This window comes from Coregonus clupeaformis, chromosome 31 (genome assembly GCF_020615455.1).
Source record: "Coregonus clupeaformis isolate EN_2021a chromosome 31, ASM2061545v1, whole genome shotgun sequence".
NCBI lineage: Eukaryota > Metazoa > Chordata > Actinopteri > Salmoniformes > Salmonidae > Coregonus > Coregonus clupeaformis.
Window position 1 is genome coordinate 41,580,370 of NC_059222.1, and position 144,179 is coordinate 41,724,548.

At 42.9% G+C, this 144,179-nt stretch overlaps 3 protein-coding genes and 2 pseudogenes across 3 annotated transcripts; all 5 read right to left on the reverse strand.

Annotated features, from left to right (window-relative positions):
* Positions 1-37,360: 37,360 nt before the first annotated feature.
* On the reverse strand, positions 37,361-40,367 carry LOC121548037. Its single transcript, XM_041859438.2, has 4 exons — positions 39,681-40,367; positions 39,302-39,402; positions 38,626-38,755; positions 37,361-38,370 (listed from the first exon to the last, which is right to left on the reverse strand). The coding sequence occupies exons 1-4, from the start codon at positions 39,806-39,808 to the stop codon at positions 38,070-38,072; spliced, it is 660 nt and encodes a 219-aa protein (XP_041715372.1). The 5' UTR covers positions 39,809-40,367; the 3' UTR covers positions 37,361-38,069.
* A 1,201-nt stretch (positions 40,368-41,568) lies between these two features.
* LOC121547734 (nuclear protein localization protein 4 homolog) lies at positions 41,569-78,777 on the reverse strand. The gene is made up of 16 exons (XM_041859149.2): positions 78,601-78,777; positions 77,360-77,440; positions 70,611-70,720; positions 70,175-70,420; positions 67,988-68,036; positions 67,795-67,889; positions 67,506-67,629; positions 66,804-66,983; positions 65,259-65,345; positions 64,367-64,565; positions 63,705-63,865; positions 56,095-56,166; positions 54,830-54,922; positions 52,795-52,911; positions 44,467-44,569; positions 41,569-44,057 (listed from the first exon to the last, which is right to left on the reverse strand). Exons 1-16 carry the CDS (start codon positions 78,613-78,615, stop codon positions 43,894-43,896), a joined length of 1,896 nt encoding a protein of 631 aa, XP_041715083.1. The 5' UTR covers positions 78,616-78,777; the 3' UTR covers positions 41,569-43,893.
* An 11,970-nt stretch (positions 78,778-90,747) lies between these two features.
* LOC121548039 (retinal rod rhodopsin-sensitive cGMP 3',5'-cyclic phosphodiesterase subunit gamma) lies at positions 90,748-93,214 on the reverse strand. The gene is made up of 4 exons (XM_041859439.2): positions 93,051-93,214; positions 91,254-91,486; positions 91,102-91,142; positions 90,748-90,983 (listed from the first exon to the last, which is right to left on the reverse strand). The coding sequence occupies exons 2-4, from the start codon at positions 91,397-91,399 to the stop codon at positions 90,907-90,909; spliced, it is 264 nt and encodes an 87-aa protein (XP_041715373.1). The 5' UTR covers positions 91,400-91,486; positions 93,051-93,214; the 3' UTR covers positions 90,748-90,906.
* Positions 93,215-115,490: 22,276 nt separating this feature from the next.
* LOC121547736 lies at positions 115,491-126,770 on the reverse strand (annotated as a pseudogene).
* An 11,752-nt stretch (positions 126,771-138,522) lies between these two features.
* LOC121547873 overlaps positions 138,523-144,179 on the reverse strand; it is a 22,294-nt pseudogene continuing 16,637 nt past the window's right edge.

The window sequence follows — 144,179 nt, forward strand, 5'->3', positions numbered from 1 at the left end:
TGGAACCAAGGACTGATCACCCCAATCCACAAAAGTGGAGACAAATTTGACCCCAATAACTACCGTGGGATATGCGTCAACAGCAACCTTGGGAAAATCCTCTGCATTATCATTAACAGCAGACTAGTTCATTTCCTCAGTGAAAACAATGTACTGAGCAAATGTCAAATTGACTTTTACCAAATTACCGTACGACAGACCACGTATTCACCCTGCACACCCTAATTGACAAACAAACAAACCAAAACAAAGGCAAAGTCTTCTCATGCTTTGTTGATTTCAAAAAGCTTTTGACTCAATCTGGCATGAGGGTCTGCTATACAAATTGATGGAAAGTGGGGTTGGGGAAAAACATACGACATTATAAAATCCATGTACACAAACAACAAGTGTGCGGTTAAAATTGGCAAAAAACACACACATTTCTTTCCACAGGGCCGTGGGGTGAGACAGGGATGCAGTTTAAGCCCCACCCTCTTCAACATATATATCAACGAATTGGCGAGGGCACTAGAACAGTCTGCAGCACCCGGCCTCACCTTACTAGAATCTGAAGTCAAATGTCTTCTGTTTGCTGATGATCTGGTGCTTCTGTCACCAACCAAGGAGGGCCTTCAGCAGCACCTAGATCTTCTGCACAGATTCTGTCAGACCTGGGCCCTGACAGTAAATCTCAGTAAGACAAAAATAATGGTGTTCCAAAAAGGTCCAGTTGCCAGGACCACAAATACAAATTCCATCTAGACACCGTTGCCCTAGAGCACACAAAAAACTATACATACCTCGGCCTAAACATCAGCGCCACAGGTAACTTCCACAAAGCTGTGAACGATCTGAGAGACAAGGCAAGAAGGGCCTTCTATGCCATCAAAAGGAACATACAATTTGACATACCAATTAGGATCTGGCTAAAAATACTTGAATCAGTTATAGAACCCATTGCCCTTTATGGTTCTGAGGTCTGGGGTCCGCTCACCAACCAAGAATTCACAAAATGGGACAAACACCAAATTGAGACTCTGCATGCAGAATTCTGCAAAAACATCCTCCGTGTACAACGTAAAACACCAAATAATGCATGCAGAGCAGAATTAGGCCAATACCCGCTAATTATCAAAATCCAGAAAAGAGCCGTTAAATTCTATAACCACTTAAAAGGAAGTGATTCCCAAACCTTCCATAACAAAGCCATCACCTACAGAGAGATGAACTTGGAAAGAGTCCCCTAAGTAAGCTTGTCCTGGGCCTCTGTTCACAAACACAAACAGACCCCACACAGCCCCAGGACAACAACAACAACAACAACAACACAATTAGACCCAACCAAATCATGAGAAAACAAAAAGAGAATTACTTGACACATTGGAAAGAACAAACAAAAAAACAGAGCAAACTAGAATGCTATTTGGCCCTAAACAGAGAGTACACAGTGGCAGAATACCTGACCACTGTGACTGACCCAAACTTAAGGAAAGCTTTGACTATGTACAGACTCAGTGAGCATAGCCTTGCTATTGAGAAAGGCCGCCGTAGGCAGACCTGGCTCTCAAGAGAAGACAGGCTATGTGCACACTGCCCACAAAATGAGGTGGAAACTGAGCTGCACTTCCTAACCTCCTGCCAAATGTATGACCATATTAGAGACACATATTTCCCTCAGATTACAGCGATCCACAAAGAATTTGAAAACAAACCCAATTTTGATAAACTCCCTTATCTACTGGGTGAAAAACCACAGTGTGCCATCACAGCTGCAAGATTTGTGACCTGTTGCCACAAGAAAAGGGCAACCAGTGAAGAACAAACACCATTGTAAATACAACCCATATTTATGTTTATTTATTTTCCCATTTGTACTTTAACTATTTGCACATTGTTACAACACTGTATATATACATAATATGACATTTGAAATGTCTTTATTCTTTTGAAACTTCTGAGTGTAATGTTTACTGTTAATATTTATTGTTTATTTCACTTTTGTTTACTATCTACTTCACTTGCTTTGGCAATGTTAACATATGTTTCCCATGCCAATAAAGCCCTTAAATTTAATTGAATTGAATTGGAGAGAGAGAGAGAGAGAGAGAGAGAGAGAGAGAGAGAGAGAGAGAGAGAGAGCTTCTTGATATGGCACACCTGTCAGGTGGATGGATTATCTTGGCAAAGGAGAAATGCTCACTAACAGGGATATAAACAAATTTGTGCACAACATTTGAGAGTAAAAATTCCCTGTCTTAGGTCAGTTAGGATCACCACTTTATTTGAAGAATGTGAAATGTCAGAATAATAGTAGAGAGATGTATTTATTTATTTCATCACATTCCCAGTGGGTCAGAAGTTTACATACACTCAATTAGTATTTGGTAGCATTGCCTTTAAATTGTTTAACTTGGGTCAAACGTTTTGGGTAGCCTTCCACAAGCTTCCCACAATAAGTTGGGTGAATTTTGGCCCATTCCTCCTGACAGAGCTGGTGTAACTGAGTCAGGTTTGTAGGCCTCCTTGCTCGCACACGTTTTTTCAGTTCTGCCCACACATTTTCTATAGGATTGAGGTCAGGGCTTTGTGTTGGCCACTCCAATACCTTGACTTTGTTGCCCTTAAGTCATTTTGCCACAACTTTGGAAGTATGCTTGGGGTCATTGTCCATTTGGAAGACCTATTTGCGACCAAGCTTTAACTTCCTGACTGATGTCTTGAGATGTTGCTTCAATATATCCACATCATTTTCCTTCCTCATGATGCCATCTATTTTGTGAAGTTCACCAGTCCCTCCTGCAGCAAAGCACCCCCACTGCATGATGCTGCCACCCCTGTGCTTCACGGTTGGGATGGTGTTCTTTGGCTTGCAAGGGCCCACCTTTTTCCTCCAAACATAACGATGGTCATTATGGCCAAACAGTTATATTTTTGTTTCATCAGACCAGAGGACATTTCTCCAAAAAGTACGATCTTTGTCCCCATGTTCTGTTGCAAACCGTAGTCTAGCTTTTTTATGGCGGTTTTGGAGCAGTGGCTTCTTCCTTGCTGAGCGGCCTTTCAGGTTATGTCGATATAGGACTCGTTTTACTGTGGATATAGATACTTTTGCACCTGTTTCCTCCAGCATCTTCACAGGGTCCTTTGCTGTTGTCCTGGGATTGATTTGCACATTACTTGTGTCATGCACAAAGTAGATGTCCTAACTCACTTGCCAAAACTATAGTTTGTTAAAAAGAAATTTGTGGAGTGGTTGAAAAACTAGTTTTAATGACTCCAACCTAAGTGTATGTAAACTTCCGATTTCAACTGTATATACTGTATGTGACCAAATCGGGTTTGAACATGGGTCTCCAGGCATAACAAGACTGTGTTTTCTCATTAAAGAGTAAAGTTAGAGTACACAGTAAACTCTATTGGATTACAAGGCATTAACAAGAGCTGAGGTGAATCAAGTTGTGAGGACTGGATAGATTAAATCAATATAGTGAGAAACCAGACAGAAAAATTACAATTCCAAGTAGCTTTAGATCTGCTAAGGGCAGTTGACAGGGGCAGAGGGAAGGTTACAACTTAGTGCAGGGATCATCAACTAGATTCAGCCGCGGGCCGAGCGGATGGTCAGGGGGCCGGAACATACAGTACCAGTCGAAAGTTTGGACACCTCTACTCATTCAAGGGTTTTCTTTAGTTTTACTATTTTCTACATTGTAGAATAATAGTGAAGACATCAAAACTGTGAAATAACACATGGAATCATGTAGAAACCCAAAAAGTGTTAAACAAATCAAAATATATTTTATATTTCAGATTCATCAAAGTAGCCACCCTTTGCCTCGATGACAGCTTTGCACACTCTTGGCATTCTCTCAACCAGCTTCATGAGGAATGCTTTTCCAACAGTCTTGAAGGAGTTCCCACATATGCTGCGATCCAACTCATCCCAAATCATTTCAATTCGGTTGAGGTCGGGTGATTATGGAGGCCAGGTCATCTGATGCAGCACTCCATCATTCTCCAGTCCGGGTAGCCATTTGGTTAGCTGTTCAGGAGTCTTATGGCTTGGGGGTAGAAGTCCAGGAAGTCCTGGATCCAGTTGCAGAGGGAGGTGTTTAGTCCCAGGGTCCTTAGCTTAGTGATGAGCTTTGAGGGCACTATGGTGTTGAACGCTGAGCTGTAGTCAATTAATAGCATTCTCACGTAGGTGTTCCTTTTGTCCAGGTGGGAAAGGGCAGTGTGGAGTGCAATAGAGATTGCATCATCTGTGGATGTATTGGGGCTGGTATGCAAATTATAGTGGGTCTAGGGTTTCTGGGATAATGGTGTTGATGTGAGCCATGACCAGCCTTTCAAAGCACTTCATGGCTACAGACGTGAGTGTGACAGGTCAGGTAGTCATTTAGGCAGGTTACCTTAGCGTTCTTGGGCACAGGGACTATGGTGGTCTGCTTGAAACATGTTGGTATTACAGACTCAGTCAGGGACAGGTTGAAGATGTCAGTGAAGACACTTGCCATTTGGTCAGCGCATGCTCTGAGTACATGTCCATTTTATTTGTACATGCGCCGAATAAAACGGGTGTAGACTTTAGCATGAAATGCTTGCTTACGAGCCCTTCCCAACGATGCAGAGTTAAAAAATAATAATACAAATAAAAATAGTAACACAAGAGGAATAAAATACACAAGAAGGGAGCTATATACAGGAAGTACCAGTATCAGATCAATGTTCAGGGGTAATAGCTATATACAGGAAGTACCAGTATCAGATCAATGTTCAGGGGTAATAGCTATATACAGGAAGTACCAGTATCAGGTCAATGTTCAGGGGTAATAGCTATATACAGGAAGTACCAGTATCAGGTCAATGTTCAGGAGTAATAGCTATATACAGGAAGTACCAGTATCAGGTCAATGTTCAGGGGTAATAGCTATATACAGGAAGTACCAGTATCAGGTCAATGTTCAGGGGTAATAGCTATATACAGGAAGTACCAGTATCAGATCAATGTTCAGGGGTAATAGCTATATACAGGGAGTACCAGTATCAGATCAATGTTCAGGGGTAATAGCTATATACAGGAAGTACCAGTATCAGATCAATGTGCAGGGGTACGAGGTATTTGAGGGGTATCAGTGCATTTGGAAAGTATTCAAACCCTTTGACTTTTTCCACATTTTGTTACATTACAGACTTAGCCTAAAATGGATTTTAAAAAATGTCCTCAACAATCTACACACAATACCCCATAATGACAAAGCAAAAACGTTTTTTTTGTGTGGATTTTGTAGAAATCCATTACAAGTAAAAAACGGAGATACCTTATTTACATAAGTATTCAGACTCTTTGATATGAGACTCGAAATTGAGCTCAGGTGCATCCTGTTTCCATTGATCATCCTTCAGATATTTCTACAACTTGATTTGAGTCCACCTGTGGTGAATTCAATTGATTGGACATGATTTGGAAAGGCACACACCTGTCTATATAAGGTCTCACAGTTGACAGTGCACGTCAGAGCAAAAACCAAGCAATGAGGTCGAAGGAATTGTCCGTAGAGCTCCGAGACAGGATTGTGTCAAGGCACAGATCTGGGGAAGGGTACCAAAAAATTTCTGCAGCATTGAAGATCCCCAAGAACACAGTGGCCTCCATCATTCTTAAATGGAAGAAGTTTGGAACCACCAAGACTCTTCCTAGAGCTGGCTGACCGGCCAAACTGAGCAATCGGGGGAGAAGGGCCTTGGTCAGGGAGGTGACCAAAAACCCAATGGTCAATCTGACTGACCTACAGAGTTCATCTGTGGAGATGGGAGAACCTTCCAGAAGGACAACCATCTCTGCAGCACTCCACTAAATCAGGCCTTTATGGTAGAGTGACCAGACAGAAGCCACTCCTCAGTAAAAGGCACAGGACAGCCCGCTTGGAGTTTGCCAAAAGGCACTTAAAGGACTCTCAGACCATGAGAAACAAGATTCTTTGGTCTGATGAAATCAAGATTGAACTCTTGGGCCTGAAGGCCAAGCATCACGTCTGGAGGAAACCTGGCACCATCCCTACGGTGAAGCTTGGTGGTGGCAGTATCATGCTGTGGGGATATTTTTCAGCAGCAGGGACTGGGAGGCTAGTCAGGATCGAGGGAAAGATAAACGGAGCAAAGTACAGAGAGATCCTTGATGAAAACCTGCTCCAGAGCACTCAGGACATCAGACTGGGGCGAAGGCTCACCTTCCAACAGGACAACGACCCTAAGCACGCTGCCAAGTCAACGCAGGAGTGGCTTCGGGACAAGTCTCTGAATGTCATTGAATGGCCCAGCCAGACCCCGGACTTGAACCCGATCGAACATCTCTAGAGACTCTCCCCATCCAACATGATAGAGCTTGAGAGGATCTGCAAAGCTTGTAGCGTCATATCCAAGTAGACTCAAGGCTATAATCACTGCCAAAGGTGCTTCAACAAAGTACATAGTAAAGTGTCTGAATACTTATGTAAATGTGATATTTCTGTTTTTTTTAATACATTTGCAAAAATGGGGTATTGTGTGTAGAAAAATAAAAATAAGGCTGTAATGTAACAAAATTTGGAAAATGTCAAGGGGTCTGAATACTTTCTGAATGCACTGTATATGAAGGCAGGGTAAAGTGACTAGGCATCAGGATAGATAATAATAAGGTATTTGAGGTAGATATGTACATGAAGGCAGGGTAAAGTGACTAGGCATCAGGATAGATAATAGTAAGGTATTTGAGGTAGATATGTACAGTGGGGAAAAAAAGTATTTAATCAGCCACCAATTGTGCAAGTTCTCCCACTTAAAAAGGCCTGTAATTTTCATCATAGGTACACGTCAACTATGACAGACAAAATGAGAAGAAAAGAAATCCAGAAAATCACATTTTAGGATTTTTAATGAATTTATTTGCAAATTATGGTGGAAAATAAGTATTTGGTCAATAACAAACGTTTCTCAATACTTAGTTATATACCCTTTGTTGGCAATGACACAGGTCAAACGTTTTCTGTAAGTCTTCACAAGGTTTTCACACACTGTTGCTGGTATTTTGGCCCATTCCTCCATGCAGATCTCCTCTAGAGCAGTGATGTTTTGGGGCTGTCGCTGGGCAACACGGACTTTCAACTCCCTCCAAAGATTTTCTATGGGGTTGAGATCTGGAGACAGGCTAGGCCACTCCAGGACCTTGAAATGCTTCTTACGAAGCCACTCCCTTGTTGCCCGGGCGGTGTGTTTGGGATCATTGTCATGCTGAAAGACCCAGCCACGTTTCATCTTCAATGCCCTTGCTGATGGAAGGAGGTTTTCACTCAAAATCTCACGATACATGGCCCCATTCATTCTTTCCTTTACTTATTTTCCACCATCATTTGCAAATAAATTCATAAAAAATCCTACAATGTGATTTTCTGGATTTTTTTCCCTCATTTTGTCTGTCATAGTTGACATGTACATATGATGAAAATTACAGGCCTCTCTCATCTTTTTAAGTGGGAGAACTTGCACAATTGGTGGCTGACTAAATACTTTTTTCCCCACTGTATATTGTTTGTAAACAATGTAATTGTAAAGAAACATTGTAAAGATTACAAACATGGTTAAAGCTCATTGCACCCAAAGCTCTGTCTATGAATTTAAGAGATTGTCACGGATTCAGCCGAGGCTGCCCCTCCTCCTTGCTCGGGCAGGCTTCGGCGTTCGTCGTCCCCGGAGTACTAGCTGCTACCGATCTATGTTTCTGTGTTTGACTTGTTTGGTCTTTATTGTGTACACCTGTTTCCCCTTATGTTTTATTGTCTTCCCTATATAACCCTCTGTCTTTCATTGTGTGTTGTGTGTGATTGTATTCGTCATCGGCAGTAGTTTATTGTGCAGGTTATTTTCCTCCCTGTGTGGAGGTTGTTTATACTCTGGTTACTTTCGAGTAAAGTACGTTTCCAGTGAGCTCTGTGTCCTGCGTTTGACTTCGCCTACCGCATTCACTGACGTTCTGACAGAGATACATTTCTCCAGCCCTATCCCTGAGCTGTTTACCAAAAAGTGTCAGGGTCACCGTTTGTTTGAATCCCATATTGCCCCTTAAATAAATAAGTAAATATATTTGAGGTTATCCATCTTCATAAAGAAATCAACACAATAGTAAGGCCCATTGAAAACAACTCATCCAGGAAAAAGGGGATTGGATCTGGGGAAACTGAACATACAATACCAGATAGAATTTTCAGCAATAGGCTACCTCCTTCCCCACTCTCGTTCTTCCAGAGCACGCCAGCCATTACTTTAAAAGAGAAATCTCCCGAACGAATAGCACATGCACTCAGGCTGCCAATAAAACCTCGCCCTCGATTGGAACAAGGTAAGAATAATTTCTGTAAATGGTAAGAAACACCAGAATCAACAAGGTGCTCAGCATATAAAGGGAGCTGAACAAACTCTGTCCATTATCAAAGATGGAACCATATGGGTAAGGATAGTAGTAGGGGGAGGGGTAAGGGGAGGGGTAAGGGGAGGGGTAAGGGGAGGGGTAAGGGGAGGAGTCGACAGTAGTTGTTGAAGGACCATCAGAACAGCTGTAATTGCTGTCATCATCTACTCCACTTGAGGTAAAGTGGACAAAGCCTGGCTTGTCGGTGCTGATCTTGGAGTCGATCCAGGACTGGTAAAGAGACACTTTGGTGTAGACCCCAGGGAGATTGGGCTGAGCGCAGCCATTACCCCAACTAACAATCCCAGACTGGACCCAGACGGAGATAGAGTAAGGTAAGTCTCTCAAAGCAATTAAAAGTAGGCACGCTCTAGGAAATGGATTGGAACAGGGACCAGGTTTTTCAAAAGTTATCTGATCAGATTTTGGCAACCTGATAGCATTAAAAGCATAGAAATATAATTAATAGAACAGGCGTATCATTGACTTGAAGGAGGACATAGAATGAATGGAACAGGCGTATCATTGACTTGAAGGAGGACGCCCATTGTAGTCATTCTATTTCTATGCTTTTAATGCTATCAGATTGCCAAAATCCGATCATATAACTTTTTTAAAACTGGGCCCAGTAGTACAACAAGATGGGTTAGAACTTTACCTGACATGAGTCCTTGCCCCCTACCAGAACACCAGCACAGAGCATGTCGTCTGTGATTGAGCCGACCCCAATGAGGCAGTTACACTCTCGGTTCCCCACAACTGGAACCTTCACTTCTTGCAGAGCCTGGGTGGATGGGAGGGGAACTGAAGGAAACAAAGGAAGACTAGTGATGGGAGATCACAAACGGGAGATAACTTTACGACTGTTTTCATCAGATTGTCCATTTCCATCGCAATAAGAAAAGGTTTTTCAGTGTGCACCTGCATTGTGGCCACTGGGGATACTGTTTCACATAAAACAATAATCTCATCAACATCTCCTACAATGGATCATGAATGTGTCCTCACCTCCTTCATTGGTGTTACCCCAGCCGGTCACCCAGCTATCAGTACCATTGTGGAAAACACTATCACTTGCTGCCAGACAGACGGGTCGGATGTAGCTTGTGAAGTTGACTGGTGAGGAGAGTCTGAGCAGAGCGATGTCGTTGTCATTTGTGCCACTGTTGTAAGCTGGATGTGTAACGATCTCAGCCACAGTTCTGGACACTTCATTGGGGTTAATGCCCTCCAGGGTCTGTCGGTGTCACGCCCTGGCTCGGGGGACTCTAGTATGTTGAGCCAGGGTGTGAGTTTTCATTTGTGTTCATTCTAGTATTGTGTTTCTATGTTGGCCAGTGTGGTTCTCAATCAGAGGCAACGTGAATCAGCTGTTGCTTGTTGCCTCTGATTGGGAACCATACTTAGTCAGCCAGTTTCCCACAGTGGTTGTGGGATCTTGTTCCTGTAGAGGTTTGTGTTTTGCACCTTTGGACGTCACGTTATCGTTTGTTGTTTTTGTTCGTGTTAACATTCTAATTAATAAAATATGTTCACCTTCCACGCTGCGCCTTGGTCCTCCTCTGTATACGACGATCGTGACAGTCAGCCAAGGCTAATGTTCCAACCGTTTGGGTTTGTTGGAATGGAAAATGTAATAAAATTAAAGACGGATCAAAGTGACGAAATATAAGATCAACATGGAATTAATGGACAGTTACATTTTGGAAAATGTATTTCAAGTAAGTGGAGTTGCACTCAGCTGCATCACAAATAATTGACATAATTATTTCTCCTGTACAACCTTTTATGTCTCCTGTATCTCACGCTAACTCACCTGGAGAAGCAGTGGGCTGCCGACATCACCCACACCTTGTTGATGAGGGACCCACCACAGTCATGTCTGCCAGAGTATTGGAGACTAGTGTCAGAAACTCATGTTTAGCTTTGGGAAGGGTGATCTTTGGGAAGGGTGATGGTTCTATGTGGAACCATACTGACCCAAATAACCCTTTGAGTCCTTCAATGGTTCTTTGCAGTTCAGAAAAGGGTTCTTTCCTCTTTTAATGACAATTCAAATGTAGGGGCGGTGGCTCAATTACATGTTATACATGTGAGCTAAGGCCAGAAAACCACACGAAGAGGCAACCTGGCACTCAGGCCGGTCTTGTCATTTTGGGAGCATGTCAGCATTGGGCGGCTCGATACTGAGTTTCCTGAAGTCCCACACAGAGATGGAATTCTTGTCGGAGGCTCGGGCGAGTCAGAAAGAAGGGTGCGAGGTGCAAACCGACTGCGAAATACTAGTCAAGTACAGGAGAGAAAAATGCATGTTACGCGCCTGAAAACCCTGAGCAATCGACTGATAGTGAATTTGAAATTGATCCTGACAAAAGTGAGTACGATTCGTGGAGAAAATGGATCCATGCCTTTTGGCCGATCCATTTGTGGTCTCAGGCTGGGTGAAGAAGGAGTTGTGTTCTGTCAATTCGGAGTATGCAGAGATGGATTTTTTTGTGTGTCTGCTGCTCAAAGGGAGAGGGCCCTGTGCGTTTCAAGACTCGGGACCAAAGCACTGTCCTGCTTTTTTCCCCGGAGCAGAGCGCCGCTGAAAGTAGTGATTACTGGGGTGGGGTTGAGTATTAAAGGTGTATCTATTGAAGTTGGGGACCCGTGGTGTCTGTGATGGACGCCATTTGGTGCGACGCAGACCCGGAGGCGAGCGCAAGACTGAGGAGACCCTATCTGTCCTTTTTTGAGTTTTGATGCAGATTGTGTGCCGATATATATGAAGTCATGCTAGGATATATATGTTGTCCCGTGAGAGCTTTTGTTCCGAACCTAATATGGTGTTTCAGGTGCCACGTTTAGGGTCAAGTTGCATTAGTATGTTGGAGGGAGATTCTGAGGTGTGAGAAGTGTGCAGGAGGACAAAGGAGTGTGTAACTTCGGTGGAAAAAGTGTTTCAATTGTGGGGGGGGTGGCCATTGTGGGGGGTGGCCATGTTGCTGGGGATCAGAAATGTCCTGTGTGAGTGAGACAGATTGAAGTTTCCAGGGTGAGAGCAGTGCAGAAAGTGTCATGTGCTGAAGCAGTGATGGTGGGCAAAGGGTGAGGGAGGATCCCTGTGAGTAGTAGGCCAGTACAGAGTGACCCAAACAGTTTGTGCTTTAGTAAGGTTGGCTTCTTGGCAATTATGGTCATTAATTGTACCACACAGATGCAGAGGAAATCCCAGAAGATTGAATTGGTAGTAGCAGCAGCAGAGAAGTTTTGGTGTATCAGAGATTTTAGTGTAAAAGAACTACAGGGGGTTTTGAGATGAAGGGTTCCAGCCTCCTAGGATCTGCTGGGGCCAGAGTAGTGGGAAGGGGTGAGCTGGGGATAGTGGTATAGACAGTATATAGCGTTAGATGGTAGTGCAATTTCCTTTTTTCCCAATTTCCCTTTTTCCTTTACTGTGAATAAATGTGCAATGCACTTTCCAAACTGTGAAAGGCAGCAATACGCAACAAAGCGTCTGGTCTGCTGGAAAGCCAGACAAAGAATAAGATTACATGTTATATACACTGAGTGTACAAAAAAATTAGGAACATCACGTGAATCCATGTGAAAGCTATCATTTCTTATTGATGTCACTTGTTAAATCCACTTCAATCAGTGTAGATGAAGGGGAGGAGACCAGTTAAAGAAGGATTTTTAAGCCTTGAGGCAATTGAGACAGGAATTGTGTACGTGTGCCATTCAGAGGGTGAATGGGCAAGACAAAAGATTTGAGTGCCTTTGAATGGGTTATGGTAGTAGGTGCCAGGCACACCAGTTTGAGTGTGTCAAGAACTGCAACGCTGCTGGGTTTTTCATGCTAAACAGTTTTCCGTGTGTATCAAGGAAGGTCCACCACCCAAAGGACATCCAGCCAACTTGACACAACTGTGGGAAGCATTGGAGCCAGCATCCCTGTGGAACGCTTTGGACACCTTGTAGAGTCCATGCCCCGACGAACTGAGGCTGTTCTGAGGGCAAAAGGGGGTGCAAATCAACATTAGGAAGGTGTTCCTAATGTTTTGTACACTCAGTGTATGACTGTGGCGTCTTGTCAAAGACTTGCATATGGCTTTGTGTCATTTGAGAACTGTTGTGTAAATCAGTGGTTCTCATTTCTCTTCTCTTCTTAGGGACCCCCAGCCATTCCAGAGCTAGCACACATTATTCATCTTGTCAATAAATACAATAATAAAACCTATGGAATTTTAACAATATAATATGGCTATCCAAAAAAAGGAACCATGTATTTGGTTCTTTAAAAGGTTCTTTGTAGAACCTTTGAGATTGCACAATGTTCTTTATAGAATCGTTCTCCATGAAGGTTCTATAAAAAAAAACATTAAAAAGGGTTCTACATAGCACCAAAAAGGGTTGTAACCATATTGGAACCCTTTTTAGGTTCTATATAGAACCTTTTTTTAATGGTTCTTTATAGAACCTTAGGAAAGGGTTCTTTATAGCACCATAAAGGTTCCATTTAGAACCGTATGAGCATGGTTCTTTATAGAAGAATTGGGGGCACTATATGGAAACATTTGTTTTTCGTGTGTAGGACAGGCGAAACTTTTATTTAATAATAATTCAATAATTTCATATGCCCACCCCTCGCTGAGCTGAGGGATTAAAGGGAAGATTTTCCAAAATGTTTGTCCAATCTTAATTGTTTCCTTACCTCGAGAGTATGTGTCTTCCAATGTTAACACAAGCTCTATGGAAAGGCATGTGAAGTAAGCCATGCATGGAATGAGAACAACTATACAAATTGATGAAAACAGTTCTGTTCCAAAATAAGTCACAGAACTATTCAAGTCATATTACCGCAATAAATGTAATTGAAGTGTGAGCTATTTTAGGACGTTTATATTTGTACCTGTCTAAGATCAGCTTGCTTGGGAGGGGTGGCAATATCTGAGGTGTGTCCTTAAAAACAATTTCAGGCAGCGCGAGTGGGGATATTCAAGACCCACCAAAAGCAGCTCTTAGCAGTAACGTGGTTGGTGTTGGTTATAATTTGTTTTAGGAACATACACCCAAAATATTTCACCTTTTATTACTTTACCAAATGTTCCGTTCCCCAGCTAGAAAACTAAGTAATGTCGCTCAAACAGAAGGGGGAACTAACAAAGAGTCACTGACAACAACAAAACGAACGAGGTGGGGTTATAGGAGGGGTTCTACTCATGGGGGTGTCCACTGAAAGTTGACTAGCAACAACTGGAACCTAAAATACACCCACCATGAGTGTCCACTAAATTTACCTAAGAAGAGGCAAACAAAAGAAAAACCCACACAAAACTTAAAGACAGGAAGCAAACCAAAAGGTGGAGCAAAACAAAATCACACAAAGGAATGTTTGTCTAGAAATCAAAATAGATAGAGCCAACTAAAGGTGTTGACCCTCCACATTTCTCAAGACAACTTGAACACCGGGCCAGCCACTTTTAAATAGCACCCGGGACAACACAGGTGAAACACCTTCCCACTAACGAGATGACAAACCAGCCCAGATGTAACACATACTGACTAACGTGGTATACTTGCTAAACTCCAACTGCAAAACATACTTTCCCTTAAGACAACAAATATATCCTATATTTCTGTTGGACAAGTTTGCTCACCACCAACAGAAAACAACTTCCATTGCACAACATAATCAACTTAAATGCGTTGCCTTCTCCAATATAAACATGGTGTCTCCTGGCTGTCAACAATTAAATACAAGAAAAAACAGCCACATAGTTTTTTTGTAAATATATATACTTTTCTATCATTTCTATATATAGTTGCCTAAAACTCAGAAGTTTTAAGAAACAGGGGGTGGACTAAAGTATGTTTCCATAACTCTCGTCCCCTTGGAATATGGCACAATCAAGACAAAACGGCAAAACGTGCAGTCAAAATAAATTGTGAGCCAGGGCAACACACTGGCAAAACACAAAACACAAAACGTATTGACTGCCCGCCCTTGAGAGACAATCAGCCGCCAAGTTGTCCTTACCACGGACATGTCTGATTTCAAGGGGAAACTCCTGCAATATCCGTAGTAACCTTCCTCTTGTCATTTTCCTCAGTGGAATTTGTTTGATTGGGGCAGAGTCCACAAAGTCAATGTCAGGTTCTAGTACATTTGTCTGGGTTGGCACATCTGAGAATAAACCCTGTTATTCTAAAAGAATGTCAAATTTTTACTCCGGAGACAAAAATACATTTCGTTTTTCTAGAATATCTGAGTTACACAAGCGTCCAACCGGCACAAGGTGTATTAGACTTTCCTCATACTCTTGTGGAAGACTATAGTCAACGGTGACAGTAGTGACCACAGGCAGAACGTCAGTACCGCCCAATCGTAGCAGGTGAGGTATGGTTTCAACATGTTGACATGACACAGCCAGGTTTTTCTCCTGCGCTCCGGTGTGGCGACGACGTAATCCAGATTACCAATTTTTTTTAAGGACCTGAAAAGCAAGCCTGCAATAGTGACCCCAGAATGGGCAACAAAACCAGGACCTGGTCACCCACATCGAAGGTGTGGTTTCAGGCCTTCCGATCGCACCAAACGTTCATTTTAGTTTTCGCCTCCTCCAAACTCACAGGTGCGGTGCAATCTGGATCGAAAAGCTCTAACGTGCTCCAACAGATTTGTTTTTGTTTTTAAGGTGTCGCCCTGCAACAACGTCTCTCTCAGCAAGCTCAACCTCTGACATGATCTCCAAACACGAGCTAATTCGGACTAAAACCGAGAGATTCCTGAACAACCTCCCGCGTTGCAAACAGCACAAAACCCCTTCATCCCAGTCTGTCTCAAACCTTGAGACTCTGGGTGGGGCACAACAGGGACAATCAGTTAAACCCAAGTGGTGTTGCACTTGCTTGAAGACCTTTGACATGAAATTCGAATCTTGGTCCGACTGCACGACCTGCATTGAAAATAACTTCACGAGGGCCTTAACAACACTGTGAGCCGTGATTTTCCTCAGTGGCCTCAGGGAAACAAGTGGCAGCACACAGTATGGTTAAGAGAAACTGGTTACCACTCTTGGCTTTGGGCAAAGGACCCAACACAATCCGCAGGAACCCTGCTGAAAGGTTTGTTAGAAGCAGGAATAGGCTCCTCTGGACGTATCTCAGCAAAAGATGGGAGAGGGAAAAAATCTTTACACTGTTCCACAATCACCTGCTTCCTAGACATCGAACTGTCAACTGTAGGGACCCTCTCTTCCTATCATAATTTGTGAACATCTAAATCAACATTTGAGCCATTTAAACAGTGTAGGTCCCTCCTATAGACAGAGGGAGAAGGGCTATGTAAAGGGCTCCATTTTGTCATTCTGAGCATGGGCCATGCCTCTGATAACGTCCACACAAAAGGACTAATTTACTTATTTTAGGTTTATGGAAGTGTATAAGTCGCATTCTTTATCATAGAGCTATGAAAGCTATGCATTTAGATCCGCCTGCACAAGACAAATTAAGCGATTGCTTTGCCGTGAAGGAGTCGGGCTGGGGAACTGTTTTTCTAAGGACCGCCCTTTTGGCGTGATATAAATCGATGTCATGATGCAGCCGACCACCAGAGGGAGGCAAATACAAAATGTATTCGACAGAGGATCTTTACATGGTCGTAGGAAAGTCTGGATTCTGTATTCTGACTTGTAAAACAGTGGGAAATCAATAAAATAAGTCATGTAAACATATTGATATTTTCTTCAGTAATTATAGTGGCAATTTCGGGGCACTGTCAGCTCAAGAGGTTTTAAACATGTTAAGATTCACAAGGCCGGGGTGCCAGACGATTACCAGGACACGTACTCAGAGCATGCGCTGACCAGCTGGCAGGTGTCTTCACTGACATTTTCAACTTCTCCCTGACCCAGTTTGTAATACCTACATGTTTCAAGCAGACCACCATAGTCACTGTTCCCAAGAACAACCAAAGTAAACTGTCTAAAAGAAAAAATGAACACAAACTATTATAAAGATCAACGTACCAAAATAAACTACAAAATACTTATATTTTGAAATGTATTTAATTAAAATACCTGTATTTTGTATTTACAATTACAGAAATACCTTTGCAAGTAGCTGTCCCGAACAGCAACTTGCTGTGATATGTTGTTGTTTATCTACCTTAGTTGAATGCACTGACTGTAAGTCACTCTGGATAAGAGCGTCTGCTAAATGACCTAAATGTAAATGTATATATGAAAATGAACATACCAAAAAGAACAGCAAAGCACACTGGGTATTATTATTGGCCTGTTTCAGGGTCATGTCTAGATGGGATACAGCTGAACCTCATTCTCCTAAACTGCTACAATACTTGTCTAACCTGCTGCGTAGTTCTCCTAAAGCTGCTACGAAATGTACATTTTGACAAAACCTGTATTCCTTCTAGACAAAACCTTGTTTTCGGGTGGAGCTCACTAGAATAATACTCAGCATGCTTTGCAATTGTACATTTTTACATACACATTTACATGTAGTTAATTTAGCAGACGCTCTTATACAATGCAGTGTGAAAGGGGGACACAAAATGTTGAACCGCCATAAAACAAATGTATAGAAAAGTATTTGGTATTATGAAAATACAAATTACAGCTCTCAAAAGTATCTTGTTACAAAATACATTGGAGTGTAGTTCAGCCCAGTGTAATACAAATTACAAAAATACTCATTAGTAATTGAAATACATATTTCAAATACATGTAACAGAAATACTGCCCATCTCTGACTGTTAGTCTACACCTGTCAGATTTTTGATTTGATTTGACTGGACCGTTGTCATCACAGTTCCATGATCTGTGAGGATTAGGCTAGATTTATAGGACTATTGTTCAACCTTTCTCCCCTTCCAATATTTCATGGATTGAACAACTCAATACGGCAACTTTCAGAATGAACCAAACCACTGTATTTTTTGATTCACCCATATATTTAGTGCGTAAAGGCTCTCCAAACCAGTTTTCTATGAAGTAGGCAGATTCATAAACACTTTCCTAACCCTAAATCATCTACAAGATCAGAGTATCAACATGTGGGAGGACTCTTTCTGCGGTTGAATTAGATATATTCAGGAAGCCACACCCAAAAGAGCTCATTGCATACCTGCATAAGTTAAGTCTTAATACCAAATACTGAGAAGTGCTAAAACGCATAGAAATTGTGTAGATGTCCTTAGTCTGAATCGGCCCCTAAGCAGGTTAGCTGAGACAGTAAAGCCATTCCTTAATATTTTGTTCAATTGTAACTTTATTTAAAGACGGATGCTGTTTCCATTGCCAGGGAGAGTTTTCAGAATAAACAACCCCAATGTTTTTTCTGTGTCCTGTGCTGGGTATACTTTCGCCAGGCTACATATCAGTGGAGGCTCCTCAGAGGAGGAAGGGGAGAACCATCCTCCTCGGTGAATTTCATTTTTTTTAAAAATTGTAAAACATTGAAAAAGTTATCATTTTTAGATAAAACTATACTAAATATATTCACGTCAGCCAATAATTGATTCAAACACACTGTTTTGCAAAGAAGGTCTACAGCAGCCTCAACAGCACTCTGTAGGGTAGCACCATGGTGTAGCCGGAGGACAGTTAGCTTCCGTCCTCCTCTTGGTACATTGACTTCAATACAAAACCTAGGAGGCTCTTGGTTCTCACCCCCTTCCATAGACTTACACAGTAATTATGACAACGTCCAGAGGGCGTCCTCCAACCTATCAGAGCTCTTGTAGCATGAACTGACATGTTGTCCACCCAATCAAAGGATCAGAGAATGAATCTAGTACTGAAAGCATAAGCTACAGCTAGCTAGCACTGCAGTGCATAACATGTGGTGAGTAGTTGACTCAGAGCGAGAGAAAGACAATAGTTGAACAGTTTTCAACAAATTAATTTATTCAAAAATGAAGAATCAAAAAAGAGAGAGAGAGAGTGAGAGAGATTGCTTCATTTTTTCTCACGTTCAGTTTCACTTACTCAGCTAGCAAGTGAAGCTGGCTAGTTTAGTTTAGTCACATACAGCTGATGTGTTGTTCATTGAAGTCCACAAACGAAGGGAAAAGGTGAGAGGAGGAGAGTGCATAGAGGCGAGAAGGAATACAACGTGGCTGCTATGAAAATGAACTCTGTTTATGCGTGATCAGGGGTGTATTCATTCCGCCGATTCTGTTGAAAAATGTTTCTTAAATGGAAGCAAACGAAACGGCGATAAAAATCTCGTTTGCAACTGTTGGTATTGAATGTGTCACTGTCTGTTCATGTGTCACTGTCTGTCATCTCACATTTTTCTCTCGACCTGTGTTCACCTACGTTGTAAACTTTCATTCATAGGCTAGGTTGTAGCAACCTCATGATGGGTATAGGGAAAATTTGAGTATCATGTAGTAGCCTAAACCTATCGATGTTACATTGCACTGGGTGAATGGAATATGAATGACAGTCATTCAACATGCTGTAATAGAAATAAGGCCATGCTCATTAATAAAAAAAATAATCCTCCCTCATCATAAACGGCACTGATACATATATAACATACTATATGATTAAGATCAGAGATGGTTACAATTCAGAGAGTTAGAGAGAATTGAGAAGTGGATTGAAATCAGTTATTGGACGTAATGTAAACTCACCAGTGGCTGTTGAAGGGCCAACCGTTGAAGTGTTGTCTATAAGGGTAACTTTAGCAGTGGCTGGAGAGAATAGACAGAGAGGTTGAAAACCAAGCACAAGCACTTCCTGTGTAGCCCCAAAATGTGAGATTTTGTATTTTATTTAAGCGCTTAAAGCCTCCCTCCTGTTTGTTACGTTGTATCATGCAGCAACCACCGTTTGATTTAAAAGTTATTTTGTGACATTTTAAGAGTAATGTGTTGCGTTGTACCATGCTGCAACCACTGGTTGATTTAAATTATTTCGGGACATTTTGATAGTAATTATCAACCAGACAGAAACAATGACAGCCACATAATAATATTTGTTCTCATACAAAATGTGGTTTGAGCTTTTAGATTTTGCTAGTTGTTTGAATGAAGAAGTGCTAATCACCCCCAAAACCACTCTGCTCGTGATCCACTCGAAATTCATCACCTAGCCAGGAGGGTAAACTAGGGCTGACCCCAAAGATTTGATTTGATTAACCCTGACTTGATTCACTTGTTGCTGATTCTAGTATTTGCTAAATAATGTTTTAGCAAAGAGCCCAAGCCATTGGCACAACTCAACATTACAAAGAGTGACAAGAAAGCCCAAAACATGTCTGCTGCAGAGGAGCAAGACAAAGCCATGAGAGCTTGATCAGTCATAGGATTGACTTTTGTAACTAACATGCACTCTAAATATACACTGAATCTGGTCCTTTAAACTGGAACTGGCAAGCTACCTAGTGCTCAACTAAAAGCATTTTGGCTCACCATTTATAAGTCGTCTGACTAGCGCTAGCTAATGTTAGCAATCATGGCTACTTAAGCCATACACATTGTATTTACTGTTTAATTGGATGCCCCGCTTAACATTTCTCCCAAAATAAAAAATAAAAAAGACAATACTTCTAGAGTGATTCAAAAACTTTTGACATCATCTAGGGTGCATCATGTGATTTTAATCAACAACAAGTAGGCTAAGATGTGCTAATTTACCAAATTAAACAATGCATGGAATGTGTGTAGAGAAACTAGACTAAAAATCAGTGAAAACAGTTGAGTTCCAAAATCTTTAATTCTAAGTCACAGATCATCTCGAGTGATATTGTCTCAATATAAATTTAATTTAAGTGTGCAAGTTATTTGAGGACATTAATAAGCCAAATTCTCAAACTTGCATTCCGTTCCATTCTTTCTGTAGAATAAGGAAGTAAATTGATTTATCTGTGTGTTTATTCACTACTAAGTGATCTGATCTCTGCTTGTTTCGTGTTATCTATAAGTATCACATGATGGTTTCAGTCTTCTATAATTCAGTCAGAGTTGAAAAGTGGATTTAAATCAGTTATTGGATGCAATGTAAACTCACCAGAAACAACAGTGGTCACCATTGTTATACCTTTTGAAACAACAGGGCGGAATCAAGGTCAGCCAAATGAAATTCACATGTAAAATAGTAGGTCAATCATCATCATCATACAAAGTGGATTAAGTACTTACTCATTATTGGGGATTTATCATTCTCCTAAATTGATGGGATGACTAACTTAGAAAGAATGCATTCTTGACTGGGCTAATGTAGGCTGTGACACCTGGCAAGGCTGTGATTGATGTGAAGAGCTGTTTTAGGGGGTAAAATGAGATAAGGATGTGTCTTCAAATGCTAGACTATACTGGTTCTTTGTGATCTGTGAGCCTTCCTTGGACGTAGGAATGATGTCTAAGGGAGCTGGCTCTTCTCACTATGATAGGTTGTTATGATAATCTTGTGCCTGGCTGAAGTGTGCAACAAATGGCGCCGAGGAGATTAGACCAACCCCTGAATCAATGGATTGGCTGAGTAAGTTTAAACCACACTCAGTCCTCTACTCTAATTGGTCAGCAGAGAAGTGGGAAACTTTCTCTGTCAGAGTATTTGGGTATTGTTTCTAAAACAATGTAGTTAGTTCTCTGAAGCGCCCTGTGAGGTATTTCAGAGAGCCCGTATATACGAAACATCATATTTACCATTGAAGGTTTTTGCATTAATTAAAATAACTAGTATATCTTAGAAGTCATGTTGACCTCTTTTGTTCCTAATACCAGATTTGAATTGACGCGACTTTGACAATTGGTGACCCCGACGCGGTCTGGTAGAAGGGACTTTGCTGGGTAATGTCCGGCACATTTGGTCACCTCTTTCATCGAACCGTATGTTTCACAAACTGCCCGGGCTTCTAAAAAGGTAAGCAGATACCTATTGTTAAATAACTGAAGATCTGCACATTGGCTTTATCCAAATTAATTTTGTGAAACAACTGTCTGATGTAAGTGAACTAAATTATGAAACTATTATGAGTAGATAAGCACAATATTGTGACATGCAAACCTTTGCTAAATGTGATGTTTAAAACCATGGTACCAGAGAGTGTTGGTTCTACCGGCAAGGTCCGTTAAGATACGGCTAGGTTCAGGAGACAATACTGACATCTACCGGCAAGGTCCGTGATTGCGACAATACGGCTAAGGTTCCGAAGATATAGGGAATAATTGGTTTAAGTAATTGCTATCGGCAAGGTTCGTAACTACGACAGTACGACTAAGGTTCGAAGGATTACACCGGCAAGGTCCGTAACTGAGATACGGCTAGGTTCGGGAAATTTTAGATAAATACTAGCGACTGGCAAGGTCCATAACTTCGAGGATATGGCTAGGTTCAGTGGAGTATTTTTTAAAAGATAGTAGAAGAGGCTGTGTGCCCAAATAGATTGTGTGTGGAATATAAGTGTGTCATTTATGACTGAGTGACATGGGTGTCATTTATGACTGTGTGACATGGGTGTCATTTATGACTGTGTGACATATTTGACTGTATGATAGGATTATGACTGTGTATTGTGAGTGAGGGCGATAACTGTGTACTATTTTTGCTGTGTGATAACTGTATACTACGCTTAACTGTGTACCATTTTTGGCTGTGAATACAAAGAATATTTTAAAACAGTAAATAATGAGAATTACAAATAGGAAATAAGGTTTAAATTGTGCAAACGTTAACAAAAGACACCCATAGGAGGTACTATAAAAAGTTAGACAGTGCGAGTGTTGTCGTATGCATGAAAGTGTGAATGATAAACCTGTATACCTTGATAGAAAACAAATTGGGAATCAAAAGACGTTTGTGGCTGTTCAAACGGTATAATTTGGGAATAAATGTTGGATTTGTGGTTACTTAAACCATATAACCCGTTAAAAACAATTGGGAACATAAAACTAAAGTGATGAATGAGTGTGACTGAACTAGAACGTTTGAATTGATATATTTGAAATAGCATAATACTGCTTTTGAATAGTTGTGTCGAAGCAATTCGGTTTAGTATTTGATTTGACGTTTTATGTTTGACCGTGCAAAATACTGGTTAAACAATTAGACCGAAATAATTCGGTTTATAAACGTGCACCAACTTTAACTAATTAGGTGGGAATTATTTGATTTAAATAAATGGACTGGAGTGCTTTGAGTAACGGCGGAATATTGGAGCGCGCTGGGATGAGAAACAGCTCCTCACAGCTCCTCAAAAGCCTGTTCCCCCTGGACAAAAAAGGTAGAGTTGCGAGGGAGGGGCTGGAGAGAGCGAAAGTGTGGCTTTTGGAGCCAGAAAAGACTGGCAGTTGGCTGGGAACGCATGTGGGTATCTGACGAGAGAATGTTCTAAACTTGCTCACCGAGCGTAGACGTGCGTCATGGGTGAGAAAGTAGAGAATATTTACATTTGCGTTTTTGGTAATTTGGCAGACGTTCTTGTCCAGAGCGATTTATGGGAGCAATTGGGGTTGAGTGCCTTGCTCGAGGGCACATTTTTCGCCTGGTCGGCTCGGGGATTGGAACCGGCGACCTCTCGGTTGTTGGCGCGGCGCTATTGGTAACTAAACTGCCAGCCGCCCCATATGAGTTTAAGATTGTGGCGTTGTTGGATAATGTGATGGTGGAATAAACTAAGTAAATGTTGTTTTAGACGTAATGTATAATATAGTACAAAACAAATAGAGGGTTAAATTGAACTAATTATCATGGTAGAGCTAACGTAGTACAGTGAGGGAACTTCATTTTGTGTCAGAGGGTAAGATGAGATCATTAATGGTACTATTGGTGGAAATCTATTTATCATTTCAAGGCATGGAGTAACAATCTGCATTTATGAGTGTAAAATTCCACGGCTGATGTGTTGATTGAATGGGTACGATGAGTATTTGGTTTGGTAATGTTGAATGGACTATTTGTAGCGTGTATAGGGGTTAAATAGAAAAACTAACCTATTCAATAGGGAATCAAAGGGAGAGAGAGTTTTTTGCTGAGGTGAAAGCTACTGCGAATTTCATTTGGTGACGTCACTTGCTCTATGAACTGGGAGTAGTTACTTTGAGAGCATCGCAGATGGTGTGGAGTGACTGGCGATGCCCCTGGTTCGAACACAGGTAGGGACAGTAGACAAAGCTTTTGCAGTGGGGCTATATACCTAGATTACTATGTGGATTGAGAAATGTGAAAGGTTGAATTAGATAGCTTAAATAGAAGTATTCTAGAAAAGTCTATGAAAATATGTTATAAGGTTACCATGCGCTCTCCCCGAAGGAGCAAGGGGAGGGTGAGAGACAGTATAGTTCAGATGGTAGGAATGTCATTAAGCGTATGCTGACCAACGATAGCAAGTATTTGTTTTATTAATTAGGGCCTAATCAGAGAGAACAGTTAAATAAATTGAATAGCGAACTGGAAATGGGTTAGCGGGAAATACAGGATAGATGGACCATTTTAAAACGATAATATATTTTGGTTAGGATGCAAGTATGCATTGGCTGTTGTGCTGGGGAATAGCGCCAGCCTGTGGTGGGTTATGGATTTGTTACATAAACTTATATTTTAAATTAAAGTGATGGAATAGGCTACAATTATAACATTATCAGAAAAAATACACAATTTAATGTGAAATAGTTATTACAATTATTATTGATAGTTATTACAGTTATTGTCATTGATCCAGTAATGATATAAGGATAGTAGAGGAAGGCAGGGGATTTAATCTCATTTAGGGAAGTTATATTAGGAAGAAAATACCATTAAATGAGGGAACATTTGATGTAACCGTGATTGTATTGGCTAATAACTCAAATATGACATTTACAGGGGAGACAGGAACAATAGAAGGGGAGACAGATTTTCCTAGGGCGTTGAACAAATAATTGATAAATGGATCATTTGAGATGAGATCACATGTAGCAGAGTTAGGGTAATCAATTAAATAATAATTGTATACTCGAGGAATTTTGAGTGGTTTAATGAATTAGATATGAGGAATTAGAATGATACAAACAATTATTGATGGGTTAAGACTGGGAATATCTATCATGTTTTGTGTATACTACCATCTTTAGATTATAACTAGGAGAAAGAGATTAGCTCATCTCAGTTAGGCAATATTTAGGTCATAAAAGTGAGCTATCAAATTGAGTGAGGCCTGGCTATTTGTGATTGTTGTTTTTTCAAATTGGGTTAAAATGGGTTCACAGAGCCAGAGGCTGTACAGAGAAAGGTGGAGCCCCCATGTTGCCCTAGTGAAAGAACATTCAGAGGAATGGTTATCACTAGGTAAATGGATAAAATAGGGGGAAAACATTACTGATTAGCAGAATACACCAAATGGGGATCAGTATGGCCACTCCACTGGGAGATATAGAATAAAGTTAAATTGGAGAGCAAAAAACCCAGCCCATTGTCCATCTGGAGATACGTTTTAACGGATGACAGGAAGAGATTTTCTTAACTCAGGAACAGGAGGCTGAGTTAGCAGCAATTCCGTTCAAATTATGGTCACAAGGACAATAGATGTAGGACTAATTAAGGGGGAAGCTCCAGTACAAGTGATTCCTCGATCCGATAATAGACCATAACAAAAGCAATACCTTATGAAACCAGAAGCAATAAAAGGGATAACACCTACATTTGAGCATTTACTTAAGGGAGGGGTGATAATTCCTGGAGATGAGGTAAACTGCAACTCTCCAGTATTTCCTGTTAGAAAGGAGACACCTAGCGCCGACTGGAGGATGGTCATGAACTTACAGTTAGTTTAATAGAAATATCATTCCCAGAGTTCCATGTGTACCAGATCCACATACATTGCTGAACCAATTGAAACCAGAGAACTCCTATTTACAGTGATAGATTTAGCTAATGCTTTCTTTAGTATCCAAGTTCATCCGGATAGTCAGGGGTGGTTTGGCTTTACTTTTCAGGGAAGGAAATGGACTTAGGCTAGGATGCCTCAAGGCTACTCGGAAAGTCTTACAATCTTAGCCCAGGCTATAACTAAGAATTTGGGAAAGTTTGAACATAGGGAAGGAAGCAAATGTTAGTTTATGTAGATGTTATTCTATTGGCTAATCCCACTCAGGAGGGATGTAAGAGGGATACAATCCAATTGTTAACCTTCCTGGCAGAACAGGGACACAAAGTGAGCAAAAAGAAACTTCAACTTTGGTAGAGCGAGGTCATTTACCTAGGACACACTATAACACAGGAGGGGCGAATGTTAAACTCATCCAGGAAAACTGCTATATTTGAAGCGCCAAAACCATTAAAACAAAAAACAAATGATGAGCTTTTTGGTAATGATAAAGTGCTGTAAAGTTTGGATACTCCATTATGTACTGCATACGGGTAAATTAAGTGATCTTATCTATGGGAAGGCAATGGTAGCCCATGGTAAAGTAATTTGGAACTCTAAGGAGGCATACATACATCAGGGATGTTATCCAAATGGTAGAGAGTAACGAGGGATATGACATTGGTAGTGATTTAAAGATGATGAGGTTTTTTGGTGGGCTATTAGATATAACTGGGTTAATCATGAACATAGAGATGTTTATTCTTTGTTGCTAGACAGAAGACTTAGGTGACCTAAAAAATAGACTTGTCATGTCCAACAATTAGTCTTCAGGTCAAGCCCGGGAGAGCCTGGGTAGAACAGAGTTTAACTAAACATAAGTGTTTTTACAAGATAAGAGATTGATTGATTGGATTACTAATTGATTCTGAACTGGATGAAAGTTGAATTTAGCTGCCATAAAAGACAAAGGAAGTGGGAGGAGCAATAAAGAAGCAAAAGATAATCCCAAAAATGAAAGGCATGGCAATAGGATGATAAATTACATAAGGAATGGTTTAGAAAGGTGGTAATATTGACACATGGGTAAATCATGTGTCAAAAAGGGGGAGTGATAGGATTAAATAATAGTGATAGGATTAAATAATAGTGATAGGATTAAATAATAATGATAGGATTAAATAAAAATAAAAAAACAACAATAGAAATTGAGAGCTCAACATGTATGTGTGAAGATAGTTTATTAACCACACCCGTATGTCAGAGGTTTTGTGCCCCACAGGTGAACTAAAGGAGAAGGTGACCCACTCTATCTCACCAGGAGACTGGGTGTGGATCCAGTCCCTAAAAGAAGAAAAACTGGAAGCAGGCCTGTTGGGAAGGGCCCTATCAAGTCCTATTAGATCCATCTGGGTGCATGTCACACACTGCAAAAAAGGTAAACCCAGTTACACCTGATGAACAAACACAGAGTTAGGAGAAAGATCCGATCACCATTAGGGCTCGGGGGTTGGCTCCTTAACGAAGATTCCCTTACCCTGTCTGATCATCCCTGTGTGAGTTTGGTAGAAGGTGAAGCAATGGGTTGGCGTCTGACATGTTCTCAGGGCGAGGTGGGGATTCACAGGTCTCCTGACGGTAGGTAGCTGTCTGATTGTGGGGGCCATATTCCTAACACACTCAAACCCTTCTGATCAGCCGAAAGTAGTAGTTAACCTAAAACAAGTTGATAAAATAATACCTGAGCACAGTCTACGAAGGCATAGGAGACAGCTAGACGTAGGGAAAGGGGAAGATTAGGGACTTTAGGGGAGGACATCACTGTATGTGTGTCGCCGTGTACATCCTGGGACAATGTAGTTGCTCATGTCGAGAGCGTGGGGGATGTGTAGGTCTCCGTGCACAGTTTGGGGACAGGTGTAGTGTTGTGAGGGTAGGGAATTACCAGAAATGGCAGTGCGACCCATAGAAGGGTAGGTACTGTCTGAAAGTCTGAAGTACGCAAAAACAGATTTATCCTCCATGCAAGCCACCTGGGAATGTGGTGAAAGAGTCTTGTAGTAACTTGAACTATCTGTATCCCCCGATAACAAAGTCATTCCGACCTAGGTTGCCTATGTTTGAAGTCTCAGGGGATTCTAATTGTTTTTATAGGACTAGTAAGATAGGATACAGAGTAGGGCATCTTAGCTCTGCTCCTACACAGAGAATATCCCAACTGAAAGAGAACATGACTAATCTCTCCTCTTTGTTGCAGCCAGAGGAATTTAGGAACTAAAACCAGGCCCGTGCTGACATCTGATGGTTGTGTGGTGATAACTGATTGTGAACTCACCTACATACGCAAACAATCAAACGTGTCAGAGACTGGTGAGTTGTCACGTAGAAAGTAGGACCTCCTCCCGGGATCCTTTGATGAAAGGATCCTGTGATGGGATAGGAGCACCTCGAGGGGTTCCAGAAAAATTCAAAGCTAGGAATCAGATCGCAGCTGAGTTTGAATTAAGTATTTTTTGGTGGTCAACAATTAATAAAAACGTAGATTGGATAAATTATATTTACTATAACCAGCAAAGATTTATAAACCACACTTGTGATGCAGTAAAGGGATTAGATGAGCAGACAGCGGCAACTATCTTAATGACAAGGCAGAATAGAATAGCTTTAGATATGCTTTTGGCTGAGAGGGGCGGAGTTTGTGTTCTGTTTGGATCTATGTGCTGTATTTTCATCCTCAAACAATATAGCACCGGACGGGTCAGTGACAAAAGAGCTTCAGGGGAGTAACTACACTGACGAACAAACTGGCTGAGAACTCTGGTATTGATAGCTCCATAAGCGGTTGGTTTGATAACATATTTGGTAAATGGAAAACTATTGTTGTAACTATTCTGGGTGAAGTTATAGCCTCTATGGGTATACTTGTTCTTTGTGGATGTTGTCTTATTTCCTGTGTCTGAGGTTTGGTGAGAAAGGAGATGGGGAAGGTGATTTCCCAACAGATGGTGCTCCTGTAAGTCGCTCTGGATAAGAGCGTCTGCTAAATGACTAAAATGTAATGTAAAATGATGGTGAGATACGGCCCAATCCTGGACTCCAACCTAGGAATGGAGGATATGACCTACCAGGCTTGGTGGAGTGACACTAGAGGGTGTCTAAAGGGGGCCAAAATATACTTCTCTGTTTGTGTTTTATGTTTTAATAGTCTTATGTTTTGTGTTCTATTAATCCTGTGTTTTATGCTTTATTAATCAAGTTAATCATGTGAATGTTTGTCTTTCCTTATGTGATGGTTTGAAGTTCTTTGATGACTGGAAACAATTTGCAAGTGGGGTGTAGATGAACTGAGGGTTTGAATTTTTTAGTATCATTATGGCCTATTAATAAAAGTGTGATTTTTTGTTTGTATTATATTATAATGAATGACAATCTGTGTTTTCTTATTTTTTGAATCACACCTTATTAGGTGTGAAAAGGGGGATTATTGGGGATTTATCATTCTCCTAAATTGATGGGATGACTAACTTAGAAAGAATGCATTCTTGACTGGGCTAATGTAGGCTGTGACACCTGGCAAGGCTGTGATTGATGTGAAGAGCTGTTTTAGGGGGTAAAATTAGATAAGGATGTGTCTTCAAATGCTAGACTATACTGGTTTTTTTTTATCTGTGAGCCTTCCTTGGACGTAGGAATGATGTCTAAGGGAGCTGGCTCTTCTCACTATGATAGGTTGTTATGATAATCTTGTGCCTGGCTGAAGTGTGCAACAAATGGCGCCGAGGAGATGAGACCAACCCCTGAATCAATGGATTGGCTGAGTAAGTTTAAACCACACTCAGTCCTCTACTCTAATTGGTCAGCAGAGAAGTGGGAAACTTTCTCTGTCAGAGTATTTGGGTATTGTTTCTAAAACAATGTAGTTAGTTCTCTGAAGCGCCCTGTGAGGTATTTCAGAGAGCCCGTATATACGAAACATCATATTTACCATTGAAGGTTTTTGCATTAATTAAAATAACATCTATATATTAGAAGTCGTGTTGACCTCTTTTGTTCCTAATACCAGATTTGAATTGACGCGACTTTGACATCATCAGCAACAAAAGCAGCCCAGAAAGCATCATTTGATTCCCCATTGTCAGAAGCTCCTTTTCCATTCAAATCTAGGAGCAAACATGATTATAATTATTGGCATACCCATTAATATCATTATCCCCTTCTTCAACACTGGCTTCATTCACAAATATGTTAGATGAGATCACCTGTTGCTGTGCATTCACCCTTTCTTCTGTGTATTTCTGCTGGGTTGGCACTATACATGTACGACTCTTAAATACTGTAGGCAATGGGGTCTAGTAAATGACATTAATGAATGATCCCTATGACATTTATAATATAATATAATAATATGCCAATTAGCAGACGCTGTTATCCAAAGCGACTTACAGTCATGTGCGCATACATTTTTACGTATGGGTGGTCCCGGGGATCGAACCCACTACCCTGGCGTTACAAGCGCCATGCTCTACCAATTGAGCTACAGAGGACCACAGTGTGACAAGTGCACTCACACAATTAAATGTTGTATCTAAGAATGGCTTACCTGTTTCTCTGCCTTCTTTCTTTTAACCATATAGTTGGCACTAGGCATACAGTATGTCTCTGAATGTTCTGGTAGCAAATACCTACCTAACTGGTTTGAATACAACTTCCACAGTTGATGGGCCATCAGCAGGCAATTAGGTATATGCTTAGATAAAAGGGTTAGAAAAGGGTTCTTCGGCTGTCCCCATAGGAGAACCATTTTTGGGTCTAGGTACAACCCTTTTTTATTCCAGGTAGAACCCTTTTGGGTTCCATGTAGAGTCCTCTGTGAAAAGGGTTCTACATGGAACCCACAAGGGTTCTACTTGGAACCAAAAGGGTTCTACCTGGAACCAAAAATGGTTCTAGAAAGGGTTCTTCTATGGGGACAGCCGAAGAACCCTTTTAGGTTCTAGATAGCACCTTTTTTTCTAAGAGTGTATGCTAAGTTAAGGGTCTGTGAGAGGGTATTGTAAATGTTTTGCAGAATAGTGTAGATTAACCGGAAGAATAAACCAATATAACGATGTGCCTTGCTCATATATACAGTGGGGAAAAAAGTATTTAGTCAGCCACCAATTGTGCAAGTTCTCCCACTTAAAAAGATTAGAGAGGCCTGTAATTTTCATCATAGGTACACGTCAACTATGACAGACAAATTGAGATTTTTTTCTCTCCAGAAAATCACATTGTAGGATTTTTAATGAATTTATTTGCAAATTATGGTGGAAAATAAGTATTTGGTCACCTACAAACAAGCAAGATTTCTGGCTCTCACAGACCTGTAACTTCTTCTTTAAGAGGCTCCTCTGTCCTCCACTCGTTACCTGTATTAATGGCACCTGTTTGAACTTGTTATCAATATAAAAGACACCTGTCCACAACCTCAAACAGTCACACTCCAAACTCCACTATGGCCAAGACCAAAGAGCTGTCAAAGGACACCAGAAACAAAATTGTAGACCTGCACCAGGCTGGGAAGACTGAATCTGCAATAGGTAAGCAGCTTGGTTTGAAGAAATCAACTGTGGGAGCAATTATTAGGAAATGGAAGACATACAAGACCACTGATAATCTCCCTCGATCTGGGGCTCCACGCAAGATCTCACCCCGTGGGGTCAAAATGATCACAAGAACGGTGAGCAAAAATCCCAGAACCACACGGGGGGACCTAGTGAATGACCTGCAGAGAGCTGGGACCAAAGTAACTAAGCCTACCATCAGTAACACACTACGCCGCCAGGAACTCAAATCCTGCAGTGCCAGACGTGTCCCCCTGCTTAAGCCAGTACATGTCCAGGCCTGTCTGAAGTTTGCTAGAGTTCATTTGGATGATCCAGAAGAGGATTGGGAGAATGTCATATGGTCAGATGAAACCAAAATATAACTTTTTGGTAAAAACTCAACTCGTCGTGTTTGGAGGACAAAGAATGCTGAGTAGCATCCAAAGAACACCATACCTACTGTGAAGCATGGGGGTGGAAACATCATGCTTTGGGGCTGTTTTTCTGCAAAGGGACCAGGATGACTGATCTGTGTAAAGGAAAGAATGAATGGGGCCATGTATCGTGAGATTTTGAGTGAAAACCTCCTTCCATCAGCAAGGGCATTGAAGATGAAACGTGGCTGGGTCCTTCAGCATGACAATGATCCCAAACACACCGCCCGGGCAACGAAGGAGTGGCTTCGTAAGAAGCATTTCAAGGTCCTGGAGTGGCCTAGCCAGTCTCCAGATCTCAACCCCATAGAAAATCTTTGGAGGGTGTTGAAAGTCTGTGTTGCCCAGCGACAGCCCCAAAACATCACTGCTCTAGAGGAGATCTGCATGGAGGAATGGGCCAAAATACCAGCAACAGTGTGTGAAAACCTTGTGAAGACTTACAGAAAACGTTTGACCTGTGTCATTGCCAACAAAGGGTATATAACAAAGTATTGAGAAACGTTTGTTATTGACCAAATACTTATTTTCCACCATAATCTGCTAATAAATTCATTAAAAATCCTACAATGTGATTTTCTGGATTTTTTTTCTCATTTTGTCTGTCATAGTTGACGTGTACCTATGATGAAAATTACAGGCCTCTCTCATCTTTTTAAGTGGGAGAACTTGCACAATTGGTGGCTGACTAAATACTTTTTTCCCCACTGTATCCCAGTCCGCGTGATCAAAACAATCTTGAAGCATGGCTTCTGATTGGTCAGACCAGTGTTGAATAGTCCTTAGCACTGGTACTTCCTGTTTGAGTTTCTGCCTATAGGAAGGGAGGAGCAAAATAGAGTCGTGATCAGATTTGCCAAAGGGAGGGTGGGGGAGGGCCTTGTAGGCATTTCGAAAAGCTGAGTAGCAGTGGTCCAATGTTTTCTCAGTGCAAGTGCTACACTAAATGTGTTGGTAGAATTTCGATAGCGTTTTCCTCAAATTTGCTTTGTTAAAATCCCCAGCTACAATAAATATGGCCTCAGGATATGTGGTTACCAGTTTGCATAAAGTCCAGTGTAGTTCTTTGAGGGCCGTCGTGGTATCGGCTTGAGGGGGAATATACACGGCTGTGGCTATAACCGAAGATCATTATTTTGGGAGGCATTTGATTGTGAGGTATTCTACGTCGGGTGAACAAAAGGACTTGAGTTTCGGTATGTTATCACAATCACACCATGAGTAGTTAATCATGAAACATACACCACCGCCTTTCTTCTTCCCGGAGAGCTCTTTATTCCTGTCTGCACAATGTACTGAGAACCGAGCTGGCTGAATGGACTGAGACGGTATATCTCGAGAGAGCCATGTTTCCATGAAACAGTGTATGTTACAATCCCTGATGTCTCTCTGGAAGGATATCCTCGCCCTGAGCTCGTCTACTTTATTATCCAGAGAATGAACATTAGCGAGTAATGTTCAGTGCATTAGCGAGTAATGTTCAGTCTCCGGATAATAAAGTATACATATATGGACAAGCAATGACAGAGAAGCATGGACTAAGATACAGTAGAATATTATAGAATAGAATGCAGTATATACATATGAGATGAGTAGTGCAAGATATGTAAGCATTATTAAAGTGACTAGTGTTCCATTTCTTAAAGTGGCCAGTGATTTCAATAGGCAGCAGCAGCCTCTAATGTGCTAGTGATGGATATTTAACAGTCTGATGCCTTGAGATAGAAGCTGTTTTTCATTCTCTCGGTCCCAGCTTTGATGCACCTGTATTGACCTCGCCTTCAGGATGATAGCGGGGTGAACAGGCAGTGGCTCGGGTGGTTGATGTCCTTGATGATCTTTGTTGGCCTTCCTGTGACATCGGGTGCTGTAGGTGTCCTGGAGGGCGGGTAGTTTTTTCCTATCGTCCTCCCACTCTTGAATAATCCGTGGATGACTTGCCATTTTTCTTGATATGATCCCATGAGTTAGCATTGGCATTGGCAATTTAGCATTGGCTCGCTAAGCTACCTCTAACTTCCTTCATACTTGACACAGAAAATAATAAAAATGTTATCCATGAGTTCATCTGACATTGGGGAGGTAGATAAAGGGCCTCATTGCCAAAATCCCAAAGTATTCAGTTTAGATAACTCTGGAAATCAAATGTAACCAGGCCTACTGTGATAGATATGTTCAGAATAACAATTGGGTCGACTCTACATCTAATTATAATAGTTTTATGTATACCCAATTTGATCATTTCCTATTGTAACTTGTTAAAACACTTTCCATGCTGTAAATAAAACAATAATATGCACTAACTTCAGAAACTTTTTGTCCGTAATTTTTTCCTCTGCTTCCTTCTAAACTGCTTTAGAAGTTAAACCTGCTAAACAGGTTTAAAGGAAGGGAATGTGGCACTGAGAGAGCCTCCTCTCCTATATACTCATTACAAATGACATCATGTAAGACCTACCTGCAACCTCATGGGTGAGTTATCTCTCATGCCATTCTGCCTTTTACCAATAATAGCTCTGATTTGACTACTTACTGTATGGAAGATCAGGGTACCAATTTGAAAGATCCTTCATTGACTTGTGTTTCAAGAGATAATGTTATTGACAATGTGCCTTATACTGCCAACGTGTAGTGTTCAACTATTACTGCAATATCTTAAAGTTTTTTGCTGTCAGATTGAAATCGATAGATCTATCAACGTAAACTGCAGGTAACAGGGTTGGGCTCAATTCATAATGTTTTTAATTGACTGCCATTCAACACGAGTTGAAATTCTAATAGAATTTGCCACACCCCACAGGATGTCGAATTTAAATTTGAGTTTGAGTGACAGGAAGTAGAATTTAAATCAGTGAAATTCAAAGAAATTCCACTCAGTCATAGAACATGATAGTTTCATTGAATCTGACAGGTCACACTTCCAGATACCAAAGAATATATAACTTTTCTCTGGAAACAATGTTCATATGCTCTTTTAAAGGTCCCGAACAGTCAAAATCATGTTTTTCATTAAATGTGATATTTGTGATGAAACCAGATCAAAGTAGGACTACCAAAGTATGAAAAATGTCTTGCTTCTACATTGATAAAGTTTGATCATAAAGTTACTGGTCCTCTCACCCATGTCAAACACTCAGATTCAGGAGGTGGGATTATTTGAGTTGCTAATGTTAAAGGTGCAATATGCAGAAATTGCTCCGCCATTTCCTGATTGCTAAAATTCTAATATTGCCTAATTTCAGTTTAGATTACAAAAACAGCAGTCATTGTGTAGAAAATCATTGTACCATCTAAACCGCTGTGAAATATATTTTCCATAACCCAAAATATTGTATTTTCAGCTGTTTGAAGCTGCTGTACAAAACCGAAAGTAAAAGACGCAAAATCTAAACTTAAGAACGGGAAGCATAGAAATAGCCACATAGAACAGATCTACCGCTTCTTAGACTTGCTTTCAATGAGAATGAGATCTATAACTCACATTTATATGTGAATTTGGTCAGGTCGCCCAAAAAGTTGCATATTGCAGCTTTAATACACCAACGGTAATGGCGTATTCTCTTACCTAATTTAAATATGTACCGCCTTTAACTAAAATTGTCCAAGATGAACTAGCTAGCTAGCTTGATAAACTGTGCTGACAATTCCATTTGTGCTAGCTAGCTAAATTATATAGCCAACATGCCATTTCAATGTTGTTTGAGTTGCTTTGTGTATCAGCAAATTTGCTTGAGATAGTCTCACTGCAACCATGTTGCTCGACATAGGCTTTTTCACTGTCAGTCAAGGTGAGCTCCCCGCCCACTCAGTTTGTCTTTTCAGACTTCCTGGTAGAGGTCTTCACGGGTCCAAAAAGTTGGATCCATTCTGAAATGGATCTGTGGCTTTCCCACCTGACCCGATATGCAAAATAAAAAATAAAAAACAGAGACCCATTCCGAATGGACCTGAGGACAGTCAGACCCGTTCTGAAAAGGACCGTGGAAAAAAGAACCAAACAGACACGAGCAGGTTCGGATCCGAGAGACCCGTTCAGATCCTAGAGAACGAGAAAGAAATCTCAAACTGGGCGCTGCCAGTGCCATCAAAAAACAAGCATATTGGCCAAATGATCCAAATGAAAGTTGCATGTCCTTACAAACGGCATATAACAAATTCCCAAAAAATATTAGTTGTGTTTCTAAGTGAAGCATAATAAATACTGTATGGTCCATGGTTTTTACTTTATTAAAACAATAGTTGTCTGCCTTACGGTTCAGCTGTCGAAGATTTGAGCGATAAATGCATCAGGGCATTGCATGCATGTAGGCCTATAGGCGTCCACTGTATGATATTCATATTTAACAAATATTAAAGGAGACAAGCTTATGCCCCAAGAGAGACCAGAGAGAAAGATAGAGATGTGCTGGTACCATGTTCCCGACATTGACATGAATTTCTTTATACTTGTCAGATTGTCTACTGCTGCTATGCAGATACAGGCATACAGAAGGAGGCTAATTTTCTAATCAGAATATATTTTATAAAGATAAGCATTATATTGTTATATCAAAGGAGTAACTCGTAACTCTGGTAGGGCCTAAAACATTCTTCCTCACCTCAAGTTCAACTGTGGCAGTCAGTTGGAGTGCCGGTGCGTACTTCCTTCCTGCTATAGCTAAGCCTCATAATATCTCTACCAGACCAAACCTTCACAAAAGTTGCTTAACTTTATTAAGGTAATATCAAAAGTAAGTCAAGTCAATGTTTATAGAGAAAATACGAACAGGTTATTATATATACAGCATTACAATAATTACCAACAAAGTCGATTGCCAACCACATAGACCTACCCAACAAATAACAGCAATAGGCTAATGATAGGATAATTATTTTACAACAGTCCTACTTTTAACCTTCAACTAAATACAGAGCACAAAATTAAAGACAACTTAATTTAGCCAATGAGAATGTCTCAAGAAAATGAAACAAAACACTATTTAAATAACTGGTTTATATTTTTAAATAGGCTTACAATAATAATGATTTACAATAATAATAATGACGTCTACAATACAAAAATAAACAATTGATAATAAATACGAAAATAAATAAATGAAAGGTAAAAAACTGAATCAAACCTGAATAGCCAGTTGCACACAGTCCATGTGGTCAACAACATTCTCATCTTTGTCCACTACAATGTTAAAACGTCCCCGAGGACATTCCCTTTCTCAGCTTCTTTTCCCTGTACTCTTTCTCCACTAACTTTAGTTTTACTTCAATGAAAAAGGACTGTCACGGAAATTCAACCCTGGGAAGTCAGAGTTGAATCACCTCAAGTGGCTGCTCACCTCAAGTGCTCCTGCTGCTGAGGAGAGAGAGAGAGAGATAGTAAACTTTTAATAGCTCTCTCTCTCTCTCCTCAGCAGCAGGCGCACATGTGGTGAGCAGCCGGAAACAGTTTCAGCTGGATATAAGCTATACGTTTTATTGAATTGCAATTGGCTGACACGAATAACAAGCTGGCGCACTTCTCATCACACAAACACTAAATTAACAGAGGACAGGTCCAATCGGGTCCAGTCGGTAAATACAGTTTAACTGCACATACCTGAGACCCATGGCAATTATATCAGACCCGACCCAGATTCGAGACAAAAGTCCGAATTTAGGACCAGGACCTGCTTGGGTCTGTTGAAAATGTGAAGACCTCTAGCACAGTGCTTTTTCACACACTACCACACTATTTGTAACATACCATTGATTTATATATACACTAGATGACCAATAGGGGGGCGCTGTGTTGAAGCCACCGTGCCTCCATCTTGGCACTCCCCCACCAGTGTAAAACACATTTTGGAAGCTATAGAAAAATGCATTTATTAATGTCTAAATTAATTTTTGCCACATTTATTCTATTACAGACACCTTAATGCATTCTTTTAAATTATGTTATGTGAGCTAAACATGCAAATAAAAACTGAAAATATATATACAAATATTTTCCTTAAAGCATAATTTCTTTGTATTACTAATATTACTGGCCCCACTACAACAACAAAATACTCAAATACATGTAATTTTGTCCTTGAAACATTTAATTGAAATACTGTAGAATTCCATTCATTCCTATGGAGGACTGTGACAATATGGCCGACCGGTGGCTTCGAAAGCCTCTCAATGGCCAATACATAGCATCAGCAATCCAGCGTTTATATACAACTGAAAGTGAGAATGAAGCAGTCAGTGAGCAGGGGAAGTGACTCCTGTTCCAGCAACGGAAGGCCTTTTCAAAATAAAAATCCCTCAACGAATCTGCTGACTCGTTTTTCTAAATAAAAGTATTGTGGGGGGGGTAGATATAATTCATATGCAGATGTAAAAACGGTGATGACATGCCAATACAATAGTATGATAAGACAGTAATTAGATAAAAACAACACATGACAAATAATTATATTGTAAAATATCAACTCCTCACAGGGAACCTTAATGAAGCGAGCCACAAAACGTGTGGCATAGTCATTGGACACACTGTGGTGCCACCTATCGACAAAAAGGTTATCAGATTCCTCCACAGGTAAAAACATGGAACAGCAAAACAATATTTACAACTTGTCTCCCACAGTATGTGTTTTGAAATAAAATGTGATTTGGAGTCCATTGAGGGAAAGGGGAAAGCAATACATTTTTACTGTATAGCCTACTGTATGTTGCTTTTACAATTAATTGAGTGATATGCAATGTATTTTCAGTTTTGAGTGCTTAGAGGGAATTATATTGTCATTTTCACCACTGAGTTTTAGGTGGAGAGAGTATGGATGGTTGTGGACAGAGTCCAACCGCTTAGACCAGGGCACCATTAGCAGGTATCTTGACCCTCCGGACCACCACACGGTGCCTGCGTCTAGTACTGGTGCCGGTACCGGTTCCCTCTCCGGTTCCAGTCAGCGTGGTGTTCTGGTTCTCCTCCTCTGGTGTCAGTGGGCGGGGCTCTGCTCTGGGAGGGTAGGGGCTTCTTCCTGCCCTCACGTCATCCACGAAGCCCTCGACTCCCTCAAACTTGGTGGTCAGCTCCCCAAGACGCTCCTTCAGAGCATTAAACTCCTTGTAGAGATCTCCGAGAGCATCTGATAGAGGAGGGATCCTGGTGGAGGAAGGGACGGTGGGGGAGAAAACGACAGTCCATTACAGTGCGAAAACAAGTTACATGTTATAATAACAGTCTTCTTGGGATCTGACTAAAGCTAAAAAAGGTACATGTCCAAAGTAATGAGCTTTGTAATAAATACAGTGAAGTATCTCCTCTTTCTATTTATCCAATCATACAAGTATGTTAAAATGTCTGATCTCACCAATTAACTTCTCAAATCTAAAAACCAACTAAATAGGATATACCCACCTCCCGTAATCAGGCAGCACAGTGCTGTGGTCGTTGAGGAGAAGGTCTTTGACTTTGTTCATGATAGCAAACTTCCAGTTGTCCAACACCAGGGTGAGGTTGGCACAGCCTCTAGTGTTCACCTTCCCTGCTGCAGTGGCATGAACAGAAAGGGAGAGGGAGGGGGAGGGGGAGGGGGGGGTAATCATTACATTTTATTGATTGTGTTTGGCATCACAAGCTGTACTTCTACTTCTAACAACGCCTCAACACCCCTGTGCAGATTTCTGTCTACCTTGTCATGTCTAAAGAATACATCAGCAACCAAGGAATGCAAGAGCAAATCATGACTGAGGATGATCCCCAGTGGTGTAGTGGAGGGTAAACAAGTACATTTTTTACATTTTAGAAGAAGAGCTTATCCAGAGCGACTTACAGTAGGGAGTGCATACATTTTCATATTTGTTCGTACTGGTCCCCCGTGGGAATCAACCCACAACCCTGGCGTTGCAAGTGCAATGCTCTACCTACTAAGCCCCGCACGCACACACACACACGACCGTAAACACAGTTTATGCACCTTTTTTCAAAAATGATGCACGAGGGTTCACCCACCTTTTGCTGAAAAATGCATTGAAAGTGTAGGGAGCGTTACTTTCTGATTCTGAAATGAAAACCGGACCAGGCAGCCACTCACCCTCAGTCCTGTAGTCCCATTCGGAGTTCTGTTCAGTTCTCCTCCTCTTCTGCGCTGCACACAGAGCCACCAGGCACAACAAAGCCACCGCAGTCCTCATCCTCAAGTCAGAACAAATATGATTATATCATGTGAGGTATAATCCTTCTAACCCCCCCCAAAAAAAACAACAACATTGTAAAGTGGTGATCCCACTGGCTATAAGGTGAATGCACCTATTTGTAAGTCGCTCTGGATAAGAGCGTCTGCTAAATGACGTAAATGTAATGTAAATGTAATAATGTAACAGTTTGAATTGCTCTGCAAACATCCATTCTATCGTCTTATAAGGAATGTCTAATAACCTGATTATTTTCTCACAGTATTGTTCCCCACTTACCTTTTCATTGTGTTTTCGATAATCCCACAGTAGTGCAACGCTGTGTGGCGCGCCGACAGAGGGACCTGCATATATACAGTCAATATGACCTCACACTGAGGTCTCTCCAAGAGAAGGGTGTCCTCCATGTCTCCGCCCCCTATGAGAAAATTGGCACAGGCATCCACGTCATTATTTTTAATTGTCCATTGATCATAACATGGCAGCAGGTAGCCTAGCGGTTAGAGCGTTGGGCCAGTAACCGAAAAGTCGCTGGTTCAAATACCCGAGCCGACGAGGTACAACAATCTGTCCTTGGGCAAGGCACGTAACCCTAATTTACTCCAGGGGTGCTGTGCTACTACGTCTGACCCTGTAAAACAACACATCTCACAGCACCTATGTGACGTATTCAGGTCCACAGGAATGTTTACGGGTCAGTTTGGAATTCATAAGTAGAATCAATAGAATGGTTAACCCCAGTATTCTCTCCCTTGTTCCGTCATTAACGTTACTCCATGTTGTCATATGCATGTGACGTAAATGGCAATTGCACTCAACCCACAAGAGGCTTTATCTGCTTCCCATTTGGGTCCTGTTGAGACTAGTCAGTGTGTCCGACGGTCGGTGGCGATAAACTGTTTGACTACTCCATAACATGCACTGCCCCTCGTAAAGACCGAATGGTCAAGACAGCATGTCAGCAGTAAAGGTAGAGTACATTGTGACACAGACTATTAGATAGAATGGAAATAGTGACATTAAATACATATTTGCTATCTTTATGGCTAAAATGATATCTATTTTAAAATGCCTTTGAAAACACAGTAAAAACTTGGCTTATTTGGATATAACCAGTAAGGGGTCACAAAATCAGAGTTGGGTTCCATGCATGGTAGAAATAGCTGCTACAGTGCCTTCAAAAAGTATTTGTATCCCTTGACTTAATTCACATTTTGTTGTTACAGCCTGAATTCAATTTTTTTTTTTTTTTTTATGCTCACCCATCCATCTACACACAGTGCATGTTCACTGCTGCTCCCCATCTAATTTAAAAGATTGAGAAAATCTGCAAGGAACAATGGGAGAGAATCCCCAAATCCAGATGTGCAAAGCTGATAGACATACCCAAGACGACTCAGAGCTGTAATCGTCACCAAAAGGTGCTTCTACAAAGTATTGACTCGGGTGTAAATATGTATGTAAATTAGATCTGTATTTCATTTCGAATACACTGGCCAAAATTTCTAAACATGTTTTCACTTTGTCATTATGGGGTTTCTTGTGTAGATGGGTGAGAGACAATTGAATCCATTTTGAATTCAGGCTGTAACAACAAAGAAACCAAGGGGTATGAATACTTTCTCTAGACACTAAAGTGTTAAAAATAGTGATAACTATCGGATATGCTAGTACCAAAGATAAAACACCTAATACAGGGTCTGGTCAAGCGCATGGAGAAAAAATTACCCAAATCAGAAAAACAATTTGTTAACGAGCTCAAAGAAGCCACCAAAAGTAAATTAAAGGGAAATAGTTTGTGGTGGAGGTGCTGCTTGAAAAGCGACACAGTGGTTGAAGATTCAGAGTACACATGCATTCTGAGGCAGAACACCGTACAGCAATTCACATTTACATTTTAGTCATTTAGCAGATGCTCTTATCCAGAGTGCCTTACAGGAACAATTAGGGTTAAGTGCCTTGCTCAAGGGCACAGACAGACTTTTCACCTAGTCAGCTCGGGGATCTGAACCAGCAACCTTTCGGTTACTGGCCCAACGCTCCTAACGGCTAGGCTACGTGCCGCGGTTGGAGGGCCGACCTTAACCACTCCGCTAAGAGGACAAAATCAGCCTAAAAGTACAACTGTTCTTTCTTCCAGGGTGAATCAACAAAACAAACACTGTGCTCCATTGATAGGAATTGTTTATTGTTTGACTGGTATTTCTGATATTAAATTAAAATCCAGATCTACAGCATCATACAACTTTCTTTCAGGGTCCCATTCTTCAGCTCAGAGGGGGAAGTTAGGCTTTATGTAGCTCTGGTCCAGGGCGTTACGTGTGGCTGAAACTCAGCATCAACAAGCCGCACGTAAACCACTGGACCAGAGCTGGGACTTAATTTATGCATTTTCAGATAATCTTTCTCAACAACTCACACAGGGGAAACAGGCAAAATAACCTTAGACCATTTTCAAATTAATCTACAAACTAAAAACACTCACTTTTTCAATGGAAATTACTCCCGAGCGCTTACAAAAAAGCAAATCTTTATAAATAGCATAATTTGAAACCCATGACCCCACCTCTCCATTCAACTGAGAAGGACAATTTACTGATAGCAGCCCCAAAATGGAAGGAAACCTCAAGTGACGACAGGCTCAACCGCTTGGACATGCGCTCGCTACATATTTAGACCAAAGTCCCTCAAAAGGAAATATTTGAAGGCTGGAAAAAGTTGAGGTATCTGTTGGACTAAATCTGACTGCTACAGTGTCAAATTATAAATAAAACAAATCAAACCAAGGATTTCATTGAATGCCATCAAAATAGCAGTGTAAAGGTTTGGGCACTTTATTTCAAGAATATAAAGCTGAATTAATTGAATCAGCGATCTATGAGAAGTGACACACACACCTCCCCAGCGCTGACCAAGAGATACTCTGGAATAAGTACTTGTCCGTGCTAACCACTAACCCGTTCCTATTCTCAGACATTAAATGGGGTACCTGGATCATTGTAACCTGTATCTAAACGGGGGCATGAGAAGAGAAAACATTCCCTACTGAATTGCCTGTGCTGTGGACATCAGTTATTTGACGTCAAATTACTACCGTTGGAATGAGTTCAGTTTTACAGCTGTTAGTGTGGAGAGAAAATATTGGTTCTCTGTAACAGAAGCAAACACACCCTGAGCTCTTAACCCTGCCTGGCCGCCATCTTTCCCCGTTCCTTCGCAATCTCTCTTTCTCCCTCCCTCCTTCCCTCGCCATCTTCCTTCCTCTCTCCATCCCAGGTGCACAGCACATTGGCCTGCTGGAAGGCATGGACCATTAAGGTATCTTTGAAGGCAGAGTGATGGCGATCCATAGGGGCCCGTCAGAGGAAAAAACCCATTCTATACGGTCTGGCCCCTCTGGACGAGCGCCAGTCGAAAGAGAGGAGAACCGATGCAAGAAGAGAGGGAAGGAGAGAAAGAGGTGCAGCGTTGGTAGCTAACCCAGTAAGTAAGCATCTCAAAGCTGCCATCAAAACAAATATGGCGTACTATACAGTATAAGCTTCAACTGGAGGTATAACATTAGCAAAGTTAACAAATAACCCAAAATCTAATGGTTTCATTAACGCTAGGACCCATCTCTCCAAACTCACTCCTGAGGTCAGGGCATCAACTTAGGGGAAGTGCCTGAGCAACCAAGAACACATCACTCCTGCAATACAAAAGACTAAATAAAGAAGTTAGGTTTATGATACTGAAGAGCCTGATAGTTTAATAACTCTGAAGAGGTTTGGGCCAATCAAGAGATCTTATGGATAGACCGTCACTGTCTGATAACTGTTGGAGAATGAGTGAGAGTTCTACAAAAACTATCTGGCTGAGAAAAACAGACCCAAGCAGATTCCAAAAGTCCCAATATATACTGTAGCTACAATCAGGAAAACAAAACACTTCATGTGCAATTAAATAAACAGCATCAATCATTCCTCAAATAATGTATATTATTTACACAGACTTTCCAGATTAAGTCGTGAGAGCGAGTGGGGGGCACTGGTCGGTGTGAGTGAGAACTTCAAATTGTAAAGTCTTTATTTTGCTGTTGTCCTGAAGCACAGCAATATTTATTGGAGCCAGGTCATAGAGGAATATAAGGGGCCATGGGGAGGAAGAGGGAAGAAGAAGCCTTGTTGCCAAAGTGCTTTTAGCTAAACATGTCCCAGCCAGTCTCAGTCAGGGGCCACGGCAGAGCCTGCGAGAGATGAGAGCACAGTCATTTGTTAAATCACTTGATTTGGTGTAAACGAATGCCATTCGTTTTGCGCTTGTCAACCCCATAGCAGTCAGATGGGAGGGACAGAGGGCCAGGGGCCAAGAGGAGGAGACATCCAATCACGCAGCTGTTTGCGGTATCCAATCCCGGTGCGATGATGTGCGTAAGGAAGCGGGCCGGGCTGGAGACCGGGTGGTAGAGGGGTTAGGGAAACAGGGCAGGGGGCCACAGGAGGGATGGGGTTTAACCCCTCGGCAGGCTGCACATCTCACAGAACTCTGTGCCTGGCTGGTTCATAAAGGTGCAGTGGAGGCAGGACCACATGGCTGAGGACGACGCTGGGGTAGAGGGGCCCCCGCCCACGGCCCCGTACTCCTGAGGGCCCGATGACTGCCCACCCACCGTGCCTGAGGAGAGGAGGGAGAGAGGGGTCAGGGGTCTTTTCAGACTTCCTTTTTTATATGTAGGAATGATACATGTCATGAGCTCCAACCAAATTGCTCTTTGTGGTCAATAAAGTTCTACTGAATTGAATGCAAGACAAGTTCAACTCAATCAATCACATTAAAATCAGATCAAAATCAAATGTTATTGGTCGCATACACATATTTAGCAGATGTTATTGTGGGTGTAGCGAAACGCTTGTGTTCCTAGCTCCAACAGTGTAGTAATAACTAACAATACACACTAATCTAAAAGTAAAATAATGGAATTAAGAAACAAATAAATCAATCCATCACTCCTCAACGACGACATAAATGTGATAATTTCAACTAAGGCATGTCAGCGCCTTCCTTGATGGCCAGTGGTGCTTACTGCACAGCTGCTCGATGGTGGCCCACTGCTCAGACTTCTTCCAGGTCTGAGCCAGCTCCTCGTCTTCCGTCTTCACAGCGTCCAACAGCAGACCAATGCTGTCCTGGGAACAGATCATTACAACTCTGTTACACAACACATTCGGGTAAAAGTACATTACGTACTGCTTTTCTGGCCATGCCAAGATAACCCAATCCAATGCAGGGAAACATTGTGTGATTTTTAGCTAACGATACATGACACAAAATCAAGGGTTTAGAGCCAAGTTGCCGTGAACAAAGAGATTGTGAGGGGAAACAAAACGTCATGATGACAAAGACACTAAATCATTTCCACATTGGACAAACATGTGGTGATAATCTGAACCTTTTGTAGCGTGACAACAAACCAAAACATTGTGCTTGAACGCGTTTGGTTTTATAGTGTGCGAGAGTGAGGGTGTGTGTGTGTGTGCAATCGGGTTGAGCGATGTCTGGAATGACATCATCCCATCTTCCTTTACAAACAGTTTTGTACGGTATCATTTCCACATTGGACAAACATGTGGTGATAATCTGAACCTTTTGTAGCGTGACAACAAACCAAAACATTGTGCTTGAACGCGTTTGGTTTTATAGTGTGCGAGAGTGAGGGTGTGTGTGTGTGTGTGCAATAGGGGTTGAGCGATGTCTGGAATGACATCATCCCATCTTCCTGTACAAACAGTTGGTAGTTTTTCCGATGCTAGAACACGTTTTTGTTACTTTCAGTACTTCTGTCAAATGTGTCTCACATCATATACGGATTGAGAGGATGGAGTCTGTCTAGTACTATGTCTGAATCTTCAAGCTAGCCAGGCTACTTACGCAGCTGACAGTGCAAGACACTTTTGAGAAGCAAGTGAGAGGAGAGAAAATGCCCACAGCTTCTTCTAACAAAAACACCATACCTCCACGCCCACAGCTTGTTGACAAAACTGGCTCCAGAAGTGAACTAAGAATTTACAGAGCAGATGATGACAACTATGCTAAAAGGTGCAAGGGAGGTTGATTTTCAAAATGACAAAAAAATATTTTACACGTGACATTCGAATTGTAACATTCTACTAGCAACTAAATTTGATTTGAGTGACAATGACATGAACATGTGCCTTCAGAAAGTATTCACACCCTTTTGACTTCTTCCACATTTTGTTGTGTTACACAGCTTGAATTTAAAATGGAATAAATTGAGATTGTGTCACTGGCCAACACACAATACCCCATAATGTCAAAGTGGAATTAAAAATGAAAAAGCTTAAAATGTATTCAACCACTTTGTTATGGCAAGCCTAAATAAGTTCAGGAGTAAAAATGTGCTTTACAAGTCGCATAAGTTGCATGGACTCACTGTGTGTCCAATAGCGTTTACATTTGTAATCACTACCCCATCTCAACACATATAATTATTTAGAAGGTCTCCAAGTCGAGCAGTGAATTTAAAAACACAGATTCAGGGAAGTTTTCCAATGCCTCGCAAAGAAGGGCACCTATTGGTAGATGGGTATAAAACATGGTGAAGTTACACTTTGGATGGCGTATGAATAAACCAAGTCACTAGAAAGATACAGGCATCATTCCTATTGGCTGTGGCGGTCAGGCATCATTCCTATTGGCTGTGGCGGTCAGGCATCATTCCTATTGGCTGTGGCGGTCAGGCATCATTCCTGTGGCGGTCACCAAATATCGTCAGCTGGTGATTGTCAAGCAAATATCTGTCGGTCTCACGGTAATTGACCGTTAATTAACAACACATTTAGCATCTCCTGGCTTCCACACATAGCCTACAAGCCACTGATGCAGACCTTTCAAAAACATCAACATTTTAAAAAGTCTAATAAATCCATGTAATGTAGCCTACACTTTCACAATAAATCTATTATTTATTTTAGACAGGTCTAAAGAAACATGATATGAAGAAAATGTAGTCTATTTCAGAAGAACAGAATAGCATACTCTGAGTTGTCCTTATGTTAGGTCCTGATCTGGCTATGCCATATGGCTGTGGGCTACACTAGTTCATTTAGCAGACAAGATTTGCTTAGAATTCCGTGGCATTATATTATAGTATGAAGAACACAATTGAACAAAGCTGAATAAATTGGAAAGGAGTGCGCACATACAGCTATTCTGTGTTGAGCGGTTAACAAAAGAAACAGGTCCTCCTATATGCTTAACTTAAGAGTTATTAATGTAACTTTGGTTGTTCTACAAACGTTGGCCTATATGTTTTGATTTTCAATAGATTGTAAGGCTGCATGATGCGACTAATGATGATTCGAAAAAAAGTCGCTTGAAAGGCATGAGCTCTGCTTTGTTTTTTTTGCGCAGGCTGTACACACTACATCAGCCACTCATTCAAAAGTGCTTGATAATGCCTAGAATTTCACGGCGGCATCACCTTTGTGTGGCCGTAATGCACCCTACAAAAATCCATGCCTTTTGCGGCCAGTGGCCATTGTGCCCTTCTCACTGAGTGCTGAGCGCTCCGAATCGTCGCTCACTCACATGGCTCTCCGTCACGTGATCGGGTCTTTCTCACAGGCTACAAGTAAAGACAGACACATCAGGGACCCACCTGCGCGCGTCCTTATCCAATTCCGAGGTGCATATTGAAGATATTTGAAGAACTGTCCACATTTACTTTGTCAGCCAACAAGATGAGTAGGCCTAACGAACAGCAAAAGCACTAGTCTATGTCAATCTACTATCCCCCATAGTACAAAAGTTGACCTATTATGTGCAATAAATAAATATTCCAATCAGTCTGGGACAGTTGTGGGATGCGATAGATCCCAAATTAATACAAACACTAGCATAAAAAGAAAATGTTTTACGCAATGAGGCTGACGCAACAGATCAGAACGTTTAGCTTAAAATGGTTCATATATATATTTTAAAAAGAAACAAAAATAGTCACATCTGAAGCAGTGAACTTTGTGAAGACCAATACTTGTGTCAACTTTTGACCACGACTGTATACTGAACAAAAATATAAAACACAACATGTAAAGTGTTGGTCCGATGTTTCATGAGCAGAAATAAAAGATCCCAAAAAAAGTTCAATATGCACAAAAAGCTTATTTCTCTCAACTTTGGTTTACAAATTTGTTTACGCATATCAAGAAGCTGATTAATTCTTTAGAGTCTAAGACGTTTGGGGCGGGTGCTAAACTGACATAACTCAGTAAAATCATTGAAATTGTTGCATGTTGTGTTTATAGTTTTGTTCAGTATACTTAACCGATGACAAGACTTGAAAATGTCTGTGTAGCAATGATCAACCACCAACTTGACAGAGCTTGAATAATTTTTAAAAGAATAATGTGCAAATATTGTACAATCCAGGTGTGCAAAGCTCTTAGAGACTTACCAAGAAAGACGCACAGCTGTAATCGCTGCCAAAAGGTGCTTCTAACTTGTATTGACTCAAGGCTGACTCAATACATTTGCAAAAACTTATAAAAACATATTTTCACTTTGTCATCATGGGGTAATGTGTGTAGATGGGTGAGAAAAACAATCTATTTAATAATTTTCTTATTCAGGCTGTAACAACCAAATTTGGAATAAGTCCAGTGGTATGAATACTTTCTGAAAGCAAAGTATTCATGACATTCATGTGAGCATTATAATATGATTACAACCCAAAAGTAATGTGAAATGCACTCATAACTTCGCTATGACAATATATTTAGGCTACTTGGCATTTATCTGGGCTTGCTAGCAGTAGCCACCAGCCAGCCAGCAGTCCTGGGTGGAGCATTGCACCCTGGGAGTTGAAATGCGTTCTGGGAATCGTAGTAGGCGGTGTAAAATCCATTGTATTTCTCTGGTGTGTAGACTACTGCAATATATATATATATATATATATATATAACACACACATATACATATATACAGTGGGGGGAAAAAAGTATTTAGTCAGCCACCAATTGTGCAAGTTCTCCCACTTAAAAAGATGAGGCCTGTAATTTTCATCATAGGTACACGTCAACTATGACAGACAAAATGACACAGAAAAATCCAGAAAATCACATTGTAGGATTTTTAATGAATTTATTTGCAAATTATGGTGGAAAATAAGTATTTGGTCAATAACAAAAGTTCTCAATACTTTGTTATATACCCTTTGTTGGCAATGACACAGGTCAAACGTTTTCTGTAAGTCACACACTGTTGCTGGTATTTTGGCCCATTCCTCCATGCAGATCTCCTCTAGAGCAGTGATGTTTTGGGGCTGTCGCTGGGCAACACGGACTTTCAACTCCCTCCAAAGATTTTCTATGGGGTTGAGATCTGGAGACTGGCTAGGCCACTCCAGGACCTTGAAATGCTTCTTACGAAGCCACTCCTTCGTTGCCTGGGCGGTGTGTTTGGGATCATTGTCATGCTGAAAGACCCAGCCACATTTCATCTTCAATGCCCTTGCTGAGGGAAGGAGGTTTTCACTCAAAATCTCACGATACATGGCCCCATTCATTCTTTCCTTTACACGGATCAGTCGTCCTGGTCCCTTTGCAGAAAAACAGCCCCAAAGCATGATGTTTCCACCCCCATGCTTCACAGTAGGTATTGTGTTCTTTGGATGCAACTCAGCATTCTTTGTTCTCCAAACACGACAAGTTGAGTTTTTACCAAAAATATATATATTTTGGTTTCATCTGACCATATGACATTCTCCCAATCCTCTTCTGGATCATCCAAATGCACTCTAGCAAACTTCAGACGGGCCTGGACATGTACTGGCTTAAGCAGGGGGACACGTCTGGCACTGCAGGATTTGAGTCCCTGGCGGCGTAGTGTGTTACTGATGGTAGGCTTTGTTACTTTGGTCCCAGCTCTCAGCAGGTCATTCACTAGGTCCCCCCGTGTGGTTCTGGGATTTTTGCTCACCGTTCTTGTGATCATTTTGACCCCACGGGGTGAGATCTTGAGTGGAGCCCCAGATCGAGGGGAGATTATCAGTGGTCTTGTATGTCTTCCATTTCCTAATAATTGCTCCCACAGTTGATTTCTTCAAACCAAGCTGCTTACCTATTGCAGATTCAGTCTTCCCAGCCTGGTGCAGGTCTACAATTTTGTTTCTGGTGTCCTTTGACAGCTCTTTGGTCTTGGCCATAGTGGAGTTTGGAGTGTGACTGTTTGAGGTTGTGGACAGGTGTCTTTTATACTGATAACAAGTTCAAACAGGTGCCATTAATACAGGTAACGAGTGGAGGACAGAGGAGCCTCTTAAAGAAGAAGTTACAGGTCTGTGAGAGCCAGAAATCTTGCTTGTTTGTAGGTGACCAAATACTTATTTTCCACCATAATTTGCAAATAAATTCATTAAAAATCCTACAATGTGATTTTCTGGATTTTTCTGTGTCATTTTGTCTGTCATAGTTGACGTGTACCTATGATGAAAATTACAGGCCTCTCTCATCTTTTTAAGTGGGAGAACTTGCACAATTGGTGGCTGACTAAATACTTTTTTCCCCCACTGTATACACATTTTTCCGTTAGCAAAGAGATTGTAAGGAAAAAACGTACAGACAACTTAGACACAATCATTGCCACATTGGACAAACATGTGGTGATAATCTGAACCTTTTGCAGCTTGACAACAAACCAACACATGGTGCTTGAGGTATTTGGTTTGAGAGCGTGTGCGTGAGAGTGTGTGTGTGTGTGTGCAATACAGTTGGGTGATGTCTGGAATGACACATCTTCCAGTACAAACAGTTTTGAACGGTATAATGAAACTTTGGTAGTTTTTCAACCCAAAAGTAATGTGAAATGCCCTCATAACTTTGCTATGACAGCAATATAGACTGAACAAAAATATTAATGCAACCTAGTGATGGTCCCATGTTTCATGAGCTGAAATAGATTCCAGAGATTTTCCATACGCACAAAAAGCTTGTTTCTATCCCTGTTAGTGAGCATTTCTTCTTTACCAAGATAATCCATCCATCTGACAGCATATCAAGAAGCTGATTAAACAGCATGGTCATTACACAAATGCACCTTGTGCTGGGGACATTAAAAGGCCACTAAAATGTGTAGTTTTGTTACAACACATTGCCACAGTTGAGGGAGCGTGCAATTAGCATGCTGACTGCAGGAATATCCACCAGAGCTGTTGCTAGAGAATGTAATGTTCATTTCTCTACCATAAGCCCCCTGCAACATTGTTTTAGAGAATTTGCTAGTTCGTCCAACCGGCCTCACAACCGCTGACCACGTGTAACCATGCCAGCCCAGGACCTCCACATCCGGCATCAAACTGTCAGAAACCGTCTCAGGGAAGCTCATTTGCGAGCTATTCCACAATCAACAGCCTAATCAACTCTATGCTAAGAAGATGTGTCGCGCTGCATGAGGCAAATGGTGGTCACACCAGATAATGACTGGTATTCTGATCCACGCCCCTACTTATTTTTTTTTTTTAAGCTATCTGTGACCAACAGATGCATATATCTATTCCCACTCATGTGAAATGCATAGATTACGGCGTAATGAATTGATTTCAATTGACTGATTTCCTTTAAAAGAACTGTAACTCAGTAAAATCTTTGAAATTGTTGCATGTTGTGTTTATATCTGTTCAGTACATTTAGACTACGTTGCGTTCATCTAGGCTTGCTAGCAGTAGCCACTAGCCAGCCAGCAGTTCTGGGCAGAGCATTGCACTCTGGGAATCGAAGTAGGCTGTGTAAAATCAATTGTTTTTATCTGGTGTGTAGACTATTGCAATATAGAATCTTCAGAAATGAGCTCCAAAGTGTGTATGTATTTAATACATTAAATGATTTAGCTGTAATGAATAATGAACCATAGGTCGAATGAATGTCATTTGACCCAATATTATGGCCATAGATGAGCAAATTAACCCTGATTTGTATCAAATTACATTTTAAAACAGTTGATGTAATTGTAAAATAATTTTGTGTTTGAGTATCAGATATGGTTTTGCATAAGGAACATTTGAGATGTTCTTCTGTTATTTAATATGGTGTTTTACTATTGAACGAAATTGAATAGACAATATATTATTTGTTATTTTAGTTTTTCTACCAGTTATCAACAATATGTTCAATGTTAAAGAAAATAACGGCCAGTGGTTATTCTGTGACTTCAGCGAATACACATTCTTTTTTTTTGCTGTGGTATCGTCTCCGTATCGACTATTGTTTCCGTATCGAGTAACGTGATACTAAACTTGGTATTGGTATTAAAGTCAAAAATTCTGATACTGACAACACTAATAAACATCGTTGATATACGATTGTATCGTGTATTTTATTTTATTTTCTCTTGGGGAGGGTGCACGTTGCACACCGAGGGGTCAATTGGCAGGAAGAACGCAATATAAACAGACAATATAATCCCCCCCACTACTTTAGGTTATTTTCGTACTCATTTCGTTTAAGCTACTTTATTAATTTTGTAACATGTAGGCCTATATTTAGGATTTGTACAGTTTGATAGGCAAAAGGCATATCCTAATAGGCCTATTAGTTTTTAGCATAAGCCAACGTTCATTCGTTTCTAAGTGTTATAAAAACAGTTATAAATGATCATTTGTTTTATCTGATTGTATATTTAGGATTTTCACAGTTCAATATGCAAAATGCCTCCTAAAGATAATATACATTCTTTTTTTTTGCCTAAGCCAATGTTCATTCAAGTGTTATAAGGTCATAAAACGTAATTATTATTTAGCCTATCTTATTGTTGTTGACTTTTATATAAATGAAAACATTTGCTAAATATTTTTAAATAAAACGTTTTAAACTCCGACACCTGCTTCTCATTCATATATTTGTTGTTCCCGCTTATTAAAAAGGGCTGCTGTGGGAGTGAATGGCCGATTGCCTGTTGCGCAATTCATGGACATCAATAAACATTTTGACAATATAATAAATATTAGTTTATAAATGTAACTTGTCAGAGTAACGTTTACTGCAGCTTCTATTGACATTAGCTTGGTGTAAGGCCTATATTATTGGCTGTTTGGTTTGCAAGGAGAGATTTTCCGAAAGCACAATTTACTTTGCCTACACTTTGGTCAAGCAGAAACATATGAGGTTTGTTTAAACTTCCTAGTCCATCTTGCAATTGTTTGTTCTCTCGCATCGATAGACGCAATTGTAAATTCGCCCAACCCCTAGTGTGCAAGTCTGTATGTGAGTGTGTGCAAGCGCGTGTGTGGTACGGTGTGTGTGTGTTTGTGTGGTACGGTGTGTGTGTGTTTGTGGTGTACGGTGTGTGTGAGTGTATGGGTGTGTGTGGTACAGTGTGAGTGTGTCTGTACAGAACTTACTCTGAGAGGCATGACCTCGTTGGTGACCAGGAAGAGGAGCAGGTGGAAGTCAGACACCATGTCCAGGAATACAGTGGAGGTGCACTGGGACAGGTACGTAGCTAAACTGTGGAAATCCTGTTACACACACGGGAAGGGGAAAACATGGATTATGATCAAGACTAATAACTTCCTAAACATGAGCCTTCATTTTTCACTGGCAGACAGTCATGTGATCAGGTCAGATTGAAACATAGCAGAGAAATAATGGCTGTTGCCAAAGTGGGTTAAAGGTCAGAAAAAAACATTACTTAGTCTTATGTACAGTTGAAGTTAGAAGTTTACATACACTTAGGTTGGAGTCATTAAAACTTGTTTTTCAACCACTCCACACATTTCTTGTTAACAAACTATAGTTTTGGCAAGTCGGTTAGGACATTACTTTGTGCATGACACAAGTAATTTTTCCAACAATTGTTTACAGACAGATTATTTCACTTATAATTCACTGTATCACAATTCCAGTTGGTCAGAAGTTTACATACACTAAGTTCACTGTGCCTTTAAACAGCTTGGAATATTCCAGAAAATTATGTAATGGCTTTAGAAGCTTCTGATAGGCTAATTGACATCATTTGAGTCAATTGGAGGTGTATCTGTGGATGTATTTCAAGGCCTACCTTCAAACTCAGTGTCTCTTTGCTTGACATCATGGGAAAATCAAAAGAAATCAGCAAAGACCTCAGAAAAAGAATTGTAGACCTCCACAAGTCTGGTTCATCCTTGGGAGCAACTTCCAAACGCCTGAAGGTACCACGTTCATCTGTACAAACAATAGTACGCAAGTATAAACACCATGGGACCACGCAGCCGTCATACCGCTCAGGAAGGAGACGCGTTCTGTCTCCTAGAGATGAACGTACTTTGGTGCAAATCAATCCCAGAACAACAGCAAAGGACCTTGTGAAGATGCTGGAGGAAACGGGTACAAAAGTATCTATATCCACAGTAAAACAAGTCTTTATATCGACATAACCTGAAAGGCCGCTCAGCAAGGAAGAAGCCACTGCTCCAAAACTGCCATAAAAAAATCCAGACTACGGTTTGCAACTGCAAATGGGGACAAAGATCGTACTTTTAGGAGAAATGCCTCTGGTCTGATTAAACAAAAATAGAACTGTTTGGCCATAATGACCATCGTTATGTTAGGAGGAAAAAGGGGGACGCTTGCAAGCCGAAGAACACCATCCCAACCGTGAAGCACGGGGGTGGCAGCATCATGCTGTGGGGGTGCTTTGCTGCAGGAGGGACTGGTGCACTTCACAAAATAGATGGCATCATGAGGAAGGAAAATTATGTGGATATAATGAAGCAACATCTCAAGACATCAGTCAGGAAGTTAAAGCTTGGTCGCAAATGGGTCTTCCAAATGGACAATGACCCCAAGCATACTTCCAAAGTTGTGGCAAAATGGCTTAAGGACAACAAAGTCAAGGTATTGGAGTGGCCATCACAAAGCCCTAACCTCAATCCTATAGAACATTTGTGGGCAGAACTGAAAAAGCGTGTTCGAGCAAGGAGGCCTACAAACCTGACTCAGTTACACCAGCTCTGTCAGGAGGAACGGGCCAAAATTCACCCAACTTATTGTGGGACGCTTGTGGAAGGCTACCCGAAACATTTGACCCAAGTTAAACAATTTAAAGGCAATGCTACCAAATACTAATTGAATGTATGTAAACTTCTGATCCACTGGGAGTGTGATGAAATAAATAAAAGCTGAAATAAATCATTCTCTCTACTATTATTCTGACATTTCACATTCTTAAAATAAAGTGGTGTTCCTAACTGACCTAAAATAGGGAATTCTTACTAGGATGAAATGTCAGGAATTGTGAAAAACTGAGTTTAAATGTATTTGGCTAAGGTGTAAGTAAACTTCCGACAAACTATAGGTCATTCTTTGGCCACTGAAGGAAACAAAATACCAAACATCAGAACAACCATTTTAGTTGTTATCGTGTTTGTGTGTGTGTGTGTGTCAGTCAATGTGTACCTGTGTCTCTCCCAGGATGTCTCTGTTCTCTATGGGAAAGCGTGGTGTGGAGCTGAAGGTGTACTGGGGGTCCTTGGGGAAGGTGGTGGTTATCTGGATGGAGATGGAAAGGAGGAAGTAGAACAGTTAACTGACTGGAACATTCCCAAGTTCTCCCATGTCACCCCGCTCCTCTGCACACTCCACTGGCTTCCAGTCGAAGCTCGCATCCACTACAAGAACATGGTGCTTCCCTATGGAGTAGTAAGAGGAAGTGCCCCTCCCTACCTTCAGGCTATGCTCAAACCCTACACCCCAACCCAGGCACTCCGCTCTGCCACCTCTGGTCTCCTGGCCCTCTGACCCCTACGGGAGATATGTGGAACTGCCCCTCCCTACCTTCAGGCTATGCTCAAACCCTACACCCCAACCCAGGCACTCCGCTCTGCCACCTCTGGTCTCCTGGCCCTCTGACCCCTACGGGAGATATGTGGAACTGCCCCTCCCTACCTTCAGGCTATGCTCAAACCCTACACCCCAACCCAGGCACTCCGTTCTGCTACCTCTAGTCTCCTGGCCGTCCCCACCTCCTGCTGAGCCCAGTCAAAGCTCTTCTCTGTCCTGGCACCGCAATGGTGGAACCAGCTTCCCCCTGAAGCTAGGACAGCAGAGTCCCCTGCCCATTTTCAGAAAGATCTGAAACCCTAGCCCTTCAAAGAGTATCTTAAATGAATCCCATTGCGCAGCCTGCTAGTTAGAGAATAGTTAACTGACTGGAAGATCCCCTAGCTCAGTTGGTAGAGCATGGCGCTTGCAACGACAGGGTTGTGGGTTCGTTTCCCACGGGGGGGCCAGTATGAAAATGTATGCACTCACTAACTGTAAGTGGCTCTGGATAAGAGCGTCTGCTAAATGACTAAAATGTAAACGTAAAATGGTGATTTCGATCTTTCTGTATGGCATGGAGCTGCCAATATTTTTACAAGATTATTGTGGAAAGAGGAAGACATCCTTACATCATCGGGCAAAGCTTCAGTTTTACCATTTAAAAATGGTTCATAAAACACACATAGCAACAGAACTTTCGGAACACTAGAAATGTGTCTACACTTGCTACTTGGAAGGCATGGAGAACTATTAACTTACAGAAGCTTAGTTCAGTTGACTGGCCCTACTATGCATCCTAAACTGTAAAACCTGCCCTACCGCTACTCAACATGTCATTGGTCGATTCCCTTCTTTAACCTGCATAAAAAAAGGCCACACCCACATTCGTTCATACTTACATCTATGATAAGGTACTCCACAGGAAGAGGCCGGGCTAAATATGTGATGTCATTGCCAAATTTATCTTTGTCCTGTTGAGGGGATGAAGAAAAATGCCAATCAATGGAGAGAAATACGACAGCTGTAGCTGTCCAATAGGTATTTGGTATTTTAAATCAGGATCCCCATTTGCTGTTGCGAAAGCAGCAGCTACTCTTTCTGGGGTCCACACAAAACATGACATAATACAGAACATTAATAGACAAGGACAGAACTACATACAACGGCACATATCAATACATACACAACATATCTAGGTCAAATAGGGGAGAGGCGTTGCGCCGTGAGGCGTTGCGTTACCTGTTTTTTTTTTTTTTCCAACCAGGTCTGCTGTTCATTTGAGCAATATGAGATGGAAGGGAGTTCCATGGCTCTATATAATACTGTCTGCTTTCTTGAATTTGTTCTGGTTTTGAGGACTGTGAAAAGACCCCTGGTGGCATGTCTGGTGGGGTAAGTGTGTGTGTGTCAGGGCTGTGAAAAGACCCCTGGTGGCATGTCTGGTGGGGTAAGTGTGTGTGTCAGAGCTGTGTTTAAGTTGACTATGCAAGCCATTTTGAATTTTCAACACAATGTTTCTCATAAAAATAAGTGATACAGTCAGTCTCTCCTCAACTCTTAGCCAAGAAGGACTGGCATGCATAGTATTTATATTAGCCCTCTGATTAGAATGAAGAGCAAGACGTGGCACTCTGTTCTGGGCCAGCTGCAGCTTAACTTAGTATTTCTTCGCAGCACTTGACCACATGACTCGACAATAATCAAGACAAGACAAAACTAGAACCTGCAGGACTAGCTTTTTGGAGTGTGGTGTCAAAAAAGCAGAGTATCTCTTCATTATACAGACCTCTTCATCTTTTCAACCATTGAATCTATATATGTTTTGACCATGACAGTTTACAATCTAAGGTAACACCAAGTAATGTATTCTCCTCAACTTGTTCAATAGCCACACCATTCATTACCAGATTCAGCTGAAGTCTAGAGCTTAGGGAATGATTTGTACCAAATACAATGCTCTTAGTTTTAGAGATGTTCAGGACCAGTTTATTACTGACCACCTATTGCAAAACTGACTGCAACTCTTAAGGGTTTCAGTGACTTCATTAGCTGTGGTTGCTAAAACGTATATGGTTGAATCATCAGCATACATGGACACACAGGCTTTGTTTAATACCAGTGGGATGTTATTGGTAAAAATAGAAAAGGAGGGCCTAGAGAGCTGCCCTGCGGTACACCACACCCTACTTGTTTGACATTAGAGAAGCTTCCATTAAATAAAACCCTCTGAGTTCTATTAGAAAGATAGCTCTGAAGCCACAATATGGCAGAGGTTGAAAAGCCAGGAACACATTAGTTTTCAACAACAGATTATGATCAATATTATCGAAGGCTGCACTGAAATCTAACAGCACAGCTCCCACAAACTTCTTAATGTCAATTTCTTTCAACCAATCAGTCATTTGAGTCAGTGCACATGAGTGCTTCTCTATAAGCATGCTGAAAGTCTGTTGTCAGTTTGTTTATAGAGAAATAGCATAGTATTTGGTCAAACAATTTTTTCCAACAGTTTCCTAAGAGCTGGCAGCAAGCTGATGGGTCTACTGTTAGAACCAGTAAAGGCCGCTTTACCGCTCTTGGGTAGTGGAATGACTTTGGCTTCCCTCCAGGCCTGAGGACGAACACCTTCCTCTAGACTCAGATTAAAGATATGCCAGATAGGAGATGCCATAGTCAGCTACCATCCTCAGGAGAATTCCATCTAAGTTGTCAATTCCAGATTTGTAATTAGGAAAGGAGATATCTAGTCAGTTGTACAACTGAATGCATTCAACTGAAATGTGTCTTCCGCATGTAACCCAACCCTTTTGAATCAGAGGTGCGGGGGGCTGCCTTAAAATCGACATCATCGGCGCCCGGGGAACAGTTGGTTAACTGCCTTGCTCAGGGGCAGAACGACAGATTTTTACCTTGTCAGCTCGGGGATTCGATCCAGCAACCTTTCGGTTACTGGCCCAACGACCCTACACGCCAGGCTACCTGCCGCCCATTATTGATCAATACTAATTTTTTCACCTCTCCCACACTAACTTTACAAAATTCATTATTTGTTTTTTTTATGCATGAATACGATAGCTCACTGTTAGTTTTTATTTTATTTAACCTTTATTTAACCGGGTAAGCCAGTTTAGAACAAGTTCTCATTTACAACTGCGACCTGGCCAAGATAAAGCAAAGCGGTGCGATAAAACAGAGTTACATATAGTTCTTGGCATTTCCTGCCTTAGTTCGCCAATGAAGGAATCAAAATAATTGGCAACATCAAATGGTTTTGTGATGAATAGATGATTCGATGAAAGATGGAGTTGAATTTGTTTTTCTGGCCATAATTTAAAGTATTCCAAAGTTTTTTTTCTCCATCATTCTTTATATCATTGATCTTGGCTTCATAAAACAGTTTCTTCTTCTTTTTGATGAGTTTAGTCACATAATTTCTCAATTTGCAGTAAGTCAGCCAGTCAGATGGGCAGCCATCTACTAGCCACTCCTTTTGCCCCGTCTCTTTCAGCCATACAGTTTTTTCCAATTGTTCATCATCACCATAGAGCTTTAACAGATATAACAGTCAGTTTCTTAACAGGTGCATGTTTATCAATTACTGGAAGAAGCAATTTCATAAATTCATCAAGTGCAGCATCTGGAAACTCTTTATGAAATCACAGACTAACAAATATTTCTAACATCCACATAAGAGCAAAATCTTTTGTATGATCGCTTATATACACCTTTTTAGGCACAGCTTTTGGAACTTTGGCTCCCCTAGATATATATCACTGCATCTAATAGGTACGAATCCAGCTTCAGAACAAGGTTCTACAGTATCAGTAAAAATGTGATCAATACATGTGGATGATCGTGTTCCTTCAGTGTTTCTAAACACCCTGGTAGGTCGATTAATAACCTGAACCAGATTACAGGCACTGGTTAGTGAGAAGCTTCCTCTTGACAGTTTGATGAAAACCAATCCATTTCAGGTCACCAAGAAAGTAGACCTCTGTTTACATCACATACACTATCAAGCATTTCACACACATTATTTAGATACTGACTGTCAGCACTTGGTGGCCTATAACAACACCAAAATAATAGGCTTTAGATGAGGCAGGTGAACCTGCAACCACAGCACTTCAGTAACACTTGACATGAGATCTTTAAGCATTACAGGGATATGGCTCTGAATATACACTGAACAAAAAAATTAAAACGCAACATGTAAGGTGTTGGTCCCATGTTTCTATGGAAGTTTTCCATACTCAAAAAAATATTATTTCGCTAAAATTGTGCACAAATTGGGTTCCATCCCTGTTAGTGAGCATTTCACCTTTGCCACGATAATCCATCCACCTAACAGGTGTGGCATATCAAGAAGCTGCATGATCATTACACAGGTGCACCTTGTGCTGGGGACAATAAAAGGCAACTAAAATGTGCAGTTGTCTCACACAACACAATGCCACAGATGTCTCAAGTTGAGGGAGCATGCAATTGGCATGCTGACTGCAAGAATGTCCACTAGAGCTGTTCTCAGATAATTTAAAGTTTATTTCTCTACCATAAGCAGCCTCCGTTGTTTTAGAGAATTTGGCAGTACGTCCAACCGGCCTCAACGGCAGACCATGTGTAACCACGCAAGCCCAGGACCTCCACATCCAGCTTCTTCACCTGCGGGATCGTCTGAGACCAGCCACCCAGCAGCTGATGAAACTGAGGAGTATTTCTGTCTGTAATAAAGCCCTTTTGTGGGGGAAAATTAATTCTGATTGGCTGGGCCTGGCTCCCCAGTGGGTGGCCCTATGCCCTCCCATGGCTGCAACCCTGCCCAGTCATGTGAAAATCAATAAATTAGGGCCTCATGAATTTATTTCAATTGACTGATTTCCTAATATGAACAGTAACTCAGTAAAATTATTGAAATTGTTGCGTTTATATTTTTGTATAGGATATATAGCAACACCTCCCCATAAGCATTCCTGTCTCTTTTATATATGTTTTATCCTTGTATTGCTACTGCTGTATAAAAGGAATTATCTAAGTGAGTCTCAGAAATGGCTAATATATTAATGTAATCTGATTTCATGAACCTACATATATTAATATGGGCTATTTTCAGCCCTTTCCTAGGTAGCCTCTCAGAGATAGACATAATATGGAAAATAACAAACAAAGCAAGATAAAAAATAAAAATTAAATCAGCAGTCCATTAATCAGTTGGTGGGTGTGTAAGTGTGTGTGCTGCGGGGTTGAAGCCACAAACCCATAGGCTTGGCTCTCATCCCTTCCAGGTTTTTGGGAGGGAGGGTGGACAATGAGCCTGACATAGCGGATGTAAGCAATGTCCCCAAGCGCTCTGGCAGCGTTCATGGTCGGGATAAGTTATTTTCTCTTCTGGCGCACATTTTCAGGATAGTCCTTGTTGAGAAAGATGTACGTTCCTCTCAAGTTCGTGGCGCTTTCCAGAACAGCTACCTTGTCCTTGAACCTCAGGAACTTGACCACTATTGGCCTGGGCCTGTAACCTAGGCCGGTGGTGGGTTTTCCAGTCCTGTGGACGCGCTCCACCTCAAATCTTCCTGTGGTCCATCTTCAGTCTTCAGTTTCTCCAAGATTATTTCCCTCACTTTGTCCTCAGACTCCGTCCAGGTCTCATGTGGAGATTCTGCAATTGCGTCCACAACAATATTGTTCTGCCTTCATTGTCCCTAAAGGTTATCCGATTTCTCAGACATTGTTATCATGGATTCACATACAGAGTGCTGTCATCTTGCTGTCCTCCTGTTTAAACTCATCGAGCTGACCCTGGGAGAACTGCAAACTGTTCTTCAGGTCCTGAACCTCTGTGTCAGGTCGTCAATTTGGACGACAACAATTGAAGCAATTTTCTTGTTGTAACAACAGCTTATAGAACTATTTTTGTTCTTTAAAATATCCTTCACCAGTGACAGAGACAAACTGCTGTCCTCAACGGTCCTCCCACCGGCTTTGGTCTTTAAGGCTGGGACAACCCGCGGTCGCAGCCACAAGGGCTAACCACGTCGAGAGCTGCGTTCAAGCCCATAGGCAGCTAACAGTGGTAGCTCGGCTAGCTGCTACTCCAAGCAGCTCATCTGACCCTTGGTCAGCAGGATCCCTGGACAGAGAGCAGCGTTCCCAGCAACTGATGCCAACCGCATTGCAGCATCCAACCTCAAAAAAGGTAGCTCGCTAGTAACCAAACTTCTTTAACCGAACACTTTTCCAGAGACTTTAAAAACATTCCAAAACAACAAACAAAGCTCTCCCTCGTTCCGCATTCAACAGGAAGTGCTGAACAACATGTGACAGCAGTAGGAGAACTGACAACTAACAACTAAGAGAACTGACAACGTCGCCTCTACTTCTCTCCGTCATTTTCTGCAGACAATGATGTAATACTGAGAGAGGATCATGTCTAAACTATGGAAGTGTTTATGCCCAAGGCAGAGAGAGGATGATGGTGTTTATGCCCAAGGCAGAGAGAGGATGATGGAGGTGCTTATGCCCAAGGCAGAGAGAGGATGATGGAGGTGCTTATGCCCAAGGCAGAGAGAGGATGATGGAGGTGCTTATATCCAAGGCAGATATAGGATGATGGAGGTGCTTATGCCCAAGGCAGAGAGAGGATGATGGAGGTGCTTATGCCCAAGGCAGAGAGAGGATGATGGAGGTGCTTATGCACAAGGCAGAGAGAGGATGATGGTGGTGTTTATGCCCTTGGCAGAGAGAGGATGATGGTGGTGTTTATGCCCAAGGCAGAGAGAGGATGATGGAGGTGTTTATGCCCTTGGCAGAGAGAGGATGATGGTGGTGTTTATGCCCTTGGCAGAGAGAGGATGATGGAGGTGTTTATGCCCTTGGCAGAGAGAGGATGATGGAGGTGCTTATGCCTTAGGCAGAGAGAGGATGATGGTGTTTATTCCATAGGCAGAGAGAGGATGATGGAGGTGTTTATGCCCAAGGCAGAGAGAGGATGATGGAGGTATTTATGCCCTAGGCAGAGAGAGGATGATGGTGTTTATGCCCTTGGCAGAGAGAGGATGATGGTGTTTATGCCCTAGGCAGAGAGAGGATGATGGAGGTGTTTATGCCCAAGGCAGAGAGGATGGTGTTTATGCCCAAGGCAGAGAGAGGATGATGGTGTTTATGCCCAAGGCAGAGAGAGGATGATGGTGTTTATGCCCAAGGCAGAGAGAGGATGATGGTGTTTATGCCCAAGGCAGAGAGAGGATGATGGTGTTTATGCCCTAGGCAGAGAGAGGATGATGGTGGTGTTTATGCCCAAGGCAGAGAGAGGATGATGGTGGTGTTTATGCCCAAGGCAGAGAGAGGATGATGGTGGTGTTTATACATTTTTACATTTTAGTCATTTAGCAGACGCTCTTATCCAGAGCGACTTACAGTTAGTGAATACATTTTTGTTTTTATTTTTTTATACTGGCCCCCCATGGGAAACGAACCCACAACCCTGGCGTTGCAAACGCCATGCTCTATCAACTGAGCTACATCCCTGCCGGCCATTCCCTCCCCTACCCTGGACGACGCTGGGCCAATTGTGCGCCGCCCATGAGTCTCCCGGTCGCGGCCGGCTGCGACAGAGCCTGGATTCGAACCAGGATCTCTAGTAGCACAGTTAGCACTGCGATGCAGTGCCTTAGACCACTGCGCCACTCAGGAGTACATGCCCAAGGCAGAGAGAGGATGATGGTGTTTATGCCCTAGGCAGAGAGAGGATGATGGAGGTGTTTATGCCCTAGGCAGAGAGAGGATGATGGTGTTTATGCCCAAGGCAGAGAGAGGATGATGGAGGTGTTTATGCCCAAGGCAGAGAGAGGATGATGGAGGTGCTTATGCCCTAGGCAGAGAGAGGATGATGGTGTTTATGCCCTTGGCAGAGAGAGGATGATGGTGTTTATGCCCTAGGCAGAGAGAGGATGATGGTGTTTATGCCCTTGGCAGAGAGAGGATGATGGTGTTTATGCCCTAGGCAGAGAGAGGATGATGGTGTTTATGCCCAAGGCAGAGAGAGGATGATGGTGTTTATGCCCAAGGCAGAGAGAGGATGATGGTGTTTATGCCCAAGGCAGAGAGAGGATGATGGTGTTTATGCCCTTGGCAGAGCGAATAAGAACTTTGGGTTGCATTCATTCTGTCATTCTCACATTCTTGGAAGGTGTCTTGTAGCATGCACAGACTGCTGCATTGTGATGTCACTGTTTCCTTACTTCTATAAAGCAGTGATCCTTTAGGTTTATCTCAGGTCCAAGCCAGCTCCATTTATTCACACAACGTTCCTTCTAGGCTAACTCAATCTACCGGACAACATTTTATTCAACGTTTGTTCCTGCCATTTTAGCCTAAAGGAAACATTTGGAGCAGTAAAAATGACTGAGTGGTGAGAGAAAACGTGACTGTCTTGTTGTGAGTTTGGTGTGTCTCAGAATGTTGTACGAGTGCTGCAGTCATCCCCAGCTCCCAAGTTACAAAGGAACGGTACCTTGTAGAAGACGTCTGGTACGTACTGCTCCGTGCTGGACTCTTTAGCGTAGCCCAGCTCCGGGGCGTCTCGGCAGGGCAGTAGACACTCATCTCTGACCAGGGCCATGCACTGGTTAGACACCTGGTAACCCTCAAAGTGCACCTGGTTATCAGGACCACCTGTAGGGAGAGAAGGATGGGTTCACTGATAAAACAGGAACATTTTGAATATCACAAGAGCAGGTAGTCTCTCTCATCATTACTCAATGTCATGCGAGCATGATCGCTCCGTCATACAATAGTGCAGACCCAGGATAGCCATATAATATTCATAGAATCACGGCCATGGTTGTGCTGAAATATCCACATCTCATGAACACCCAAGTTCATGTCCCCAGCTATAAGTGAGCCTTCAGGACCTCAGGAGGATAATGGAGGCTAGAGGTGTGTTCTTATTACTTGTATGCATTAACAACCACAAAATGAGTCGGTCGGTCAGTGCAAACAAAAGTTTTGTAACAACGTGCTGCGTTACGATCCTCAAACCCAAAGTCCACCGTGTAACTACCTGCTTTGAAGTGATCGAGTCAGAAACAACTAGGGCACATCTACACCTGCTTCTGGTGTGGTAGGATTCTGTTGTAGAAGTGAACCACGGGAAGCCTAGTTAGGTCTGTGTACCTGTGGCCACCACAGTGATAAACTTGGATCCAAAGTGTCCGTCGGGTGAGAGTCTGCAGGGGTTACACTGTTGGTTCTGGAAGTGTCCAGCCGTGATGCACTCCTCCGCACTAAGGAAGTACGAGTCCTTGTTCCTGGTGTATTTGACCGTGCCTATCCTGGTGTCCTCAGAGAGCAGGTCAGTGAAGATCCATCCCACCTACAGTACAGACCACATAGGAAAACTATGATCAGCAAAGTGAAGCTCACCACAGCTCATATAAGAATATATGATACTTTGAATATGAATATATATTGTGAAACTTTTGTGGAGTAACCTATATTCATAACAAGCAAACTGTTGTGGACAACAACTATAGACACATATGGACAACAGCAGCAACACTGATTGGGTTTTTCTTTCTTAAAATGGTTGCGTACATTTTCTACACATTACATACACCATGGCCTGGGAGCATATGGAAGCTGTTTAAAGCCACTATCCTGTAAAGATTGAGGAATCTAGGGAACGCCCCACATTGATTAGTGCCTCACGGCCCCAGTGGTCTATAACGATTGGCCAGTCAGACTGGACAGGAGCTGCTGTCTGTTTGGTCTACAGACTCCTGGGCTTGAACCCAGATGTTCTCCTAAACCTGATCCCCCTGAGTGACGGGGGTCCGACCCAGATGAAGGGTGGTACGTGGAAAAGGATACTACCCCTCCAATACTGTGATTTGTTGTGACATCAAAATACTAAATGTGGCACCAGGTCAGCTGGATGAATTTTGAATAATAATAATAATAATAATAATAGCACAATAGTTTAGAGATGATATGGACCTAGGCAGGTTCAGAATCTGGATCAGGGACAGGATATTGTCCATAGTATCAGCTAGTGGTGTGGTCTAACCTTGCGCAGGCCCAGCTTGGCTGCGATCTCCTCCACAGCTGCAGCTTTAGGGTCCTCTACCAGCTCAACACTGTTCTGGGTGGCAATCTGATGTACAGAGGAATCAAACAAACCACTAAATAAAAACACATTAGGATTAATACATGATTTCTAACAAAGTACACAGTAACCTTACAGTTGTTTCCAATAGCATAAGAAAATAAATATATATACACACACACTGAACAAAAATATAAAACGCAACATGTAACGATTTCAAAGATTTTACTGAGTTACAGTTCATATAAGGAAATCATTATGCCCTAATCTATGGATTTCACAGGACTGGGAATACAGATATGCAAAAGTTGGTCACAAATACCTTTTAAAAAAGGTAGGCGCGTGGATCAGAAAACCAATCAGTATCTGGTGTGACCACCATTTGGCTCATGCAGTGAGACATCTCTTTCATATAGAGTTGATCAGGCTGTTGATTGTGGCCTGTGGAATGTTGTCCCACTCCTCTTCAATGACTGTGTGAAGATGCTGGATATTGGCGGGAACTGGTACACGCGGTCGTACACGTCGACCCAGGGCATCCCAAACATGCTTAATGGGGGACATGTCTGGTGAGTACGCAGGCCATGGAAGAACTGGAACATTTATCTTCCAGGAATTCTGTACAGATCCTTGCGACATTGGGCAGTGCATTATGCTGAAACATGAGGTGATGGCGGCAGATGGATGGCACGACAATGGGCCTCGGGATCTCGTCTTGGCATTTTTGTGTATTCAAATTGCCATCGCTAAATCGCAATCATGTTCGTTGTCCGCAGCTTATTCCTGCCCATACCATAACCCCAACGCCACCATGGGGCACTCTGTTCACAACGTTGACCGCTCGCCCACACAACGCCAAACAAGTGGTCTGCTGTTATGAGGCAGGTTGAACGTACTGCCAAATTCTCTAAAACAACGTTCTCTAAAACGGCTGATGGTGTAGAAATGAACATTCAATACTCTGGCAACAGCTGTGGTGGACATTCCTGCAGTCATCATGCCAATTGCACACTCACTCACAACTTGAGACATCTGTGGCATTGTGTGTGACCACAGCAAATTTTTTGAATGGCCTTTTATTGTCCCCAGCACAAGGTGCACCTGTGTAATGATCATGCCGTTTAATCAGCTTCTTGATATACCACACCTGTCAGGTGGATGGATTATCTTGGCAAAGGAGAAATGCTCACTAACTGGGATGTAAACAGATCTGTTCACCTAATTCTAGAGAATTAAGCTTTTTTATGCGTATGGAACATTTCTGGGATCTTTTATTTCAGCTCATGAAACATGGGACCAACACTTTACATGTTGCGTTCATGTTTTTGTTCAGTGTAGATACAATGATCCGATTACTTTACTGGTCCTGCAACAGCAGCACTTTGTTTAATACCCATTCCCCCCATTGAAAGTCAACCTACTGCCATCCTGTGGCTAACCAATCTTACTACAGCCACAACTCACTAACAAGCCATTGGGAGTGACTCCAGAGAGCAGAGCACTCACCTGTGGGGGTTCGTAGATGGCAGCGACCTCCGCTCTGATGGCCAGAGGGATGTCTTTGTGCTCCGTGTACCTGCCATACAGGAAACCCATCCTCTGGCTGCCCGTCTTCCTCCAGAAGTCCAGGAAACGGTCTGCGATGGTGTGGTTCTCAAACATGATGTTGTCTATATGTCTGTATTTCTGTTGGCAGGGATGAGGTGGGTTATAAAAATCAGCATCTCCACTAGGAATGAGTAGAGGTTGAGAAATCTCTTGTGGTGCATTTCAAAAGTTTACAGTGGATTCCACTCATCATGACCTTTCTTAATCTGAACTGACAGAACTGGACAGGTCAAAAAGTTCAAACAAATATCCTTGTAGGCACCCACCCACCATATTGCCTTGTTATCACCCATCCTGTGACAACCAATGACTAAATGAAGCCAAGGAGAACCCACTCTAGAACAGGGTTTTCCAAACTCGTCCTGGCTCCCCCGGGTGCACGTTTTGGTTTTTGCCCTAGCACTACACAGAGGATTCAAATAAGTTGGTTATTTTAAAATCAGCTGTGTAGTACTAGGGCAAAAAAACTCAACGTGCACCGGGGGGGCAGGACCGAGTTTGGGAAACCCTGCTTTAGACTACCGAGATGGACCCTTGGTAGCAAAGAGTAGTATTGAGATGGACTCTTGGCAGCAAGGAGGAGAGAGTTATAGGGTGTACTTGTCTATTGAGGGTGATGGCGCTGGGCTGGCACTTGGTGCAGATCCCCTCTGGCCAGGGAGGATGGCCTTCGCAGCCCGACTTGATCTTACAGCTGATGTTCTCCAGGGCCACAAACTTCCCTCTGTAGAGGGAAATTGTTTTTTAATAAACAGACAAAGAGCTTGTGGATGTGGCCAATTCTCCTGCTAGAGATGTGAAGGGTATATAGAGTGTATATTCTATTGATGTTGCCAAGACGGCACAGAAAGATCTGGAAGCGGGCTAGAGAACGTCAGGTGCCACTCACTTGTCAGCGCCTCCTGTCAGCTTGCGGATGTAGGCGTGGAATGACATGTGCTTGACAGGTGGCTCTAGATGGCTCAGGTACTCTTCGTCAAAAGGCTGGCAGACAGAAAACAATTAAATTCACAGCAAAGTTGACATGTAAAACACCATTATAAAGCAAACCGTAATAGTTGGATGAATGAAAGAACACTTACCTCTAGTGGTACGCAGTGCACACACTTTCCCATCGATCCATGTCGACACCTGAAACAAGAACTGAATCAATGCACTGATACAATTGAATGCCTTAATACAATTACATAACTAGCTAGCTACAGTCCCACTTGCACCTGTTGATCTCTGTTCCTATAGATCTTTGCTTCAATACAACATACAGAAAGTCTATAAAATCTCTTACAGCTGTGGATCTCTGTTCCTGTAGCTCTTTGCTTCAATACAACATACAGAAAGTCTATAAAATCTCTTACAGCTGTGGATCTCTGTTCCTATAGATCTTTATGTATATAAATATCTTACAGCTGTGGATCTCTGTTCCTATAGATCTTTATGTATATAAATATCTTACAGCTGTGGATCGATGTTCCTGTTAGGGGTGTGAACGTTTAAACGAAATTGAATCCTTAAGGTTAAGAAAAGAAAAAAAATCGCTCCACAAAATTAAGATCACAGTGCAGTTATCACGAAACTACCACTAACCCTCCCGATCACCATTATCATCACAAAGGGAAAACGTTTAAACAACCCTACCTAACGCTACAATGCTATAACTTTACTAAGATGCCACAATGCTCTTTCTGACGTTACAGTATTGCCACCGTGCTTCTACATCTGCATTGCTTGCTCTTTGGGGTTTTAGACTGGGTTTCTGTACAAGCACTTTGTAACAACTGCTGATGTAAAAAGGGCTTTATAAATACATTTGATTGATTAATTGATGTATCTTTCAATTTTTGGGGGAGCCACGGATATAAAGCACGCTGCACCTCATCGCAGATGAATTAAAAAGTAAATTAAAAACGCTGACTACAGATATTATTGAAGTTGATATGCAGCCATTAACAATGGCCTACTTGAGTTGCGAGGTCATTTGCTAAATGAAGGACTGCAAGTGCCATTTGAGCCACGACTCGCGCTACTGAAATGGGTGCGTCTTTCTCATTAATATCACTGTTCACCGCTTATTCCCGTTTCAACAGTGTTATTCCCCTTTATAATGGGAGTTGAGACATATGCCTACAGCAAAGATTTTTTTATAACTAAACCAAGATAGACCACAGCGTGTCGTTTCCAATGGGAACAAATGAGTCATAGTGGGCAGAGCCAAGCATGAGCTAGCAAGATCTATTGGCCCGTTCTAGCATGCATCTGCATATTTCCGTTAGGGAACGCCTACTGAGCGTTCTATAAGCCAAATCGCCTTAGCACTCCTAAACAACGCAATTTTAAAAAACTTTGGCAAAGGGTAAAGTCTGCTAAACTTAGTCCACTCTGTTCATAACAGATTCTAGTTTTGGGAACAGAAAACTGTATTGACATCACATTTTTAAATCGATGAGAAAATGTGCAGAATGTTGGCCAAAATCCATCTGCTTCCATCTTCTCCCACTGCCGGCCACTGGGCTTCCTCTCACTACCATATTTGGTAGTGAGTGGAAACGCCAAGAGTATGGCTTCACATTTATACATCTGGTGAAATATCTGTCTTCTCGTTTTAACGGAAAACCGATTAAAAGAATGGCAATTGAAACATTACGAAAAATTGTCAATTCGTCACATCCCTAGTTCCTGTAGATCTTTCTGTATATAAATCTTACAGCTGTGGATCTCTGTTCCTGTAGATCGTTGCTTGAATACAACATACAGGAAGTATATAAAGCTCTTACAGCTGTGGATCTCTGCTCCTGTAGGTCTTTGCTTCAATACAACAACATACAGGAAGTATATAAAGCTCTTACAGCTGTGGATCTCTGCTCCTGTAGGTCTTTGCTTCAATACAACAACATACAGGAAGTATATAAAGCTCTTACAGCTGTGGATCTCTGTTCCTGTAGGTCTTTGCTTCAATACAACAACATACAGGAAGTATATAAAGCTCTTACAGCTGTGGATCTCTGCTCCTGTAGGTCTTTGCTTCAATACAACAACATACAGGAAGTATATAAAGCTCTTACAGCTGTGGATCTCTGCTCCTGTAGGTCTTTGCTTCAATACAACAACATACAGGAAGTATATAAAGCTCTTACAGCTGTGGATCTCTGTTCCTGTAGGTCTTTGCTTCAATACAACATACAGGAAGTATATAAAGCTCTTACAGCTGTGGATCTCTGTTCCTGTAGGTCTTTGCTTCAATACAACATACAGGAAGTATATAAAGCTCTTACAGCTGTGGATCTTTGTTCCTGTAGATCTTTCCCTCCTGCTTGGCCAGGTACTGGTCGATCTCGTCCTCTGAGATGTGGGGTGCCGAGTGGGAGCGTGACATCACGGACGAGGAAGAAGAGGAGGAGGAAGAGGAGGAATGGGAGGTGGAGGGAAGTGATGATGACGAGTGAGGCGTGGCCACGTCCATGGTCTCTCCTGCTGGTCCCGGGGAGCCCGAGGGGTACAGGTAGAGCATGTCTCCATGTCTAGAGGGAGGGAAGAATTAGACACGTTAAAAACACACACACAAATGAGCATAATGACAATCCAAGGTAAAACAATGACGTGACGATATGGATAACAACATGTGTAGCTAGCTAAATGGAGCAGCCCAACAACTAGTGATACGTGTGTTTCAGGTCCAATGGAAACAACCCAATGTTGCTCCAAACTCACTTGATCTTCAGCAGGCTGAGGGTCTTACTCTGGGACCGGATCTCGTCGGTCTTGTTGCGGTTCAGATAGATGGAGAAGCCGTTGGAGGTGAAGCCAAACTCTTTGCCCACCTGACAGTAGAAATAGAGTAATGATGATTAGTCCTGTCTCGCTTGCCAGACTCATGACACGGCTGTGGGAAGAGACTAGATAATGATGAGCTTTAGTTTAGAGGGTTGAGTACGGCCACATCTTTCCTGGCTGTCTTCCTGGAGCATGGTACATAATGACTATAGTATAAAGTACGGCCACATCTTTCCTGGCTGTCTTCCTGGAGCATGGTACATAATGACTATAGTATAAAGTACGGCCACATCTTTCCTGGCTGTCTTCCTGGAGCATGGTACATAATGACTATAGTATAAAGTAAAGTGTCAAAATGTTCTATTAAAAGCCCATGAAATAAGAAAAAGGGTCTTGCTAATCCTGCTATCAACTCTGTGTGTGTTACAAAGACCGTTCACGCCACTTACTTGCACTACCCATTAAACTGTCAAAATGGATTACCAAACAACAGGCTGATAGAGGAGAAAGGAAGACTGTCTACGGTCATTATCGCAGAGACGTCCAAGATCTAATAAGAGCCCTCTGAGCACTTCTGCCAAGCCTAAGTGAGCACTCTTGGATTTAATCGAATCCATAATGCTTTAGTGTTGTAAAGAAAGTCAACCTTGTTGTACTGTTGGCTACATCTCACCAACAAAGGATATTTCATAATTCCAAGAGATCAGGGTCACTACAGACCCTGGTTCAATTCCAGTCTGTATGACAATCCGGCCGTGATTGGGAGTCCCATAGGGTGGCACACAATTGGCCAAGCGTCGTCCGGGTTTGGCCGTCATCGTAAATAAGAATATGTTCTTAACTGACTTGCCTAGTTAAATAAAAAGGTTAAATAAAAAATGTATACAATTTTAAAAAATGGAAGGTTAAAGCAAAGGTGTCACTAGGCAGGTTTCAATCCAACTGTTTTATTCGAGTAAAGTACACTACATATACACAAACGTATGTGGACACCCCTTCAAATTAGTGGTTTGGCTATTTCAGCCACACCGTTGCTGACAGGTGTATGAAATCGATCACACAGCCATGCAATCGCAATAGACAAACATTGGCAGTAGAATGGCCTTACTGAAGAGCTCAGTGACTTGGTGGAGGAGGAATAATGGTCTGGGGCTGTTTTTCATGGTTCGGGCTAGGCCCCTTAGTTCCAGTGAAGGGAAATCTTTAACGCTACAGCATACAATGACATTCTAGACAATTCTGTGCTTCCAACTTTGTGGCAATAGTTTGTGAAAGGCCCTTTCCTGTTTCAGCACGACAATGCCTCGTGCACAAAGCGAGGTCTATACAGAAATGGTTTTCGAGATTGGTATGGAAGAACTTGACTGGCCTGCACAGAGCCCTGACCTCAACCCCATCGAACACCTATGGCTTAAATTGCCCAACATCAGTGCCCAACCTCACTAATGCTCGTGGCTGAATGGAAGCAAGTCCCCGCAGCAATGTTCGAACATCTAGTGGAAAGCCTTCCCAGAAGAGTGGAGGCTGTTATCGCAGCAAAGAGGGGACCAACTCCATAATAATGCCCATGATTTTGGAATGAGATGTTTGATGAGCAGGTGTCCCCTGCGCACGTCGCTTTGTAATGCTGAAACAGGAAAGGGCCTTCCCCAAACTGTTGCCACAAAGTTGGAAGCACAGAATCTTCTAGAATGTAATTGTATGCTGTAGCGTTCAGATTTCCTTTCACTGGAACTAAAGGGGCCTTAGGCTTGTGTGCGGCTGCTCAGCTATGGAAACCCATTTACCAAGTTAGCTAGCTGAATAAACTAAGTTAGAGTCTATTCCTAGAAAACATTGAACCGCTGTTGTTTACATCAATTATAATTTCTGAAGTGGAAGTTGGGAGAGTTATATTTGAGTGTTTCAGTGAAACGTAAGTGAGGGAGGCCCCGCTCTCTCGCTTTCCCAGATGTTTAGTTAATTTCATTCCGATCTCCTTTGCATTATTGTAGCCTTTTCTGTAGCCTGTCAACTATGTGTCTGTCTATCCCTGTTCTCTCCTCTCTGCACAGTCCATACAAACGCTTCACACCGCGTGGCTGCTGGCACTAATCTGGTGGTCCCTGCGCGCACGACCCACGTGGAGTTCCAGGTCTCCGGCAGCCTCTGGAACTGCCGTTCTGCGGCCAACAAGGCAGAGTTCATCTCAGCCTATGCTACCCTCCAGTCCCTCGACTTCTTGGCGCTGACGGAAACATGGATTACCACAGAAAACACTGCTACTCCTACTGCTCTTTCCTCGTCTGACCATGTGTTCTCGCATACCCGAGAGCATCTGGTCAGCACGGCGGTGGCACAGGAATCCTCATCTCTCCCAAGTGGACATTCTCTCTTTTTCCCCTGAACCATCTGTCTATCTCCTCATTTGAATTCCATGCTGTCACAGTCACTAGCCCATTCAAGCTTAACATCCTTGTCATTTATTGCCCTCCAGGTTCCCTTGGAGAGTTCATCAATGAGCTTGACGCCTTGATAAGTTCCTTTCCTGAGGATGGCTCACCCCTCACAGTTCTGGGTGACTTTAACCTACCTACGTCTGCCTTTGACACATTTCTCTCTGCCTCCTTCTTTCCATTCCTTTCCTCTTTTGACCTCACCCTCTCACCATCACCCCCTACTCACAAGGCAGGCAATACGCTTGACCTCATCTTTACTAGATGCTGTTCTTCTACTAATCTCACTGCAACTCCCCTCCAAGTCTCCGACCACTACTTTCTATCCTTTTCTCTCTCGCTCTCCTCCAACACTACTCACTCTGCCCCTACTCAGATGGTAATGTGCCGTCGCAACCTTCGCTCTCTCTCTCCCGCTACTCTCTCCTCTTCCATCCTATCATCTCTTCCCTCTGCTAAATCCTTCTCCCGCCGATCTCCTGATTCTGCCTCCTCAACCCTCCTCTCCTCCCCTTCTACATCTTTTGACTCTCTATGTCCCCCTATCCCACCAGCCGGCTTGGTCCTCCCCTCCTGCTCAGTGGCTTGACGACTCATTGCGAGCTCACAGAAGAGGGCTCCAGGCAGCCGAGCAGAAATGGAGGAAAACTAGACTCCCTGCAGACCTGTCATCTTTTCACTCCCTCATCTCTACATTCTCTTCCTCTGTTTCCACTGCTAAAGCCACTTTCTACCACTAAATTTCAAGCATCTGCCTCTAACCCTAGGAAGCTCTTTGCAACCTTCTCCTCCCTGCTGAATCCTCCTCCTCCCTCTCTGTGGATGACTTCTTCAACCATTTTGAAAAGAAGGTTGACGACATTCGATCCTCATTTATTAAGTCAAATGACACCGCTGGTCCTGCTCACACTGCCCTACCCTATGCTTTGACTTCTTTCTCCCCTTTCTCTCCAGATGAAATCTTGCGACTTGTGACGGCCGGCCGCCCAACAACCTGCCCGCTTGACCCTATCCCCTCCTCTCTTCTCCAGACCATTTCCGGAGACCTTCTCCCTCACCTCGCTCATCAGCTCATCCTTGACCGCTGGCCATGTCCCTTCCGTCTTCAAGAGACCGAGAGTTGCACCCCTCCTCAAAAAACCTACACTCGATCCCTCCGATGTCAACTACAGACCAGTATCCCTTCTTTCTTTTCTCTCCAAAACTCTTGAGCGCGCCGTCTCTAGCCAACTCTCTTGCTATTTCTCTCAGAATGACCTTCTTGATCCAAACCAGTCAGGTTTCAAGACTGGTCATTCAACTGAGACTGCTCTTCTCTGTGTCACGGAGGCTCTCCACACTGCTAAAGCTAACTCTCTCTCCTCTGCTCTTATCTTTCTAGACCTATCTGCTGCCTTTGATACTGTGAACCATCAGATCCTCCTCTCCACCCTCTCCGGCGCTGCTCACTCATGGATTGCGTCCTACCTGACAGGTCGCTCCTACCAGGTGGCGTGGCGAGAATCTGTCTCCGCACCACGTGCTCTCACCACTGGTGTCCCCCAGGGCTCAGTTCTAGGTCCTCTCCTATTCTCTCTATACACCAAGTCACTTGGCTCTGTCATATCCTCACATGGTCTCTCCTATCATTGCTACGCAGACGACACACAATTAATATTCTCCTTTCCCCGTTCTGATAACCAGGTGGCGAATCGCATCTCTGGCAGACATATCAGTGTGGATGTCGGATCACCACCTCAAGATGAACCTCGGCAAGACGGAGCTGCTCTTCCTCCCGGGGAAGGACTGCCTGCTCCATGATCTCGCCATCACGGTTGACAACTCCATTGTGTCCTCCTCCCAGAGTGCAAAGAACCTTGGCGTGACCCTGTCATTCTCCGCTAACATCAAAGCGGTGACCCGATCCTGCAGGTTCATGCTCTACAACATTCGCAGAGTACGACCCTACCTCACACAGAAAGCGGCACAGGTCCTAATCCAGGCACTTGTCATCTCCCGTCTGGATTACTGCAACTCGCTGTTGGCTGGGCTCCCTGCCTGTGCCATTAAACCCCTACAACGTATCAAGTACGCTGCAGCCCGTCTTGTGTTCAACCTTCCCAAGTTCTCTCATGTCACCCCGCTCCTCCGCACACTCCACTGGCTTCCAGTTGAGGCTCGCATCTACTACAAGACCATGGTGCTTGCCTACGGAGCTGTGAGGGGAACGGCACCTCCTTACCTTCAGGCTCTGACCAGACCCTACACCCAAACGAGGGCACTACGTTCATCCACCTCTGGCCTGCTAGCTCCCCTACCTCTACGGAAGCACAGTTCCCGCTCAGCCCAGTCAAAGCTATTCGCTGCTCTGGCACAACAATGGTGGAACAAGCTCCCCCACGATGCCAGGACAGCGGAGTCAGTGACCACCTTCCGGAGCCACTTGAAACCCTACCTCTTTAAGGAATACCTGGAATAGTTTAAAAGTAATCCCCCCCATTAAAAAAAATAAAAAGGAGTTGTACCACTGGCTATCATAAGTTAAATGCACCAATTTGTAAGTCACTCTGGATAAGAGCGTCTGCTAAATGATGTAAATGTAATGAAGCTCCAGACAAACAGTTATTGTGCTGACGTTGCTTTCAGAGACAGTTTGGAACTCTGTTGTGAGTGTTGCAACCGAGGACAGACTATTTTTATGCGCTACGCGCTTCAGCACTCGGCGGTACCGTTTTGTGAGCTTGTCTGGCCTACTGCTTTGCGGCTGAGCCGTTGTTGCTCCTAAATGTTTCCTCTTCAAAATAACAGCACTTACAGTTGACCGGGGCAGCTCTAGCAGGGCAGAAATGTAACATACTGACTTGTTGGAAAGGTGGCATCCTATGACGGTAACTGAGCTCTTCAGTAAGGCCATTCTACTGCCAATGTTTGTCTATGGAGATTGCATGGCTGTGTGCAGACAACGGTGATCTTTCTTATATGTCTCAGATATAGGACAGACACTTCAGAACCAACTTCCTTTAGATTTTTTTTGTGGGGACTATCTGTTGTTCCATGTAGTGAATATGTTATTCAATGTGTTTGAATGCGCTAATAGCAGTAAGGCCCAAAACAATAGTTCATAAAAAAAGCTTTTTAAAAATGTGTATCCTTCAATGGGGTCTTAAAATTCTAAATCAAATAGCAAAATGATCCTTGGTATGACCTTCTTAAACAATTCCATATAGCTAACTAGAACCCCCCATCCCCCCCCCCGGCTTAGACTCTTATGGGTTAATTAATGCCTCTCTCTGAGCTCTTCATGCAACTCTCCGTCTCCATATCCCCCCCATCACTGACTGAGTGACTGCACATGTGAAGAAAAATACTCTCCATTGATCTGCAACACATTTCTTTTTTAACTAAAAGACATGCATTTTTAATGGGGTACTGCCGCAGGCAAGGCAACCCTTCACTGTGACCAAACAGCCGGCCACTCCTGATTTTCAGTCACTGATGTGGAATTTTGACTCCCACTTAAGCTATTTAATCGATTTCCTACCCAATACTGTCTCGCAGTCGCTGAGGTCCAGTTGTGCCCAAGGCATTGCCCATATTTCACTGTTATTCTATAATGCTGCTAAGCCACAGTTAGACATTCATATCCATTTCATCCAAACACAATCTGGCTAGATGAGGTGGGTTTGAAATGGAAATGGAATACAATTCTATGATATGCTAACAACCCTTACTGGAAGGTAGCTAGGTACTCCCAATGGGTTTTAAATCGCTACCTGGCAGGATAGCAAGCAGCTGCTGTGGTAAATCTATTTATAGCGTGCTGTTTAAAAGCATTGCATTGCACACCATTCTCTCTCCACATAACTCACAGCTCTCCCTACACGTACATGTCTCTGCTGAGCCATGCATCAGATCCATCAACAGTGGATGGCTCAAGCTCATAAACTGTACAGTGCACAGGCAAGGGGGGAACACTGCAGAAACACCCTCCCTTTCCTGCAGAGCTGCCTGCTTCATACATAAATTAACACTGAGGTTGAGCACAGGCTAGGCACAGGGAGAGCAAGAGGGAGATAGAGTTGTATGTCTATCTTCTGATGCTAGCTGGCCAATAGCACATTTGGACAGAATGTGCTATGAATATGACAACAGAATGACAAAGAACCACAAGTTTCCCCATGCGTTTGTTGTTGTATATGGCCCAACCATATAGCCTACAGTACCACTGAGAGCCCATGTTTGTCTTCATAGCATGTGTCCATACTTTAATACCTTATTGAGGAAAGCGGCTGCTGTCTCCTTCTTGGTGGCAGGGATCTTCTTCATCCCGGTCGGGGACTGAACCCTGATGATCTGTAAATTAGGAAAAACATTACATTTCTCCACACCATAATATATTGTTTCCCTTAAAATGTAGATTGCTTTGCCAAATCAAATACATCCATTGGGGCAACCATATTGATCATGACTCATCGGCTAATTCGATGAACCATTAACTGGCTAGGTTATATTTCTTGCAACTGCAACCCACTGAAGACATGACACTGTCCCCTGTAGCTCAGTTGGTAGAGCATGGCGCTTGCAACGCCAGGGTTGTGGGGTTCGTTTTCCACGGGGGGGCAGTATGAACATGTATGCACTCACTAACTGTAAGTCGCTCTGGATAAGAGCGTCTGCTAAATGACTAAAATGTAAAATGTCATAATTCACAAGCAATAATGTGGTTGTGATTGTAAATTAACAGTAACGTTAGCTAGATCAGTTAACGAATCTAGTTAGTTAGGAATTTTAAATGACATGAGCAGCTTCTATCATGCCATGGGCTGGCTAAATTACCAGTGACTGGTTTTCTGGTCATTAGCTAGTTAGTTGGATTGTTTTACCTCGAATGAGCAAAGAAAAACAACACTAGTTAAAGTTAGCTAGCCGATCTTGTGGCTAACTAACGTTAGCTAGTTAAAATAAAAACAAATAGCCACGTTGAATACAAGCTATGAACACTGACTAGCTTTCTTTTTTTTTTTTTTAGTTAGCTAGCTGTTGCTTCTTTCTTGCAAAACAAATTAGAGCCCCAGGGTTATGTTGATAAAACCGGTTAGCTTGCTAACAGGTACTGTAGGTAGCAAGCTAGCTACTTAAAGTCAACAGCAATGTCCCCTTTGTCAAAGTGAACGTCCACGCATTTCTCAAAACCAATAACGTTACAAAGATAACGTTACTTAGTTAACGTAATATGCTATTTACTTGTCTATTAAATATATTATATTTTAATTAAAACGACCGTACATTTGGGCACATTTTAATTCAAACATTTCTGACCAGCTAAGCTTGCTAACAGTGAGTTAGCAGTTATCTAGGCCCTGTCATTCTAGTGACGCTAGCAAGTGGCTAATTCTGCTGCCTCATCACTCCGATCATCAGACTTCGGTAACGTTAGCTAGCGAAGTTAGCTACCTAGCCGGCTAACAATCCACAATATTTTATCAATAACTACAATGTGTTGTAATACTTACAATATTTTCTGCCATGATGTTCGGGTTTGTGCTCCCGATGTATTTCGCTGTGTAACAAAATAGAACGATATCAGAGATTAAAAATCGACTGACAAGACAGTCAACGAAACTCCATCCCAAAACTCAAACACCGGGCGTTACACGATAACAAGTCCGTACCCTATAGTGTCCCTCCTCAGCAACTGCCCGAGTGAAACAATTAATATAAAATCATTCCGCTACTTTATTTTAGCAGGATTCCCAGGTTATTACGCCCTTGATAAAGTAAACATATTTAATTAAAATTAAGGGATAACAAAAATACGAGTAATTAGTTGGCTGTTGTTCAAATTGACGAGCCCTACACTTTTTGTAGGAGCCATTTTGGCCTGCTTTACTGTGCACGTTAGGGCAAAGAGGAAGAGGTGAAGTGAGAGAGTCGTCACTAGTTACACAAAGTCATAATTATGGCTAAACCCCGCCTATTGCTCAAATGTTTCTTCTTAAAATCGGATTTTAAACCTAATCCTAAACTTAAACGTAATCACACTGCTAACATTATGTCTCACCTTAAATGAAGACCAAAAGGCTAATTTTAGTTTTGATGTATTTTTACGATACAGACCATTTTGACTTTGTGGCTGTGGTAACTATTTACAACCAAGCAAGATGGTCGACTACGTCAACATTTTCATTTTCATTTTCATTTTCATTATTTCTATTATTTTCTTCTTCATTATGGCGGTCCGAAAACATTCCTTAAAGGTTCATGCCGCCACCTACTGTGTGGGCTGTGTCCGCCTACTGTACTGGAGTGTGAATTCATTACACTTTGTGACACCAAAAGGGGAGGGAAAAAAGACACGGGAAAGGGAAGAACAATTGCGTTACCAACTAACCCTACACCCATTAAAACCTCACCACTATTCCACTACTTTGGCCCTATCTGATCCTACACCAGGCTGGCACCCTGGGAGGACGGGACACTATCGTTCAACACACCTTGTAACTCTTCTGCAGTAAAATCTTGTACACATACACCCAAGTATGCAGCTGCCACCATAACATCTATTTTCTGTGATTTACATTCCATTTCTGCAGTACAGTTGATAACCATAGCTATGAACGCTAAGAAGCCAACCTTACTGAAGCACATGTAATTCCTATCACTCTCTATTGACCTCGGCCTAATCTTAGGATCCCTCGCCCTGGACCCATCTTCCTCTACTACTCTCTCCACTGCCTCAGCATACACCACCTTCTGCATTACTCTGATCATGGCAACCTTGACCTGCCTTTATTTCACCGGACACTTCTGATCTCCAGCAACATAGGTACCCCTACAGTTAACACACAGCTTTTTCCACTGACAAAAGCTCTCACAGGATAACTGACACAAGCTTTTTATTTATTTTATTTTATTTAACCTTTATTTAACCAGGTAAGCCAGTTGAGAACAAGTTCTCATTTACAACTGCGACCTGGCCAAGATAAAGCAAAGCTGTGCGATAAAAACAACAACACAGAGTTACATATGGGGTAAAACAAAACATAAAGTCAGAAATACCACAGAAAATATATATACAGTGTGTGCAAATGTAGCAAGTTATGGAGGTAAGGCAATAAATAGGCCATAGTGCAAAATAATTACAATTAGTATTAACACTGGAATGATAGATGTGCAAGAGGGCGGCAGGTAGCTTAGTGGGTAAGAGCGTTGTGCCAGTAACCGAAAGGTCGCTGGTTCTAATCCCCGAACCGACTAGGTGAAAATTCTGTCGATGTGCCCTTAAGCAAGGCACTTAACCCTAATTGCTTATGTAAGTCGCTCTGGATAAGAGTGTCTGCTAAATGACTAAAATGTAAAATGATGTGCAAATAGAGATACTGGGGTGCAAATGAGCAAAATAAATAACAATATGAGGTAGTTGTGTGGGCTAATTTCAGAAGGGCTGTGTGCAGTGATCGGTAAGGTGCTCTGACAACTGATGCTTAAAGTTAGTGAGGGAGATAAGAGTTTCCAGCTTCAGAGATTTTTGCAGTTCGTTCCAGTCATTGGCAGCAGAGAACTGGAAGGAATGGCGGCCAAAGGACGTGTTGGCTTTGGGGATGACCAGTGAGATATACCTGCTGGAGCGCATACTACGGGTGGGTGTTGCTATGGTGACCAATGAGCTAAGATAAGGCGGAGACCTAACTTGACTTCGTTCGGTAAAGACTCAGCAGGACAGTCAGTGTGTTCTCTGTTTCACCACGCTCTCCATGGGTCTGCGTCACACCAAATGGTGCTGCCACTTTCAAGGAGCGGGACACTAATCCGGACGGTTATAAGAGATCCCGCTATGCCCTCAGACAAACCATCAAACAGGCAAAGAGTCAATACAGGACTAATATTGAATCCTACTACACCGGCTCTGATGCTCGTCGGATGTGGCAGGGCTTGCAAACTATTACGGACTACAAAGGGAAACCCAGCCGTGAGCTGCCCAGTGACGCGAGCCTACCAGACGAGCTACATGTATTTTATGCTCGCTTCGAGGCAAGCAACACTGAAGCATGCATGAGAGCACCAGCTGTTCTGGACGACTGTGTGATCACACTCTTCGTAGCCGATGTGAGCAAAACCATTAAACAGGTCAACATTCACAAGGCCAAGAGGTCAGAAGGATTACCAGGACATGTACTCAGAGCATGTGCGGACCAAATAGCAAGTGTCTTCACTGATATTTTCTACCTCTCCCTGACTGAATCTGTAATACCTACATGTTTCAAGCAGACCACCATAGTCCCTGTGCCCAAGAAAGCGAAGGTAACCTGCCTTAATGACTACCGCCCCGTAGCACTCATGTCGGTAGCCATGAAGTGCTTTGAAAGGCAGGTCATGGCTCACATCACATCCATCATCCCGGAAATCCTAGACCCACTCCAATTTGCATACCGCCCCAACAGATCCACAGATGACGCAATCTCAATTGCACTCCACATTGCCCTTTCCGACCTGGACAAAAGGAACACCTATGTGAGAATGCTGTTCATTGACTACAGCTCAGTGTTCAAAATCATAGTGCCTACAAAGCTCATCACTAAGCTAAGGACCCTGGGACTAAACACCTCCCTCTGCAATTGAATCCTGGACTTCCTGACGGGCCGCCACCAGGTGGTAAGGGTAGGCAACAATACATCTGCCACGCTGATCCTCAACACTGGGGCCCCTCAGGGGTGCGTGCTTAGTCCCCTCCTTTACTCCCTGTTCACCCACGACTGCGTGGCCAAGCACTACTCCAACACCATCATTATGTTTGCTGACGACACAACAGTGGTAGGCCTGATCACCGACAATGATGAGACAGCCTATATGGAGGAGGTCCGAGACCTGGCAGTGTGGTGCCAGGACAACAACCTCTCCCTCAATGTGAGCAAGACAAAGGAGCTGATCGTGGACTACAGGAAAAGGAGGGCCGAACAGGCCCCCATTAACATCGACGGGGCTGTAGTGGAGCGGGTCGAGAGTTTCAAGTTCCTTGTTGTCCACATCAACAACAAACTATCATGGGTCAAACACACCAAGACAGTTGTGAAGAGGGCATGACAACACCTTTTCCCCCTCAGGAGACTGAAAAGATTTGGCATGGGTCCCCAGATCCTCAAAAAGTTATACAGCTGCACCATCGAGAGCATCCTGACCGGTTGCATCACCGCCTGGTATGGCAACTGCTCAGCATCCGACCGTAAGGCGCTACAGAGGGTAGTGTGTACGGCCCAGTACATCACTGGGGCCAAGCTTCCTGCCAACCTGGACCTATATGCTAGGCGGTGTCAGAGGAAGGCCCAAAATATTTTCAAAGACTCCAGTCACCGAAGTCATAGACTGTTCTCTCTGCTACTGCACGGCAAGCGGTACCGGAGCGCCAAGTCTAGGTCCTAAAGGCTCCTTAACAGCTTCTACCCCCAAGCCATAAGACTGCTGAACAATTAATCAAATGGCCACCTGGACTATTTACATTGACCCCCCTTTGCTTTGTTTTTACACTACCACTACTCGCTGTTTATTATCTATTCCTAGTCACTTTACCCCTACCTACATGTACAAATTACCTCGACTAACCTGTACCCCCGCACATTGACTCGGTACCAGTACCCACTGTATATAGCCTCGTTATTGTTATTTTATGGTGTTACTTTTTATTTTATTTTTTACTTTAGTTTATTTAGTAGATATTTTCTTAACTCTATTTCTTGAACTGCATTGTTGTTTAAGGTTTTGTAAGTAAGCATTTCATGGTAAGGTCTACACCTGTTGTATTTGGTCCATATCCTGGCGCAGACGAAGATGGCGGCCTCGCGACTAGCTCTTAGGAAACTTTGCGGTATTTTGTTTTTTTATGTATTATTTTTTACATTATTAGCTCAGAAAGTGTTTTGTATCATTACATACAGCCGGGAAAAACTATTGGATATCAGAGCGGTGATAACTCACCAGCATTACGACCAGGAATACGACTTTCCAGAAGCAGATCCTGTGTTTGCTCTCCCCAGGGAAACTGAACTGATTCCAGCGGCTGACCCAAAACATCACCGGCGGAGGAGAGGCACTCGGAGCGGCCTGCTGGTTCGATTTAGGAGGCGTGCACACCACCCACCGCTTCCAAGTATATTTCTCACTAATGTTCAGTCTTTGGATAACAAGGTCAACGAGCTCAGGGCAAGGATTTCTTTCCAGAGAGACATCAGGGCCTGTAACATTTTTTTTTTTTTTTTACTTTGTTTCACAGAAACATGGCTCTCTCTGGATAGTCTGTTGAAATCGGTCCAACCAGATGGGTTCTCAGTTCATCGCGCAGACAGAAATAAATATCTCTCCGGGAAGCAGAAGGGCGGAGGTGTGTGTTTCATGATTAACGACTCATGGTGTAATTGTAGTAACATACAGGAACTCAAGTCCTTTTGTTCACCCGACCTAGAATACCTCACAATCAAATGCAGACCGTATTATCTCACAAGATAATTTTCTTTGGTTATAGTCACGGCCGTGTATATCCCCCCTCAAGCCGATACCATGACGGCCCTCAAAAAACTTCACTGGACTTTATGCAAACTGGAAACCACATATCCTGAGGCTACATTTGTTGTAGCCGTGGATTTTAACAAAGCAAATATGAGGACTAGGCTGCCGAAGTTCTATCAACATATCGACTGTTGTACACAGGCTGCTAAAATTCTCGACCGTTGCTATTCGAACTTCCGGGATGGTTATAAGGCCCTTGCCCACCCTCCATTAGGGAAGTCTGACCACGACTCCATTTTGCTCCTCCCTTCCTATAGGCAGAAACTCAAACAGGAAGTACCCGTGCTATGGACTATTCAACGCTGGTCTGACCAATCGGAATCCCCGCTTCAAGATTGTTTTGATCACGTGGACTGGGATATGTTCCGGGTAGCTTGCGAAAATAATTTAGACGAATACACTGAAACGGTGACTGAGTTTATCAGGAAGTGTATAGGAGATGTTGCGCCCAAAGTGACTATTACAAACTACCCTAACCAGAAACCGTGGATAGATGGCAGCATTCGCGCAATACTGAAAGCGCAAACCACTGCATTTAACCATGGCAAGGTGACTGGGAATGTGGCAGAATACAAACAGTGTAGCTACTCACTCCACAAGGCAATTAAACAGGCAAAACATCAGTATAGAGACAAAGTGGAGTCGCAACTCATCGGCTCAGACACGAGACGTATGTGGCAGGGTCGACGTCTTGCTTCCGGACAAGCTAAACACCTTCTTCGCCCGCTTTGAGGATAACACAGTGCCACCGACGCGGCCCACTACCAAGGACTGTGGGCTCTCCTTCTCCATGGCCGACGTGAGTAAGACATTTAAGCATGTTAACCCCCCCAAGGCTGCCGGCCCAGAAGGCATCCCTAGCCGTGTCCTCAGAGCATGCGCAGACCAGCTGGCTGGTGTGTTCATGGACATATTCAATCTCTCCCTTTCCCAGTCTGCTTTTCCCACATGCTTCAAGATGGCCACCATTGTTCCTGTACCCAAGAAAGAAAAGGTAACTGAACTAAATGACTATCGCCCCGTAGCACTCACCTCTGTCATCATGAAGTGCTTTGAGAGACTAGTCAAGGATCATATCACCTCTACCTTATCTGTCACTCTAGACCCACTTCAATTTGCTTACCGCCCAACTAGATCCACAGACGATGCAATCGCCATCACACTGCACACTTCCCTATTCCATCTGGACAAGAGGAATACCGATGTAAGAATGCTGTTCATTGACATTAGCTCAGCATTCAACACCATAGTACCCTCCAATCTCATCACTAAGCTTGAGGTCCTGGGTCTGAACCTCGCCCTGTGTAACTGGGTCCTGGACTTCCTGACGTGCCACCCCCAGGTGGTGAAGGTAGGAAACAACATCTCCACTTCGCTGATCCTCAACACTGGGGCCCCTCAAGGGTGCGTGCTCAGCCCCCTCCTGTACTCCCTGTTCACCCATGACTGCGTGGCCAAGCACGCCTCCAACTCAATCATCAAGTTTGCAGACGACATAACAGAAGTAGGCTTGATTACCAACATTGATGAGACAGACTACAGGGAGGAGGTGAGGGCTCTGGGAGTGTGGTGCCAGGAAAATAACCTCTCAGTCAACGTCAACAAAACAAACGAGATGATCGTGGACTTCAGGAAACAGCAGAGGGTGCACCCCCCTATCCACATGGATGGGACTGCAGTGGAGAAGGTGGAAAACATCAAGTTCCTTGGCATACACATCACTGACAAACTGAAATGGCCCACCCACTCACGCAGACAGTGTGGTGAAGAAGGCACAACAGAGCCTCTTCACCCTCAGGAGACTGAAGAAATTTGTCTTGGCAACTAAAACCCTCACAAACTTTTACAGAAGCACAATTGAGAGCATCCTGTCGGGCTGTATCACCGCCTGGTATGGCAACTGCACCACCCACAACCGCAGGGCTCTCCAGAGGGTGGTGTGGTCTGCCGAACGCATTACCGGGGGCAAACTACCCGCCCTCCAGGACACCTACAGCACCCGATGCCACGGGAAGGCCAAAAAGATCATCAAGGACATCAACCACCCAAGCCACTGCCTGTTCACCCCGCTATCATCCAGAAGGCGAGGTCAATACAAATGCATCAAAGCTGGGACAGAGAGACTGAAAAACAGCTTCTATCTCAAGGCCATCAGACTGTTAAATAGCCATCACTAGAACATTAGAGGCTGCTGCTGCCTATTGAAATCTCTGGCCACTTTAAGAAATGGAACACTGGTCACTTTAATAATGTTTATATATCTTGCATTACTCATCTCATATGTATATACTGTATTCTATAATATTCTACTGTATTTTAGTCCATGCCGCTCTGTCATTGCTTGTCCATATATGTATACATTCTTAATTCCATTCCTTACTTAGATTAGTGTGTATTGGGTATATGTTATGAAATTGTTAGATATTACTTGTTAGATATTACTGCCCTGTCGGAGCTAGAAGCACAAGCATTTCGCTACACCCGCAATAACATCTGCTAAACACGTGTATGTGACATATAAAATTTGATTTGATTTGATGTGACAAATAAAATTTGATTTGATTTGATATTTCCGCTCCTTCATCCACTCTGGTAGCAAACTGTTCAAATGGTTCTTGTATCTTGAATTTGCCTCCATGTCGCGTCGACTGATAACGCTCTACCAGCTGCTATTACTCCACCTCGCGTCAAAATCTGTCCACGCGGGAATAAAGCAATAAGCAGACTGATATGCAGACCGATAAGCAGACTGATAAGCAGACCGATAAGCAGATCGATAAGTAGACTGATAAGCAGACCGATAAGCAGACCGATAAGCAGATTGATCAGTAGACCGATAAGTAGATTGATAAGCAGACTGTAATGCCGACTGATAAGCAGATTGATAAGTAGACCGATAAGCAGACCGATAAGTAGATTGATACGTAGAATGATAAGCAGACCGATAAGCAGACCATTAAGCAGATTGTTAAGTAGACCGATAAGCAGACCGATAAACTAACCGATAATCTGACCGATAAGCAGATTGATAAGTAGACTGATAAACAGACCGATAAGCAGACTGATAAGCAGATTGATAAGTAGACCGATAAGCAGACTGATAAGCAGATTGATACGTAGACCGATAAGCAGACCGATAAGCAGATTGATAAGTAGACCGATAAGCAGATCTCCTGCCTTCCCATCTTTGGGACAAGATTCCCATTGTTAGGGCGGAGACAAGACCATCTCCTCATTATATACAGTATTGCTGGTGAGGTTCACGTGGGGTTATAGGTCACACTGGTCACATGTCCAGTACTACACAGGTGACCAGGAAGTGTTAGCACAGGTGAGAAGAGAGAGCATACAATCAGAGAGGAAGAGGCGACACTAGAGGATTTACTCCGCCCAGAATCTGTCTGCGTATGAAAAGCCCTTTTTGTATAGAGGTCTATGAGACGGTGTTGAATTTTGTGAGGCTTATTTGATAGAATAGACGTTTTGTAATAATAAGGCTGTTACAAATGTACTGATATAAGTGGATACACGTGGCATTCCAGTAACCTTGAGAAAAACGACTTAGTTACCTTTTGTTCACACGAGTATCTACCCTCTCATTGACTAGAATGGATGCACCTGATCTCACTTGCCTTCACTCATTGAGGACATGTTCTACATTTCCATTGTTCGAGCTGGCACTTGGGTATCTTGTAAATATAATAGATAATCTTTGATATAATATAGTTTTACCGTCAAAATTGAACGTTTTCTACATTGTACGGTTACGGTACTTATTCTATGCAAAGTTTGTCGTTGATCTTTTATATCTGCAATAAATAGTAACATCACCCAAGATATATGTCTGGAAATGCAATTCTTTGTGGAAGAGCTTCATGAACTGGTCTCAACTTGTGCCAGTGGCGGGAAATTATAATTTGTATATGCCAGATAGAGCTATGAGGTAGGAATATTATTTTTTTCTCGATATTGTATCTTTGTACTAACATATTTGGATAGAAAAATTAACCAGGCAAAGTATTTATTTTCCATTTTTTATTTGGATTTGATACTGTAGAGAGGACAGGGCTCTGATGACATGAGAGTCGACCTACATGTTGTCTGCTGAAGCGTCCATCTTTCACATCCCTTCTTACCAATCATTCAATGCTAAGCCCCTTCTGTAACTTGTTAGGGTGAGTATTCCAGAGTATTCCAGAGTATTCCAGGGTGAGTATTCCAGGGTGACTATTCCAACACAAAATAATATGATTCCATGGCCTTCAGTTCATTTATCAGAACAGGAGGTAAAGAAACTAATCTGAGAAAAGAAAAAATGAAGAACATGAAAGAACTAGAGGGTAAATGTTATCAAGTGATTCTTCAATATGTATTGTGGCGTACCACGGACGAGCCACCAGGGGGAGACGCGTCGAGGTCTGGTGACATACAGAGTCTACATCACGCGGCAGTGGCTCCCTCTGCTGGACGTGCCAGGTCTCGACGGGTCCTCCGGCCAGGACTAATTGGGGCTGATTGAGGCTGGTGAGTACTCAAGGGGCTGATTGCTCACCAGCCGTACGGGGCCCATAAAGCTGCCAGGAGGGCAGCACACGGGAGGGTTGGAGGTAGTGAGAGGTTGCTACCCGATAGACGTCCACACGGTCTGCTAGAACCGAGGGGCTCGGTGTTCTACCCCAGAGGAGACAGCATTCCCCGGAGCCCAGAAGACGGTAACCAGGAAGAGGTCTCCTGGAGTAGACCGGAACTCTTTTCTGTTTCTTTAATGTTTGAAATAAACACCTTGAAACTGAGGTATCACACCTGTGTCTGATCTGTGTAAACGTCTTAAACCCCTTGGTCTGCCACAGTATAATCAGTGCCATAATTTTGCATGGATGCCAGTATTAGTGCAGATTGGTCGAGGGACTGTGGAGGGAAATGTTCTATCTAGAGATGAAATGAACTACAATTATAAAATACACACTAGGCTATATGGTGAGAAAGGTCACTACGAATGATTGACCTTTATGAGATGACGCAGAGATAATGATGAGGAAAGATTGTCTTCTACATGATTACACAACATAAACTGCAGCGTACAACTATAAAATACAGTGAACATAATGAAAACACTAATAATGACAAGATGAGCATGCAACACTACACACAGGACACAAAGCCAACATGCGATGGACAAAGTAAAAGACAGAGAACATGCCAACATATAATAAATACATCTATTAATGATATATGCTATTAAAATGGAACATTGATATTCAGAAATATGATACAATGAAATATACAATTGAAATGGATATGAAACTACAGTGAAACACAAGCAAACAAAAAGATGGTAAGCGTGATAATGAAGGAATGAGATGAACGAAATAGAGACGAAATGCTCAACTATATAAAGATGACAAAGAGATGTCAACATGAGCATTGAGGAAGATGAAGAACCTTAAAAAAGATGAAGCACAACAACAACAACAACACGAGACATCAACTACTACCGCCCAATCACAGTATGGGCGGCAGGTAGCTTAGTGGTTAAGAGCATAGTGCCAGTAACCGAAAGGTCGCTGGTTCTAATCCCCGAGCCGACTAGGTGAAAAATCTGTCGATGTGCCCTTGAGCAAGGCACTTAACCCTAATTGCTCCTGTAAGTCGCTCTGGATAAGAGCGTCTGCTAAATGACTAAAAAAAAAATAAAAAAAATAAAAAAAAAAAAATTATCAGGTGAGAATCACATTTGGAATCGAGTTTGACATCTGAGGTTCGTGGGGAATCTGAGCAGTGGCTGTCAATGCCATCTACATCAGTTATCGTAATGCTGCACACACGTTAATCTCCAGTCCATGTCAGTGGAGGCTGGTGGGAGGAGCTATAGGAGGATTGGCTCATTGTAAATGAGTGGAATGGTATCAACCACATCAAACATATGGAAACCACATGTCCGACTCTGTTCCATTTATTCCATTCCAGCCATTACAATGAGCCCGTCCTACTATAGCTCCTCCCACCAGCCTCCACTGTTCCATGTCATTTAATAATTTATATAATGTATAAAGTAACGGCAGCAAGAGCCAAAATTGCCAACGACAACGTGTTTTTCTCCGAGCCATTAAACAAGCTTCTATCCCTGAGAATACTTAGTTAGAATATACATATTATATAATAAAGATAGTCATAAATCGTTGATTATACAAAATATAGAAAAGCAGTGTAAGAGAATGAGGGGGTAAAGATGTATGGGGATGCCGGAGTTAAACAGGATAGAACGTTCTATTCCTGGTTCTGTTCAAGTTGTGTTTGTGTACCAGTAAAGGATAGGTGAGACTGAGGGAGGAGAAAAAGGGACGTAGCTTCATCCACATTGTCCCAGTGACAGATTACAGATTACAGTTTACGCTCAGCAATGACCAGCAGCTGTCTCATCTCTACAGAAGTCATGTTTTATATGTGTAATATTCGGCATAGATGGGCAGGTGTCTATGACGACAGCAGAGGTGCCGAGGCACATGAAATGAGAACCCACCCATTTCACGGGTATGTCACTTGTTTGTTTACTCAAGGTTGAGGCTGCTTTGCTTTCGTAAGTGTAGTTTGTTGTGTTCCGTGTGAAGAAGAGGAAAGAAGAATAGAAGCGTGTGGAGATAGAGGAGGAGAGACGGGGAAAATGGCTGCCGGTTGCTGCTAGATAGAATATCGTTGCAAACCAGATAATAGATAGACAGCGATACCAGAACAGAGTCCTAATCATGAGCAGACGTGTTGTATGACGTGAACTTTGGCTGCAGAAACAAAACAAGAAACCAGTGAAAGATGGATACACTCTTAGAAGGGTTCCAAAAGGGTTCTTGGCTGTCCCCATAGGAGAACCCTTTTTTGTTCCAGGTAGAACCCTTTTTGGTTCAAGGCAGAAGTAGAACCCTTTTGGGTTCCATGTAGAAAGGGTTCTACATGAAACCCAAAAGGGTTCTACCTGGAACCAAACGGGTTTTACCTAGTACCAAAAAGGGGTCTACAAAGGGTTCTCCTATGGGGACAGCCAAAGAACCCTTTTAGGTTCTAGATAAGAGTGTAGACGGTTCTTTTTCTGTCCCGCTTTCTTCCCCCCCCCCCCCCACCCTTTTTTTTTTGCAGACAGTTCTTGGCTTTGGTATATGTTTGATAGCTCCAGTCAAACCCAGTGAGAGGGCTCGAGGCAGATGCATGGTTTGAAGTAGATGGAGGTGGATGCAGAGGACTGTGGGATGGATGGTGAAGGTCAGGAGGACTTAGATGATACCATATTTGGCCAGCTCGCTAAGCTCCAGGTGGTTGAAGGCCTCCCAGGGGCAGATCACTGTGATGTCTGCAGAGGAAACACACGTCACGTTCAGTAACAGTCAGTAGGCCACGCAAACCCTACAGTACGGTTTTCTACACTTTTTAAGGAAGGCAGAGCAGGTGAACAGTAATAATGAACGTACCAGTGCCTAAACCCTCCATTCCAGGGATATCATCGCCAAAACTGTAAAGGAGACAGAGATCATTTATTTACAATCAGACCTCGTGAAAATGTTTTTTATGCCCTTGTCGAATGCCTGTTTGAGACTAAGAAACCCAATGAATGTGGCCTTACCCCTGGATTCCCTTCTTGGGGGGCTTGCTCTTGAACTGGCGAGTCTGCCTCTGCTTGAATTTAGGGGGTCCCTTGCGTGGTGTTGCAGGGCCTCCGGTGACACGGGTGGCAGACTTGATCTCCAACTTGGGGACCTCGAGATTCATGGTTAGTAGTTAGCTGATTGGTGTGTGCAGGTGGTTATGTGTTCAATCCCTCTCTGATGTAAAGTCGTCTTGATGAAATCTCCTCAACTGGGGAAATGAGAGAGAGAAACAGATTGTATTACATCCACACTTCATGATAGAACTCACATTGTCATAGCTTGGTGTTATCAATTCAGTATTGACCATTTGGAGTATTGACTGGCTGCATCACCGCTTGGTATGGCAACTGTATGGCTTCTGTATGGCTAGTGCGTATGGCCTAGTACATCACTGGGGTGAGCTCCCTGACATCCAGGACCTATATACCAGGCGGTGTCAGAGGAAGGCCCTAAAAATTGTCAAAGACTCCAGCCACCCAAGTCACAGTCTGTTCTCTCTGCTACTGCACGGCAAGCGGTACCGAAGCGCCAAGTCTGGGACCAAAAAGCTCCTAAATAGCTTCTACCCCAAAGCAATAAGACTGCTGAACAGTTAATTAAATGGCTACCCAAAGTTTCTGCTTTTCACCCCCTACCTACATGTACATAGTACTTCAATCACCTAACCAAACCTACATGTACATATTACCTCAATCAATCCCCCCAACTACCTCGTACCCCAGTACACTGACTCAGTACCGGTACTCCTTGTCTATAGCCAGAATATAACCTGTATATAGCCTCGTTATTGTAATTTATTGTGTTACTATTTTATTTTTATCTATTTGTTAACTTTCTTACTTTTTAACTGCATTGTTGAGAGAGGGCTCGTAAGTAAGCAATTCACGGTTAAGTGAACATTTCATTAAAAGACAAGTCCCTGGCCTTTAACTTTGTCTGGCAGATAGACCTCATCCTAACCCCCTTACTGATCGTATTGCCCTTGTAATTTAACGTCCGATGAATGTCTAGCTCGAATAACTAAAAGATTACCCAATTTCATCATATAATCCCCAGCTCAGGTTAATAAGCGCCCCCCTCCCCTTCCCACCACTCCCCTCCTTCCTCATTTCAAGCCAGTGGCCAGCCATCTACACTTGGGCTAATCTTATTAGTACAAGGACAACACCGAGAATATGCTGAGCAGGCAGAAAGGGGGTAAAGCGACCAATCCTATTATCTACCCCTCATATGATGGTGTTCCAAAAGCTCACAAGGCTCTAGAATGTTTCTTACTGGAATCCATTGTGCATTTTGTTTAACTCAATAGGAAGTCACTTTTAATGCACAATGATGCATTGAGCAGCAGTTGCAGCTAAGAAAATGAAATATGAAATTCAGCCATGTTTCCATTCACATTGACTGATGTACAATACAAAATACAAGAATGTTCAGAAATGTGATTGTTTTGTGTCTAATCTACAGCTGCTACATGTAGCAGGTACATTTCAAACATTAAACAGATCTCGGTCTGAAAAATGTATCCACACTACAAAGTCATAAAGTAGTTCTCTCTAAATCCATTCAAGAAACTCCCAATATCAATATCACCACTCAAAACTCTCTCCCACACACATTCCCTCTTCAAGTGCCAACTATTCAGCAAGTAGTATACTTTCTTACTACTTGAAAAACTGCTCTCTTCCCTCCAAGGTTGAACAGTACAGTTACAAAATCCATCAAGTCTCTGTCATCATGGGCTATGTGTCTGAATGGATGGTGGGTGTACTCACCTGCTGCTTCGGTGAAGGCTAGCCAGAAAAGTGAACATGGGCGCTGAGCGCAGCTCTCTCCAGCAGATGTGTGGGTCTCTATGCTAGGTTGGCTATGAGGGCCAGGCCGGGCTGGCCAACTTCTTATATTCCTCGTGGCCCCTCTGCAGATTAAGAGTGTCCCGCCTCCCATCCCTGACCCGCTGTTATCGTGGCTCTGGCCTGAGGTGGGGGTCAGTGGGGGAGGGTCAGGGGGTGGGAGTCAGGGGGACCCTTGTGAAGGGGCGGGGAGCAGAAGAGGGGGTGAAGGGAGATGGATGGAGGTTAATTACAGCACAAAGGCAGCAATAACTTGAATGCATTTAGTGTTGATTGTATTCTAGCATGTTCTCCATAAAATCCAAGATGACACCTTCAATGGTATTTTATCCACGGTCTTCAAAATCATTCAAACTAAATGCAGACACATAATAATGGATCCCAAACTGCATGGAGATGTGGATGAATCAACTGGATGAATGACGTAAATGTGGCACCCAGAAGCAAATCAGTTCCTGGATTTAATGATAAGACTGTCACGAGAGATTATGAATTATGTAGCTAATAATACATTGTTGACTTGGATGGTGATGAAGATTCTCCATATGTCGAGAAACTTCCAGTCCTATCCCTACCTACCAGAACCTTCCAGTCCTATCCCTACTGACCAGAACCTTCTAGTCCTAGCCCTACTGACCAGAACCTTCCAGTCCTATCCCTACTGACCAGAACCTTCCAGTCATAGCCCTACTGACCAGAACCTCCAGTCCTATCCCTACTGACCAGAACCTTCCAGTCCAAGCCCTACTGACCAGAACCTTCCAGTCCTAGCCCTACCTACCAGAACCTTCCAGTCCTATCCCTACTGACCAGAACCTTCCAGTCCTATCCCTACTGACCAGAACCTTCCAGTCCTAGCCCTACTGACCAGAACCTTCCAGTCCAAGCCCTACCTACCAGAACCTTCCAGTCCTATCCCTACTGACCAGAACCTTCCAGTCCTAGCCCTACTGACCATAACCTTCCAGTCCTAGCCATACTGACCAGAACCTTCCAGTCCAAGCACTACCTACCAGAACCTTCCAGTCCTATCCCTACTGACCAGAACATTCCAGTCCTATCCCTACTGACCAGAACCTTCCAGTCCTATCCCTACCTACCAGAAACTTCCAGTCCTATCCCTACTGACCAGAACCTTCCAGTCCTATCCCTACTGACCAGAACCTTCCAGTCCTAGCCCTACTGACCAGAACCTTCCAGTCCAAGCCCTACTGACCAGAACCTATCAGTCCAAGCCCTACTGACCAGAACCTTCCATTCCTATCCCTACTGACCAGAACCTTCCAGTCCTATCTCTACTGACCAGAACCTTCCAGTCTTCGCCCTACACACCAGCCCTCCCACCTGTTACGTAATCCTCTCTCCATCCATCTTCTGGGCCTGGTTCTCTGGGCTGGCCTGGCCAAGGGGTGTCAACAAACCCCCAATGCCCATCCCTCCGGAGTATCTCAGATTGACTGTTACTCAACGCACCAAATATGCTAATCCTCTACTGTGAGTGTCCTCAAGGTAGGCGACTCACCAGATGACTCACTTGTACCTCACTCTAAAGACAAATCCATGAGCTCTCAGATGGTTGCACACTTGACTGCCTGCAGCCCCCCCCACTCTGAAAAACAGAAAACAATTACTCTGACTGCAGTTGTGGATTATAGTGGCTGGCTTCTGTTCTCTGGTTAATTAATTACATAGGGTAAACCCACCGTGCGGCCGGGATTATTTCACCTCAGTGGGATTATTTCACTTCAGTGGTTATTCACCAATCTGTTTTCAATCTTGCTCATCATCTACAAGCATTAGATTTCAAATTAATGACAGACCAAATAGATTGCATGTGGCTATGCTGCCCTGAGGATGTGTCTGTCTGTCTGGTCTGGCTGTGCCTGGTCACCTCTAAACTCTCAGCAGGAGGTTATGACTCATTCTCTCTGTGTATGGAGTTAATGAAGGGTGAAGGATCACTCAGGAGAGACAGCAGACAGAGGGCCACTATCAATGTAAAAAAAAAGTACTGTATTGTCAGGGATCAGTCCATGTACTACACACTCTGATCGGTAGCCTATGAGATTAATGCTGGGACAGTAATTATTCCTCCAGACACAACACATATGAACAGTTCTTCCCCTCAGATGGCTTCGTTTTGTCCAGACTTCTAGTATTTATCCTGTCACTGCTAGAACACCCTCTATGCTCCTCTAGTATGGAGCACATGTCAGTGTGAGATATTCATCAGAGCCAAAGGCTAGTTGGCCGATGGCATTGACCGTAGCACATTCCATGTATTGTACTACATTCCTCTTTGTTAAGTGAATACCGATAATGTAATATAAATATAATAGATTAGATTAATATTACATCATGTGGCTAAACATTGTAATGTTTATTAGACAAGGCATAGGCTAAGTGACATGTGACATGGAAAGAAAGGATACATAATTGCTTCAGAGTGTATTGCATTGTAAACTCCCAGGCATCGATCTCACCAAACAACACTGCACTTTACTAGGATCCTGAGTTGACTTCATTCACCTTAGCTGTAGTCAGTCAATCACAAATTGTGATAATAATGCTACATGTCACAATGCTCCTTACTGCCAAGTGCCCATGTCACAATGCTACATGTCACGATGCTCCTTACTGCCAAGTGCCCATGTCACAATGCTACATGTCACAATGCTCGTTACTGCCAAGTGCCCATGTCACAATGCTCCTTAATGCCAAGTGCCCATGTCACAATGCTACATGTCACAATGTTCCTTACTGCCAAATGCCCATGTCACAATGCTCCTTACTGCCAAGTGCCCATGTCACAATGCTCCTTACTGCCAAGTGCCCATGTCACAATGCTCCTTACTGCCAAGTGCCCATGTCACAATGCTACATGTCACAATGCTCCTTACTGCCAAGTGCCCATGTCACAATGCTACATGTCACAATGCTCCTTACTGCCAAGTGCCCATGTCACAATGCTCCTTACTGCCAAGTGCCCATGTCACAATGCTCCTTACTGCCAAGTGCCCATGTCACAATGCTCCTTACTGCCAAGTGCCCATGTCACAATGCTCCTTACTGCCAAGTGCCCATGTCACAATGCTACATGTCACAATACTCCTTACTGCCAAGTGCCCATGTCACAATGCTCCTTACTGCCAAGTGCCCATGTCACAATGCTACATGTCACAATACTCCTTACTGCCAAGTGCCCATGTCACAATGCTCCTTACTGCCAAGTGCCCATGTCACCATGCTACATGTCACAATACTCCTTACTGCCAAGTGCCCATGTCACAATGCTCCTTACTGCCAAGTGCCCATGTCACCAATGCCCCTTTCCTGTGCAATTATTCTCACATGGAAACAAAACTTGAATGTCAGAGGTGTCAAAAACGTATTTGTTATTCAACAGATGATAATTCTGTATTATTGAACTAGACCACCCTCCAGTGGTCAATATCATATCAGAGTCAAAATGGTCAAAGAAAATGACAAAAGGGTTCATTCAGTCGTACAAGTACAATATTTATTTCACACAAATGTTGTCCATCATCAACCTACACTTAAAATGTACACTTAGATATTAAATAAGATAAACAACTCATCCACCACCAACTGATATAAAAATAAAAATAAAATATTGAATCCATCAAACATAATTGTGCGTATTGTATTTCAAGTGTCAGGGAAATTTCTTTTTCAGGTTCATTTGTCACAGAATAGCAGAAACTAACATATCACACTGTCAGATGGCATAAATAAATTAAACCCAACATCAAATGCATTGCGATTGTGATTTTTAAAATAATTATTCCTACCCTATTGAATGCTTCAACAAAGTAGGCAACTATGGCACTAGGCTATGTGTACAGTGCATTCAGAATGTATTCTGACCCCTTGACATTTTCCACATTTTGTTACGTTACAGTCTTATTCTAAAATGGATTAAATAAATAAAAATCCTCATCAATCTACACACACCAAGCTTGTAGCGTCATATCCAAGAAGACTTGAGGCTGTATTCGCTGCCAAAGGTGCTTCAACAAAGTACTGATCAAAGGGTCTGAATACTTATGTAAATGTAATATTAAAAAAAAAAAATTATATACATTTGCAAACATTTATAAAAACCTGTTTTTGCTTTGTCATTATGGGGAATTGTGTGTAGATTGATGAGGGGGAAAAAACAATTTTATCAATTGCATGCATGAAATTATACATGATTTACTAATGTAAAATACTATAGATTAAGTAAGAATATGCAAGATTTTGCAGTGACAAAAACTAGTTGAAATGTCCATGACCAAGTGAAATGACAGTTTAATAGACACATACGATAAAATGCATACCAGTATTCAAATCTGAGGGAGAGGTTTTAAATATACAGTGTCCCCATTCCCTTTCCCCCATGGCAAACACAAAGACACACATCATCCTGATCTCCACCTTCAGGAAGGCTTTCAGTTTCTCATCCGGTACGTTCTCCTCAATAGCAGCCAGGGCCTTCTCTTTCCCAAACCCTCCATTACGGTAGTAGGTTAGGAGCTGCTCTGTGTGTTCGATCTACACACAGTTATGGCAACAGTGGGTGGGGGCGAGTGGAGGGCCATCGGCCTTGGCAGGAGGGGGGTTAGAGGGACTGGGGCCAGGGCTATACTCAGGGCTACTGACTGTGGGTCTTGTCTGTTGGCTGTCTGTAGGTGCGGTCTGTCTAATATTGTCTGTGGATGGTGATGCTGTCTGTCAGCTACTTTATGTGGTGGCTGAGGTATTCAGAGTAAGAGGAGTTGGAGTGGTTGATCCAAGTCCAGTTGTGACACTGTGGATAGTTCCTAGTCTGAGGTAAGGTTTTACCCGTGGCAGTTGAAAACGTTGAGGAATCCGCCATCCCAGGTGAAGCAGGTACAGGATACACAGCTGGTAGAAATACAAAGCATATAGGCTAATTTCATCACCATCATGTGATAATGAAAGAGAAGGGGGAGAGAGAAACGGGATGATGTGGTAGGTAGCTAGCTAGTCCAAGAATGTACTGTTAAGGAGTGTAGGTTTTGGTGAATGAGAGCTAGTAGCTAGCTGAACGAGAGCTAATATTTAGCTAGCCCTTGATCATGACTCTCAGTTCCATTACATTACACATAAGAGTCATTGGATGAAGGAGTCTTCTGTACGGGGGAGTTATCTTAAGAGCCCCGACACTCGGCCTGAACGTTAACACGCATCACATGCGGTACGGTTTTGGAAGCACAAGGACCTTATCTTTCATATCAGTGAGAAATAATTTACGAAAAACGAAATGTTAAATTGATACACACCTTTATAGGGTTAGTGTTCCCACACGGCCATATCTCCATGTTACAGTGAGTTTATGGAAAACAGACGGAAGACAGTTGACTACCTGTGCTAATTAGCTATTTACAGACAGATAAGATAAGAGCAGACGCTCTTATCCAGAGCGACTTACAGTTAGTGAGTGCGTACATTTTTCATACTGGCCCCCCGTGGGAAACGAACCCACAACCCTGGTGTTGCAAGCGCCATGCTCTACCAACTGAGCTACAGGGGACAGCTATCTGTGTCTCCTAAAACCTGTGTGTAAACGGAAGACGTGTGGTCACTGAAAACTACTGTTGGCTGCAAGTGTGTTAAAACAGGTTAAAAAGGTGTACAGTAAATGTGCATTTTGCATTTGAAATTATTTTAATGTGATATGAAAGTAGAGGATTTATGTTTCTAGAACCGTGTCGCAATGGAGAATCAACAAACAGCCAAATACTCCATCTAAACGTGAATCGATTCTCAATTGCGGTACGGTTCTAGGAACATATATTCTCTACTTTCATATCACACCAAAATAATTTCACAAATACAAAATACACACTTACTGAACATCTTTTTAACCGACAGTATTTTTCTGTAACAACACTTCTTCCGTTTATACACAGGTGTTAGGAGACACAGACAGCTGATCAGAACCTGAAGTCATTAGTTTTCCCGTAAACACGCACTGTAACATGGGGATATGGCCGTGTGGGAACACTAACCATGTAAAGGTGTGTATCATTTTAACACGTTTTTTGAAAATTATTTCTCGCTGATATGAAAGATAAGGTCCTTATGCTTCCAAAACCGTACAGTAAGCGATGCGTTTTAATGTTCAGACCGAGGGTCGGGGCTCTTAACAAACCTCCCCATACAGAAGACGCCTTCGTCCGATGATTTATGTGTAATGTAATGGAACTGAGAGTCATGATCAAGGGCCAGTGCTCCTGTGGTTAACCAACCTTTTGTAAAGACAACGATGATCCCATTATATTTTCTCTCAAACGAAACACCTTTCTGATATATATGTAGCTACATATCTGAAGACCTCATTTCCTATGTAGATACAATCCACAAAGGTATTTCCCCAAGTTTTTCAGCTAGCTCGCATGCTACCTGTGAACTTCCTCCATTTTGGAATGAACTGTGACTGTAAACAACGTTGCTGATTGGCTGAAAGAAAACATAGGGGCGGGCTCATGTTCATGACTGCATTGTCAACTTGTGTCCAGCAGATGTCATTACAGAAAATCTATGGATTTGGCCTTCAGTTGAAACGTCCCTCAGTGTCAGATTTTGTCAAGAAAAACTGAGCAAACGAATGTACAGCATAATGGTACATTTATAAACAACATATATTTTCCTGGACAGATTTGTAATGAAGATGTTAGATACCATTTTATGTGCCCTGCTGGCTGTAGGCTACATTTTTTTTAGTGATCCAATTGACATTTTAGTAATTTAGCGGACGCTCTTATCCAGAGCGACTTAGAAATAGTGAGTGCATACATTTTTCATACTGGGCCCCCATCAATACATCTCTCCTTCCAACAAAGAGACACCCGTGCTTCATCACTATTACATCAAGCTGAGGATGGATGGTGTGAGGATATCCCAATGGACCGTCTTGTTGCCAAGGACTACCTGCTTAGAGAGTTGAAGAGCTATTCATCTGCCCTGTCAGGATGGATTCTCTCATTAGTGCATGAGAAAAGAGTCTTAGCACATTTCACCATCACGTCATTTGATTCCACTTTGAGTGTGTTAGATTCATAGAATTAGAACTCCATAGTATATGGGAGCTCTATGGTTCAGCTTTGTAAAAATAGTTTCAGTTTGAGTCATATATCATGCTTTATGTAGAGGGCTATACCTTTGAGCAAAAGTTTTTGATTGAAAATACAAATTTTTGGTTGAAAAGAGACGTCTTTTCAACGTCTCATGCTCACTGACTGGGATGTTGTTATTCAAGTATGACATTTTTTGGCAGCACACCAGCAGGTCTCCTCTGTTCTACAGTATGCCATCAACCAACATTTTGTAACATCCTGATGCTGGTCCTTCACTGATTCAGTTCCTTGCAATTACTCACGCCTCCAAAAGAAAACGCTTTCCTTTGACTGCATTACAATGGTTGGCAAACATATGCAGCACAGTTGTACATCTTGTCCAGAGGTCTGTTGGCATTAGAATACTAGCCTACCTCTGTGTGTGACCGTGAATCATGGAAGTCAATGTTACACCAACAGGATTCTCTCTCACTGTATAGCCAGTCTAAAGACTACAATAAGTTATGTTATTTCTCTATACAGCCTAGCCTACTATAGCATGTAGTAACAACCTGAATGGTTGGCAAACATAAACACATATGTCCCACTCGCCTAGAGGTCTCTAGACGGGTATTACCTCTGTGTGACATGAATAAAGTCAATATTTACAGGATCTATGTGTACAAAAGTGAAGTGTCTTTTATTTCTTCGTAGTGTCTATAGCCTTCGAGGCTTTCTGAAATAATATCAAGCCTCTTCTTTACAAATAGGTTGCATCCCAAATGTCACGCTATTTCCTTAATGGGCCCTGATCAAAAGTAGTGCACTATGTGTAAGCCGTGGGAAGTAGGGGCACTGAGGGTGCTGCCGCACCCCCTGAAAAATCACAATAAAATAAATGTAAAATGTCACGAAAGTAGTGCACTGTGCCTTTAACAGTCCTGTATTAGCGGCCAGTGCCGACAAAAACATCTGTCCAGCAATCCCCCCCCGTTGGAGAAAAAAATCACAGCACCCCCCCACCCCCAAACTACTTCCCGCGGCTATGGGCAGGAGAATTTGTCATGATTTCGGGGCATGTTGTCATGTGAAACTTATCGAAGCCTCTGCCCCTGCATATCCATCGCATGGGACTGAAGGCTCACATTTAACTAATGTGAAAACTCTCACTCTCTCTCACTTTCTTTCACTCACAGAAAAGAACGCAGCACCCCCACCACTCAACTACTTACCGTGGCTATGCTATGTGGGGAATAGGAGGCCATTTGGGACAAGGCCATTTGGGACAAGGCCATTTGGGACAAGGCCATTTGGGACAAGGCCATTTGGGACAAGGCCATTTGGGACAAGGCCATTTGGGACAAGGCCATTTGGGACAAGGCCATTTGGGACAAGGCCATTTGGGACAAGGCCATTTGGGACATGGCCATTTGGGACAAGGCCATTTGGGACAAGGCCATAGGGTCAATCATTATTTTTTAACTCCCTGAGAGTGTTTCACTGTTCGCTGACTCATTTTACGCATGGGCTAATCCTAATGGGCTAATCCAAGACATTTTATTAAGGGCGTTAGAGTGTTACTGGTTCCGATTTGGTCACTAATAAATGGCTTCATTATGTTCATGTGTGATAATACGTTTCTTTGATGTGTTTATTCTCTGTGAGAGGATGCAGGCCTGTGGCCACAGCCTCATGCTTTGTTACTCTATTTGACCACTTTGGCGATGCATGACGAGTTATGTTAGTAGTGTGTGTGTGTGTGTGTGTGTGTGTGTGTGTGTGTGTGGGGGGTGTGGGGGTGTGTGTGTGTGTGTTTTCGGCGGAGTGTGAAGCTAAGGAAAAAATCCCTACGGGCCTTAATGTTTGCAAGCCACTTCCATGGAGACTCTGTAGCATGGAATCACTCTAGTCAGTTGCCTGACGGGGCCTGAATCTGAGATACCAGGTGAGAGGTGAGGTGCGTCACCTACACGTGTGTTAGGTGACGCAGTGTCTCCCGAGTGGCGCAGTGGTCTAAGGCACTGCATCGCAGTGCTAGCTGTGCCACTAGAGATCCTGGTTCGAATCCAGGCTCTGTCGTAGCCGGCCGCGACCGGGAGACCCATGGGGCGGCGCACAATTGGCCCAGCGTCGTCCAGGGTAGGGGAGGGAATGGCCGGCAGGGGATGTAGCTCAGTTGGTAGAGCATGGCGTTTGCAACGCCAGGGTTGTGGGTTCGATAAAATAATGTATGTGCTAACTGTAAGTCGCTCTGGATAAGAGCGTCTGCTAAATGACTAAAATGTAAATGTGTTACCTACCTGGGCAAGGTCTGGAGACATGATGGAGCCACTCATCTAGGGAGAGTCTATGTTCTATCATGATTCATTCCACAGGTTATAAAGTATCCAAATGTATCATAGGATGTTGTCAATGTCAACACATGACGAAGTCACTGATCAAACTGTGGGAGATAACAAGTGGACTAAGGACTGGCCCTTTAGTGTTAGTAGTAGTAGTGTAGTACCGTCACACTGACTCTGGAATGTATATGATATGTGTTGTCAGGTGGGGTTTGTCATTTAGATTTATCAGTTAGAGGTGGCGCCACACGTTGTTCTTTATCATGGGCTGGACAGAGAGGGTAGGGTACTTATCATGGGCTGGTCAACCTGAATGGTAATGCTGTTACATTCCACAGCTCTCCACCTGTTGCACAATAACAGAGATGGGTTAGCCATTACTTTTGATCGCTACATCTGCCAGAATCTGTGAACTTAGTAATTAAAGTAGTTACATTTGGATATAAAAAATCAGGTACTGTGACAGAGTAACCATGACACATCTGTGTTTAAAGAGCCATAACTTTCAAGTGAGCAAACATACTCCAGTGAAGTGCTGTCCAGAGAGTGACTTAGATTCTTGAGAGAGAGAGAGAAACAGAGAGAGAGAGAGAGAGATAGAATCCCTGTAAGTATGCCAGGTATGTCTCCAGTAAAGCGGGGAGGAGAAGGGTACTTGTTCCCTCACACTGCCATCCCGTTTGCATCTGAAGCAGGTGGTCAGCCCCCCCCCTCCCCAGCTGGATAGGGTTTCTCTCCACACCTGTTCCCTTGGAAACCAAGGAACCTCAGTTTACCTCAGACAGGTATTTCCTTAGAGGCCTCCGCTCAGATTGCGGGTCAGATTGGCCAAGACATATGCATGACTAACACAAGAAAAAGTTAGAAGAGGACTTTAACAAAAGGAAGAAATATATGTCTGTTACAATACACATGAACACCATGTTACACATGTGGCTACAAGTTACAGCTTTAGCTGTCCCTGTGTTTGAAGCCCTCTGACTATGGGCCACACAATGGGCCTGGCTGGTAGCCTTTCCTGACCACTTTTGCACATTCCTCTCAGCCTGCTGGCCGTTCTGCAATGTCCCTGTCCCTCTTCAGAGGGGAAACACTCACACTCTAGTGACAGTAGAGCACGTCATGTCCAAAGATAGAGGTTGTTACGGTCTTAAACTGAGGCGGACAAAATCTATTTCTTGGATCTCAGTTTCCCTCCCCTTCAACAGTTGGCGAAGTCACTGTTTTTCTCTATGACTGGCAGAAGAGGTTCGAGAGGTACATCTATGCGATTGCATGGCATCCATTAGTTGTAGTTCTACCTACTCTGGTATAGCCTTCCTATGACAGTCTGACGGTGTAGTACCCGAAGGAAGAGGGTAGCCCACTGCATCTGTGTCAACAGGCTGGGCAAACATCTGCAGACCTCCTCCCCTGGTCGCTCAAACAGGATAGTCAGAGTAACATTAGTGGGTAACACAGTATTACTGACTCATCAAGCTCTTTCCCTTGCCACAACCCTGGCTCTACCAACTGAGCTACATCCCTGCCGGCCATTCCCTCCCCTACCGCTGGGTCACGGCCGGCTACGACAGAGCCTGGATTCGAACCAGGATCTCTAGTGGCACAGCTAGCACTGCGACGCAGTGCCTTAGACCACTGCGCCACTCGGGATCCCAAGTTCACCTGACACTTCAGTTCACCTGACTTTTCAGTTCACCTGACTCTTCAGTTCACCTGACACTTCAGTTCACCTGACACTTCAGTTCACCTGACTCTTCAGTTCACCTGACACTTCAGTTCACCGGACCCTTCAGTTCACCTGACTTTTCAGTTCACCTGACTTCTCAGTTCACCTGACTCTTCAGTTCACCTGACTTTTCAGTTCACCTGACTCTTCAGTTCACCTGACACTTCAGTTCACCTGACACTTCAGTTCACCTGACACTTCAGTTCACCTGACTCTTCAGTTCACCTGACATTTCAGTTCACCTGACACTTCAGTTCACCTGACACTTCAGTTCACCTGACACCTCAGTTAACCTGACTCTTCAGTTCACCTGACATTTCAGTTCACCTGACACTTCAGTTCACCTGACACTTCAGTTCACCTGACTTTTCAGTTCACCTGACTCTTCAGTTCACCTGACTTTTCAGTTCACCTGACTTTTCAATTCACCTGACTTTTCAGTTCACCTGACTTTTCAGTTCACCTGACCCTTCAGTTCACCTGACACTTCAGTTCACCTGACTTTTCAGTTCACCTGACTCTTCAGTTCACCTGACTCTTCAGTTCACCTGACTCTTCAGTTCACCTGACTTTTCAGTTCACCTGACACTTCAGTTCACCTGACACTTCAGTTCACCTGACTTTTCAGTTCACCTGACTCTTCAGTTCACCTGACTCTTCAGTTCACCTGACTTTTCAGTTCACCTGACTCTTCAGTTCACCTGACACTTCAGTTCACCTGACTCTTCAGTTCACCTGACTTTTCAGTTCACCTGACACTTCAGTTCACCTGACACTTCAGTTCACCTGACTTTTCAGTTCACCTGACTCTTCAGCGGCAGGTAGCTTAGTGGTTAAGAGCGTTGTGCCAGTAACCGAAAGGTTGCTGGTTCTAATCCCCGAGCCGACTAGGTGAAGAATCTGTCGATGTGCCCTTGAGCAAGGCACTTAACCCTAATTGCTCATGTAAGTCTCTGGATAAGAGCGTCTGCTAAATGACTAAAATGTCAAATGTCTTCAGTTCACCTGACTCTTCAGTTCACCTGACTCTTTGTATTGGCATTGGTTGATGCTTTGAAAGGATGTAGCCTACAAGCTGAACATCTAAGGTTTTGGGTTGCGAGATGAGCTGTTCAGGGGATGACACTGTGGCTGACCGCGTTAGCAGGCCATGGGGCTGTTGTGGTGTTCAGGTGGTTCCCCTCCTCAAGGTCCTGCAGTCAGTAGAATATCACCCCACAGTTGTCCATCAGGAGTGTGAAGCTGTTGTCTGTCATGGTGATGACCTGAAACAACAATACCCTTCTCCACAGGGAGCTAGAGCCCAGCGCAGATGAAGGAAACGAGGGAGGGAGTCATCAGAACACTCCAATTAAGCACACGAGTAGAGAGACAACCCTCAAAGGGATAGGTAGTAGAGAGCCAAGTAACCCTCTCAGGGATAGGTGTTCTATTCCCCAGAACATCTATGTGGAAAGGATCTGGTGGATAACCAAGAGTTCACTTAGTAAAAAAAAAAAAGAGTAGACTCACACGTGAGATTTGGTTCTGGGTTCAGAGATGAATGAAAAATAGGCCATGTTTTTTTGCTCTCTGTTTTTACTCATTTAAATATTTGCCTTCAGTGTCAACAATACCAAATTACTCAATCAGTATCACTGTTGCTAATGTTGCTATGGTTTCCTCACTGAATTAACTGTTGCTAATGTTGCTATGGTTTCCTCAGTGAATTAACTGTTGATAATGTTGCTATGGTTTCCTCAGGGAATTAACTGTTCCTCACACATTCTTGTGTTTACTGATGCAGTGAGTGGAGTACCCTTGGCATAACCCTACCATACAATCAACACAATGCATCATGTCACATAGATGTACACAGAAACAGCATTAATGGACCACAGCCGTATAGATTTGTAAACAGTAAACAACAGAGGGCTCTGAAATGGACCATTAATGACTGTAGTTGTGAGGCGAGTCTATACTCCTATATCACATGTTTCAACAGGTCTCTCTCTGTTTGCTTTGACCACAGAGCAGTTGTAACTGTCACCAGCTTTTTGCAAACTGCTGGTAAATCATTCCTGAGGGAGAGAGTCACCTTCCCTCTAGGTCATAACTCAATTGCAAACCGATCCCCATGTTGATTTAGTGACTTGCACTGAGGGTGGCTAAAACTCACAGTAAGTGTGTATTCTAAATGACACCCTCTTCCCTATGAGGTGGCTCATGGGCCAATGGCTCTGGTCAAAACTAGTGCACTATATAGGGAATATGGTGCCATTGGGCAAGTGCCCTACGTTTCTCCTGTTATGTACTGTATAACCTTTTTCTCGCTATCAGTGATTTATACGTCCAGATTGTGCCATTTAGTTTATTGCCTGGCTTTATTTGATAGATCTATTATGCCCATGTTTGTAGTCCATTATGCCCATGTTTGTAGTCCATTATGCCCATGTTTGTAGTCCATTATGCCCATGTTTGTAGTCCATTATGCCCATGTTTGTAGTCCATTATGCCCATGTTTGTAGTCCATTATGCCCATGTTTGTAGTCCATTATGCCCATGTTTGTAGTCCATTATGCCCATGTTTGTAGTCCATTATGCCCATGTTTGTAGTTGCAGAGGGAGGACTGTCCGTCCGTCCAGAAAGCTCCGGAAATGTTTGCCTTGGCTGTGTAGTGAGTTAGCCAGCTAGCTCCTGATGTGACCACACTCATCAATGGCTGGAGTTTACCCTGGCTGCTGGTGTTTCTCAGTTTGCTTGCTGAGGGGCCCTCGTGTTAGGCCTACTGCTGCTAGGTAGCTCTCTCTCTCTGCTCTCCCCCTCCCCTCTGTCTGTTCTTAATTGCAGGAGTGAAGTCTGCTGTGCGGGAGTCAGGGTTCCAGCTGCAGCTCATTCACCATAATCACCTCAGCCTTAAAGAACCGGTCAAACTTGCCACTCATCGTCAGATCATAGTCAAGACGACCATGTTAGTCTCGCTGCTGACTCAACCTGCTTGTTTTCGCTCTTTGTGTTTTTGGCCTGTTCTATTTATATTTCTCCTGTGCCACAGATTATTGGAACCTGACTCCTGCCTCCGCTTCACTCCTGCCACCACCATCCTGCTTTCCACTACTGGACCTCACATTTGGACTCACCACGGACACTAGGACGTTACAGTACCACTCCTGCTCAGAACCCTGGATCTGTTACCCTCCCTGTAGACCTGGACTTGCTCTTCCCCTATTTTTGGAAACCTGGACAATTTAACTTTGAAATAAACCTGTTAAACCTTCTCTGGCTCGGTGTAGTTGTCTGCATTTGGGTTCATATTCAGTTTAAATCGTGACACCTCGGCCCTGGTACCGAATGTACCATATTTAATGTCATTTTGCAGATGCTTTTATCCCAAGTGTGTCCAAGTGTACCATGTTTGAGGTCATTTTGCAGACACTTTCAATCAAAGTCTGTGTCCGATACAGTGTCCAGTGACTGTGGATTCAAATGAGGATATCTTTAACATAGACAAAGGTTGTTTAGCAAGCCATGTATGCGTCTGTCCCCTTTGTTTGTGGTAGAGTGAGCTGTGATGTAATACACTATACTGACACCTTACCTTTCATGGGAACACAAACATTTGCATATTGTTTCTGTTTTTGGGAGCGATACTAAGGCTTCAGTGACCAGAATACACACAGTCACTTCTGATTCTTAGTTATACAAGGGAATGGTGTTGCTTTTTTCACTGACGTGGTATTATTGACCACTAAGGCATTATGTTCTATTTCTCAGCTCAGTCGACAGGACCAGTAGTTACCTATGGACCAGTAGTTACCTATGATTCAGATGACTCCGACTGAGTAGAAGGACAAACAGTTTCCACAGACCCAGATGGACAGCAGGACACAGACGAAGTCATAACACCAATCAATCAAGGTGTATGACAAAGCCTTAAAGGGGGTATTCAAGCTGTATGACAAAGCCTTAAAGGGGGTATTCAAGCTGTATGACAAAGCCTTAAAGGGGGTATTCAAGCTGTATGACAAAGCCTTAAAGGGGGTATTCAAGCTGTATGACAAAGCCTTAAAGGGTCAATCAGCAGTTTATACATACATTTTTGAACCCATTGATTCTTTAAGAATAGAACTTAGAAATGCCTCATGAGCTTAGTTCAACGGTTGTATCCCATCAGAACCCAAAATACGCTTGTTTTACTCCAATATGTGTAAACAAAGTAAATGTAAACAAATACTATATAGCCTCAAAACATGGTTAAAACTATAATTGTTATATCATGGATGGTCAGTCCTTGTATCCATAGCTCTGTCTATGAATTTGAGAGTGGTTACATTTCTCCAGCCCCATCCCTCAGCTGTTTACAGAAACAGGGGCTTTGTTATTATTTCAACTGCTGATTGCCGCTTTAAGGTGTTGATAATACATCTGACACTGCTTTGTTCGGGAAGGGCCAACAACCGTGTGACGTGTCCACTGCCCCAGTGGACATAGAACACAGACTAGATGAGGGTAGAGATGCCTCTCTGAATGCTCTGACCACAGAATGAAATGGAACGCTATTGCATCTATATGGCTCCTGTGACACGGTTTGTTTTACACATTGATCGGAATGTTCCCTCTCACTTCCTCTGAGTTTATGGTTTGATCTCAAGTGTATGTTTTTTTAAAAACTATAAATCTATAAATCGAATAAATGTATCCATGCATCAGACAATATGGAGGAGACTCCTCTTGGTATCAGAAAGAGAATGTTGGATGCGTCCCAAATGGTACGCTATTCCCTATGTAGTGCACTCTATAGGGAATAGGGTGCCATTTGGAATGCATCCGTTGCGTAACAGAGTCATTATGTGTGGTCGGCGCTGAGATTTCACAAATCACATGAAAACTTGTTTTTGCAACACTTCACATGTGACATTTGACTCATTCTGGAATAAAACATATTTTTTTTTAAAACATCCCACTCCTTCTGTCACAGTTCAAATCACATCCCTAAACAGGCTCAGGGGCCTATGAGGACGGTGTATTCATCGACAGGATGTAATTCCTCTGCTGTAAGATCCCAGAGTCCTAGAAAACCACTCAAACCGAACTCACAACGAAGCCTTTTATCCCAGATTGCCTTGCTGTGTGCGCTGTGCAGTTGTTAACCAATTTAATAAACGCTACACAGTTCAGCTTCTGAACATGCAACGTGTCGGGATCCCTCAGTTCCACAAGGAATATTCTCTGGTCTCTCTACTCTTACTGCCATTGGTTCTTCAACCACTCCTGTCTTCCACTCTTCTCAACGCCTCCGGAGAGGAGACACGCTGGACAGTCCTTATTCTTGCCACAACCGTCTCCTTCACCCTAACAGGACGCTTCAGAAATTCGGGCACACATGTTCACCACCACAATTGCAGCATTTAGGCTCAGCTGGCATATGATACTCTGGGTAGAAAAATTTCCCATTATAACTACAAGGTACCAAACTGTACCAGTTCATATGTGTACCTGTGACGTGTACCTTTGACCTTTGTGAACCCCAGGTAACAACACTGTAGTGTACCCTAACCATACCCTTATTTGTTGAGAGGATGTTAGTGCATGTTCCAAGCAATTAGCATGAACCTGGTGACACTGCATACTTTACGTCAGGTGTCCTTGAGCACTGCTAGTTTTACGTTGATGGTGATCATTTGAAAATTTATTTACTTGATTCTAGGCAGCTTCTAGCAAAGTGCCGAAATGCATTCTTGCCAATAAGGGGTGTAAAGTAAGATAGGGTGATGTATAATGAAAGGTTTGTGTTGATTAGTTTTAGTTTCCATGGTTTCAAGAATGAGGCGGCAGCAGAGTAGAAGTCAGTTTTATGCCACGTTGACATGGGAACGGGGATAGAGAACAGACAACACATTCATGCCCTCCTCTCAGTCTATCCCTATCCTTTATAGCCCTGGGACTATAGCCCCGTACAGGGTGGTGCCTAGAAGCAGTCAGTACTGTCATAACAGACATGAACAGCCCATCCCAGATAAACTGATCTGAATAGCCCATCCCAGATAAAGGAATCTTTCCAACTGACACTGACAAGGATACCAGATAAACAACTGGGGTATGGCTGAGTGTTTTACTCTACACATATTAAAAATGACCCAATCACACTAAACTCTGGTTATTAACACCAACACTGGGGTTCTTTTACACCACTGAGTGTTAATTTAACTCCTGAATCAACACTACAAATGTTACACTGAAAAATCAACACTGTAAAACTGGTCAATTTGCTGTGTACAGTACACTGCTGGTTCACTCATACGCCCTTCTATTCTCCTACACTCTGCTCAATAAAATCACAGAAAATACGCGAAAAAAAAAAAACTGAAATCATGCAAAGATATCAACTATATCAAATAGTACTGTCAGTACTGTATATGTAAAATGAGTAAGGGAATACTAGATACAGTGGGGGAAAAAAGTATTTAGTCAGCCACCAATTGTGCAAGTTCTCCCACTTAAAAAGATGAGAGAGGCCTGTAATTTTCATCATAGTCACACGTCAACTATGACAGACAAATTGAGAAAAAAAAATCCAGAAAGTCACATTGTAGGATTTTTAATGAATTTATTTGCAAATTATGGTGGAAAATAAGTATTTGGTCACCTACAAACAAGCAAGATTTCTGGCTCTCACAGACCTGTAACTTCTTCTTTAAGAGGCTCCTCTGTCCTCCACTCGTTACCTGTATTAATGGCACCTGTTTGAACTTGTTATCAGTATAAAAGACACCTGTCCACAACCTCAAACAGTCACACTCCAAACTCCACTATGGCCAAGACCAAAGAGCTGTCAAAGGACACCAGAAACAAAATTGTAGACCTGCACCAGGCTGGGAAGACTGAATCTGCAATAGGTAAGCAGCTTGGTTTGAAGAAATCAACTGTGGGAGCAATTATTAGGAAATGGAAGACATACAACATTTTACATTACATTTTAGTCATTTAGCAGACGCTCTTATCCAGAGCGACTTACAGTTAGTGAGTGCATACCTTATTTTTTTTATTTTTCATACCCCCCATGGGAATCGAACCCACAACCCTGGCGTTGCAAACGCCATGCTCTACCAACTGAGCTACATCCCTGCCGGCCATTCCCTCCCCTACCCTGGGACAATTGTGCACCGCCCCATGGGTCTCCCGGTCACAGCCGGCTACGACAGAGCCTGGATTCGAACCAGGATCTCTAGTGGCACAGTTAGCACTGCAATGCAGTGCCTTAGACCACTGCGCCACTCGGGAGGCTAGACAAGACCACTGATAATCTCACGGGAGGCTAGCCACCCCACGGGAGGCTAGACAAGACCACTGATAATCTCCCTCGATCTGGGGCTCCACGCAAGATCTCACCCCGTGGGGTCAAAATGATCACAAGAACGGTGAGCATAATTCCCAGAACCACACGGGGGGACCTAGTGAATGACCTGCAGAGAGCTGGGACCAAAGTAACAAAGCCTACCATCAGTAACACACTATGCCGCCAGGGACTCAAATCCTGCAGTGCCAGACATGTCCCCCTGCTTAAGCCAGTACATGTCCAGGCCCGTCTGAAGTTTGCTAGAGTGCATTTGGATGATCCAGAAGAGGATTGGGAGAATGTCATATGGTCAGATGAAACCAAAATATAACTCAACTCGTCGTGTTTGGAGGACAAAGAATGCTGAGTTGCATCCAAAGAACACCATACCTACTGTGAAGCATGGGGGTGGAAACATCATGCTTTGGGGCTGTTTTTCTGCAATGGGACCAGGACGACTGATCCGTGTAAAGGAAAGAATGAATGGGGCCATGTATCGTGAGATTTTGAGTGAAAACCTCCTTCCATCAGCAAGGGCATTGAAGATGAAACGTGGCTGGCTCTTTCAGCATGACAATGATCCCAAACACACCGCCCGGGCAACGAAGGAGTGGCTTCGTAAGAAGCATTTCAAGGTCCTGGAGTGGCCTAGCCAGTCTCCAGATCTCAACCCCATAGAAAATCTTTGGAGGGAGTTGAAAGTCCGTGTTGCCCAGCGACAGCCCCAAAACATCACTGCTCTAGAGGAGATCTGCATGGAGGAATGGGCCAAAATACCAGCAACAGTGTGTGAAAACCTTGTGAAGACTTACAGAAAACGTTTGACCTGTGTCATTGCCAACAAAGGGTATATAACAAAGTATTGAGAAACTTTTGTTATTGACCAAATACTTATTTTCCACCATAATTTGCAAATAAATTCATAAAAAATCCTACAATGTGATTTTCAGGATTTTTTGTTCTCATTTTGTCTGTCATAGTTGACGTGTACCTATGGTGAAAATTACTGTCACGGTTTCGGCCGAGGCTGCTCCTCCTCCTTGTTCGGGCAGGCTTCGGCGGTCGTCGTCTCCGGAGTACTAGCTGCCACCGTTCGATGTTTCATGTTTGTTTGGTTTTGTCTGTTTGTAACACCTGTCCCTTGTTAGTGTTTGATTGTGTTCCCTATTTAGTTTCGTCATTTGGGTCAGGTGTTATGTGTGATTGTTTTTGTCAGCTGTTCGTGTTCATGGGATTTTGCTCTCTTTCTGTGTATTTTGAGAGTCCGCACTGCGTGCGCTTTTCCTTGTTTTACGCACTGTGTTGTGTGCGTTTTTGTCGTTCTTGCCTCCCGGTTGGATTAGGCTATTTTCTCCTGTTTGGAGTTGTTTTGCACCACTAAAAGACTGTTGACGAACTCTTGTGTGCCTGCGCTTGATTCCCTACACCACATCCACACTCAGCGTTTGTGACAATTACAGGCCTCTCTCATCTTTTTAAGTGGGAGAGCTTGCACAATTGGTGGCTGACTAAATACTTTTTTTCCCCACTGTACATGAACAAATATTCCCATTTAGGTACAGTTTAAAACATTCTCACATCTATCTTTTTAAACTGATCAGATTACTCAACTCCTGATGTTAAAGTTGAAACACTGAGGTAAACACTAATATTCAGGCACTATATAAAAATAAAAAATAAAGTAGAACCCGTCTTGCCATCCAAAGAATCCTTCTTGCCTTCCAAAGAATCATCAAAGAACCCTTTCTTCCAAAACGGTTCTTAAGATGTTAAAGGTTCGAGGTAGAACCCCATAACCACCTTTCCCATGCGCTGGCCAGCTACTCGATAATATTAACAGTCTATAACAATAGTCTAGCAACTACCTGACTGTGCAGTATATTAACTTATCTGTTCTATTCAAATACACAACAGGGCTTTGTGGGAGATTTATGGTTTAGTAAAATTACAGGCAAAACAAATGAGGGGGTGTGAAAATCAACACAACAAAGGCTGGCTCTCTTACAAACAATAGCACATTCTTGGCTGTAAACGCAATACACAGCCCTACATCCATTTAGCTATGTAACTATACCACTCTCCATTTACATTTAGCAGACGCTCTTATCCAGAGCGACTTACATTATTCTTTTTTTATTTTTTCATACTGGCCCCCCATGGGAATCGAACCCACAACCCTGGCGTTGCAAACGCCATGCTCTACCAACTGAGCTACCTCCCTGCCGGCCATTCCCTCCCCTACCCTGGACGACGCTAAAACTGAACTTAAAAACAGCAAGTGTTTATTTTGGACTGTCTCTCTGTGTTGTTATACCTTAACTGACCTGATGTTGTCAGTTAAGGCATAGACCACTGCGCACTCTCCCGAGTGGCGCAGTGGTCTAAGGCATTGCATTGCAGTGCTAGCTGTGCCACTAGAGATCCTGGTTCGTATCCAGGCTCTGTCGTAGCCGGCCGCGACCGGGAGACCTATGGGGCAGCGCACAATTGGCCCAGCGTCGTCCAGGGTAGGGGAGGGAATGGCCGGCAGGGATGTAGCTTAGTTGGTAGAGCATGGCGTTTGCAACGCCATGGTTTTGGGTTCGATTCCCATGGGGGGCCAGTATGAAAAAAATAAAAGTATGCACATTACTAACTGTAAGTCGCTCTGGATAAGAGCGTCTGCTAAATGACTAAAATGTAAATGTAAAATGTTGGAGCCTTCTAGCACATGACGGCTCTGGTCAAAAGTAGTGCACTATATAGGGAATAGGGTGCCGTTTGGAACGCACACTCAGTCTGAAGCAGAGAGCCTGAGGGGAGTTCCACAGAGGTCCTTATCACAGGTGGCTATGGAAATGACACATGCAATGGGCAGAGAGAGAGAGGAAAGCATGAAGTAATTTTCCACCCTCAACCAGGGAGAGAGACCAACCAACTGTCCTTTGAGATGGCATCTAGAGGTCACTGCCAAAATAATGGAAACACTTGAGTAAATGAGTGTTCTGGCGGCTCTGTTATGGTGTGGGGTGCATTTACCTGGTATGGTTTAGGTCCAATCAACCCCTAAGAGGGCAAAGGGAAACAGCAATAAATACACTGCCATTCTGAGTGATCACCTTCAACCAATGGGGAATCATTTATATCCTGATGGGAGTGGTCTCTTACAGGATGACAACGTCCCCATCCACAGGGCACGAGTTTTCACGGAATGGTTTGATGAGCATGAAAACAATGTGAACCATATGCCATGGCCGTCTCAGTCACTAGATCTCAACCCTATTGAACACTTATGGGAGATTCTGGAGTGGTGCCTGAGACAGCGTTTTCCACCACCATCAACAAAACACCAAATTATAGAATTTCTTGTGGAAGAATGGTGTCACATCCCTCCAATACATCTATGCCAAGGTGCATTGAAGCTGTCCTGGCTCGTGGTGGCCCAACGCCCTATTAAGACACTTTGTGTTGGGGTTTCCTTTATTTTGGCAGTTACTGTACCTGTATCTAGTCCGGGAAATCCCAGACCTAGGGCTCCAGTATGCTGGAACATTGTTAATGTGAGAGGCAACCCGTCTGCCTAGGGACACTAGCATATATCTATCTTCACACAGCGGCACCAGACCAGTGACCTTTACAGGCCTGGGTCACAGCCCTGTCCTATTTCCCATTACTTCTCATTTGCACGCCACACACTGTAACTAATGGCCCTGTTGACAACTATAATATAAATATAATATATTATAATATATAGCATATTATGTTATATTATTTGCTATCTGATGTGGGTTATAACAGTATACCAGTATTAGGGTAAATAACAGTATTATGTATTAACAGTATTAGGGTAAATACCAGTATTATGTATTAACAGTATTAGGGTTTTATTTATTCTGACAGATTCTCTGGGCTGTATGTACTTCAGCAGTAAATCTTTATTTAGATTTTCATTTTTTCAAGACATCAATGGCTGTTGATACAGTATGTGCAATCAATCAATTAATTAATTGTGGCTTTAAAACTTCATATTAGATTGAAAATTCAGGATTGCAATTACAGGTGTTGGCTCAAATCTGATTAGAAGAAAAGTAAGTACTGTAAATAGCTATGTTTAAATATAATATTTCAAATTCATACAACAAATCATACAACAAGTGCTTCCTTACATATGTAGTGAGAAGCCATTCATTGGCATGGCATTTACATTAACTCATTCAACAACCTTTAGCTACAATTGAAATAGCTATCTGAACTTTCTGAAAGTGATACCCATTCACAAGCCAGGCACAAAACATGGACATAATAATAATATCGACACTTACTTCAATTAAAGCTTAAAAGTGCAAGTTATCTGTATGCTAAACCTATAACTGAGTGCATTAGTGTTAGGTAGGTATCCCGAGACAGAAGAGTCATTTTCCAAGATTCCATGGAACCATAGAGGTCTTCCAGGTATGGAATGTTCCAGTGCTAAGGAGTCCTCCTCTGATAACAGGTTTCTCCCATCACACCAGTTGCCCCCCTCCTGTTGTTGGTGTGACTATTGTGAGTGTGTGTGTGTGTGTGTGTGTGTGTGTGTGTGTGTGTGTGTGTGTGTGTGCGCATGTGTTTAGTGTATATACAGCTTTGTTGCCTAAATACATGTTAGGAGAGTGAGTGAGACCATATTTTCCTCACGTTTCATCTGTCACAGTGTGTCTGTCCAGTGGAGAGCTCAGCTCGTAGTCAGAGGTGACCTCTGCAAAAGGTATTGTTCTCTCCCAACGCCATGGGCTCTCCGCTCTGCGGGTTGCTTTGACTTCCAAATGCTGTCAGTGTCCTGTCAGACGGACAGATGGGCAGGGAACAGGGACAGACAGACCTTCAGGCACTGTCCATGTATCTATAGAGGGTTATGTCGTACACAGGACTGTCCATCTATAGGGGTTGTACAAAGGGCAAACTGTTCGTGTCGTTGACCCTAAACTTCAGCTCTGGTCTGATAGGCTGATAGGTCAGAGTTCAGGTAGGCCTCATTGTGATGGGGTCCCTATAAAACCAGCTCATATCAAGGATCCAATGGACAACAGAAAAAATAGAGTCAATATGAGGAAACTGTATCAACAAAAATGTATTGAGGAAAGAGGTGTAAAGTAGTCTGTGTTCACCACTGGGGTATCTTGTGCAGTCCATTACCCTGAAAAAATAAGAGATGGAGAGATGATATTGTTAGAAAACGAAATAGGTCTAAAGTCATATAGATATGCATAGTGTAATGAAATTCCTAACGCAATATGAAAAAAGACTGAGTTGAAAGAAGGTCAAAGGCCGTAACACCAGAAAGAAGTCAGAAACCCACAGGACAAAGGAAGTAAAAGCCACGACTGGTCCAAAACAATAAGAGAAACAGATGGATAGACAAAACAACAAATCGTCCAATAAGACAAGAGCAGGAAGAGACTGAAGTGACAGGCTTGTCAAGGTGAAACGTAGACAGAGAGGGAATGCATTGTGATTGTGTGTGTTTACTGTATACAGTATCCACCTTTGTAGCCAAAATACCCCCCATGCTAAGAGAGTGAGACTAGTATTTTCCACCATTCTCAGAGGAGAAGAGGACAATGGACAGGGAGCGAGGTGAGGAGAATGTGTCAGAGGACAGCAGGGATACGTCCGAAATGCCACCATATTTCCTATTTAGTGCACTACTTTTGACCCGGCTCTGGTCAAAAGTAGTGCACTACAAAGGCAATAGTGTGCCATTTGGGACGCACACAAGGGCTTTCAATCTCCACCTACGCTGTGGCCGTGCTGCGTCTGTGTGTCTGCTGTCTCGTCAGTCCGTACTGACAGGATACTGCCCTCGCTGTGGGCCGCGTAGCTGTTATTGGTGGAGGCTCGGGGGATGTGAGACATTTCCTGCTGCAACCAGAGATACACAAGGGCAACAACATGCACATCATGATCCAAACAAAAGAGAAGGGAAGAATATTTAAACAAATGGATATTAATAAAGATTCCTCTTTCTTTTTAAAGAAAGAATTGAAAAACACAACAACAACAATCTGTGGCAGTATGTGTGTGTGTGCGTGTCGTGCCCGTGTGTACGTGTGCGTGTGTGTGTGTGTGTGTCGTGCCCGTGTGTACGTGTGCGTGTGTGTGTGCATGGACAAACAATTGATGGCCAGTACTCACATTCCCCATTCCCCTGATGATGAGTGCCAGCTCAGTGGGCTGGTAGACAGAAGGGTGGAGCTGACCACTGTACCCGCTGTATGGGGACACAACCTTCGGACCTGCAAGGTAAAACAACAAGAAAAACAATCGACAACATTAGATCCGAATCATACACTGAGTGTTCAAAGCATTATGTCTTTCCATGACACAGACTGACCAGGTGAATCCAGGTGAAAGCTATGATCCCTTATTGATGTCACTTGTTAAATCCATTTCAATCAGTGTAGATGAAGGGGAAGTTACAGGTTAAAGAAGGATTTTTAAGCCTCGAGACAATTGAGACATGGATTGTGTATGTGTGCCATTCAGAGGGTGAATGGGCAAGACAAAAGATTTAAGTGCCTTTGAACGGGGTATGGTTCTCACGCTCAACAGTTTCCCGTGTGTATCAAGAATGGCCCTCCACCCAAAGGACATCCAGCCAACTTGACACAACCGTGGGAAGCATTGGAGTCAACATGGGCCAGCATCCCTGTGGAATGCTTTCGACACCGTGTAGGGTCCATGCCCTGACGAATTGAGGCTGTTCGGAGGGAAAAAAGGGTGCAACTCAATATTAGGAAGGTGTTCGTAATGTTTTGTACACTTAGTGTATATGTCGGGACAATGGATACTTTCTTTATATTATCACATTTTCAAATCCTAAATCTCAATCAATCCCACTTAGTCAGACATCCACGGGCGCTCTCAAGCATTATTCTCTGGGTATTCAGCGTTCCCAAGCAACCAGTCATGGTAGCTTGGTGTTGCATTTAACCACCATGACAAGATCATAAACAACAGATGCAGGCGTTACGTCTATTATCTCCACTGTGCAGTCAACAGTACATCCTCTATGAAGGTAGGATGGATAATGCTTGGTTAATGTGAGAGAGAGTACATCCTCTATGAAGGTAGGATGGATAATGCTTGGTTAATATGAGAGACAGTACATCCACTATGAAGGTAGGATGGATAATGTTTGGTTAATGTGAGAGACAGTACATCCACTATGAAGGTAGGATGGATAATGCTTGGTTAATGTGAAAGACAGTACATCCTCTCTAAAGGTAGGATGGATAATGCTTGGTTAATGTGAGAGACAGTACATCCTCTCTAAAGGTAGGATGGATAATGCTTGGTTAATGTGAGAGACAGTACATCCTCTATGAAGGTAGGATGGATAATGCTTGGTTAATATGAGAGACAGTACATCCACTATGAAGGTAGGATGGATAATGTTTGGTTAATGTGAGAGACAGTACATCCACTATGAAGGTAGGATGGATAATGCTTGGTTAATGTGAGAGACAGTACATCCTCTCTAAAGGTAGGATGGATAATGCTTGGTTAATGTGAGAGACAGTACATCCTCTATGAAGGTAGGATGGATAATGCTTGGTTAATGTGAGAGACAGTACATCCTCTCTAAAGGTAGGATGGATAATGCTTGGTTAATGTGAGAGACAGTACATCCTCTATGTAGGTAGGATGGATAATGCTTGGTTAATGTGAGAGACAGTACATCCTCTATGAAGGTAGGATGGATAATGTTTGGTTAATGTGAGAGACAGTACATCCTTTATGAAGGTAGGATGGATAATGCTTGGTTAATGTGAAAGACAGTACATCCTCTCTAAAGGTAGGATGGATAATGCTTGGTTAATGTGAGAGACAGTACATCCTCTATGAAGGAAGGATGGATAATGCTTGGTTAATGTGAGAGACAGTACATCCTCTATGAAGGAAGGATGGATAATGCTTGGTTAATGTGAGAGACAGTACATCCTCTATGAAGGTAGGATGGATAATGCTTGGTTAATGTGAGAGACAGTACATCCACTATGAAGGTAGGATGGATAATGCTTGGTTAATGTGAGAGATATTTTATTTTTCCCCAGGTGGAAATGCCTGGTCCCCCTGTGAAATATCTGCCTACTATGATACTGTTGCCACACCTTGTTTGCTATTGAGACAGTACGGTAACGCAAACACAAGAAGTGATGTTGGGGCAAGCTGATGAGTGTGTGCGTGTGCGTGTTTGTGTGTGTATGTGTCAGTGTTTATGTATGCATGGTACACTGGTTAGGTCACTGTTTTGTCCTAGACAAGGTGTAATTACTAACTCCCATTGAGTCACCTGGTAGATCGGTGGGAATGGAATGTATGTGTGGGAGAGAGTGGTGGGTGAGAGAGAGGACTTGGTTGCTTAATGTTTAAATAAGTCCTCAGGCTAAACAAAGACAATTATGGACTTTTTCTGGTTTCATAGCTCTCTCTCATCACAAAGGATATCCTCCTTCGTTCTCAGTCTCTCCCAGAAAAAGTTGATGAGTTTTAAAACAAACATAATTTCCCGTTAATATTTAATAATAGTTCAATATGAATATAAAATCGCCAAATATGGAAGGGTTATTTTTCTCAAAACATTCTCCGTTCTCACCTCATTATTAGTTTCATATCGTTTATTTTCTTTCCTTTTATTTATCCAAACATGATATTCCACTCAGTAAAAAACGGACACTGACTGAACACTGTATGTCCCTCTACGTTATAATATTGTATTGATATAGTCTCGGAAATCCAAGACCTAAGGCAACATGCTAGAACATTGGTACATTGTGGGAGGCTAAATCAAATCTAACCTGCCTGTCTAGAGACTAGTCACCTGGTGCCAGCTGATCTCAACAGACCAGGACGTACAGTAGGTCAACCTCAGTCAGGACAGAGCTGCTAACTCATAAAGGCGCCATCCGCATTACCGTGTACTATTATCCCTCCCTCCCACTCTGACCTAAACCATTGTCTGCATCCCAAATGGCACCCTATTCCCTATAAAGTGCACTACTTTTGACCAGAGCCCTATGTGCCTTGGTCAAAAGTAGTGCACTATATAGGAAACGGGGTGTCATTTGGGACACATCACTTGTGGTGATGAGATGAGGCCAGGGCAGGCTGAGGGCAGGTAGAGCAGCATCAAAGAGATAGAGTGGGAGGAGTGGAAAGATACAGTGTCCTGTCTGGATCTGTTGCAGCCTGCAAGATCAGATACGGGTCACCAATAGGATTAAAACCACGTCAGCATATCAAATTCTTAAAAGTATGCAGATTGTACTGTATACTGGATGTGAAATTCAGTACCATTGGGTTTTCTTATCCATCTCGCCGTTTTTTTTCAACGTACTGTTTTCGAATATATTTTATTTCAGACTCCGGGTCGTTGAAAATAATGTATATTGGAATATGAACAAATAAGCCAACTGAAGTTCATTATATTTATAGTATTTACAGTGTGTGCAGAGTGTGCAGATTGCTCCATGTAGACAACAATGTTATTTTATTCATGTCTGACTGTACTGATGCAAGCCCCATACCTTCCTGAACCTTCTGAACCTCCCCTTTCTAATGTTTGTTTAGTGTGTTCGATAGATTCATTAGATGTGTTAGATACATTAGATGTGTTAGATATATTAACTGTATGTGAGTGGACAAAACATCCTGTCATCTAGTGAAGTGTACTTATTAGTGAAGCCAGGTAATTTATGTGGGTCACCAAGTGTGTGTGTGTGTGTGTGTGTGTGTATGTGTGTGTGTCGCTACATACCAGAGCTGGGCTCATCCATAGAGAAAGCCTTGTTCTCCATAAACATGTTCTGGGCTCCTTGCTCCCTCAGGATATTCTCATAGCCCACACCTCTGTTCGGGTCCTCTCCGAACCCTGGTGCGCCCCCCTCCTCCTCCCGGGTCAGAGAGCATATGTCAGGGATGGTGTAGAGGACCAGGAACACCCAGGCGTTGCTGACCAGGGCGATGGCCAGGGTAGGGTCATCCCAGCTGGGTCCGCCGGTCTCTCGTTCCCCCAGACGTACATGGTGATCCAGGCCACCCAGATGAACACAGAGAGGAGACCCGTGACGAGGATGAAGGCTCCCTCCTGGTGCCTCTGCTTGTGTTTCCCGCACAGGGTGGGTAAGGAAGCCACTACGACAGCTAGGAGAAGATTCAGTACGTAGATCAGCGCCATGACAAAGTCCTGGTTGATGATGTTACAGGGCACGTCTGCGGCCGTGCCTAGTGCTGTCCCTGTATCGTTGGGTGGATCGCGAACCACAGTGATGATCAGCCACTCCGTGTTGATGACCACCTCCACCAGCCAGAGCCCCAGGGCTCCCAGACACAGTACCCAGGCCCGGGGCCCCCGATTCCCCCTGCGGGCCAGGAGGTTCAGCCTCACACACTGCATGAGAAGACACGCGAAGCACCCGGCAAATAGCACCCCGAAGAGGAAGCGTCGCGAGGCGCAGGTGGCGAAGTCCTTCCCTACGATGAAGGAGAAGGTGAGGCAGAAGAGGCCCATGGTACAGAACAGGAAGCAGGCATGGAGGCCCATGGAGCTCCTCCTGTTCTTGTCTGTGATGAAGGGCAGGCTGGCCAGGAGGACAATGAGGAGGATGATGGAAGCCATCACGCCGGCCGCCGCCAACGACTCCAGAACGATGCCCCATACGGCACTGAGGTCACACAGGCTGTAGTACAGGGAGCCTACGTTGGAGCCACACCCCACCGGGGTCACGCTGGCAGCCATCGAGACGGGGAGAGACCAGAGAGTGGTGGCGGTGGTGACCAGAAGGAGATGAAGTCTCCGGGGTGTGTGGTCCATGGAGTTGAGCAGCACCTGTTCACACACAGATAGAAGAAGGACAGACTGAGGAGGTTGGCATATGAGGAGGTTGGCATACGAGGAGGTTGGCATATGAGGAGGTTGGCATTTGAGGAGGTTGTTAAGAGGGAGAAGTGAGAAACCGGTGACATTGTCATACATTGAAGAGTCACTCTCGATACACCCAAGCAGGTAAACATGAGTCAGGAGCAAACAGATAAAATCATACTATAATCAGGATGTAACGGCATATACCCACTTCACACAAACAACAGAGGGAAAGATTTGATTTCTGTTTAAAATGGCTTAGATGTCAACATTTTCTATGTAAAAATCCCAGACCCTTAGAAAGTAACAATAAGTCAGAAAACACAAAAACTGAAGGTATTTCTGAAGCTGGCAAGCCCTTTTGAGAATCATTGATAAGAGTTTGAAACAAATATAGAGTGAGTCCACTGGGTGAACATGATAACACTTAGGAATGTCAGTTGAGACACTCTTGTTGACTCAATACGCTCATAGGATACAGGATAGTACAGCAAACACACTCACTATAACACCACACATCCTATACACACAGTGTACAAAACATTTACATTTACATTACATTTTAGTTATTTAGCAGACGCTCTTATCCAGAGCGACTTACAGTTAGTGAATACATATATTTTTATACTGGCCCCCCGTGGGAATCGAACCCACAACCCTGGCGTTGCAAACGCCATGCTCTATCAACTGAGCTACATCCCTGCCGGCCATTCCCTCCCCTACCCTGGACGACGCTGGGCCAATTGTGCGCCGCCCATGAGTCTCCCGGTCGCGGCCGGCTGCGACAGAGCCTGGATTCGAACCAGGATCTCTAGTGGCACAGTTAGCACTGCGATGCAGTGCCTTAGACCACCTTCTTAATATTGAGTTGCACCCCCCTCCCTTTTGCCCTCAGAACAGCCTCAATTCATCGGGGCAGGGACTCTACAAGATGTGGAAAGTGTTCCACAGGGATGCTGGCCCATGTTGACGTCAATGCTTCCCACAGTTGCTTCCCACAGTTGTGTCAAGTTAGCTGGATGTCCTTTGGGTGGTGGACCATTCGTACACATGGGAAACTGTTGAGCATGAAAAACCCAGTTGCGTTGCAGTTCTTTACACACTCAAACCGGTGCGCCTGTCACATACTACCATACCACGTTCAAAGGCACTTACATCTTTTGTCTTCCCATTCACCCTCTGAATGGGACATACACAATCCATGTCTCAAGGCTTAAACATCCTTCTTCCACTTGTCTCCTCCCCTTCATCTACACGGATTGAAGTGGATTTAACAAGTGACATCAATAAGTGATCATAGCTTTCACCTGGATTCACCTGGTCAGTCTATGTCATGGAAAGAGGTGTTCCTAATGTTTTGTCCACTCAGTGTAAATGCACTGCTCCAACTATAAATTGAATTTGAGATTATGTGCCATGAGCCTTTTAAAGTTGATATTTTTAGACCAAGATTTCCCCCCTTTTGAAGAGTTTTTCAAACTCATCTAAACAACTGCCAACCTTTTTCAATCAACATCCCTACAGTAGCCCCAGACTTCTTTTAATGCTGTGCCGTGCCATTCCTCTCTGTCCCCGTCAGATTACATTACACTGAGCAGACATTTTATAACCAAATAGATGGCGTTGTTGTGGTGGCGAATGCTGTTCAGTTTCCTGCCATGGAGTCACTGCTCAGCCGTAAGAGAGACATACTTCTGTATTTCCATGTGCCTTAATTCAATAACCCTCATGTAATATCATTTTCTTGACAATTCTGCCAATAATGTAACTACATTTGTGTTGGGAACTAGGGAGTAAGTAGCAAAACATGTAGTCAATTGTTTGTGGCGGGAGGAAGTATGGAGAGCCAATTGTTGAGTTACAGAGTTGGACCTCTTGATCTTATCAAACATACAAACACGTGCATAGGTATAGGGTTACACACACACAGACACACACACACACACACACACACACACACACACACACACACACACACACACACACACACACACACACACACACACCACACACACACAGACACACACACACACACACACACACACACACACACACACACAGACACACACACACACACACACACACACACCACACACACACACAGACACACACACACACACACACACACACACACACACACACACACACACACACACACAGACAGACAGAGAGAGTTAAAGTGAGATTCAAGGTCTCAGTGGCATGCAGTAACCAAACAAAAGCCCATGGATATGTTAACCCAGGGGTTCTCAAAGTGGGGATACCGTCTTCGTTCTAGATTCGGGCTAAAATGAATCTTGTGTAGAACCACCTGCAACTGGACACAGATATTTATATGATACATTACAAAGCTCATTCATATGATAACTCATCATCAAGCTTTGATGATTTGAATCAGGTGTGTAAGGTGTTTTGCTAAGGCAGAAACTAAAATGTGCACCCCTTTGGGTCCCCAGGACCAGGATTAAGAAACACTAGGACCAGGATTAAGAAACATTAGGACCAGGATTAAGAAACATTAGGACCAGGATTAAGAAACATTAGGACCAGGATTAAGAAACACTAGGACCAGGATTAAGAAACATTAGGACCAGGATTAAGAAACACTAGGACCAGGATTAAGAAACACTAGGACCAGGATTAAGAAACACTAGGACCAGGATTAAGAAACATTAGGACCAGGATTAAGAAACACTAGGACCAGGATTAAGAAACACTAGGACCAGGATTAAGAAACACTAGGACCAGGATTAAGAAACACTAGGACCAGGATTAAGAAACACTAGGACCAGGATTAAGAAACACTAGGACCAGGATTAAGAAACACTAGGACCAGGATTAAGAAACACTAGGACCAGGATTAAGAAACACTAGGACCAGGATTAAGAAACACTAGGACCAGGATTAAGAAACATTAGGACCAGGATTAAGAAACACTAGGACCAGGATTAAGAAACACTAGGACCAGGATTAAGAAACATTAGGACCAGGATTAAGAAACACTAGGACCAGGATTAAGAAACACTAGGACCAGGATTAAGAAACACTAGGACCAGGATTAAGAAACACTGGGCTATAGTTTTAATATTCTATATTTGTAACATCTATAACATACGTTTGCATGCATGTGCTTCACCAAAGTTTGAATCGCAAAATCACTTCACAGCAGATGCTAGCTGCTTTTATCAACGCTAGTATTTACACACTAGTGTTGCTGGGAATTAGCTTGCAAAAAAAACAGAATAGTCCGCCAGAAGTTAAATAAAATTCAATTTAAATGTACTCTGTTGATTGTCTGTGGGCTTAGTCTTTATGCAGGGGGACATACAAAAAAAAAAAAAAAAAAACATCTAATGAAAAGTATAATTAAACAGAATTTCCAAACATGGGTCTGTTGTCGACCAGGACATCCAGTGCAATTCTAAAAGTTTGCCTAATTTCAGTTTATGTGACAAAACAAACAAGTGTAGAGAATCACTGTACCATCTAAACCGCTGTGAAATATATTTTCAGAAAACCGAAAATATTGTATTTTCAGCTGTTTGAAGCTGGTGTACAAAACCAATAGTAAAATACCCAAAAAATGAAATGTAAGAATGGGGAGCATGGAAATAGTGCACATAGAACAGATCTACCGAATGACAGATCTAGAACTCACATGTCTATGTGAATATGTTGGGGTCGCCCAAACAGTTACATATTGCAGCTTTAATTTATGTTTTATTAGATGTTTTTTTTCTCAATTTCCCTCCTGCATAAGGACCCAACCCTATGGACAATCGGCACAGTAAATTGAAATGGAATTGTATTTAACTACTGGCTTCTGGCGGACTATTCTGTTTCCTAGCAACGCTAGTGTGTAAATAGCGTTGCTAAAAACAGCTAAGCAGATGCCTGAGGCTCAATTATAGGCTTCTAACCATCTATTAAATATTGATATTTTTGGGAACACTTTGCAAAAACTCACGAAAGTTGTATAGTCTACGTATTTTGAGTGTCACTATTAGTGCGCTGTCCCCCACTACCTATTTTCACGGATGAAATGAATCTGTAGAGGACCTTACCTTCGGGTGTCTGACTATTGTATGGTTCTTGGTGGTCTTTGATAATGTCGCTATTCGTTCACCTGTTCTAAGCCAAAACGATAGAAAACGCGCTCAACGTTGTCTCCAGGTACCCTATCCACTGCTTCAGCAAAAAAATTAAATATTGAATTCAGGGTTGGATCTCACAAAACTAGGCGACTAGTGCTGAAGTCCTGTGGCTGTGATGTGGACTGCTGAGCGATTGGTCCCTGGATAGCGCCTTCTCGCTCTCTCTCTCTCTCTCGCGCGCGCGCACACTCTCACACCATTTTCATGAGGGGAGGGGGGGACGGGGACTTCCTAATACATTTTGCACTAGGTGTCTGGTTCGAATAATTAAATAGTTTACACTGGAAATACAGCACACTGCCACGAGCGCAAAGGTTTTGCGCGCCTCTCGTGCGCTCTATATCCAAGCTGCTGCATTTGACCGAAGTGAGTCGAACATTCTGTATCTTTACCATTGGGTCATCAAGACTAGAAATATCTATTCGCGCCTCTCCTCCGAATATGTATAGCCTATAATGAAATATATAGAAACCCCGAATGTGTCAATAGCCTAGTTGTGCATCTGCACACACAATATTAGAGGGAAATATGTATTTCTTCAGAGAGGAGGTATGATACCTGGTGGCAGTGGAACGCTTACCAGGCGACTGGTCCGACTGTTGATCAGTTTGACATCAGAGCCACAGGGTGGCGGCACACTCCATGTAGGCTGCTACTTAACATGTTAAACATGGAAGGCTGCTACTTAACATGTTAAACATGGAAGGCTGCTACTTAACATGTTAAACATGGAAGGCTACTACTTAACATGTTAAACATGGAAGGCTACTACTTAACATGTTAAACATGGAAGGCTACTACTTAACATGTTAAACATGGAAGGCTGCTACTTAACATGTTAAACATGGAAGGCTGCTACTTAACATGTTAAACATGGAAGGCTACTACTTAACATGTTAAACATGGAAGGCTACTACTTAACATGTTAAACATGGAAGGCTACTACTTAACATGTTAAACATGGAAGGCTACTACTTAACATGTTAAACATGGAAGGCTACTACTTAACATGTTAAACATGGAAGGCTACTACTTAACATGTTAAACATGGAAGGCTACTACTTAACATGTTAAACATGGAAGGCTACTACTTAACATGTTAAACATGGAAGGCTACTACTTAACATGTTAAACATGGAAGGCTACTACTTAACATGTTAAACATGGAAGGCTACTACTTAACATGTTAAACATGGAAGGCTACTACTTAACATGTTAAACATGGAAGGCTACTACTTAACATGTTAAACATGGAAGGCTACTACTTAACATGTTAAACATGGAAGGCTACTACTTAACATGTTAAACATGGAAGGCTACTACTTAACATGTTAAACATGGAAGGCTACTACTTAACATGTTAAACATGGAAGGCTACTACTTAACATGTTAAACATGGAAGGCTACTACTTAACATGTTAAACATGGAAGGCTACTACTTAACATGTTAAACATGGAAGGCTACTACTTAACATGTTAAACATGGAAGGCTACTACTTAACATGTTAAACATGGAAGGCTACTACTTAACATGTTAAACATGGAAGGCTACTACTTAACATGTTAAACATGGAAGGCTACTACTTAACATGTTAAACATGGAAGGCTGCTACTTAACATGTTAAACATGGAAGGCTACTACTTAACATGTTAAACATGGAAGGCTACTACTTAACATGTTAAACATGGAAGGCTACTACTTAACATGTTAAACATGGAAGGCTACTACTTAACATGTTAAACATGGAAGGCTACTACTTAACATGTTAAACATGGAAGGCTACTACTTAACATGTTAAACATGGAAGGCTACTACTTAACATGTTAAACATGGAAGGCTACTACTTAACATGTTAAACATGGAAGGCTACTACTTAACATGTTAAACATGGAAGGCTACTACTTAACATGTTAAACATGGAAGGCTACTACTTAACATGTTAAACATGGAAGGCTACTACTTAACATGTTAAACATGGAAGGCTACTACTTAACATGTTAAACATGGAAGGCTACTACTTAACATGTTAAACATGGAAGGCTACTACTTAACATGTTAAACATGGAAGGCTACTACTTAACATGTTAAACATGGAAGGCTACTACTTAACATGTTAAACATGGAAGGCTACTACTTAACATGTTAAACATGGAAGGCTACTACTTAACATGTTAAACATGGAAGGCTACTACTTAACATGTTAAACATGGAAGGCTGCTACTTAACATGTTAAACATGGAAGGCTACTACTTAACATGTTAAACATGGAAGGCTACTAATTAACATGTTAAACATGGAAGGCTACTACTTAACATGTTAAACATGGAAGGCTTCTACTTAACATGTTAAACATGGAAGGCTTCTACTTAACATGTTAAACATGGAAGGCTGCTACTTAACATGTTAAACATGGAAGGCTGCTACTTAACATGTTAAACATGGAAGGCTGCCACTTAACATGTTAAACATGGAAGGCTACTACTTAACATGTTAAACATGGAAGGCTTCTACTTAACATGTTAAACATGGAGGCTGCTACTTAACATGTTAAACATGGAAGGCTGCTACTTAACATGTTAAACATGGAAGGCTACCACTTAACATGTTAAACATGGAAGGCTACTACTTAACATGTTAAACATGGAAGGCTGCTACTTAACATGTTAAACATGGAAGGCTACTACTTAACATGTTAAACATGGAAGGCTGCTACTTAACATGTTAAACATGGAAGGCTACTACTTAACATGTTAAACATGGAAGGCTACTACTTAACATGTTAAACATGGAAGGCTACTACTTAACATGTTAAACATGGAAGGCTACTACTTAACATGTTAAACATGGAAGGCTGCTACTTAACATGTTAAACATGGAAGGCTGCTACTTAACATGTTAAACATGGAAGGCTACTACTTAACATGTTAAACATGGAAAGCTACTACTTAACATGTTAAACATGGAAGGCTACTACTTAACATGTTAAACATGGAAAGCTACTACTTAACATGTTAAACATGGAAGGCTACTACTTAACATGTTAAACATGGAAGGCTACTACTTAACATGTTAAACATGGAAGTGCTACTTAACATGTTAAACATGGAAGGCTACTACTTAACATGTTAAACATGGAAGGCTACTACTTAACATGTTAAACATGGAAGGCTACTACTTAACATGTTAAACATGGAAGGCTACTACTTAACATGTTAAACATGGAAGGCTACTACTTAACATGTTAAACATGGAAGGCTACTAAACATGGAAGGCTACTACTTAACATGTTAAACATGGAAGCCTACTAGTTAACATGTCACACAAGGAAGGCTATTGGCATTTTTTTACCCATTGGCTTTTGATTGTGATAATACCATTAGTTTGGTCTCGCTTTTAAACAGTCAATTGTCGGCTTTATTATTGCCATTCGATTGTTCTAAAAACACCACTCCCATCCTGATGTCCACCGGTTCATGCCACAATGAAACACTAAAGGTGGCTGCTGAAAGACAACTATAAGAATATAAGTTTGACTTTGGTTTCTTTCCTCAGGGTGTTGTTGTTGCTGTTGCACATGTGACAAGGTCATTTAATCCAAATTTACAACACCTGGCAATACCCGATGTCAGTTGTGGGACAGGTAGGCCAACAGTAAATTCATGTATGTGACAAATGGTCAGGACTGGTGACAGACACCAATGGACATAGAGTTGTTTGGGATTAGGGATGGAACCCCAGAGTCAGTTTAGCTACAGACTTGAAATAACATATAATAATAACATATAATAATAACATATAATAATAATAACATATAATAACATCATATAATAATAACATATAATAATAGCATATAATAATAGCATATCATAATAGTATATAATAATAACATATAATAATAACATATAATAATAACAACATATAATAATAGCATATAATAATAGCATATAATAATAGCATATAATAATAGCATATCATAATAGTATATAATAATAACATATAATAATAGCATATAATAAAAACATAAAATAATAACATATAATAATAATAACATATAATAACATCATATAACAATAGCATATAATAATAGCATATCATAATAGTATATATTAATAACATATAATAATAGCATATAATATTAACATATAATAATAACATATAATAATAACATATAATAACATCATATAATAATAACATATAATAATAATAGCATATAATAATAGCATATAATAATAGCATATAATAATAACATATAATAATAACATATAATAATAACATATAATAATAGCATATAATAATAACATATAATAATAATAACATATAATAACATAATATAATAATAACATATAATAATAGCATATAATAATAGCATATCATAATAGTATATAATAATAACATATAATAATAGCATATAATAATAACATATAATAGCATATAATAATAACGTATAATAATATCATATAATAATAACATATAATAATATCATATAATAATAACATATAATAACATCATATAATAATAACATATAATAATAACATATAATAATATCATATAATAATAACTAATAATAATATCATATAATAATAACATATAATAATAGCATATAATAATAACATATAATAATAGCATATAATAATAGCATATCATAATCGTATATAATAATAACATTTAATAATATCATATAATAATAACATTTAATAATATCATATAATAATAACATATAATAACACCATATAATAATAACATATAATAATATCATATAATAATAACATATAATAATAACATATGATAATAGCATATAATAATAACATATAATAATAGCTTATAATATTAGCATATCATAATAGTATATAATAATAACATATAATAATATCATATAATAATAATATATAATAATAATATATAATAATATCATATAATAATAACATATAATAATAACATATAATAATAGCATATAATAGCATATCATAATAGTATATTTACTTACATCACCATCACTTTTATATACACTACCAGTCAAAAGTTTGGACACACCTACTCATTCAAGGGTTTTTCTTTCTTTCTTTTTTATTTTTTACATTGTAGAATAATAGTGAAGACATCAAAACTATGAAATAACACATATGGAATCATGAAGTAACCAAAAAAGTGTTAAACAAATCAAAATATATTTTATATTTGAGATTCTTCAAATAGCCACCATTTGCCTTGATGACAGCTTTGCACACTCTCTCAACCAGCTTCACCTGGAATGCTTTTCTAACATCTTCTGTGTATAAAGTGACGTGGGAGGGCAAAAAAGCATCTATTGACGCACTTAGCTGTTTTACGAGTGGTCTGAGGCAGGCAGGCTTTCGATTATGAGTGTTTTCAAGTGCAACGTTAATAACGGTTTTGGGAAACAGCTTGGAGATTTAATGATGATCCTACGAAGGTTCTAACGATGAACGTAAGCCTTAAGGTGGTTTTGGTAAACCGGGCCCAGGTCACACTGATGGGGGTGGGGTGTACGGCAGCTGGCCTAGACAGGTGTCTGAGCTCTGAGCAGGTACAGAACACGACAGGTGATAAGCAGGCAGGCAGACAGACTGGGGATGTTTGACGAGAGGGGGAACACTTAGGCTGTGTTTCAAATGGCACCCTGTTCTCTACATAGTGCACCACTTTTTGAACAAGGACCATAGGGTTCTTGTCAAATGTAGTGCCCTATATAGGGGATGCACACTACCTCTTCCATGTCACTCCTTCCCTCCCTTTCCTCTCTCTCTCTCTCTCTCTCTCTCTCTCTCTCTCTCTCTCTCTCTCTCTCTCTCTCTCTCTCTCTCTCTCTCTCTCTCTCTCTCTCTCTCTCTCTCTCTCTCTCTCTTCTCCCTCCTCTCCCTCTTTCCCCTTCTCCTCCTGAAAGGAGCATAGTTATCATCACCAAAGCTGTGTCAACCCAGCAAGAATCCATTAAGATCCTAATCAGAGCCTGCCCTGAAATCTCACCAGCGCGTTAACATCTAAACTCTAAACTGTTTTCTCCCATGATCCCTCATGATACCTCTGACGTCCCCGTAGTGTGCATGTCCCCCGTGGTCGCCGCAGTTACACGCTCTCTCATCCCCCTGGCTGTGTTGGTAAGACAGCGGGGGACGTCTTCAAAGAAACGTTCGCTAACATTACCGTCTGTACCCTGAGGCCCAGCCTCTGTCTGTGGGCTGGTCATAGGATGGGCACATAGTGACACTCAGAAGTAGGGTATGGTCACTAGCAGGAAGTGATATCTGTGCCTCAGGCCGGGCCCCTCTCTTAGCTGGTCACATAGTGACCCGGAACTCAGCAAGGATTGAGAGACACACAGAGGGGATGGCTCTAATCATTAAAACAGAGGGGATGGCTCTAATCATTATCACACAGAGGTGATGGCTCTAATCACGATCATACATAGGAGATGGCTCTAATCATTATCATACATAGGAGATGGCTCTAATCACTATCATACAGAGGTGATGGCTCTAATCATTATCATACAGAGGTGATGGCTCTAATCATTATCATACAGAGGTGATGGCTGTAATCATTATCATACAGAGGAGATGGCTCTAATCACTATCACACAGAGGTGATGGCTCTAATCATTAAAACAGAGGGGATGGCTCTAATCATTATCACACAGAGGTGATGGCTCTAATCACGATCATACATAGGAGATGGCTCTAATCATTATCATACATAGGAGATGGCTCTAATCACTATCATACAGAGGTGATGGCTGTAATCATTATCATACAGAGGTGATGGCTCTAATCATTAAAACAGAGGGGATGGCTCTAATCATTATCATACAGAGGTGATGGCTCTAATCATTATCACACAGAGGTGATGGCTCTAATCATTACCTCTGTAGCTCAATTGGTAGAGCATGGCGCTTGTAACGCCAGGGTAGTGGGTTCGATCCCCGGGACCACCCATACGTAAAAATGTATGCACACATGACTGTAAGTCGCTTTGGATAAAAGCGTCTGCTAAGTGGCATATTATATTATATTATTATACAGAGGAGATGGCTCTAATCATTATCACACAGAGGAGATGGCTGTAAATACTATCACACAGAGGTGATGGCTCTAATCACTATCATACAGAGGAAATGGTTCTAATCATTATCACACAGAGGAGATGGCTCTAATCATGATCACACAGAGGAGATGGCTGTAAATACTATCACACAGAGTATGTTAGAGTCTATTAGAGAGTGACTTGTCAAAGGATGGGGATGATATGGTGGCACATAGAGACATGAAACAGAATAACATAATTTATATGCTTCTCCTATGTAGGCATTGAACCATAAACTGTACGTATCAAACAACTACATTCACGTTAGTTGACTGAATTGCTTAACCCTATAGTACCATATCAAACATGTACTGTACATTCACATTAGCTGACTGTCATGCACAAAGAAGCTTACAGAGAACGGAATTTGGTTGGTTGGTCTTGTGCTCATGTATGATACTGTAGATATTACACTTTGAGTATAGTAAATCGAACACAATAGTATGTTGATTACTCATCCAACTGGTCATATACACACATTAGTTATTTACAAACATGAATCAGCTAGAAATGATCCAGTTACAGAGTGAAGGATTAGTATTTAGGCTGCCATTTGAAAGACAGGTTAAAACGATCATCGTGACAGGTAGTCATTTTAGCGTGCATGTACATGATTTAAAATGCGAGATTACGTGCAGCTAATGTATTTTTTTAATAGTAGGCCTATTATAGTAAGTATTTTATAGTAATTATTTTATAGTAAGTATTTTATAGCAAGTATTTTATAGTAGTCTTTTATAGTAAGTATTTTATAGTAAATATTTTATGGTAGTCTTTTATAGTAAGTATTTTATAGTAAGTATTTTATAGCAAGTATTTCATAGTAGTCTTTTATAGTAAGTATTTTATAGTAAATATTTTATGGTAGTCTTTTATAGTAAGTATTTTATAGTAAGTATTTTATAGTGAGTATTTTATAGTAAGTATTTTATAGTAGTATTTTATAATAAGTATTTTATGGTACGTATTTTATAGTAGTCTTTTATAGTAGTCATTTATAGTAAGTCTTTATAGTAGTCATTTATAAGTCTCTTATGGTACATATTTTATGGTACGTATTTTATAGTAGTATTTTATAGTAGTCTTTTATAATAAGTATCTTATGGTACGTATTTTATGGTATGTATTTTATAGTAGTATTTTATGGTACGTATTTTATAGTAGTATTTTATAATGAGTATTTTATGGTACGTATTTTATGGTATGTATTTTATAGTAGGATTTTATAGTAGGATTTTATGTCTTCTTTATAGTAGGATTTTATGTCTTCTTCTATAGACTATGCAATGGCTATGAGGACAAAAAGTACATCCTTATTTAAAAGCGTTTCACTGAGGAATTATTGATGAGCCAGAGCTGCATGATCAATCGATTAATTCCAGATAAAAGTCTAAACATGGTTCATCAACCCTTGGGGCTTATTGAATTCATTGCATTAAAAAGCAATACACCAACAGATTGCACTTGCCAAGTGTTGATTAACATATGAAATCATTAGTTAGAACCAGCAATATTTATAGAGAAGAGATATGGAGCTGGGTAGAACGCTCAGCTCCAAATAAATACTGAGGTCACAAAGTGCTTGTTTGTCTCATATTTAAAAACGGCAATACACATTTGTCAGTAAGTATGGATGTTTCTAGAGGACTGTTTCACCCCTTAGCCGTGTGTTAATCACAGTAAACCCCAGGTTCTCATGCCCTATTTCTGTAATAGCTCGTATTTTAAAAAACATTAACAGATGTTCATTTGAATTTGTCCGTATCATCTTATTGATGTTTCTAGGGTCTTGTACTGGAGCAGAGGGGAATGTACTGACTGGATGGATCCACGTCTATCTGTCTGTCTGTCTGTGTGTGTGCCGACAGTCAGTCTGATGTTAGGTTTGTTTAGCTAGCTGAGCTGAAGCCCACAGGGGGGGAGTGTGTTTGTAGAACAGGGTTTTCGCTCCTGTGGCTGTTAGACAGTCACTCACAGCCAGCATTTATGTAAACCTCCATCCAGTTGCCTTTTCATGAAAAATAAACACCAGAGCTAACAGCTGTTGTTTGACCTCACTCTCACTGCTGAAATTAAGTGCTTAGTGCCATTTCTTTGCTTGATTGGTTCGGGTGACTGCTCAGCAAGCCGGATGTTCTGTCACTTGGGCAAATAGGCATGCAGAGTGTCCTCTCCATAGTAAAGCATAATACACCGTATGAAAATAATGTCTTACTATTATTTAGCTTATGTTCTGTCCCTGTGCCTTGCATGTTCAACATCAAGAAAAGAAAGGAAGACATTTTGAATGACCTTCTATTGTAAGTCATTTCCATCAAACCAAGCTGTGTCCCTGTAGAGAACGGGGAGAAAATGATGAGGCTATGATCAATGTGTAAATAGATGAAGGATTCATATGAAGTAGCATGCACATGAAAGCATCATCTCTTTTCAGTGTCTCTTCGCTCTGTTTTCTAACCAAAGCACTATGCGCAAGCACCTGCTGCAAAACAGACTGGAAAACAACAAAACAAACAAACAAACAAACAAACAAACAAACAAACCAAATAAACAATGTCCATATGTCATTCTTTCTTTTTAAACAATAAAAACAATATCATGTTGCATAATTATGACTAGCTACCGTAAAATAAAAAATTGCTAAATGCCAGGCCAAGTGCTCATTATGTCACAAGCCTAATGTTCCCCTAAGGAAAAATAAATAGTTTGTGTGCCATTTTAATCTGATTCCCGCCGGGACATTATAAAATAATAAATAACATGTTAATCAGTACAAAAAACATGCTGCTTAGTTTTCAGTCCAACAACAGTTCAGTTAAAGGCCCTTTGAGAATGTTCAGCTCAGAGGGAGATTGTCAGCTGTCCACAGAACATGGTTGGAATACACTCTGTGGTTCAGAGGTCATAAGTGCTTAGGGGGACCGTGGGATGGAGGGATGGGGTTGGTCTCAATTAGGGCTGGTCTAAAGGGTCAAGGTCACATGGTCCGTGGGATGGGGTGATGGAGGGATAGAGGGATGGAGGCGTGTGGTGAGGGGAGGGTAGGTTCTCAATTAGGGATGGGGGGGTCTCACGGTCAAAGTCACATGGTCCGTGGGACGGGGTGTTGGGGTGGACCGTGAAGTGGGGTGTTTGGGGGGGCAGTGGATGGATGGATGGAAGAGGTGACGGACGGAAGAGTGTACTGGGTTGGTCTCAATTAGGAGGGACCCAGGGTTAAGGTCAAGGTTACATTGTCCGTGGGGTGGAGGGATGGAGGGGATGAGGGAATGGAGGGATGGGGGTAGAGGGATGGAGGGATGGAGGGATGGGGGTAGAGGGATGGGGGGGTAGAGGGATGGGGTGGACGAGGGAATGGAGGGATGGGGGTAGAGGGATGGGGTGGACGAGGGAATGGAGGGATGGGGGTAGAGGGATGGAGGGATGGGGGGTAGAGGGATGGGGGGTAGAGGGATGGGGTGGACGAGGGAATGGAGGGATGGGGGGTAGAGGGATGGAGGGATGGGGGGAGAGGGATGGGGGGTAGAGGGATGGGGTGGACGAGGGAATGGAGGGATGGGGGGTAGAGGGATGGGGTGGACGAGGGAATGGAGGGATGGGGGGTAGAGGGATGGAGGGATGGGGGTAGAGGGATGGGGTGGACGAGGAATGGAGGGATGGGGTGGACGAGGGAATGGAGGGATGGGGGTAGAGGGATGGAGGGATGGGGGGGTAGAGGGATGAAGGGATGGGGGTAGAGGGATGGAGGGATGGGGGTAGAGGGATGGGGTGGACGAGGGAATGGAGGGATGGGGGTAGAGGGATGGAGGGATGGGGGTAGAGGGATGGAGGGATGGGGGTAGAGGGATGGAGGGATGGGGGTAGAGGGATGGAGGGATGGGGGTAGAGGGATGGGGTGGACGAGGGAATGGAGGGATGGGGGGTAGAGGGATGGAGGATGGGGGGTAGAGGGATGGGGTGGACGAGGGATGGTAAGGGATGGGGGTAGAGGGATGGTGGAGGGATGGGGGGTAGAGGGATGGAGGGATGGGGGTAGAGGGATGGAGGGACGAGGGAATGGAGGGATGGGGGGGTAGAGGGATGGGGTGGACGAGGGAATGGAGGGATGGGGGGTAGAGGGATGGAGGGATGGGGGTAGAGGGATGGGGATGGGGTAGAGAATGGAGGGATGGGGGTAGAGGGATGGTGGGGTAGAGGGATGGAGGGATGGGGGTAGAGGGATGGGGGTAGAGGGATGGGGGGTAGAGGGATGGGGGTAGAGGGATGAGGAATGGAGGGATGGGGGGTAGAGGGATGGAGGGATGGGGGTAGAGGGATGGAGTGGACGAGGGAATGGAGGGATGGGGGGTAGAGGGATGGGGTGGACGAGGGAATGGAGGGATGGGGGTAGAGGGATGGAGGGATGGGGGTAGAGGGATGGAGGGATGGGGGGTAGAGGGATGGAGGGATGGGGGTAGAGGGATGGAGGGGACGAGGGAATGGAGGGATGGGGGTAGAGGGATGGAGGGATGGGGGGTAGAGGGATGGGGTGGAAGAGGGAATGGAGGGATGGGGGGGTAGAGGGATGGGGTGGACGAGGGAATGGAGGGATGGGGGGTAGAGGGATGGAGGGATGGGGGTAGAGGGATGGGGGGTAGAGGGATGGTGGGGACGAGTGGGTTGGTCTCAAATACGGGGTCTCTCTCATCCCATAGTCAAGGGCCAAGGTCAGGGTCACACCCTGCGGAGTGGTAGGGGGCCAAGGTCAGGGTCACACCCTGCGGAGTGGTAGGGGGCCAAGGTCAGGGTCACACCCTGCGGAGTGGTAGGGGGCCAAGGTCAGGGTCACACCCTGCGGAGTGGTAGGGGGCCAAGGTCAGGGTCACACCTGCGGAGTGGTAGGGGGCCAAAGTCAGGGTCACACCCTGCGGAGTGGTAGGGGGCCAAGGTCAGGGGTCACACCCTGCGGAGTGGTAGGGGGCCAAGGTCAGGGTCACACCCTGCGGAGTGGTAGGGGGCCAAGGTCAGGGTCACACCCTGCGGAGTGATATGGGGCCAAAGTCAGGGTCACACCCTGCGGAGTGGTAGGGGGCCAAGGTCAGGGTCACACCCTGCGGAGTGGTAGGGGGCCAAGGTCAGGGTCACACCCTGCGGAGTGGTAGGGGGCCAAGTTCAGGGTCACACCCTGCGGAGTGGTAGGGGGCCAAGGTCAGGGTCACACCCTGCGGAGTGGTAGGGGGCCAAGGTCAGGGTCACACCCTGCGGAGTGGTAGGGGGCCAAGGTCAGGGTCACACCCTGCGGAGTGGTAGGGGGCCAAGGTCAGGGTCACACCCTGCGGAGTGGTAGGGGGCCAAGGTCAGGGTCACACCCTGCGGAGTGGTAGGGGGCCAAGTTCAGGGTCACACCCTGCGGAGTGGTAGGGGGCCAAGGTCAGGGTCACACCCTGCGGAGTGGTAGGGGGCCAAGGTCAGGGTCACACCCTGTGGAGTGGTAAGGGGGTGGGGTTGGTTGAGTCTCGGTGCGAGCGCTTGTTTGTCCCGCTAGACATCGAGGATTTGGAGGCGTTGGCGGGGGCATGCTGGTGGTGGAGATTCCTTCAGAATCCCCCCCCCCCCCGAGCAACAGAACATCCCTTACGCCCACTCTGAATTGCTTACTGACAAAACTGTAGAGAAAGAAGTTGACCACAGTGTTGAGCATGGCCAGCATGTTAGACAGGTCGTAGGCCAGGTGGACCCGCCTGTCCTTGTGGACCGAGGACCCGTACAGTAGAGATGATAGATGACCACTAGAGTCCCGGGCTCCCAGAGTAGGACGAACGAGGAGGGGATGGCGAGCAGCATGGCGGTGCTCTTACCCGGGCACCGCAGCCGTGCCAACTGGGGCCCACCGCCACCACACTCCTCCTGGCACGGTGCCTGTCTCTGCCGCACTCGCAGCCGGCGGAAGATTAGCATGTTCAGAACCAGGAAGATGCTACACGGCAGGAGGAATATTATCGTCATGTGCGTCCATATGAGGGCGGAGTCAAGGGTGGTCACATGTCAGACAACCAGAAGAACGGCACGCCCTACAACACCGCCAGGTATAAGACGATGGCGATGATCCACCGCACCCCAGCACCGGGTAGCCAATCTGGCGGAGGATGAGGGGGTGGCACAGTGCCACGTAGCAGTCCATGGTAAGGGGTACGGTGGACCAGATGGAGGCATGGTTGGCAGCAAACTCCGCCACGCTGACTGAGTGCAGCAGGAGGGTGGGGACCTAGAAAATCAGTACAATACAACTTTATTGTCCATTCCTTAACCACTGGGCTACCTACCTCCCGGTGGAACAAGGCTGTTTCCAGCAGGAAGCCCACGAAGATGGTGAAGCGCTGGGAGAGGATGTCAGAGCTGGTTAGAGCCAGCAGGTACATGTACAGAGCTTCCTTAGTACCGTCTGCCAGCTGGGATAGAGCCACCGCAGTCAGGATGTTTACTGACAGATGGAGGGGGAGAGAGAGGGGGAGGGAGGGAGGGGGAAGAGAGAGGGGGAGGGAGGGAGGGAGGGGGAAGAGAGAGGGGGAGGGTGGAGAAGAGGAGTGGGAAGCGGGAGAGGTGAAAGAGGGAGAGACGGGAGAGAACATCTACTCAAACACCTTTTGGAGTCCATTAAACTCAAACACCTTTTGGAGTCCATTAAACTCAAACACCTTTTGGAGTCCATTAAACTCAAACACCTTTTGGAGTCCATTAAACTCAAACACCTTTTGGAGTCCATTAAACTCAAACACCTTTTGGAGTCCATTAAACTCAAACACCTTTTGGAGTCCATTAAACTCAAACACCTTTTGGAGTCCATTAAACTTGGCTTGTGGCTGTATTGCGGTAGATATTCTGTGGAGGAGGAGGGAGATATTTGTTCTCAGCAAGCAGATAGTCCTTCTAAGAGGCCCTGGCTGTAACAGTGTGTGTGTGTGTGTTCAGTGTGAAATACAGCAGCTACATTGATGTATATTTCCTTCAGTATAAAGATCTCATCTATCCTCCAATGGACAATATCACCATCATAGCCTTGTCAACATCAGGATATTCCCACTAAAGCCAATTGGAGCACATTGTGAGCACAGTCAGTCTCAGACCTTAGACCTTGGGGGGTCTTGGTGTGTGCTTGTGTATGTCCTTGGTTAATTCCAAAGGGTCATCTAAAGCAGGGGTGTCAAACGTACGGCCCGCGGGCCGGATCAGGCCCGCAAACGGGTTTAATCCGGCCCGCGAGATGATTAAAAAAAAATAAAAAAAATAATAATAATAATTGTAAAGTATAAAAATGCGCTGCAATTTTTTCAATAAAATAAACTGCTGTTCCAATTGCGTCCACTGGATGGCGCAATAGCAATTGTGTTAAGCAAGCAAACTGTTTATACCGGGGCAGAGCAAGTAGGTCAAGCACGTGCAGCCAATGAGCTACTTTGTTTTGCCCGCGATATTTATTACGGCTTCTACTTTTAACATTATGTGCTTTGGCACCCCTCATTGCCCCAATATGTCTCTGTCAAAAAAGAGAAAAGTGGACGCAGAGTGCAGAGTGTTCCAAGAAAAATGGTCATCCTATTTAATCACGGAATTGAATGGGAAAGCTGTATGTTTGGTGTGTTCAGAGCATGTTGCAGTGCTGAAAGAATATAACCTTCGTCGCCACTATGTGAGTCTTCATGCCGACAAATATGACAACTTTCAAGGACAGCGGAGATGAGAGAAGGTGAATGAACTGTTGGCGGGTCTGAAGAAACAGCAGTCTGTGTTTACTCACAGCCGAGACATCAGTGACGCTGCAGTGAAAGCTAGCTACCTCATTGCTAATGAAATCGCAGTGGCTTCAAAACCATTTAGTGAGGGTGAATTTGTAAAAACATGCATGATGAAGGCAGCGGAGATTGTGTGCCCTGAAAAGCGGCAGGCTTTTGCAAATATCAGCCTGACAAGAAACACAGTTGCAGACAGGATTTCCGATCTTTCAGTGGATTTGGACAGCCAGTTGAAGCAAAAAGTAAAGTCATTTATTGCGTTTTCGGTTGCAATTGATGAAAGCACGGACATTACAGATGTTGCACAACTGGCCATTTTTTCATCCGCGGAGTTGATGACACATTGACCGTCACCAAGGAGTTTGTGGAGTTGGTGCCGATGACAGATACAACGACAGGGTCGGAGTGGACTGGTCCCGCGCTGTCAGCCTGGCTACAGATGGTGCACCCTCAATGATCGGGAAAAAAGCAGGCGTTGTGACAAAGTTCAGAGAGAAAGTGCAATCTGCAAATGGAGGACGTGATTTTTTGACTTTTCACTGTATTTTGCACCAGGAGGCTTTGTGTTGCAAGTCATTAAAGATGGATAACGTCATGAAGGTGGTCATCCAAACTGTTAATTTCATCCGATCCAGAAGCCTGAATCACCGTCAGTTTGACAGCCTTCTCAGAGAGAAATACCACATCTATGGCCTGCCATACCACACTGAGGTAAGATGGTTAAGCCGAGGTGCTGTGCTGAGGCGTTTCTTTGATTTACGAGAAGAAATTGAACAGTTCATGGAAGAAAAGGGCAAACCAGTGTTAGGATTTCATTCCACAGAATGGATGCCGGACCTTGCATTTATGGTGGATGTTACAGAGCACCTGAATAACTTGAACAAACAGCTGCAAGGGCACAACAAAGTTGTCACGCAGTATTATGACAGCATACGTTCTTTCAAGTTGAAGCTGTCATTGTGGGAGACGCAACTTGCCAGTGGTGATGCAGCTCACTTCCCCTGTCTGAAAAATGTGTGCGCGACCCAACATGTGGCAGACATGAAGCAGTTCAAAGATAAAATAACGGGACTGTTACGGGAGTTTGAGCAACGCTTTCAGATTTATGTTTATATGTTTTTATGTTGATGTGCTATTGTTTTTAATTGATTTTATTTTATTTGTATATTTAACCTATTCTTGACTCTGTGGTTCTTGCACTTGTTTGGGGAACAGGATTTCATTATTTTTATCTACATTTCTGCCTGAGAAATGACACCCTGATATAGCTCTGTGATCTGTGAAACAGTTCTGTTAATCACTGAGGCATTGTGTGTTTGTGTGTTCTTTGTCCTCAGAACTTTCAAATACTTTAAGGTGTTTTATGATTAATAGTGATGTTGTGCTTTTGGACACTGTCCTCAGGCTCCATACTTTATGTTGTATGTTGATTGTATTAAAACAAAGAAAACAATCTGAAGTTGTTGTTTTTAAGTTATATATACCATGATTTTTCCGGTCCGGCCCACTTGGGAATAGATTTTCCTCCATGTGGCCCCTGAGCTAAAATGAGTTTGACACCCCTGATCTAAAGGATTGAGAGTGAGCAACGCAGGCGGCTGACCTCAGATGACCCCCTCTCTCCCCCTCCCCTAATCCTGCCGGATCAATAGTGCATCCATGACAACACAGTTGAAGACAATGACAACACAGCTTACTGCCCTGAACACCATTCATGTGATATATTCTTTTTTTGTCCTTATCTCAGGATCTCTGGGGGGTTCATATTGGTGGACTGGTCAGAATACTGCAAAGATATTTTCACCTTCAATTTCATATATCTGATCACTAGTTTTATCAGTTAGTTAATGAACTGTATAGTAAGGAGAGACTGTTCTTCCGTTGTATAGTTTCTTAATTTAAAGGCAGCACCTCTACTGTAGTTTGAGAACAAATCCATTTTTTATTCTTTCACTTACAATTTTAAAGAAGATAGAATGATCAAACTATTTTTAAAAAGTGTAAATTAACTGTATGCTAGGAACTTGTGACTGTCAAACTGCTATTATGGAATGAAAGTCCTCCTTCAGTACTACTCCACATTGAAACACAGCCAGAGGATGGCTACATTACTACTCCACATTGAACCACAGCCAGAGGATGGCTACATTTTTACTCTACATTGAACCACAGCCAGAGGATGGCTACATTACTACACCACATTGAACCACAGCCAGAGGATGGCTACATTACTACTCCACATTGAACCACAGCCAGAGGATGGCTACATTACTACTCCACATTGAACCACAGCCAGAGGATGGCTACATTACTACTCCACACTGAACCACAGCCAGAGGATGGCTACATTACTACTCCACATTGAACCACAGCCAGAGGATGGCTACATTACTACTCCTCATTGAACCACAGCCAGAGGATGGCTACATTACTACTCCACATTGAACCACAGCCAGAGGATGGCTACATTACTACTCCTCATTGAACCACAGCCAGAGGATGGCTACATTACTACTCTACATTGAACCACAGCCAGAGGATGGCTACATTACTACTCCTCATTGAACCACAGCCAGAGGATGCTACATTACTACTCCACATTGAACCACAGCCAGAGGATGGCTACATTACTACTCCACATTGAACCACAGCCAGAGGATGGCTACATTACTACT

Coding starts and splice junctions, on each gene's coding strand:
- LOC121548037 (XM_041859438.2), bottom strand. CDS start 39,808: ATGGAGGACACCCTTCTCTTGGAGAGACCTCAGTGTGAGGTCATATTG. Junction 38,756..39,301: donor ATGGGACTACAGGACTGAGG/GTGAGTGGCTGC, acceptor ATGCCACTGCAG/CAGGGAAGGTGAACACTAGA. Junction 38,371..38,625: donor GTGCTGCCTGATTACGGGAG/GTGGGTATATCC, acceptor TTCCTCCACCAG/GATCCCTCCTCTATCAGATG.
- LOC121547734 (XM_041859149.2), bottom strand. Junction 68,037..70,174: donor AGGAACAAAGATCCACAGCT/GTAAGAGCTTTA, acceptor TTCTTGTTTCAG/GTGTCGACATGGATCGATGG. Junction 56,167..63,704: donor TACCAGACGTCTTCTACAAG/GTACCGTTCCTT, acceptor TCCCCTCAACAG/GACAAAGATAAATTTGGCAA.
- LOC121548039 (XM_041859439.2), bottom strand. CDS start 91,399: ATGAATCTCGAGGTCCCCAAGTTGGAGATCAAGTCTGCCACCCGTGTC. Junction 91,143..91,253: donor CCCAAGAAGGGAATCCAGGG/GTAAGGCCACAT, acceptor TCTCCTTTACAG/TTTTGGCGATGATATCCCTG. Junction 90,984..91,101: donor AATGGAGGGTTTAGGCACTG/GTACGTTCATTA, acceptor TTTCCTCTGCAG/ACATCACAGTGATCTGCCCC.